The 142,038-nt window shown below is 38.7% G+C and overlaps 10 protein-coding genes and 2 long non-coding RNA genes across 21 annotated transcripts; 6 read left to right on the top strand and 6 right to left on the bottom strand.

The window, feature by feature from the left end:
- Positions 1–5,720: 5,720 nt before the first annotated feature.
- On the top strand, positions 5,721–11,248 carry LOC112191484 (DNA-(apurinic or apyrimidinic site) endonuclease, chloroplastic). Of its 4 annotated transcripts, none has more exons than XM_040517308.1 (12): positions 5,721–5,880; positions 5,964–6,096; positions 6,178–6,251; positions 6,386–6,456; positions 6,591–6,833; positions 6,929–7,236; positions 8,113–8,223; positions 8,829–8,966; positions 9,060–9,107; positions 9,531–9,611; positions 10,373–10,532; positions 10,870–11,248. In XM_040517308.1, exons 1-12 carry the CDS (start codon positions 5,825–5,827, stop codon positions 10,989–10,991), a joined length of 1,545 nt encoding a protein of 514 aa, XP_040373242.1. In that variant the 5' UTR covers positions 5,721–5,824; the 3' UTR covers positions 10,992–11,248. The 4 variants fall into 4 exon arrangements, with proteins under 4 accessions (XP_040373242.1, XP_024186600.1, XP_024186601.1 ...); XM_024330832.2 differs by having other exon boundaries at positions 6,377–6,456; XM_024330833.2 differs by having other exon boundaries at positions 5,723–5,880; positions 5,972–6,096; positions 6,377–6,456.
- A 12,767-nt stretch (positions 11,249–24,015) lies between these two features.
- On the top strand, positions 24,016–29,175 carry LOC112195069 (UDP-N-acetylglucosamine--dolichyl-phosphate N-acetylglucosaminephosphotransferase). Of its 2 annotated transcripts, none has more exons than XM_024335418.2 (11): positions 24,016–24,421; positions 24,792–24,879; positions 25,638–25,726; positions 25,853–25,974; positions 26,669–26,784; positions 26,903–27,030; positions 27,133–27,219; positions 27,810–27,870; positions 27,989–28,029; positions 28,116–28,236; positions 28,801–29,175. In XM_024335418.2, the coding sequence occupies exons 1-11, from the start codon at positions 24,063–24,065 to the stop codon at positions 28,858–28,860; spliced, it is 1,272 nt and encodes a 423-aa protein (XP_024191186.1). In that variant the 5' UTR covers positions 24,016–24,062; the 3' UTR covers positions 28,861–29,175. The 2 variants fall into 2 exon arrangements, with proteins under 2 accessions (XP_024191186.1, XP_024191185.1); XM_024335417.2 differs by having other exon boundaries at positions 24,017–24,421; positions 25,638–25,722; positions 25,882–25,974.
- A 3,409-nt stretch (positions 29,176–32,584) lies between these two features.
- Positions 32,585–43,803, bottom strand: LOC112194427 (U4/U6 small nuclear ribonucleoprotein PRP4-like protein). The gene is made up of 7 exons (XM_040517034.1): positions 43,697–43,803; positions 42,272–42,544; positions 41,788–42,032; positions 41,577–41,689; positions 41,264–41,461; positions 41,054–41,135; positions 32,585–32,679 (listed from the first exon to the last, which is right to left on the bottom strand). Exons 1-7 carry the CDS (start codon positions 43,801–43,803, stop codon positions 32,585–32,587), a joined length of 1,113 nt encoding a protein of 370 aa, XP_040372968.1.
- A 4,765-nt stretch (positions 43,804–48,568) lies between these two features.
- LOC121052169 lies at positions 48,569–53,909 on the top strand. Its single transcript, XR_005808243.1, has 3 exons — positions 48,569–48,667; positions 48,779–49,027; positions 53,788–53,909. It is a non-coding gene; the product is annotated as an uncharacterized LOC121052169 (long non-coding RNA).
- On the bottom strand, positions 50,919–53,655 carry LOC121048845. The gene is made up of 2 exons (XM_040516340.1): positions 52,786–53,655; positions 50,919–52,503 (listed from the first exon to the last, which is right to left on the bottom strand). The coding sequence occupies exons 1-2, from the start codon at positions 53,171–53,173 to the stop codon at positions 51,554–51,556; spliced, it is 1,338 nt and encodes a 445-aa protein (XP_040372274.1). The 5' UTR covers positions 53,174–53,655; the 3' UTR covers positions 50,919–51,553.
- Positions 53,910–55,536: 1,627 nt separating the features above from the next.
- On the bottom strand, positions 55,537–128,179 carry LOC112192024 (SH3 domain-containing protein C23A1.17). Of its 5 annotated transcripts, XM_040516341.1 has the most exons (11): positions 127,905–128,179; positions 127,152–127,791; positions 126,555–126,992; positions 126,189–126,263; positions 125,805–125,897; positions 59,035–59,109; positions 58,651–58,743; positions 58,103–58,354; positions 57,869–58,005; positions 57,093–57,247; positions 55,704–56,279 (listed from the first exon to the last, which is right to left on the bottom strand). In XM_040516341.1, exons 2-9 carry the CDS (start codon positions 127,179–127,181, stop codon positions 57,925–57,927), a joined length of 1,137 nt encoding a protein of 378 aa, XP_040372275.1. In that variant the 5' UTR covers positions 127,182–127,791; positions 127,905–128,179; the 3' UTR covers positions 55,704–56,279; positions 57,093–57,247; positions 57,869–57,924. The 5 variants fall into 5 exon arrangements, with proteins under 5 accessions (XP_024187304.1, XP_040372275.1, XP_024187303.1 ...); XM_024331535.2 differs by lacking the exon at positions 57,093–57,247 and having other exon boundaries at positions 127,905–128,177; XM_024331536.2 differs by lacking the exons at positions 57,093–57,247; positions 125,805–125,897; positions 126,189–126,263; ... (1 more) ...; positions 127,152–127,791; positions 127,905–128,179 and adding exons at positions 59,401–59,838; positions 59,998–60,637; positions 60,751–60,935 and having other exon boundaries at positions 55,537–56,279.
- LOC112192032 lies at positions 67,915–69,438 on the bottom strand. Its single transcript, XM_024331545.2, has 2 exons — positions 68,570–69,438; positions 67,915–68,338 (listed from the first exon to the last, which is right to left on the bottom strand). Exons 1-2 carry the CDS (start codon positions 69,373–69,375, stop codon positions 68,287–68,289), a joined length of 858 nt encoding a protein of 285 aa, XP_024187313.1. The 5' UTR covers positions 69,376–69,438; the 3' UTR covers positions 67,915–68,286.
- Positions 75,811–76,577, top strand: LOC121052168. Its single transcript, XR_005808242.1, has 3 exons — positions 75,811–75,974; positions 76,068–76,115; positions 76,536–76,577. It is a non-coding gene; the product is annotated as an uncharacterized LOC121052168 (long non-coding RNA).
- On the top strand, positions 89,676–95,040 carry LOC112192027 (UDP-N-acetylglucosamine--dolichyl-phosphate N-acetylglucosaminephosphotransferase). Of its 2 annotated transcripts, none has more exons than XM_024331540.2 (11): positions 89,676–90,087; positions 90,456–90,543; positions 91,327–91,415; positions 91,542–91,663; positions 92,533–92,648; positions 92,767–92,894; positions 92,997–93,083; positions 93,674–93,734; positions 93,853–93,893; positions 93,980–94,100; positions 94,665–95,040. In XM_024331540.2, exons 1-11 carry the CDS (start codon positions 89,855–89,857, stop codon positions 94,722–94,724), a joined length of 1,146 nt encoding a protein of 381 aa, XP_024187308.1. In that variant the 5' UTR covers positions 89,676–89,854; the 3' UTR covers positions 94,725–95,040. The 2 variants fall into 2 exon arrangements, with proteins under 2 accessions (XP_024187308.1, XP_024187307.1); XM_024331539.2 differs by having other exon boundaries at positions 89,677–90,087; positions 91,327–91,411; positions 91,571–91,663.
- On the top strand, positions 97,088–98,147 carry LOC112192390 (39S ribosomal protein L47, mitochondrial). The gene is made up of 3 exons (XM_040516403.1): positions 97,088–97,114; positions 97,393–97,569; positions 97,732–98,147. The coding sequence occupies exons 1-3, from the start codon at positions 97,088–97,090 to the stop codon at positions 97,837–97,839; spliced, it is 312 nt and encodes a 103-aa protein (XP_040372337.1). The 3' UTR covers positions 97,840–98,147.
- LOC121052165 lies at positions 118,128–120,861 on the bottom strand. The gene is made up of 2 exons (XM_040516343.1): positions 119,992–120,861; positions 118,128–119,709 (listed from the first exon to the last, which is right to left on the bottom strand). Exons 1-2 carry the CDS (start codon positions 120,377–120,379, stop codon positions 118,895–118,897), a joined length of 1,203 nt encoding a protein of 400 aa, XP_040372277.1. The 5' UTR covers positions 120,380–120,861; the 3' UTR covers positions 118,128–118,894.
- A 7,182-nt stretch (positions 128,180–135,361) lies between the features above and the next one.
- LOC121052167 lies at positions 135,362–136,594 on the bottom strand. Its single transcript, XM_040516346.1, has 2 exons — positions 135,724–136,594; positions 135,362–135,486 (listed from the first exon to the last, which is right to left on the bottom strand). Exons 1-2 carry the CDS (start codon positions 136,527–136,529, stop codon positions 135,435–135,437), a joined length of 858 nt encoding a protein of 285 aa, XP_040372280.1. The 5' UTR covers positions 136,530–136,594; the 3' UTR covers positions 135,362–135,434.
- Positions 136,595–142,038: the final 5,444 nt, after the last annotated feature.

Genomic DNA, 142,038 nt, shown 5'->3' with positions numbered 1-142,038 from the left:
TGAGTTTGACTAACGAAAGACTAGTTATAGAATTTGAGTTGTTTATCTGATCCAAAAAAAAAAAATAAGAGATATAGTTTGACGAAGAGAAAATTCAAGGGACATGATATAAATATAAAAATTGAGAATAATTTATAATAATGCAAGATTAGCATGATGGTTTGTTGTGCGAGTTTTATACGTGGCAAGTTTTAATTGGGTGGTGATATCACCACAAAATACAAGTGGTGAGCAAATTTGAATCCTAAGCTTACTAGACATTCTTTATTTTTAATAGATTTGTAATAGTAAGACCCACTCATTCAATCACATGGTGACATGTTATCAAAGAGGAGCCCACAAAATCCATATAAACTCCTAAGCATGTCACTTCATAGTCATGTCATAAAATATGGGTCTCACATGAGCCACGTCAGCAAGTTAACGGACTGACTTAACGGATTGAATTTATTAGATCAAAATTAAAAGTACATGGGTGTTTTTGATGAAATTAGAAGTTCATGGACTAAATTAATTTTAGACCCAAACCACAGGGTAATAACTAATATTTAGCCCTTTAAATATTAAATATATGGTTTTTAATAAATATTAATCTCACAACAATACAACTATGGAATGAAGAAAAAGAATATGATACTAAATCTTCAATTTTTTTAAACAAGGCAGAAGCCAATAAATTGATCGATCATAAGCTAGAATGACTATTACATACCCTCCTGCTATCAATTAGGGGTAGGCAAGAAGTTGTGCTAGTACCCACAGTGGTATGTAGAAACTAGGACACTCATTTGACATTAAATACATCGAAATAACATGAATCTTCTTTCAGTACTACTCCAGATGATCTGCTAGAAGCACAAAAAGTGCATTGGTCCCTAAAAAACCTTAGGGAATTATTGAAAGTAAACTAATTACTAACATAGAGTAGACCTAAAACAAAACACATGCCCCAATCACTCAAGCTCAAAGAATGTCCTCAAAACCTTAGCAGGTCGGCCCACAACCAGGCCCAGTTCACCGAACTCCTACCTCCAGAGGCCACAACATACGATCAGTTGCCACGCCACGCCGCTACCACGCACACGTCGCTGTCGACCCGCACTGATCCCAGATGTTGCTACCGCCGACCACCGTTGCATGAAAGATGCAGACCAAGAATCTCGTCCTCCAAGTGCTGCAAGATCTCGTCTTCCAAGCGCCGCAACCTCTAGATTGGAATAGTCTGACCTTTGTGCTTCAGGTAGTCGCACAGAAAACACCGCTGTAGCCTATCCTGCTAAGATTCCAAATAAGCAACACTCTAAGAAACGTGATCATAAGCCTAACCATCGAATGGCCCATCCGGCAGCAGTCACAGGCTTCCGCAAAGCCAGAGGCCAGCCTAGAAGTCGGGCACCGCCGGACGAACGTAGTTGCATAAACACGAAGAGTTGGCTCTCACAATAATATACTAAAAAAAATATACTTTTGAGTTATTTTTTCCTTTCTTTCTTATAGTGGAATATAAAAATTATTATAAAACTAATCTTAAAAAAAATTAAAATTAAGAAAAATGTTGTAGTGTTTAAATAAATCCAAATTGTGTCTGGCTCAAACTCTAGGTTACTAGACTTAGTGGTAATAGGGTTATTAACTAGAGATAATCTCGGAGAATCTTAGAGATATCCATTCAATGTATGATTACCTTTCCTTGTACGATTCAGATTCTATGCATTGTAATTTTCTATATAAAGAGGCCCCTATTATCAATGAGAATACACAACAATTTTCTCTCAATTTCCGTTTCTCTAAAACACATTATCAGCATGAAGCCCTAACCCTAAAACCTAATAGTCAAAACCCTAAATCCGAATACAAAACCTTGAAACCCTTTTGGCCCCCGCTGCCCACCTTGAAGCCCTCCATCCCAGGAGTCCAGAACTAGAGGCTCCACGCCAGAACCGGTCGAAAACCTATCGAACCGGCCACCAGAAGCTCCAAACCACTTGCAGCAAATATTCCACCGGTTCACGACCTTCCAGACCTCCAATTGCTAACAAATTTTTATAGAACCAGAGCCTCTATATCATAATCCGGGAACCGAAATTTTTTTTCCCGGAACTGGCTTAAAAATATGTGAACCGGCCACCTGAGGAACTGCACCCTTGAACCGCCATAAGCAGAAAAGAAAAGAAAAAGAAAAGAAGAAGAAAGAGAGAAGAAATAAGCAGCCCAGCCCAGAAGGAAGAAGACAAAGCCAAGCCCAAAGGTCAAAGCCCAGCCCACTGACGTCAGCCAGCCACGTCAGCATCAGTGCCACGTCAGTCCACCGGTCAACATCCAGTAAATACCAATCAACTCCAATCAAAGACTTTTCCGGCGACTTTCCATCCAGATTTTCTGCAAGTTTCCAGCCACTTTTCTGGCGACCTTCCGACCACTTTTTCCGGCTAAATTTTCCGGCGACCTATTTCAAGGTATTTTTTACTAAAAGTTCCCATTTTTGAGTTTTTATTCATTTTCTCTTCTTTTTCTCGGGGACTTGCAACCTCCCTTTCTTCTACCCCCCTTTCTTTTTCATAAGGGAGACCAAAAACCGAACTGTGGGGGTTCGTGCTCACTCCAAGCTTAGAGCTTGTAGAGTCCTCCAAACTTAAAGTTTTTTGAGATGCTATGATCGACCACAAACACATCATTGTTTCGATCTAATCTAATTCCTCTTGGAATCGGATTTCTTGGAAGCGACTACGCTCATAAATTTTATATGTTTTCGTGGTAGCCTTTTACGCTCCGAAACTAACCCTAATTTCTTGTTCTCTTTCAGGATGAGTAACCTGAACAGACTGGACTTCGCTCCATTGGGAACAACTTGCTCTGGATATCACAAGTGGGTTCATGATGTCCGCCAGCATCTCAAGGCCGATCGAATCCTGGGTACGATTCTCGAGCTTAGCCTAACGTGCTAATTGTTGAGCAAGCTCAAGGTTTGGAAGCAAATAAAGTAGCCTTAGAGGCAAATAAGGGAAAGCCATCATCCTAATGACTCGTCGTATGGATGATTCGCTCCAGTATGAGTATATGAATGAAGAAGACCCAGAAGGTTGTGGGTCTCACTCGAAGAAAGATTTGGCAACGTTCATGACTCCCTGCTTCCTAACCTAGAAGTGAGATGACATAGCCTCCGCTTCTGTGATTTCAAGTCAGTTCTTGACTATAACTCGGAAGCACTTCGCATTAAATTCTTAATGGAATTCTGTGGTAAAGAGATCACAGATGCGATGTTGATTGAGAAGATTCTCTCTACCTTCCCCGTCTCTGCATTGATGGTTGCTAAGAACTATCGAATCGATGTTACTGCAAGACGAATCATAAGGTTTCATGAGCTCATTGGAGCTATGAATGTCGCTGAAAAGCATGACAACATCCTTGTGAAGAACTATAATTCGAGATCTGTGGGAACAGAGCATATTCCGGAATCCAATTATAGTCGCGCCCCAAAGAGAGGGCGCCAAGAGCGAAACTCTAATCTTAGGAATACATTTGGACGTTTTGGTCCATATAATCGCTCTACTTGGGAAGGTAATTGCCAAAATAGGCGAACACGGAACCGAAGAGGTCAATGTGGAAAGAGAGAGGGAGGCAACGCCTCTGGCCAGGTTGGTGGCGCCACCAACACTAAGAGCCATCTAAATGACGCTTTTAAAGCGCCTCAATCAATGGAGTTTGAGCAAAGAGATGTATGTTCTTGATGTGGAGTGTCTGATCATTGGGCACACATTTGTAGAGCTCGTGAAGAAATTGTCACCGCCTACAAAGCATATTGTGAAGCAAGAGAAGCTCACTATGTGGAACAAGAAGATCAAGAAGATGATCTAGAGTGAAGGGTTGAAGACTATAAATCTGGCTGGGATCAATAGATCGCCAATTCTGTTTAAGTCTTTATTTTTCCAAGAGATGTAATAAGCAATTGCCATATATTTTTGTAGTAAATGTCAATGGTTTAGTCTTTCTTCAAAGAAGGCTCACCCAAAGTAAGTGTGATGTCTAGGAAGGTTATGAGATTAGTGGTACTTAATCGAGCCTTGCTCCACCGACATCTCTCTACTCACCTGGTCACATTTATTTTAGAATTATCGAAAGAAGTTAGATGACTACCATTGTTTTGCATCAGCTAGCATTTTGGATTAGATTCTCCTAATGGTTAAGAGACAATGATATACTCCATTGGCTTATGGATAAAATTTCGAGTTCTTTTCATTATGACTCAATTTTGATTCTGAGCATATTACTTTGTGAGTATGATGGCTAGGTCATCAGTATTAATTCAAGGACATGGAATAGCCCAAGTTCTACCTCCATTCAATGTATCTCTGCGTTACAGCTAGTGATTGGGTACAAGTATTTTGTACTTACGCACATTTAAGTGAGCCATTTATGTGCCAATTGTGCTGCCACAGCGCATTATGATAGGTCTTTACAGACGAATGGGCAACTCAGTTGGATTTGAGACTCCAACAATCGACCGCCACTTAATGCCCTTGTAAGGCGATCTCCTTACCGCTAGATTTGCGGATGTCACTTTGATGAGACAGTCTTCCCATCGTTAGGGGGAGATAAGAACACGAATGTTCAGCAGGAACGACATGAATTGTCATGGTCTGTCCCTACTATGTCTCAGCTCGATCCTTGTTAAAGTGACGAGATCACACACATTTGCTACAAATATGCCTGCAAGGAAGGACGTCCCTATAAGAGGACGTAGCGCTACCCTACACGGAGATAAGTATGGCACCAACGCCAAAGAGAGTGGCACTTTGGCGTTACAGGCCATGGCCCCAACTAGGATGCGTGGGAGGCCTGTGGATTCGAATGATACTTTAGCACATTCCAATCATTTGATCATCAAGACTCAAAATCTGTCTCATGAGAATCTTCCGGGTTATGGTTATCATTGGGGGACGCCTCGACGTTAGAACCTATTCCTAAGAATATAGAGCAATATGAAAATTACACTAGTGTACATGAGACGTGGGATAGAAACTCCATCATAATTGATGATGTAGTCACGCATTTCGTTGCGCATGAGTTTGTTGAGTTAGATGATATCGAACCACGCTCCGTTGATGAATGAATGCCAACGTAGAGAAATTTGGCCTAAATGGAAAGATGCGATCCAGGTTAAGTTGGATTCTCTAACGAAGAGGAAGGTTTTTGTGCCAGTGATGACAACACCTCCTAACATAAAACCTATTGACTAATGAGTCTTCGTTAGAAAGCGTGTTGAGAAAAAGAGATGGCAATCTTGCCTTATAGCGCAAGGCTTCTCACAAAACGCCTTGGAATCGACTACGATGAGTCATACTTTCTCAAATTAAAATTTTAATATCGTGCTTTATAATGGGATGACACAAGCACGAACCATTTATTGGCCGGTACAAATGCGACCCGTTTATTGGTCCGGCACGATATAAGTTCGGGCCATAAATTGGATCGGACTTTATGTTTAAGTAAATGGATTAGCACAAGCCTGACACGATAATAAATAAGCTGATCCAAACAAGACACGAAACACGAATAGACCGGCGCGGCCCGTTTGCCGCCTCTACTTCCGATAAAAGGGGATGTGCTCTCACGTGTTACGATTTTGCACGGTGTTTTATCTTAATTGTGAACTGGGCTAATTCCAACTGGGCTAATTCCGACTTTGCTAATTCCAACATTCCGAACTGTACACAACAAAATAAAAATATCTTTATCTTAATTGTTTTTGTTTTAGTTAGCAATAGCATACCATGTCCCGGTGCTCGGTGTCTGGCGCTTATTCGGTTGCTGTTGCCATCAGGCAATGAACCAAATCCAATCACTGCAATTAGGGTTCAAGAGTTTCCTCAGTCTCACCAGGTTGCACATACCTTTGATTCCTCGTGTTTCTGTTTCCTTAGTCATTTTCAGTTACAGTTGCAATGACTGACCGACATTGATAGCTTTACAGTTGCTCCCAGGAATCTTACAAGTGGAGTGCTTAGAGTAAAAGCAACAACAGCGAGACCCATTTCGAGTTCAACAAAGAAGCCCGTGCTTAAAGCAGCAATGGGAGCAAACCCCACTGTTATCAAGGTACCTCGATCTCTATGCTTTTGTTGTCGCTAACTTTTCATTGGGTTTTTGATTGATTGGTTGATTAACCTACTTTTTTAGGAGATTGAGAGTTTGAAAGGTGACCTCTCTAAGATTGAGGCAATGACAGTTGAACAACTCAGGACAACACTGAGGTAACATTCAACTCTTAAGACTTGATCGATTGATTAACCGTTTATAGGTACATGGTGTTGTTTATTATGTAATGGTAGTAAAGATTAGTGTTTTACAATGGTTTCAAACTCGACTTGCCTGTCAGGACTATCAGGGCCTCTGCCAAAGGTCGAAAATGCGAACTTGTGTCTTCATTGAAGTGCTTTCTGGAAAATAAGATAGATGGTATCTATTTCTTTCATGTGCTGCTCTGAACTAGAAAACTGGAATGAAATAACAACAATTGATTTTAGACTTTTTTTTTTTTTTTGTCTTGTTCTTCTCCAGTTTGAATGTTTAAATTTTCTTTGCATTTCCAGGTGAAAGTTCCCAGGTAATAGAACAGCAAGTATCCTCCACCATTTGTGTTGAAACTGTATCAGCCAAAACCGAGACCGAACCTTTATCTAATGAAGACCAAGTTCAGAATCTCAACACTGTTTCCGATGTTCAATTACGTCAACGGAATAAGCGAACGTCATCATCTAAGAGTAAAACTGTCGATGGTGATGATAAGGTTGTAAAGAAAGAGAAGCTATCAATTGAATCAGATGAAGTTTCAGGTACTGTAAAATGCTTCACCAGTTTCTCTTAATTGAGTGTATTTTCATATGCTTATCCAGCTAGACTGGTTGTACTTGTACTGTTGTCTATCTAGTTGGAAACCTCTCAAGGACAAGGAGGAAAGTATCTTCAAAAGCTGCGAGTATTACCGTCAAAACTGACGATAAGGGAGCTGAACCATGGACGGTTCTTGCGCACAAGAAACCTCAGAAAGATTGGATTCCTTATAATCCTAAAACCATGAGGCCCTCACAGCTTACTAGGGAGACTAAATTTATGAAGCTTATGTCGTGGAATGTCAATGGTTTAAGGGCATTATTGAAGTTAGAGGGATTCTCTGCTTTGCAACTTGCTGAAAGAGAAGATTTTGATGTATTATGTCTGCAGGAGACCAAATTGCAGGCATGCATTTCTTTCTTTTGTTTTTTTTTTTAAATTTTTTTTTATTTGCTTCTTAAAGGTTAAATAATTGTTCATTATAGACAAATTCGTTCCACAATTTGGCTTGTGAAATTTTATGCCTTTTAGCATGATGGTGTTGAGTGACACACACACACAGTGTCTGTGTGTGTGTGTATAAATATACATGTATGTATGTATAATATGTTTCTTCTAAACATTATGGGCCTATGCAAGCCCTAAAATTCATTTTCAAGAAGCTTTGCATAGTAGTAGACTTGGGTACTTCAGTGCTTGTGAGGAAAAGAAGGAGTAGAATTTTCCTTAGTGTCTTTTCTGTACATCACATGAATGGAGGTTTCTTCCATACTGACATTCATAGGACTTTGAATTCAAAAGTAGAAAGTATTAATGGCATGTACTGGATTGCTGCAAACTGCAATATCTATGCATGCTAAGCACTAGCAAGAATTTCTATTTAAATTGTTAGGAAATTTGGACAATAGTTTGTATGTTTGTGGCTGGGAAGTTAGTGTTTGCCCCATATTTTTATTTTCAAACACTTGTCCATTCAAAATAATGGAGTATCTGAATTTGCACTATCAATAATAACTCAGAATATTTCTTTCTAATCGAGGCTATCAAGCTAAATTGTATAAGTATAAACCTTGTGTTCTGAAATTAACTAAAAGGACAGTTTCTAAGCCATTAGTGGTCTCAAATATGTAACTGCTAGTATGAAACCAAATCTGCTATTGTTTATTGGCCAAAAAGATTTTGCTATTGTTTAGTGTCCATTATTTCTATAACCCTTTTCTTCTCCTTTTCTGTTGCAGTTTCTATTTTATGCATTCTCTTATTTATTAACTTTGGGTACAGGAGAAGGATGTTGAAGATGTGAAGAGGTCTCTCATAGACGGCTATGAGAATAGCTTCTGGACATGTAGTGTTTCCAAGCTCGGTTACTCGGGAACTGCGATTATCTCCCGAGTATGTATTGTATTCCTTATTTACGAGCTAATTTGATATCTCTGGAACATCTAGCATTTAATTACCACTACCGTCTTCATTTATTCCTGTGTTGCAGAGTGTTGTGGCTGTTTAATGTTAACTTAAACCGTGGTCACCTATTTATTTCCATGAAGATTTTTACAAAAATATAAATTCTGTCATCTTTTAGCAGATTCCTGTGTTGCAGAGTGTTGTGGCTGTTTAATGTTAATTTAAACCGTGGTCACCTATATATTTCCATGAAGATTTTTACAAAAATATAAATTCTGTCATCTTTTAGCAGTAAAAGGTTTGATACCAAATATGAAACCAAAATGATGAGTTTAATTATACATGAAATCTTGTTCTGGCTACCTTAAGATTATCTTGAAGAAAATATGACGCGAATGGTTTCTGAAAGTCCTACGATAGTTCAGCAACAGAGTTAATAATCAAGATTAGCTCAGTTTGCTGCTCCAGTTATTACAGGGACTTAAGAATGAAATGTGCCAGTTCATTATGTAGACATCATTATTTGAAATTTAAGCCTTCTATTTTGGGTTTTCTTGTTAATCTGGTAGTTACTATTGGCCTTTGTCTGACAGGTAAAGCCACTTTCAGTTAGCTATGGACTTGGCATGTCAGATCATGATAGCGAGGGGCGGATTGTAACAGTAGAGTTTGATTCATTTTACCTGATAAGTGGATATGTTCCTAATTCTGGAGATGGTTTGAGGAGACTGGTATGTAATGTCAAGCATACTGCAGCCTGATTCCAGGCAATAGTATTTGGGGGATGCCTTGTGGGCTAACATTGTTTTCTTTTTTGGTTCCAGACATACAGGATTACAGAATGGGATCCATCTCTCAGTAATTACATGAAAGTAAGTATGGTTTTAATTGCTTTACCTCTTGAAGTATGACGTCCATAAGATGGACTTAATTCTTTTTTCTCAAGGCTTTTTTAAATACACCAGTATTCTTGTGTTTCATATTGTATATCTTATTACAAAATTCGACCTTAATATTTCATTTCAAATTTTAGAAAATTGCTTTCTCTTTGGGGTTGTGTTGATCATCATATCTCCTCTAAGTAGTAACAATTACAATTTATATACTAAATGCTTGTAACCTTGAATGACAAAACCGCCATATTGAATTTTGTGTTCTTTTAAGTGTTTTACTTTTTCTTTTATTGGAGAAAAAAAAAGTGCTCTTTCTTCGAATATCCTTTTCTTAAATGAGACAATTTTATATGGTTTTGATGAGGTGGTATGGTGCTTATGGTTCTTTCAATTTATATCCAGGAGCTGGAAAACTCAAAGCCGGTAATTTTAACTGGTGATTTGAACTGTGCGCATCAAGAGATAGACATTTATAACCCAGCTGTAAGTTATCCAGATTTTGTTGTGAATAAATCTTTTTGGCTTCCTGGTTGGTCGCTTTAGGAAGAGTGTCCCTGTTGTATTCATAGGACGTCACCTCAGAACACTAAGAATATTGATTTCCCAAGCTTTTCCTGCACATTGTGTCAATCCATGACCTTTTACCTACAAACTCTTGCTAATACTAAGAACCCTATTTTGTAACATTGTTCACTTTTTATATGCAATGTGTCACTTATACTTGCTAGAGGCAACAAAGATGTTAGGGTTGGTGTAATCTTATAAGTACCTTTCCTGTGTCAAAGTTTTTCCATAACCCCAAACTTTCTTAATTTTTTTTTTTTAAATTTGAGTGATTGGTTATTAGGATCAGTACTCTGTCACAGAAAAACCATGAAAATCTCAACCAACATTTATATGACAAAATTAATAAATGATTTCGCCCTTATCATTTATTCTCAGGTCAAATACATTGAGCTCAGCCAAAGTTTTAGTTTAAAGTTTCAGAGGGAAATCTGTACTATTGAACCTGGCCTATTTAGAATCCCAAGTGTTCTTTATCAGCATAATACTAGCAAGTCGTATACTGGTCTCACATGATCCATATCTTGAATTGTGGCTTTTTATCCTGCAATGGCTTTTAACCTTTTTCAAGGAAAAAATGAGGGCGATAAAATAAGCAAATTGGAGCATTATGCCTCTCCAATGGTTTTGCATACAATCTCAGTTTGATATATTGTTCCTTTTACTTAATACATCTATAGGGAAATAGAAGAAGTGCTGGGTTTACAGATGAAGAACGGCAATCCTTCGGGACAAACTTTTTATCCAGAGGATTTGTGGATACATTTAGAAGGCAACACCCTGGTGTTGTTGGCTATACTTACTGGGGCTATCGACATGGTGGACGCAAATTTAACAGAGGTACTGTAATATCTGTATTCTTAGCTTGATTATTTCAGTTAGAATTCTCATTTCAGCTAATATTAGCTACTCCAATTTTCAGTAAAACTAATATAGTTCTCTATCAAGTGTTGTTTTTCCAGTCTTGACCACAAAATCTGTGGACGTATGATTTGCGTACTTATTTTTTGCATTCTTGTATATGTTCGCGTATAAGTGCATTTGCAGGTGATGTTCCTTGCAATGGTTTATATATCAAAACTTAATTGACATGTCAACCAACTGTAAATATATTAAGTGGTTTATCTTATTTGTTACCATCTTTACATTTTATATTGTCATTGCGATTTTCATCTAGGGTGGCGGCTTGACTACTTCCTAGTCTCAGAATCTGTGGCTGACAAGGTTCATGACTCGTACATTTTGCCTCATATTAGTGGTAGCGATCATTGTCCTATAGGCCTTGTAATTAAGCTGTAGGTGGGTAGGACGATGACATGAAAACCAACTTTGCGCATTGTGAATGGCTTCAAATCAGAACTCCAAGGTTCGAGGTGAAATTTTGTATTATCCTTCACCTGTAATCTACTATACTATGTTTGACGTAATGACTGACGTAGTCAGTTCTTTATTACTTTTAGTATGTTGTGATTGCCATTGTCTTCCATTTTCTGCTGTAAAAAATCAATCAAATTGGTCATTATATATTTGTGTGGTGGTTGCTATTAAAAGTTTCATGATTTTTTTTTTAATTTTTAATTTTTTGAGAATAAAAAGTATCATGAATCTAGAGGAAGTATTGTTGCACTCAAGTTTGTTTATGTGCGGTATTGAAGTTTGAAAGAGTATTAAATTCAGAAATTTCATTTGATTTCAAGGCATGCCTTTCAGTTTTAACATATCATTATATCCCATTTATGGATTGATGTAGTGAACAACTATCTGGAGCAGTGTAAGCTAGACTTCTACGATGGACTTGGGCAATTGCTCATTTTCTATGAAGAACAAAGGATTGCCAATGCTCAATGCTTGTGAGAATCAATTTCGAAAAGGAAATGCTAGACACTAACTAAAGCTAAAGGGGACATTGGACTGCCTAATCTAGCTGAACAAGAATTTTACAGACAAAGAATAAAACAAAAACCTAACAGAGGGCTGAAGGTTCAGATTTCCCATGTTTGGACTTCAAACTGCAACTGCAGGCAATCAGCTACTTTTGTCTCTTATAATACATAGCTAAAGATAACCATAGGCAATGAAAGAGAAGCTGCTGTTACTAAATAACTGGAGCTGCTTCTGAAATAGATTTATGAGACTCCACAACGCTTCTTGCAGCTTTGGTGAGAACTTGTCCATTGACACGGTGTTAGAGAAAATAGTTATGTAGAGTTGTAGACATCAGCCCCGCCTATCAGTTCAGTCTTCGTTTTCTGTGTCTTCTTCAGGGTAAAGAAAGCTCTTTGCTACACATTGAATTTCAGACTATCTAAAAACCACGAGATAGAAGGCTTGAGCACTTTGTTTCTTATAGCATCCAAAATGAATCAGTCTAAAAATGATTCTATTACATGATTAATCTTTCAATTGCTTCCCCTTAGCCACTTCTTGTGCAGCTTATTAGAGCTTCCCCTATAAAATGGTCAAGACCATATTCCATGTTCACCTACACCAAATTTAATTTCAATGCAAAAAATTTCAGCTTGTTAATTCATCGAACACCTTTTGTGCATCTATCAAACTCCACTATAAGCCTGTCTAACCAGTCAAAAATAAAAGAAACAAACAGCTGATATCGAAGTTCTGCTACAATCTTTGAGTCTGAGTTTCCCATAATCTGAAAATTACGTGTTTGAATAAGTTGAATCACGTCAAAGTTAAAATGAAGAAGGGAACCCTGCACCGCTGCACGTTAAAAGAACTAGACGCAGAGACAAAAAATCCCAAACTTTTTTTTCTCATAGTTAACGGCAATTAACGATAGTTAACAGTATAGTTAACCGGAGTTTAGATGAAAAACAAAAAATTGGGGGAAGATTGATGTGTCGATTTTAATTAAAGTAAATTCACAAGCTCTAAAGCCGGATCCTTTTTTCACAAATAGACAGTTTGAGTTTTGAATAGGTCTTTAGTTTTTGTGCTGGACTTAATTTACTTGAATAAGTGTTTGTTTCCCCATATTATTCCAAGGAGAACACCTACTTACTTATCTACGAAATGAAAATATAATCTTGTCAAATGAAGTTAGATTAGATGTTTTTGGTCCAAAATGTCGTTTGGTTGAAGAAATTAGAATTTTGTGCAAGCATGTTTGTGTAGGTTGTGTTCACTTTAGGGTCTCAACTGGAACCAGCTCATTGGTGATGCTTTGCATCTTATAACTTATGATTATGTCTCTAGGGTCCTTTGCATAGGCCATTGCATTCATCTTATGTAATTTCTCTTTAATCTCATTTTGTTTTTCTTTCACCAACCACTAAATGGTTGTGTCTGGAGGTCCTTGCGTTTCAAAAAAGCAGTTGGACATAGGGAGAGGTCTTACGTCCATGGATTCTAAAGATGTAAGAACAAGTGAGTAAACTAATAGCACTTTCTACTTGGTTTGGTATGTTCTATAGTAAATGCTCCGTATTTTGTTTGATTTAGGTGATCGAAGCTCCTTTACCAAAAGCACCACTTGATACTGGACTTGTTTGTCACTGGCTTGCTATAGAAGGTGTACAACCTGCAATTCCGGAAAATGCACCTATAGAAGGTTTGTCTCTTAAGCTTTCTCCATGCCAGCATCCTCACATACACATTGAACCTTATGTAAGTCAGTAAGTGTCTCTTTACTCTTTATGTTGCTAGGAGAACCTCATGCAAGGTCTACTCTGAGAAGTCTTCTTCTTCTTGTTTTTTTTTTTTTTTTTCAGCTACACCAATTTCTGCCATCTGTAGTTACTTGCCTTGTTGCAAAAAGATTGGGCAGACAACCATTGGGAACTTAGAGGCTTCACACCGAATCTAGTTGCTTCAATCTCCAAAAGGTTAGGCTTGCTTCGTTGCTTGTGGCATCTCTTATTGACATTGTAGTAGCAGGTGGATTATGCTAAGTTCATATATTCACTTTGTAAATGATGCGAATTATGCTTGATTTGAAGCTTCATGACTATTCTTTGTTAGTATTTATAACCTCATATTTTTCTCACGGTCGAGTCCTGGCCCAGACTCTTAGCCTGCTACATCAGGCAAACTTACTTGAAGGAGATTGAGTGCACATACTGTTTAGGTTCTGCATAATCCTTAGGTATCTGTGTTAGATTGTTAGACCAGATCACTTGTTTGAGTTGTATCTCTGTTCAGAAACTGAACTAACACACTCATTGGCTCATTGCTATCACTCTGCCTAGCACAGTTGCTCCAAATTACCTAGCAAATTTTTTAAAATACTGCTCCACATGCCATCTCTTTCAAATTCATAGACATTTTGGTGTAAGATTCATATCTTACCCATGGAATTCAACTTTTTTGTTTTTATTATTTTTCTACTTGCTGCAGGTTTGGGCAATAACACTCCAGTCACGACTTACAAAAACTTTGGTCAATGGATTTTTGGACCCAAAACGGAACTTGAAGCAACACTGTGGTGTAATTCAAAGTTTAGCTGCTATAGGCCACAGGGTGGTAATATATCAAGCTCCTTGTCTAAGATAAACTTCCGATAATGCACCATGAAATGCCTGCAAATTTGAAAATGTTCTTGAATACAAAAGGAATAGACATTCAACTAGAAGTATATATCCATCATCTTTCTCCTGTTAAGTTTCTTCTTTCCCCTAGTATTTAATGCAGCAATTGCATGAAAAATAAAAAATATATACAATTAAATAAAGCTAGCTGACTTCCTGGTCTGGCTGCAAGTATCTGCTTCTCTTTAACTTTATATATTAATCTTGTTTTGTCTCTTTGAAAGTTCAATGTGGTATAACAGAAGATCTTTACAAGACCTTTTCTTCTCAACTTAGCTGCACATTTAACATGAGGAAAACCAGTATCTAAACAACTCACGAGATGTAGAGATCAGTTAGTCAGCTCAGTATTTGCACTGTTTACATGTAAAGTCCATTGTCCCCCATTTTCTAGGCTATGCTGAAATCTTAATCTCATTTTTTTTAGAAATATTCACCTTTTAACTTTTCCTAGTGTGGGAATTTGCATCCTAGTCTTACTTGGGGCAGCATATTTAACTGTTTTTGCTTCTTTTTCTATATAGGTTAGCCTTCTGATACTATCAAATCTGGAGTCATATCTGCGATTTCTTGAACCAGAACTGCTTCTTGGTAAGCAAAAGAATGAGATAAAAGAGGCATGAAGCTTGGTGTGTTTACGGACCCTTGTTTTTTTTTTTTTTTTTTTTTTCAATAGAAGAAACAAATTACAGCACAAAACCTCTACAACAACCTACACCTAAACTGTCGAAAAAGAAGGCTTGGTCAACAGAGAGAGGGAGAGCCTGGGACTAACTTTGAGCTGGATGGAGATGTTCTGTCTTTGCAATGGCATTCGCGAGGAAATTCACTTCTCGTTTGGTATGTGTTAAAGGAAGAGACTTTGGTAAGGGTAGCAAGGACCTTGATGTAATTAATAAGGTGAATCATTCTCCATGGTGGGCGGCAAGTACCCGAAATGCTGTCAATAAGAAGTTTTGAGTCTCCTTGTATTTGTAAAGCCATGAAATCATGCTGCAATCAATTCAGCTCGAAGGGCTAAAGTTTCAGCCAACAGAACATCAAGGGGGGCAATGCTACTACTTGCTGCAAGAATAGGATCACCAGAAGAATCTCTGAAAACAAACCCCTGCAGCTGCACTAGAATTTTGTAAAATAGAGCCATCAAAATTTGATATGAAAGAACCAGCTATAGGAGGATCCAAAGTCACACGAAACGCGGAACGCTGCTGTACGGGAACGCGGTACGCTAGTCTTCAGGGTACGCAGTACGCTAGGATATATTAGCTAATTTTAATTAAAATAAATTACTTATGATAAATAAAATTATAAAAAATAATAAAGAGATAACCATACCATAAATAAAAATCTCAAGAAAAATTATAAAATAAAAATAAATTGTCACTACTACTAAAAAATTAATTGAGTTTTTCAATCCAAGAAAGAAAAATAATGCTTAAAAGTAATTTTTTTTTGATGGCTGGAACCCAGTGGGAGGCTTGGCCATCACACCTGTCTAAGTTCTTATTTAGAAGTGCCGCTTGAGTCTCTTGCTTTTGCAAATCTGGATATATCAGTTTGATGTGTTCCTGGCTGAATCAGTTGTGCATTGAGAATGAGTGGAACAGGTCTGCTTGAAGTACTCTTGGTACACGATGATTCTTCCTCATCAACATAGTCTCTGTCTAACATTCTCCATCTCAAATCCTCCAATCTCATTGGTGAATCATCTACTTCCGTTGATTCCGGATTAATGTCCCATCTCTTATAAGTTCCATTATTGTAACCTTCGGAGAAACGTGAAAGCAGACGAATATTGGAATGAATAAAAACTAATTTATCAGCTCTTTCTGCATTCAGCCTATTTCTCTTGACATTGTGAATGTATGAATACGTACTCCAATTCCTTTCAGCAGATGAACTTGATACTGGTTGAGCTAGTACCTGTTTATTTGTGATATCGTGTGAAACAAAACATACATATATCAAGTTAGTAATTAAACTAATTAATATACTTGGTAAAAGAAAAAGACAGCAAGTTACAAGATATTGCTATATAAAAAATACATTGATAACTCAGTGAATAAATATGCTAGAGAATATGGATAAAGGTTTTAATAAGCTGTGTAACAAGCATGGATGCAATTAAGGCATTAAGTGCATAGGATGAAATATATGTTAATTATAACACAATAATTACGACAATTAATTGGAGTTCAATCATTCAACCTACGGCAAAGTTTTAAAAAAAAAATCCTATAGCAATACATTCAACCTATAGCAACGTTCTTCTCAAAAAAAAAAAACCTACAGCAACGTTTGAATTGCTCAGTAGTACCTTATTAGGGGAAATCTTCATCTCGATGAGGCATTCAGTAACGATTAAAGTGCCTAAGGATGGGAGCTTGACGATGAAATTTCCTGAGCAAAAGGCTTGCAGACTTTGAGTTGTGATTGGAATGCGTGAGTTCGCCAAAAGCCCAAAACCATGGGATCGCTAAACATAGCGATCCGGATCGCGAACGCCCTGCGATTGGGTTCGTTCAATCCGGAACGCGGGTCGCCGGCAGGGGCAGCGTTTCCGGTGACTTTGGGAGGATCCACATAATAATAGAGTAGGGAGCACTATAGGTAAAACAGTAGAGGAAGACTGGTAACTTCTCCGGACTATCTTTGAAGGACTAAAGTTCAAATTTTTAAAAATAACATCATTCCTGGCCTTCCTAAGATAAGCAGCTGAAGCCAATCCACAAAAAAAGCTTGCCAAATCTCTAAAGGTAAACTGGGAAAGGTGGTCAACCAAACCATTCTAGTAATAGGACAAGATAAAAACAGATGATCTTGAGACTCAGGATAGAGACTACAGAGGGGGCAGCTACGTTCGATAGGCTGATTGGTAAAGATAGAATCACGATTACGTAATCTGCCTCTAATAAGCTGCCTAGCAAAGACTTTAATTTTTGGTGGAATACATTGTTTCCACATTTTGAGAAGAAGTTTAGAATGAGAATGTGCTGTTTTATTTTGGATAAGGAGATCAGATGCAGATTTGATCAAGAAGCTACAGTTACCAGTTGCACCCCAGAACATTTGATCCAGACAAAGAAAATAGGGTAAAGGAATTTGAAAGATTTTGTCAACAAAATCAGGAGGCAGTACAGTAGAAAGTTTTGTGACATTCCAAGCAGAAGTGGATATATAGTCAGCAACAATTTCAGAAGTGTTAATGAAAGTACGCCTTTCTTCAGGCACAAAATTGTTCAGTGGAAAAGGGAAAGCCCAGTTGAAAAGCCAAAGTTATGTTTTGACCATTGCCAGTGGACCATCTTATACCAGAAGCAACAAGGTCTCTGGAATCTAAGATTCCACACCAAGGTAATGAAGAATGTCGTTTCTTCTTAACCATCCAAAAGGATTGTCGCGTCAAATATTTGATGGGACAATTCATTATACACCCAATTCCTAAAAATCTAATGGAAAAAACCCACCTATTATTTCTTTTCAATGCTCTACACTCAATTATTGTCAACTACGATAAAATATTAGATTTTATTTTTAAAGAATTACATAAATTGTCATAATTTAAATCTGACAAACATAAGTCAACTAGCAAGATTAACGTCATTTTTAAATACCTTAATTGTAAATGTTTTTTATTTGTCCCATTATTATTGTAGTTTTCATTAAATTCGTCATGATTGAATTATGGAGTTTTTCTTTATATAATTTTTTGAATTCAAAGGTTATATAGATTTAAGTGAATTTGATATTTACTTTTTGATAATTTAAACTTTTTATTTTAAAGGTAACTTTTTGTACTTATTTACAACCGTGAAAGACTATGGGTTCTTGGTCCTATTACCATAGTGATTTCATTTGGTTGCTTTAGGGTAGTCTGCATGGCTTGATATTGACGTGACCTTTTCGAGGGTAGGTCATGTTGTGTAATCACTTATATTTGAATATATGAAAGGCTTGACGTTCTATTTCAAAAAAAAAAAAAGGTAACTTTTTGTATTACTTTCAACCTAACTTAAAGGTAGAGGTTAAGTTTTTAACCCAACTAATAGATATATTTTTTTTTTCAATACACAACCTAAAGATTAGACACATATGTTTAGTTAACCGGACTTCTAGAAATTTTCATATCAACCTATTTATTAGAATCATTTTTCACATCAACCTCTTTCTTATGTATTCTATCATCGCAAGTTGACCATGTTTATTAGGTTGAAAGTCTCTATATTATACCTATATGATAAGGTACCTAATCATTAGAACACTTTTTCTAGTTAATTTGATTTCAAGTATGTATTTGATATATAGGAGGTTTATTTTTGTATGACACCTCTATATTAGAATCAAAATTATTTTTTTGTATCATCCTCTTTGTTAGGTTTTCTACTATATTGTACCTATGATCGTAGAAGATACGCCTTTTTTTTAGCTTGAAGGTTTTGGTATTCTAGCCTCACTTACATATAACTATTTAGTAGGTAAATTAGAAATGTAGTAGTTGAGAGTGAAAACCTATCATGGGATTAAATATATATCAGATTGTTAGATCACCAACGAAACCCTAAGGAATAAAATTCCAATACTATCGTTTCTTTCAACACCCAAAGTATTCACTGCTAATTCGTCTACAAAGATTGCAGTTTCTCTCTCCAGCAAATGAATGGAGATGGAGCCAAAGATCATAATCAAGGTAAACAAAGTCTTCAATTAAGTTATTGTACGTCTCATATGATTACATTGATCATGTGTGTGCTTAGATTCCGAAATCGGGACAAAGATCGAGGACGATGGCGCCCATATGCCCTCCTAGCGTCAACGGGGTCTCTACGTGATTCTCAGCTCTGCGGAAGTAGGTTTTGAAATTGGGGATGAAGATGAAGATGACGGGAGGATGAATTTCTCGTTTCAGTCAACGGCAATAGTTAACGGGACGTTTAAGAGTTTTTTTTTTTGTTTTTTTTTGTTTCACGTTTTTTGATTTACTGCAATTGAATACAGCTGATATGAGTTGTAAAAACAATCCACGTGGGGAGTTTTGATTGGGGCGGCATATCATGTGGCAGTCCTACATGGTTCTACCGTAGGATAGAAGAATTTCATATATACTCAAGTCAGTAATCACAATATAAAAGTAAGGATGAAATTGATTATGATATATAGTCAAAACAAATTGATTTTTTAGCTTAATATTTCAAATTCTAATGGATGATAAGATTAGGGAAGAAAGATACTTAATTTAACTCTCCACAATCAGAAGGGCAAAGTAGATATATCAAAAAAATGAGAAAAACTATTAATTATTGACATATACTCTAGAAATTTGAAAAAAGAAACAAACAAATTTTTTTGGATCATACACAATTACATAACATAATTGCTCTGTATTAGGTAGAAAGCAGAAAAGTGCGCAACCCATATATATGCACGTATATTTCAAGGACTAAAATATCCAAGATATCCTCGAAATTTTCGTTTTTTACAAGTATCGATATTAATTTTAACATCTTTCTAATATGTTATTTTTAGTATATTTTTAGTTGATCATACAACTTTTATCCAAAATTTTGATAAAATTTCTATCGATATTCGATATTTTCTTGATATTTCCTTCGATTTTTTTTTGTTGAACTAACGATATTTCCATTATCTTCGATATTTTGGTCATTGGCATAGAGTATAATGTCACAACATTAGTCAACTGATCAACACAAATAAGTGGGTTAAAAGAGATAGAACAATACAAAATCAAGGCCCAGGACTGATCAACAATAGTAAGTATGTCCAAAGAGAAAGAACAGTACACATGGCAGGGCCCAAGCACCTTGATACATTATACATCTTCCACCTCCAAGAGTGGTGCAGGCATGAGGCATGTATATTGATACATATATGTTTTGCCAAGTCTTCAAAGTTTCCCACCTAATAGAGAGAACTCTTCCCAAATCGAAATTTTGCACTTCCAGCTTATCCCATAGTTGAACGATTGTCTTCAGTAGTGTAAGAAATGAAGCATAGGAAATGATGAGAGCAATATTTGCTACGTTTTTAACGTTATTCTCTCTACATTTTACTTAGTTATTCTTTTAACATTATCATTTCTAACTTAGTTTTTGTTTTTAGGTAGTTTTGAGTCTAAAAAGGCAAGCAAGGAGGAAATGGCACAAAAATGAGAAAGAAATGGAGAAATGAAGTTTTTCCAATCCTACCAGGAAAAGGAAACCTAACATGACTAGGAATCCGTGAGCATCCTCCATTCAAGCATCCTTGCCGTCAGCAACATTCAAGATCATTCACCACCTTTTAAGCTTCTTGCGTTCTTGAAGATTTCAAAAGTGTTACCATGAACACAATTCTTTTGTTTTCGGTTTTCTTAATTTGTAATAAATAAAAAAACAAAACAAATTTTTGTTATGATGATTTGGATGTTTAGATTACTTATGGGATTGAAAGCATGTTTTGATGTTTAATTTCCAAATACCATGAAGTATGTTAACGTTTTAGGTTTCTTGATAATCTGAAAATTGCTACTTCTACATGTTATAACTTGTTTGCTAATTTTGTGCTTCAATTCCATCATTTATGTGTTTATTGGTCTTTGGATGCATACTTTGATTGATGAGCATATAATTGACTCCATATTAAGATATGCTAGAGTTCTGGGTCTTAATAATCAAAGTGGAAAACCTATAGTTCCTTAGGTAAATGAACAATAAGCTTTACATGATAAGATTAGCGTTCTAACTTTTTGTCTTTGCTATACCGACCTAATCGGTTTTGGCACGGATCGGACAGGATCGGTATCGGTTTCTCGGTGTGGAATTCCTAGACCTAACACAAATCCTCATAGATTACATCCTGACCATTGACAAATGACCTATTTTTAATTGTAAAGGTTTAACCAATTTTATTTCATGAAGGTTTCAAACTGTGCATTGAGTCGTGTCATATTTGATTTGACAATTGTATTAGGAGGTGGGTGTGAAAAGTTTTCGCATTTCTGTCCAAGAAGTAAGAGATAGTTGTAAGTACATAAATGTAAGATGTTGGATATTCACTGACAACCACATCATCTAGGTGGCACAATTGCCCTACGGTCTACGGAAGACCTTCTCCCAATGACTAATTATTTTGTGGTATTGGATTACTACTTAACAGTGCAATGTGGTGGTTCGGGCCAATAAGAATATTTGAATTTTTTGGAGCCTAATACAAGAGTGAGAAAGAAAAAATTTGGTTTAATAGCCAATATTTGCTACTGTAGGTTTACTTTACCATAGTCTTGGTAATCTATGTTTAATTTTTGCTACCTTAGGTTTTCAAGATTAGCCACTTTACTACTATTCTATCAAATTAACTTGACTTCGTCCATTTCTCCGTACAAACATTGATTACTTTTGAAAACCTGAGATAGTAAATGGCTAGTTTTGAAAATTTAGAAAGAAAATTAGTTAATTTTGAAAGTTTTAGACTAGCAAGTTAGCTAAAATAAAACCCAATATATCAAATTGACTAATTTTAAAAAACCTAACATAACAAATTAGTGTTTTTTTTTTTTTTTTTGAGAAATAGATAACTTCATTACTTATCTGACGAAGTGGTGTTAGTTTAGTGGTTAGAGCACCCACTACCTAATGACGAAGTCATGGGTTCGAGTCACCATGAGGGTAGGAGTGAAATCCTTTGATCCTCTTTTAGAAAAGAGAAGAAAAAAAAAAAAAACTTCATTACTTATCCATGACCAGAAGGCACATACATCATAAGTGGTCTCATGCCAAAAGTTCTAGATGGCACAAGCTTCCTAACAAATGACAAGTAACCCTCATTGCAAACAAAATGAGCTCAGTTATTCTAAACAAGCAACTAGCAGGAGAAGCTTGTAACCTAGTGAATATTACATGACTCGAAACAACTAGACTAGTAAGTTCGCCTAGAGACCTCAATTGGTGTACAAAAATACTAGTAAATTGCAAAGAACCTCCCATGAATGTAAGATTCAAAGGGTCACGAAATGCAGTAGACCAAAAACAATCCCAAGCCACCAGTCCACTGCCTTGAACCTGTAATTGAATAGCCCATCACATTTGAACTAAGGTCCACGGACCCAAGCCCCAACTTCTCCACCTTGCCCTTGAATATGGTCGAAGAAGACTCTCCCGGTGATGGAGACACCACCAAAATCCGGCATAGCAGAGATTCATATCACTAATACCTGGGTCCCAAACCCAGATCTTCCATAGGTCTCGGGATTGCACCACTTCAAGCCTATCAATTGGGCTTAGATTTGGCCTCAACACTTGACCACTACCATTGCCAACGTCCGCTGTAGCCCCGACCATGGTAAACATCAAGGTTGGAGCCTGCTCGAGCACAACGCCGTCACCAATAGGAGATGGTCAACCGATCTGCCGCCAAACCTCGCCAACACCATCGATCATAGAAACAAAGCCGCTGTCGAAGGTTAGCCAATCTTGATAGTGAAGCCATGCCTTCCACACATCGAACCCCGAAGAAAAGGAGATCAGAAGTCTCAAAAGAGCAAGCGTCCTAATTTCCGTCAAGCATCAAATAAATCGTAGAGGATGTCCACGGTAGATTGGTGGGAAACACAATTGGGGGGGGGGGGGGGAGGGCGGCTAGAGCCGCATAGAATTTTTTTTTTTTTTTTTCATGCGTAATTGACCTAAGATAACAAATTAGTTGAAATAAGAACTAGGGTAGTAAATTGATATTGATGTAAAACATATGGTAGTAAATTGACATTTATGCCAAAAAAAATATATTATGGGATCAATAAAAAGAACACTTTTCATATGGACCAATCATATTAACCCGGATATTATTATAGAATAGTATTTCTCTCAAATATTGTCACCCCAAAAGTAAATAAATAGTTTCTTACAAAGCAGTCTGCTCTTCGCTTGAGTCCGGGTCGCGGTCCAGGTACGAAGGCGATGGTGGAAGATAGTGGCCGGTCGCCGGATTGGTGACGGGTCGCTGCTCTTCTGACGATTTTCTACATGTCGATCTGGGAGGGAGGGGAGGATGATGGGATTAGGTCTGTTGTGGGTCACCGAGGTGGAGCTGCCGGAGTCATCTGGTCTGCGTTTCCTTGTTTCTCGGCCAGAAACCCTAGGTTCAACTAGGGTTTTGGGTTGGGCCTGGAGATGTGGGTCATTCCATTTCTTTTTCTTTCTATCGGATTGGGCCTGTGGTGGTTGTTGGGGGTGGCAGAGCCCTTTTGTTTTTTTGTTTTTTTTTTTTTTTTGTGTTTTGATTAAGACCAATCGTTTTCGGATCAAGACTGCTACTGGAGTTGGTAATTATCTGGAATAAGATTGGCTTTTTTCAAGCAGCTTATGGATAAGGAATTACTCCTATTTGTTTGCTAGGACGTGGCACTCTGTTGGTACCCCAATTGCGCGTCTGGCTGATGGCGATGCTAGTCAATGATTTTGCCCTAGAAGACACGGAGTTGTTCTTTGTTTATGAGTTCACTTACAAAGCGGGCTCAAAATCGACTTGTAATGAGTTTACATTACTTAGATAGGAGCGTGGTTGTTACCCCGCCATTTTTTTATCTTTTAAGTGTATGCTAGACTCTGTCTTTTTGGCTGGTCATCTAATGCAATAAACCTTTGTTTAAAAAAAAAAAAAAGTTTCTTACTGTGATGAGTTGGCCGCAAGGGATTGGTTGGCATGACGAGAAAGTGGACACCAGAGAGAGTCATGATTTGATTTCTCTGGGGTCAAAACGCTTAAAAGTTTGAAGCAAAAGAAACAATAGACAAGACACTACTCTAACTCAGATCAGAGTTAACAGAGAGCCATGGCAGCTCGGAAGCGAGCTTCAACAAACTCGTCCTCCTCGACTCAAACCAAACCAAGCGATCGCGAGCCACCCAAAACCCAAGAAGCAGCAGCAGAAGCGCCAATCTCAGCACCCAAGTCTGGTGTGATTCTGAAGCTGACGGCGTTGTTCTCCGTCCCCTACTTTTACCTGGTCTTGTACCATTACAAGATTGAGCAGGAGCTCAGAAATTCGATTCTGATCAATGCCGCCCTCAGCCTCGCGGCGTTCTTCGTCACCGTTAAGATGATCCCTGTGGCTTCTAGATACGTTCTCAGGCGCAATCTGTTTGGCTACGATATTAACAAAAAGGGTACTCCTCAGGGTACTATTAAAGTGTGAGTCTTTCTTTAACTTGCTGAATTGCTTTTCATGTCCTTAGTTAAGTGTTTGGTCATGGATATGATTTACAAAATCTCAAAGATTTAGTCTTTCATTCTAGACTTGTTCTTTTTAATCCAGTGCAAATATTTTCTCAATGTCTAGGAGCAGAATGATGCATTGTGAATATGGAATTCAGTATTTTCGACAAATAAAGCACAGTGATTGATAACTATTGTATTTGAGAATTGATTTTAGTAACAAAGACTGATTTCTATTGCTGTTACTTGTCTTTTCTACTGATTTGCGACACGGAGTTACACGGTGATTTTGTATTCGCACAATGTTTTGTACTTCCCACCTAATTTTAGTGCTTTTGTTTCGCAGGCCAGAGTCGTTGGGCATTGTTGTTGGAATTGTCTTCTTGGTCTTTTCGATATTATTTCAGTATTTCAACTTCACTGCAGATTCAAATGTAAGTATGTTCTTTCATGTATCATTTTCCCTTGATATTTGGAACTCTTGCTATGAGATGAAACATGTAGCTTTTGGTGATGCCTGAGTGGCTTCTCCAAGGAGAAAGTCTAAAAGAAAATATTGTGATGACATAGGAGAGAAAAGTAATTGAAACAGCTCAAAATATTGTTTTACAGAAGTATTCATGGAGGTTGTCTAGGATGTTAGAGATAAATGGAGAGAAATTGGAAAGGTAGCCTCTATTAATAATAATAGATAGGGGTTTCATATTTTGGGGTTGGAGGTCATTTAGGCGATGGTCCTAGGGAAGAGCTGGCCCTGTTTGATGATCATGTGGCTGTGTTAGAGTAATGGATTGAATTAGAGGCTATGGTCGTGCAAAACTGGTGTTTGTAAGGTAATGCTTCATTAGGCATTTTTTGTAGGATAGTCACATGACCCTTGCTTTGTGTTACACTGTCAAATGGTGAAGATGATGCCCATGTGATGAGGATTACTGGAATGTGAATGCTGAGATGGTGGAGTAGAAAATGAATAAAGGATAGACTCGGGGTACAAATACTCTTAAATTTAGAGTTAGAATGAGTCAAGAACTGTAATGAGAGAACTAACATGGTGAACAACTCTTTGACTTGATGGATTATATTCCTTTTAGATCACCTATCATGGCTTCGTGTTTCTAATTTCATGTCAGTAAGTTGTGGATATTTGTCTTTTTCGTGGAAGACCTCACTGTCATATATTTCAATCATGCAGTGGCTTGTTGAGTACAATGCAGCATTAGCCTCCATATGCTTTATGGTATTGCTGGGATTTGTAGATGATGTTCTTGATGGAGAGTGTGAGTATCCGGTCATTATTCTAGATTATAAATCCAAATTTGGTTTCCTTTATGCTTTATATATGTGAAATCGGAGATGGCTCTCCAAACTAATATTCATTCCTGTATGCTTTCTTGTATTTGTGAAGAGCAGGAAATTAATACTGCCATCAATTGCAGCTTTACCTCTGCTGGTGGCTTATGCTGGACATACAACTATTATCATACCAAAGCCTCTTGTTCCATATGTTGGGCTAGAGGTCTGGGATCTAGGTATGCTCATCCTAACATGTTGGTATAATTATTTAGTAACTAATAAACTCATTATTGTAATAATGTACTCTCTCTCTGTCTCTCTCTCCCCCGCCTTCCCTCCCTCTCTCTGAAATGATAAAAGACATTTCAGTTATGTTATTTATTTATTTTTGCACTTAAGGATGTAAAGATGTGACATTGAGACTCATGAAGTATCATAAACACAAATTGTCTGACAAAAAATTGTGCACCTGAAGGTAACCATATATGAGGTGTTAAGGATGTAAAAGGTTTTTAAACGTGAGATTGTATGGCAACCAATGGATTTAAGAGATAAAAGGTTTTTAAACGTTGCTACTTAATCTGAGCAGACTGTAATTAATTTGTTTTGCCATGTCAAAGGATGGGCGTGGTCTCCTAGTCTTTTCCTTGACACTTGACACTTGACACATGACACACACTAGCACTCATCTTTCGCTGAGATGAATATATTAGTCACTGGATGAAACCCACAAGCAAGGCATTGGGAAACATGTAAATTCTGCATATATCTGTTATAAATTAAAATAGTTGTAATAAATTGAAGATGTCGGTTGATAACTATGTTATATGCAATAAAATTGTTAAGTTTTAGTATTGGCCACAGTTACACTTGAACGAATGAATACCACATACTTAATTTATTGGTCTATTTTTTTGCTTGGATGTGAAGGATGGATGTATAAACTATATATGGGACTTTTGGCGGTTTTCTGTACAAACTCAATTAATATTCATGCTGGATTGAATGGTCTTGAAGTTGGCCAGACAGTTGTAATTGCATCTGCTGTAAGTATAAGGATTTATGATACAGTTGCAAAATTTATGTTTTGGATAAGAAAGAATCTTTGTTGAAAGACACAAGAAACATAATATACCTCGACATTCCTCTCTTACTGATCTGCAGATTTTAATACACAATATCATGCAAATTGGAGCATCTGTAGATTTTGAGTACAAGATGGCACACGCATTCTCTATATATCTTGCCCAACCCTTACTGGCAACCTCCTTGGCATTGTTCTCTTACAACTGGTGATGCTTCTTCCTGTATTTAGTTACCAAGTTTCTTATGCTCATGGCTTTGGTCCTGTGGAAGTGTTGAACCTTAATATTTTTTTTTCTGCCTTAATTTAGGTATCCTTCTTCAGCTTTTGTTGGAGATACTTACACATACTTTGCTGGGATGACTATGGCTGTAGTTGGGATTCTTGGCCATTTTAGGTGTGTTCCTCTTATCTTTCAATTTCACTGTAATATGGATAACACATGTGGGACCATAATATTGCATCTTTAGTTATGGCTTCCTCCATAGACAATTCTCATACTCAGAGAATTTTCTGTATACATGGAACTTACATTCTTGCATGTGTAGAAGAATCTGGTGGAATTTCCTTGTTTTTCATTGCGCTGTATTTGGAACCTATGTGTTTGAATTGATTCCCCACAACTAGGTTCTTTTTATTGTTTATTATCTAACTAAAAGCTGCTGTTTCCAGTATTTCGTAAGAAATAATTGGTCCCTCAAGCACCCTTAGAGTCTTACATTAGAGAGCCTATAAGTGAACATCAGACTATAAACTGAGCTGCAACTGGTGTGAAAAGTGTGGATCTCGTCATAGATCATGATTTCTAGTTAAACATTAGATATGTAAGAGTGCAGAAGTAAAATTCTTTCAATTAGACCAATAACATTAATACCTTTGTGGAATCAGGTTGTTCCTTTGCCAATATATTTTCTTTCCATTATTATCTGCCTGATTGCCTGATTATTGTCCTTTGTTTTTCTTCGCCTTTTGAATTTTCTGGTTCAGTGAAACGCTCCTGATTTTCTTTCTCCCTCAAGTCTTGAACTTTCTCTTGTCGCTGCCCCAGGTTTGATCTAGTTCTCTCTTCTCTCTCCCCCCTCTATGCATATAAAAATTACGCATGGGTAGGATTAACTCACTGTTCATGACATGTGAGGCATCTTATCTGCTGTTATCTTTTTCAGCTTGCTGGGATCATTCCATGTCCGCGCCATCGTCTCCCAAGGTAGCTTTTTGTAACTGCCAGAACTGCTGGAGCCATCTTCTGTTAACAATCTTTATAAATATTTTTCCATATCTGTTATTCTTCAGGTTCGATCCTGAAACTGGACTGCTGACTGGGACAAATGATGGGACGCTTGTAAACTTGTTCCTAAGACAATTTGGCAGGATGACAGAGAAGAAACTTTGTGTTTATCTTCTCGTTTTCCAGGTGATTTATTCATTTTTAGTTGTGCGTATAACCTGCAAATTCCAAGGCATGTTATCCTGAGTCTGAATAGGCAGATGTGAATAACTGCAATATGTGTCCTATATAGAGCCTTTAAACCAGCATTTTTAGTTGATTTCTCCCTATTGTGGCTTAGAATGCTTGTCTTGGTCTTTTTGGGAAGTCATGAGACCAGTCGTGAGATTTAGGTCTTTTTTAGAAGTCATGAGACCAGTCGTGAGATTTAAGTATTTTGAGGTCTGTGTATGATTTAGTATGTGTTGAAGGATTCTTCTAGGGCCTGGATATTAGGTTGCTGTGATCCTTATTAAAAGTAGATTGGGAAGAGTCTTGGTATGTAAACTTTTATCCTTAATATTCTGAAAAAGTCAGATTAATGTGTTTCTTTTGGGTCTCTTTCCTAGAACTCAATCCAATATTTTGTCCTTCATCTCTATCATGGTTTTGCGACGGTAGCTTAAACATCCTGTCCTGCATGATTATGCATTTTTCGTCTGTTAATTGTGTAAGCGTCTCATTTGATGAATGTTTATCTACATGCAACAGGCTCTAGCATGCTGCTTCTGTTTCCTGTTGAGATACTTCCTTGCTGGTTGGTATAAATGAGGCAAAAAAGAACCAACTTCTACAAGCAAGCGTCCACAAACACACATTTCCTGCAAGCGAGTCAATACCATCGGCAGCACATAGATTAGACATCACTTTGAAGTTTTGACATTCTAGAGATGGGTTACAACTTGTATCTTTTTAAATTAATTTAACAAAAAGGGAGCATTCATAATAGATGAAATTAGAGTTCAATTTGTATTTTAGCCGTTGATGGAAAACATTATATTACCAGGAAAGAGATTATGATTTGCCTCGATTCGATGTCTAGCATTGCTTTTGGATACACAAGTAATACAATTACAACTTCACTGGCATTGAAAAGAACTGGGATAAGATGTTTTAAAGTTCATGTATTGTTGGCATTAAGAGTTCGATTACTTGGAGTTTAAATGAATTGGCAACTTTTACATGATAGTAGTAGAATGGTTTTTGTGGGCTGAAGATTGATATTAGACTTTCCCCCCTCTTTTCTTCCTTGTGCCTCCTTCACTCCCTCCTCAACTGCGGCTCTTCAATCTGACAGGGTAATCAGGAAGAAGGCACCCAACGCCGACGAGATTGAAACCGTCGAGAAAGGTGGTATATCTTCTTCCCTGCTCCTTCTTTTGTTTCTTGGTCTTGATTTATTGTTTTTCACTATTTCTGAAGCTAAAGTATGGATGAAATCCTGGAAATTATTATCTGAAAACACCTCAAATCAAACAAGAAGCCATCCAATTTCTCTCTCAAATCTTCTGCATATTTTATTGAACCCATTTTTTTTTTTTAATTTCTGTTTTGTATTTCTCTTATCCATATATTTTTATAAGTAGCAATGGGGTCTGTTTTTTCTATCTGGTCTTTTTGATCTAGGTTTTAAGGGCATCTTTATTGGGTTTTAGGCATCTGGGTATTCACCTCCAAGTTAAAGTTGGAATCTTTATTGGGATTACAGTAGCTTTGTTTAGGATTTTGAATTGAAATGGCTCGGTTGGTTCTGCCATGCAACAGTTCTGCTTTTGTGAGGACCAGTCTTCTGGGTTTGATCTCATCTGCTCCTGTGATTACCCAGGAATAATCTATTAAAGGGTTGCAAGTCTGCTTCTTTTTCTTCTCCTGAGAGTTATTTTACTTTCAGTCTGTGAAAGTAAATAAATGTGATTCTTATTCTCTGTGTGTGTGAAAGGTTTGAACTTATAAGCAGTGCCACTATTGTGTTTGAGATGCTCAAGTGAACTCTCAAATAAGACTGGAGCATAGGACCTACCTAGATTCAGAAGAGCCTCTTCACCCAACTAAACCAACCCTTAATAGACTAAGGGCATTCCTTTACCCAGCAATGATCCTATCTCTAAATCCCCATTATTAATGTTTCATTTTATCTTTTATTTTCCAGTTTGTATTCTTGATTAAAGAAAGTAATCTGTTCTTCTTCTTAAAAGAGAAAAAACCAGCTTTTAGATGAATTTATTTGAAAAAAGGGGTCAACTAATCATCAGCTTGATGGAAAAACGAGTTCACCAGTAAGCATGACAATATTGAAATGAAAAAAGCATACTATCACTGTCATGACTAAATGCATTCTCAACACTTGATGCAGTCTTCAATCCTGATATTTATGTAAACAATATGATTATAAAAATAACATTGAACTTGCATTTCAGAGTGGCGGAGCTTTGCTTCATGTTCCAGGGACCATAAGATAAATTAAAATCAGTTTTGCTTTTAGTGTGCTATGCTTTCAGTTTTGCTTTTCGTTTTCCTTGTTTTCTGTGTTCAGTGCATTTATGAATTGGGGTAATTGGATTGTATACTTAGTGAGAATCGATTAAAGAAATTCAAAGTGCTCGGCAGAGGTTATTTAGGTTGTCTTTTCACATAGGTGGTATATGAATGCAGAGCTTAAGATGAGTCGGATTATGGTTGAATTGTTCATCGGAAAATAACTGCATTTTCAGTTACATTCGTTTCATGACTATAAAGAATCTTAATGCTGTAAGATTGGTAGCATGCAGAATTACAATTTCAGTCGTTTGGTTGCAAAATGATTCAGACATTGTAAGGTTGGTAGTATGCATTTTGCTGACCTGCACAATTTACATGGTATCTGTATAATCTAGAATTAGAGCTATAGAAGAAAGGTATATCATGTGGGTTGAACTGCTGATCATTGTTGATGTCAAGGATTCTTTTGTCACTGTTTTCGTTTATTATGTTTTCTTGTCAGTGTTATTTAATTAGAATCTCTATACCAATTAGAGCTGAAATGCAGAGAAAGATCAATATTTCTATTATTTCCAACTTCCAAGGGAATCGAAGCTGCAATAGGAAAAGATCAATTACTATATATTGTTAAGTGATTATTATATCGATTGCTCACTATTCCAACTATCATTAACTTTTAGACTGCTATCAACAGTATTTATATCAGAGATAATCCTTCTGCATCATTTTTCAAGGCTTTTTTTTACTAAATTTCATTGTAGATAATATCCATGATGTACCATGGAGTGTAATGATTCCAAATTATTATACAATTGATATATTTTTTTTTAAATGCCTTTCATCCTTGGATCAGATCACTTGCATGTAATCCCATTTCCTTCTGTAGTAATACTGTCAAATATTCATCATATAACTTGAGTGTGTGGATTGCAGCATGGACTGGATTTTGTGTCGCATATCAAGCATGAAATCGTATGTCAACAAGTTGTCTGATAAGTTGTGCAACAGATATATTGTCTAGGCTCTTGCACACAGTGGCACACTGGCACCAGTATGATTATGAATATGAAGACTAGGCATAGAATGGAGTTGAAGATACTAGCACATTTTTACTTTGTTGTAACGCCTATGGTTGTAGTTGGGATTTACGCCATTTTCCTCCCTCTCATCTTTCCATTCCACCGTTATAAATGATAAGTAGAACCTTAATTTTGCAACTTCAGTTATGACTTGTTACAGAATTTTCAAACTACTTGAAAATCAAAATCTTGCAAGTATTGTTTAGACTTTCACATCACATCTGAGGCATATGCCACGACATCGATCATGAATCTGAACCGATGATCTTATGAAGTTATTCCCAAAACAATTAGCAGGATGACAGGGAAGATAAACTAGGGACAAGCAACTGTACTTGCCAAATCTTTTGAGGAGTATGATCTTTCTCGGTTTCCCAATCAAGAAAATAGAAATGCCATCATGTTATTCAGCTCTCAACCATAGCAAACTTGAGGCATGGAAAGGAAAACGTCCATGATTTGCTCATTACGAATATCAACCACACCACGATCTTGTGATACATGGGTTTTAAATCTCATGATAAGCTTTTGAATAATAATCCGTTCACACACAGTCTCTACAGTCTCTGCTTGCCTTTGACCCAGTTTCATTCTCATCCAAGCTTAACACAAATATCATGTTTACAAACCGAGCCACTAAAGCATAAGGAATTAATCGCAACGACGAGCCTATAACAGATGAGTATTAGTTAACTATTCAGCAGTAATCTAAGATGGAAAGTATTCAAAGCCTTTTGCATTACATAAGAAAGCTCTTCCACGGGTAGTAAACAGCTGGTCACTTCCACAACTAAAAATATATTCGAACTACACAAATACGTCAGTTATCTAATTGCAAGTCTCCAACATTCGTGTCTCCGAAAAACTTTTTGTATAATCCACTTATCGCCAAACAAAATCAGCCAAGACTTGATTCTCCTTTCCAAATTCAGCTTGTCCTAATCAACATCCATTTCCTGGTCCTTCTCATTGGTACTGCTCGACCATAGTTTGATAGTTCGGTCATGTGATACAGTAGCAATGTGATGTCCATCTGCCATCAACAACAATACATTGGATTAGATGTTAACCCCATAAACTAGCTTTGAAGCTAAGGAGCTGAATAAAGTTTAAGAGAAGACAATTTGATGAACAAGTCCCACTACATGCCAATGTTATTTTTCTTTTAGTGTTTGGTAATGCTACACGAATGTTATATGTCAATGACACACCAGCGACTGTACAATTGTCAACAAAATGATTTTCTAATTTTTGTTATATCTCCCTTTTACATGGTTAACACGGGGAATTAAGGATGCTGGTAATATAGGATGCTGACAATCAATTATTTTTATAGTTAACAAGGCCATTATGTCCTCATACAAAGGTTATGAAAGTGGAACAGGCACCAGCAACATATTCCATCAAATACGAGGCCAAATTTCTGCATCGGAAGATTAAACTATATATATTCCGATGTCCGGTCATGATGAAAGGGATTAAAGGTGTGAATGAGATAGTAAATGTGAGTGAGATAGTACAAAATCATTCCAGATGATCTGATTTGAATTGAGAGTAAGATTGAACCATACTTGAAGAGACAACTTTCTATCTCAATGGTCCAGTCTTTATTATCCTTCATGATAGATGACTAACTAAAGGAGACAACAGTTTTGGGGTAAAAACAGGCTTTGAAATTGGGTGTGACAATTAAAGTTGGGTTGTTTACTACCAGACAAGTGAATCTATTGGAAGATGTGTATTCTACTGTACATGAATCGTCCGATGTTAGTGGAGTTTCGGTCATGGTTTATGCCAGTGGTAAGTCATCATGCATTGTGTTCCTACATTAAACATGAGTCCAGATTGAAATGGTGACTTCAAATCTCTTTGTAAAGTCGATAATTGTCAAGAGTCAAAAAGTTGTCTCCAGTGGATGAGTCCTGCTGGGTAATACTGAAGTTGCTGCATCATATCCTCTCTACTGGGACTTTTCTACCTTAGTAATGCCAAAATAGCTGTATAGCATATGTCTAGTTTCACATTATTGAAGGCAGAATTTCCGGTTGGCAAAATACTACTGGTTGGGAAAATGATCAAGAACAACAAAAATGAACTTGCTTCAAGGATCAAATAAAAAAATGACCCAAGGTTTTCCTACTCAGAGCGACTAGTTAAAGTTGCACACAAAAAAAAAAAAAAAAAGAGAGGGAGATTTAACTTGGTGAACTCAAAGCAGGAAGACAAGCACATCAGATTGTAAACAGTTGAAAGTTAATGCGATGAGTATATCTACTTATTTAAGAAAATATGACTACAGCCTAATAGAGGCACATAGGCAGAAAGGGATGACAAATGTAAAGTTGTTTAAGTATATTGGTATTTGAGAGAGATTGATGAGAGAGATGTCTTTCATTATAGAGAATAGGAGCCCTATATATAGGGATTACAAAGTGCATAATCTAATGTTACAAGGAATACCAATCCGTGTAGGATTGGGAAATCTAGAACCTTCTCTCCTATTCCTATTCCTAGTTTGATAAGGCACATTAAACTTGATTTTCCTTCAACACTCCCCCTTGTGCCGCTCAAACTTGGTGGTGACGCTTCATCCGTTGCCTCGTTAAAAACCTTGCCAGGTAACAAAAACCCTGTGGGACAAAAATAATCCTGGTCGAAGGACAAAAAGAGCACAACACGTCCTTCACTCTTCGAGATCGAACATGTAGACATCATAACTCCCCCTGATGTCGATATCTCCCCCCGATTGCTACAATCGTGGGAGTTCGGATAACTTTCTCAATCCAATGCTCTTCACATGTTTCTCGAAGGTGGATTTAGGTAACGACTTAGTGAATAAGTCCGCTACATTCTCCTCTGATCGGATTTGATTCACTTCAATCTTTAGAAGTGATTGTTGTTGCTGATTATAAAAGAACTTAGGCGATATATGCTTGGTGTTGTCGCCCTTGATGAAACCTAACTTCATTTGTTCAATACAAGCTGCATTATCCTCATAAATGCATGTAGGTTCATCTGTGGTAGACTTCAAACCACAACTTCCTTGAATGTGTCGAATTACAGACCTTAGCCATACACATTCACGTACAGCTTCATGTAGAGCAATAATCTCTGCATGATTTGAGGAAGTAGCAACAAGGGTCTGTTTTGTAGACCTCCAAGATATCGCAGTGCTTCCCATGGTAAAGACATAACCTGTTTGGGAGCGACCTTTGTGAGGGTCAGAGAGGTACCCTGCATCAGCAAAACCCATCAAGACATCATTGTCGTTTTGATGGAGGGAGATAGGAGGACGCCGGCCACCATGAGCGGTGGCGGCGCCGGCGGCGGCAACATGGCCGGCGGCCATTCCATGGACGGGGGCGTTTTGCCTCTTGGGGTCCAATCCCAATTTTCCGTCATTCCTTTTCTCTCTGTAGGGATAGAATAGGCCCATATCAATCGTACCTCTTAGGTATCGAAAGATTGTCTTTATACCAATCCAATGGCGGCGTGTTGGCGCAGAGCTATGTCGAGCTAACAAGTTCACTGCGAATGAGATATCCGGTCTTGTGCATTGAGCTAAGTACAATAATGCGCCTATTGCACTCAAATAGGGCACCTCGGCCTCTAATGGTTCTTCGTCCTCATCCCTTGGACGAAACGGATCTTTTCCGGGCTCAAGACTACGGCCGATCATGGGAGTACTCGTAGGCTTTGCTTTATCTTCATTAAAGCGCCTTAGGATTTTCTGAGTATATGCAGACTGATGGATCAAGATTCCATCACTACGGTGCTCGAGTTCTAAACCGAGACAAAACCGTGTTTTCCCAAGATCTTTCATCTCAAATTCGGATTTCAAGTATTTAGCAGTTACCTTCAACTCATCTAGAGTTCCAATTAGGTTCATGTCATCGACATAAACTGCTACGATTGCAAATCCGGAACTTGTTCTTTTAATGAACACGCATGGGCATATTTCATTGTTAATATATCCCTTCCCAATCAAGTAGTCACTTAGACGGTTATACCACATCCGTCCGGATTGTTTTAATCCATATAGTGAGCGTTTTAATCTTATTGAAAACGCGCTCCGTGGTTTAGAGCCACTTGATTTGGGTAATTGAAGTCCATCTGGAACCTTCATATATATCTCTGAATCTAGATCCCCATAGAGATATGCTGTAACCACATCCATAAGCTGCATGTCAAGTTTTTCGGAAACTACCAAACTGACAAGGTAGCGGAACGTTATAACGTCCATTACGGGAGAATATGTCTCCTCGTAGTCGATTCCAGGGCGTTGTGAGAAACCTTGCGCCACAAGGCGGGCTTTATATCTTACCACCTCATTTTTCTCATTACGCTTTCTAACAAAGACCCATTTATGGCCAACAGGCTTTACACTTGGGGGTGTCTGCGTTACAGGCCCAAATACCTGTCTCTTTGTTAGTGAATCCAATTCAACCTGGATCGCATCTTTCCATTTAGGCCAATCTGCTCTTCGTTGACATTCTTCAACAGAGCGAGGTTCGATATCATCATATTCTATAATCCCTTTCGCAATATGATATGCAAATGCATCATCAATTGCCATAGAATTTCTATCCATCATCTCATGTACACTAGTGTAATTTATGGAGATCTCTCTATTCTCTGGAGTTGGTTCTGACATTGGAGCGTCCCCCAATGATGTCTCTTGGACATAACCATAATCCGGAATATTCTCATGAGATGGATTATTTATATCGATGATTAATGGATTATTCTGTGCCAAACTCGCTTTCTTTCTTGGGCGAGAATCCATCGAACCTATGGGCCTCCCGCGCTTCCTGGCAGGAGCCGTGGGCCTAGCCATAACGTCACCATCATTGAGAGATGGGACGTTGGCGCCATGCTCATGCACTCTTGAGTTGGCGTCATGTCCTCTACTTTTAGGGACATCAATCCTTGCAGGCACGTTTGCAGCAGGTATGTGTGATCTCGTCACTTTAGCGATATCAGAAAACGCATCAGGCATCGATTCTGCTACGTTCTGAAGATCGAGAATTCTCCGCACTTCAATTTCAGACTGTGCAGTTCGGGGATCAAGATGAGACAGAGTGGGGACAGACCACGACAATTCCGGTCGTTCCTGTTGAACATTGATGTTCTTATCTCCCCCTAACGATGGGAAGACTGTCTCATCGAAGTGACAATCCGCAAACCTTGCGGTAAAGAGATCGCCTGTCAAGGGTTCTATGTAGCGGATGATCGTTGGAGAATCATAACCAACGTAAACGCCTAATCGTCGTTGAGGACCCATTTTGGTGCGCTGTGGAGGCGCAATTGGCACATAAACTGCACACCCAAATATGCGTAAGTGTGAGACATTAGGCTCATACCCAGTCACCATCTGGGACGCAGAAAAGGGTTGAGTGGCAGTGGGCCTCAGACGAATAAGCACAGCTGCATGCAATATTGCATAGCCCCAAGCAGAAATAGGGAGATTGGTGCGCATTACCAATGCCCTAGCGACCATTTGTAGTCGTTTAATGGCGGCTTCTGCGAGACCATTTTGGGTGTGAACATGAGGAACAGGATGTTCAACATCAATCCCAATGGACATGCAATAATCATCAAAAGTCTTTGATGTAAACTCTCCAGCATTGTCTAATCTTATAGACTTAATAGGATGATCAGGGTGGTGAGCCCTTAACTTAATTATTTGTGCTAGGAGTTTAGCAAATGCAGCGTTCCTTGTGGACAATAACATGACATGTGACCAGCGTGTCGATGCATCAACCAATACCATAAAATATCGAAATGGTCCGCATGATGGTTGAATAGGTCCACAAATATCACCTTGGATTCTTTGCAAGAATGGTATATTTTCTTTGGTGTCCTTTGCATAGGATGGTCTCGATCCTAACTTTGCTAAAGAGCAGGCTTTGCAGAACGAATAATGGGCTTTCGAAATAACCAATGAGGATTTTGGTTGAGCCATGAAGTCACTTTTGACTTTAGAAGCAGAAATTGGAGTCAGGGGAGCAGGGGTGGCGTCAAAGCCACCCTGGAGCCGCAGGGGGATGGCGGCGCCGGCTAGTGGTGGCCGGACTTGAAGGGGGAAGGCGCCGTGAGGCGCAGGTGCTCCTCCTTGATCCAAATTTCGAGTTTTACTTCCTTTCGTTCTGAAAAAGGGATGTCCGTGTGAAGTCTTTAATATACGGATCATCATGTCACGACCTGGGTGTCCCAAACGGTCGTGCCAAAGCCTATATGTGTCGGAATCCCATAAATCATCTCTCATGACATGGTTGGATTCAATGACTCGAATAGTGGTTGCATACAACCCACTAGAGCGACACATAAGTTTCTCTAAGACTCGTTTATGTCCGTAGTCATTAGAGGTGATGCAAAGGAACTCTTGTCCATTCTCACAATGTGTTTCCACATGAAAACCATTGGCTCTTATATCTTTGAAGCTCAATAGGGTTCTTCCTGCCCTAGGAGCATAAAGAGCTTCGGTGACATTCAAAGTAGTGCCATTAGGCAACATAAATTGAGCTGGTCCTCGACCATGAATCAATTGAGATGGTCCAGCCATCGTAGTCACAGAAGATCGAGTAGGCGCCATCCATAGGAATAGCTGCCTGTTTCGAAGGATGGTATGTGTAGTGGCACTATCCACGAGGCATTCGAGCTCTCCGGGAAACATACTGAAAAATAATAAAGTTCGAATTTAGAATATGTCCAAGACATTTGAATAAAATAAGTCGATACTTTATTAATGATAGCCAATGATTACATCAAAATTTCTTGACTAAAATCTAATCCAATATAAAATCAAATAGTAGACGAATCGTAGTCACTTAATCCGTTCGGTAATTTCAATTTGGTTGTGACCAGGTAAGGTAAGGCGAGATTTTGGTGGAGCGTTGCTCACTTTTTAAAACCGTTCTCTCAGATCAAACCTTGCCTAGACATCACAAGTACTCTTGAGTACGCCTAGAGGGAAAAAATGAATACAATAAGTCATTTTATTGATTTAGGGCATAATTGCCATTACATAATTCTTGGAAAAAGTAAAGGACTATACTAATCAAAATCTGCAGCATCTTTGTGCAATTCTTTGTCAGATTTGAAGTCCGCTATGGTGAGATTGACGTCGGCATCATCACCATCTTCTTCTATATTTTCGGCAAAATTGGCTTCATGCTCTCTGAAGTCTCTAAATGCCTTATAATGCGCAGCCAATTGTTTGCTCGCATTGCATTGTTTGAACCAGTGCTCACTAGATCCACATCGATGACACATGTCATTGTGATTTCCTCCCTTTAATTGAGGTGCATTGTTTGCACTTGGGTGGCGTCCCCCATAGGAGTTGGCGCCATTCCCACGGCCCTGGGTGGTTCCTCCATGTCCTGGAGCCCCACGGCCTCCTCTCCCACGTTGCCATGTATTGCCACGTGATCGTCCTTCATTCTGACGAGTACCTTCCTTTGTAGGGTGGTTATATGGACCAGAACGTCCGTTGTGTCCCTTATTCTTAGGGTTCCGCTCCTTGCGCCCTCCTTTGGGTGCATTATTATAATTCGCCTCATGAACGCTCTTAGTTCCGATAGGCCTTGAATTATAATTCTTCACGAGGATATTATCATGCTTTTCAGCTACAGACATAATAGTAATGAGCTGATGAAATCTCGTGATCCGTCTAGTATCAAATTCCGTTCGATATTGCTTTGAGAGCAAAATTGCTGAGACGGGGAAGGTGGAGAGAGTTTTCTCAATTAGTTCTTGCTCTGTGACGGGTTGTCCACAGAACCCCAACATGGTTTTGAGGCGTAGAACTTCTGAATTATATTCAGCTACAGACTTGAAGTCGGCGAATCGTAGATTGCCCCATTGAACTTTCAAGTCAGGGAGGAGGGTATCCTTGATATTACCAAATCGCTCTTCTAGCCCGACCCATAATTCTCTAGCATCCTTGATTGCCATGTACTCCAGTCGGAGTGATTTATCCATGTGGCGCCTCATCAAGATGAGGGCGGTGGCATTGTTCGTAGCCGTACGCTCAAATATGAGAGTAGGATTAGGAGCTTGAATTAAGGGTAGGATCCCTTTTGAAGTGAGGTGGTGCTCAACATCCGTGGCCCAACTATGATATTCCGAGCCAGTTGAGGTAAGTGCAGGAAAGCCAAGTTTCGACATCCTGAAATAAGAAGAAGAAATATATTAGTTTCGGAGTTAAAACTTCCACGACAACTAAATATTAAGATTTCCGAGCTATGCTACCAAGAAATCGATTTCCAAGAAAATTGGATTAGACCGAAACAATGATGTTTATAAGGTCATAAATCGATGCTTGCGGACGCTCTTAGTCCGAAGTCTTACGAACGCTCTTAGTTCGTTAATTGCGTGAATCCCCACGATTCCGCATTGAATCGAACCCACGTTCTATGAAAGGTGGGATGAAGAAGAAGGGAGGTTTTTAAGTCCCCGAGAAAAAGAAAGAATTTCAATTTAGGAACTTTAAAACTTACGCTATTGGATACTTACTTGTTGGTTTTGAATCACGCGCGTGTCGATGCAGGCGTGATGGAGCGAAGGTTTGCAGCGGTGTCGGATTGGGGCTGCAGTGATATTGTAGCGGCAACAAGTTGCAGTAGGTGAGAAAAGGAGCTGCTGATGTAGGTGCGCTGTAGGGGCAGCAGGGGCACGACCGAGATGCAGGGGTAGTGATGCAGGGCTGCAGACGCGCGGGCGTGTGGACAAGCAGCAGCGTGCGCAGGGGCGCGGGGCTGCAGGGCAGCGACGCAGGGGCGTGTGGCTGTAGGTGCAGCGCGCAGGGCAGCAGGGGCGCGGGGCTGCAGGGCAGCGACGCAGGGGCGTGTGGTTGTAGGTGCAGCGCGCAGGGCAGCAGGGGCTGCTACGATGTGGTAGGGCTAGCACGGGCTAGGTGGCTTCGGCAGATTTTGGTTTTTGCTTTGTGGCTAGAGTCGTGCTGATAACGTGTTTAAGTATATTGGTATTTGAGAGAGATTGATGAGAGAGATGTCTTTCATTATAGAGAATAGGAGCCCTATATATAGGGATTACAAAGTGCATAATCTAATGTTACAAGGAATACCAATCCGTGTAGGATTGGGAAATCTAGAACCTTCTCTCCTATTCCTATTCCTAGTTTGATAAGGCACATTAAACTTGATTTTCCTTCAACAAAAGTGCATATCTCTATACGCAAGTGGGAGGAGTTTGGGCAGGTAAACTGTAGCTACTAAAGCCCCGTATATCAACATATTATGGTTTCAAGGGTCATTTTCTTCTTATGTTTTAAACTATCCTATTTGTTAGTGATATACGAAAAGTCATGCATACAAATGGTAAAAGCAAGAAAAGAAACGAAAAAATAAAAACAAAATGCAAAACCGTATTGGATGAAAACTTACCACCAGAAACATCCAAGGAAGTAACTTTTGATCCGTGTCCAGAGAGCGTCTTGACAGGCTTAAAATCTCGGGCTGACCATATCTGGTAAATTGCACACAAGATAAAATATGGTATTCAGTAGATATAGCAACCAATAAAATGATAAAAACAATTATAATAACTCCAATTCAGTTAATGTAGAAATAATGGTGCTCAGAAGTAGTTGATACCTTTGCTGTCATATCATAGGAGCCAGTTACCAAGAAATATCCCTCTTGAGGTTCAAATTTGACCTGTGATATGAGATTGGAGTGTGCTGGAATAATGTATATGGATTTCTTTTTCCTTAAATCCCATATCCTACAAGTGTTGTCTTCACCCCCAGGGGCTAGATAATAACCATTTGGTGAAAAACTGAGTGCAAGAACCTGAGAAATACAATGGAAAAAAAATGAATGAATCATGGGAAAGTAAGCACGACCATAATTGTCCATCTCATCAGATAATCAAAAACATAAATAAAATATGAAACTAGAGTCTTACTTTTTTGACATGGCCTTCCAAGGTAAGAATACTTCTACCACTACGGAGGTCCCAAACACGAGCAAGCGCATCCAATCCAGCAGTTGCAACCAATGAGCCATCTGGGTGGAAGTCTTAGCATAGACACTCCTACTGTGACCTTCTTGAAGAAGCAACTCTTCACCAGTCTCTACATCCCACAGCCTCCAAGTCTTGTCAAAGCTAGTTGTACCCAAGTACTTTCCTGAGGGATGGAAGGCAATGCGGGCAAGACGGTCCAAATGTCCCCCGAATGTCATTAGGTGTGCTCCTTCGCTGTTCCACAACCTCGCAGTCCTATCCGCAGACGCAGTTGCCAAGAGATGATTTTGCACAGGAGAAAATGCAACATCGGTTAAGCGCTCTGTATGTCCCTTCAAGGTGGCAACCTTTGTTACTTGAGGCATGCTCCACAGCTTGGCAATTGGACTTAGAGCGCTGCGAAAAGCAAAAACAACACAACAATTCAATCCACCACTTCTGCAATGGTATACAAACACAACATACATAACAATAGCAAAGCCCGAAAAGCTACACAGACCTAGTTAGAAAAGAGCCCTTTCACCTCGTAGTCACATAGAGTAAAACAATCATCAAAAATCAAATAGCAGCAAGAAGAAGCAAGCCTAGCACAAACTAAATTTGCAATGTAAACACCGAAATAATCGAAAACATACCATGCGGCAAGCAATTTGCCATCTTGTGAGAATGAGCAACCAGAAAGTGGCCTATCATCCCCAATCTCACTGCAATCAAGCTTCAAATTGGAGGCCTGCTCTAAAGCCCAGTTGATTTCGGCATCCATATCCTCATCCGGATCCTCCTCCTTCCTCCTCACACGTTGAAGCCGCAACGCCGCCCTGGGAAGCGAGTACTGCGCAATATGAACCCTAGTGTCACGCAAAGCTTTGGGCCTGGTCGCTTCAGTGAAGCCTCGTCCTCGTCGTGAGCTATGAGAAAATGGCTCAACCCACAACCCAATATGAGTTATGACATAGCCAGTCTAAACCTAACAAAGGAACCAAGGACTAATGTTGTGCCTAAATTGCTTAGTCAATTTGAGGAGCATTCACCATCGCTCAAGTCAATAGCAACTCGATCAACACCGCCAAAGTTGAAGACCCAAAATCAAAGTTGGTCGTCATTCGCTCCATCGATGCTAATTTTGGGGGAAGAGTGGAAGACCACTCTAGCCCTGCATGTTTGCAGCCAAACAACAAGGTTGATCAAACTCAATCCCACTGTAGATCGTTTACTCGAACCAGCAATCATGATCATGCCTAGCTGATCAAAGAGTAAGAACCCTCACTGCCTTTACATCACTGTCTCTCCTTGAGCACGTTGGCGATCAGTACACCATTCACTCTACATGTTACCAAGAACCTAATAAGAGACAATCTTCTTCATCATCTTATTCACCTTTTTCCTTATCTACCTCTGTACAGTGGGATCACATAGTCCACAAATATTCGATCTGTGTGGTTTTGCACTCCATCATATCTTCTGCATGGTATCAAGAGCACAAAACATCTAACGACATAAACACAAATAAAACATACCAAACCTCACCTTTTCCAATGGCCTCCTTTGACTCCTCTACCAATATCTCACATTCCCTCTACATCAAGCTAGACTGAAACAATTATCCCTTATGGCTTGCTCAATCTCCCCACTTTTCAAAGGCCGCAAGCTTATGGGTATTGTTGATGGTATTGAAACTTGCCCTCTATGCTTTCTGACAGACAAAGAAGGCAAGTTGACGGATATGGTGAATCCATGTTATGAAAGAGGGATGGAAAAAGATCAGATGGTCTTAGGTTGGATTAATGACTCTTTGACCCCAACCGTGCTTTTGACCGTAGCCCATTCTACTTTTTCAGCTGCTACTTGGGATTCCTTAGCCACCATATATGCCTCTAAGTCTCAAAACAGGATCCTTTAGTTGCGTAGTGATCTTCTCCGTACTGTTCGTGGTAATTTGTTAATTTCTGATTTTCTTGACCAAATTAATGCTATTGCAAATTTTCTTGTTAGCATAATAATGAACAATGTTGGTCCTTTTTATGAAACCATCGACAGCTCTGCACATGCCCGAGACACACCAATAACCTATGGTTCGCTTAAAGCTCTCCTCCTCAATGTCGAGCACTGTTATGCTGAACATAATCTTCCTTTCCTTGATCTTGGTGGTCAAGCTTCTGCTCTTCATGCTTCAAGGTCTCGCTGTCTTGGCCCTAGCGGTCCTTCCTGATAGAATTGTTGCAGGTTTTTAGGTTTCTTGTTACGTAGGTTTCCTTGTTAGAATAAAACCCTAATGTATAGGGTTGTTGATTCAGCTAGATTTGACCATTTCCTTGTTGAGTTACCACGTAGAATTAGTCATGCTCTACGTGGGCTGAATTTTCTCATTCTGTTAAGATTGTAAAGGCTATAAAGTCGTGTTCTTTGTTTTGAATAAAGAAAGTCATTCCCATATTGTTATCATTAGTTCTCAGTTCATTCCTCAAGTTTGAATTGATTAAGAAAACCTAACAATCTGGTATCAGAGCCCCCACTGGGCCTGAGAAAGAGAGATAAGCCGCAGCTTAGAGTGACTTTCAAAATAGGTGAGATGACGAGTGAGGGGAGTTTTGTGCAACCACAAATTCCTCGATTTGATGGTCACTACGACCACTGGAGTATGCTCATGGAGAAGAATTTCCTTAGGTCAAAGGAATACTAGAGCTTGGTTGAAGTTGGCTTCGGGGAGTTGACGTCCGGTTCGAACATGTCAAAGACTGCTCAGAAAAAGCTTGAGGAGATGAAGCTGAAGGATCTAAAAGTGAAGAACTACTTGTTCCAGGCAATCGATAGGACAATCCTGGAAACCATTCTGAAGAAGGATACGTCAAAAGACATTTGGGACACGATGAAGAAAAAGTATGCTGGAAATGAAAGAGTGAAGAAATCAGTTCTACAAGCCTTGCGAAGGGACTTCGAAACCCTAGAAATGAAATCAGGTGAAACTGTTACCAATTATTTTTCTAGGGTTATGTCTGTGGCAAATAAAATGCGTATCTATGGTGAAGTAATGAAAGATGTGACTATCGTAGAGAAAATCCTTAGGTCTTTAACAGACAGATTTAATTACATAGTCTGTTCTATTGAAGAGTCTAAGGATCTTGACACAATGTCCATTGATGAGCTACAGAGTTCTCTAATAGTCCATGAGCAGAAGCTCCACATACAGCATGGTGAAGATCAGGTTCTCAAAGTATACTACGAGGAGAGAATAGGAGGAAGAGGACGTGGAAGAAGCACAATGAGAGGCAGAGGCAGAGGGAGAGGACGGCAGACATTCAATCGAGCCACCATTGAATGCTACAGGTGTCACAAACTCGGACATTTCCAATATGAATGTCCAAGTTTGGAAAAGGAGGCTAATTATGCAGAAATGGAAGAGGAGGAGGCTATGTTGCTCATGTCTCACGTGGAGTTATGTGGGAAAGACACCGAAGGGACTTATGTGAAGCTGAATGAACAGGAAGAACTCACATTGATGGCATATGTGGAAGAGCATGGTGTCAATAGAAAAGATGCATGGTTTATTGATTCCGGATGCTCAAATCACATGTGTGGTGACAAGAAGATGTTTCATGAACTGGATGCTGGTTTCAGGCATTCACTAAAGCATGGAAACAACTCCAAAATGAACGTAATGGGAAGAGGAAGTGTGAAGCTACATGTTGATGGAGTTTATCACATTGTAGCAGAAGTATACTATGTTCCGGAGTTGAAGAATAATCTTCTCAGTGTGGGGCAGTTACAAGAAAGAGGTCTCGCAGTCCTAATGCAGGGAGGGAAATGCAAAATTTATCATCCAGACAAAGGATTGATCATTCAAACCTCGATGTCGGCCAATCGAATGTTCATACTCTTTGCCAATGCAATAACGAAGAATACAAGCTGCTTTCACACGACATCACAAGACTTGTCTCATCTTTGGCATAGCAGGTACGGACACCTCAGTTACAAGGGATTAAAGACACTACAAGATAAGGGCATGGTGTATGGTTTGCCTAAGTTTTATGTTTCCAAAGTAGAGTGTGAAGATTTCCTTGTTGGGAAGCAGCACCGAGACCCCTTTCCACGAAAAAGTGCATGGAGAGCAACTCAAAAACTGCAACTCATCCACGCAGATTTATGTGGACCAATCACTCCAGAATCAAATGGCAACAAGAGGTACATTTTGTGTTTCATTGATGATTATAGTAGAAGATCTTGGGTGTATTTCCTGGTGGAGAAGTCGGAGGCTTTCAATTCTTTTGTGTGCTTTAAAAGACTTGTGGAGAAAGAAACAGGGTTGTTCATCAAGTGTCTTCGTACTGACAGAGGTGGGGAATTTAATTCAAATGAGTTTGTTGAGTATTGCAAGCAGAATGGGATTAAGAGGCAATTGACCACTGCCTACACTCCGCAACAAAACGGAGTTGCAGAAAGGAAGAATAGGACGGTTCTAAACATGGTTCGATCTATGCTTTCAGAGAAGAAAATGCCAAAAACGTTTTGGCCTGAGGCAGTCAACTGGACTGTGTTTGTGCTGAATCGATGCCCTACCGTGTCAGTCAAGGATGTGACTCCACAAGAGGCTTGGAGTGGTGAGAAACCCTCGGTGGAATTTTTCAGAGTTTTTGGATGTATAGCTCATGCTCATGTCCCTGATGCCAGGAGAACCAAGTTAGAAAACAAGAGTGTTGCTTGTGTGTTACTTGGAGTTAGCGAAGAGTCCAAAGCCTACAGACTCTACAATCCTATCACAAAGAGGATAGTGATTAGTCGAGACGTGGTTTTTGAAGAAGATCTTTAGTGGGACTGGGATGCAAGCTATGAGGAGCAGTTGTTGATGGACCTGGACTGGGGAGAAGATCAGAAGGATACCAATGGCAGTGAAGATGAAAGTCCAAGCAGTGAAGATGATAATGAAGCTGAAGACATGGAGAATGCTGAAAGAAGTGGTTCAAGTGCTGAAGAGGTGAATGAGGATGTGACTAATTCACCAAATTGAGGTTTCGAAACTCCAGAAGCAATAGAAGAGAGGAATAGGCAACCACCGGTTTGGATGGGTGATTATACAAGTGGAGAAGGACTTTTTGATTTGGAACTTGAGGCAAACATGGCTCTAGTAATGTCTAATGATCCTGTTTGTTTAGAAGAGGCAGTTGAAAGCTTAATGTGGAGGAAGGCCATGGATGCTGAGATAGAAGCAATTGAGAGAAACAAAACATGGAAGCTAGTCGAGCTACCCGCAGGTGCAAAGAAGATAGGAGTAAAGTGGGTTTATAAGACAAAGTACAATGAGTTTGGAGAAGTGGATAAGCACAAGGCACGACTAGTTTCCAAGGCCTACTCTCAGCAACGAGGTGTGGACTTTACAGAAGTATATGCTCCGGTGGCTAGGATGGATACAGTGAGGTTGATACTTGCATTGGCTGCTCAGAGGAGTTGGACAGTCTATCAGCTTGACGTCCTATCAGCTTTCCTTCATGGTGATCTAAATGAGGATGTTTTTGTGGAACAACCTTTGGGTTATGAGAAGAAAGGTAGTGAAGACAAAGTGTACAAGCTACAGAAAGCATTGTATGGCTTAAAACAAGCACCTCGTGCTTGGTTTAGTCGAATCGAAGCTTATTTCACAAAGGAGGGTTTTCAAAGGTGCAGCAACGAGCAAACATTATTCATCAAGGCTGGTCATGGAGGTAATATCTTAATAGTAAGTGTATATGTTGATGACCTGATTTACACTAGTGATGATGAGTCGATGTTGGTTGATTTTAAAAGCTCCATGATGAAAAAGTTTGAAATGACTGATATGGGAAGGATGAGGTGGCCTGGAAGTTTTACAAAAGGAGGATGGGATCTTTGTTTGTCAAAGGCAGTATGCCTTGGAGGCTCTCAAGAGGTTTGGAATGGAGGATAGTAATGGAGTGATGAATCCAATTGTTCCTAGAGTCAAGTTGGGTAGAGATGGAGGTGGTGTTAGGATTAATGAGACCTACTTCAAGCAAATTGTTGGAAGTTTCATGTACATTACTGCTTCGAGGCCTGATTTGATGTTTGTTGTTAGCCTAATTAGCATGTTCATGTCACAGCCAACTGAGTTACATTTTCAAGCAGCTAGGAGAGTGTTGAGATACTTGAAGGAAACTGTTAATTATGGCATATTTTACAAGAAGGAGGGAAACAAGAAACTCGTTGCTTATACTGATAGTGATTATGCCGGAGACTTGGAGGATCGAAAGAGCACGTCAGGTTATGTGTTTATGCTTAGTGGAGGTGTTGTGTCATGGTCGTCGAAGAAGCAGCCCATAGTTACTCTTTCGACCACCGAGGCAGAATATGTAGCTGCTGCAGCTTGTGCTTGTCAAGCAATCTGGGCAGGAAGGATCTTGGAGAAGATGAATTATGTTCAAGATGGAGGTATCGTTGTGATGTGTGACAACAGTTCTACCATTAAGCTTTCAAAGAATCCAGTGCTTCATGGGCGTAGCAAACACATTGACGTAAGATTTCATTTTCTTCGTAACTTAACTCAAGATGGTGCTGTAGAACTTGTGCAGTGTGGTTCACATGAACAGCTGGCAGATTTGCTAACTAAACCGTTGAAGTTGGCAGTTTTTCAAAGACTACGAGCTCATATGGGAGTTTGTGACGTAATGGACGTAAACTAATTGTTCAAAACACATTAGTTTAAGGGAGGGAATGATAGAATTGTTGCAGGTTTTTAGGTTTCTTGTTACGTAGGTTTCCTTGTTAGAATAAAACCCTAATGTATAGGGTTGTTGATTCAACTAGATTTGACCATTTCCCTGTTGAGTTACCACGTAGAATTAGTCATGCTCTGCGTGGGCTGAATTTTCTCATTCTGTTAAGATTGTAAAGGCTATAAAGCCGTGTTCTTTGTTTTGAATAAAGAAAGTCATTCCCATATTGTTATCATTAGTTCTCAGTTCATTCCTCAAGTTTGAATTGATTAAGAAAACCTAACACTTCCTCCCTCTTTGGGATTGGTCGCGGGAGCTCTTATGGTTCTCAAGGTAATAGTTTTATTGGTCATGGGTCCTCATTTGCTGGTCGTGGTCTTCCTAGTTCTTGTGGCACTAATAACAGTTTTGGTCAATGTGGATCCTCTTCTATTCTTGGTCCAGCACCTATAGCTCCAACTTCCAACAGAGGTCAATCCATTTGTCATTCTGGAGATTGCATCCATTGCCAAATTTGTGGACGTCTTGGACACTCTACTCTTAATTGTTACAATCGCATGAATATGGCATTTGAAGGGCATGTACCCTCATCTCGTCTCACTGCAATGGCTACTTATACTACCCCTTCTTCGGCTAATAGTGTGACTTGGCTTTCTGATAATGGTGTCAATGCTCATGTGACTCCCAATATAGGTAACATTGCTTCTCCTAAGGCATATCACGGTATTGAAAATCTTGGTGGTATTGGTAATGATTCTAGTCTTTCCATTAAACACATTGGTTCTTCTCTCCTTCACACAAATTCATCCACCTTTCCCTTGCATGATATTCTTCATTGTCCATAAGCTTTTGCCAACTTACTTTCCATCAACAAGTTTATCGATCATTGATAATAATTGTTATTTTATCTTATATCTTGATTCTTTTTGTGTAAATGATCTCACAACCAAGAGGACATTTTTCTAAGGGAAGAGTGAAAAATGGGCTCTATCCATTGCGAATTCATCAAATGAGGTTGAGTCCATCTAGTGGATTTGCTTTTGTTGGTACAGGAGTTTTCGCTCAAGTTTGGCATTCGCATCTTGGTCATGCATTGTTGTCTATTTTGAATAAAGTCTTGGCTAGTAAAGCTTCCCTGTATTAGGTTCAAACAAAATGTCTTTTGTCATGCATGTCCATTAGGGAAAAGTACAAAACTTTCATTTGCTTTGTCTGAGTCTGTTTCCCATTTTCCTTTGGAATAAATCCATTTTGCTGTTTGGTCGTCTACAAGTTTATTCAATCAAGGCTTCAATTATTATTTATTAATGAATTGTTGATGATTATTCTAGATATTCTTGGTTATTTTCTATGAAAAATAAGCATGAAGTGTGTAATCTATTTATCACCTTTCGTACCCATGTTGAAAAATTATTCAATCATCCAATTAAATTGCTTCAAACTGATGAAGGTGGTGAATATATGAGTAATGCTTTCCGTACTTACTTATCTACTCGTGGAATATATCAAAGATTTTATTATCCTAAAAATCCTGAACCAAATGGATTGAAAGGATATAGCTATTTTCAAATGTAGGACTGATTCCTTCTTCGAATGTAGGACTGATTGGCTATTTTCGTCGAATGTAGGACTGATTCCTTCTTCGAATGCCTTCTAAGAGAAGCTAAAGCTCCTTATATAGGGAGCGGAACTCAAATTGTAATTCAAAACTACAAAATGTACAGAACGACTCCGTGATTTCCTGCTTTCCTGAGTGCTCCTGCTGGTAGAGGTCGGACGTGGGAAAAGCAGATTTTTTTAGGTGAAATGTTTTTCACCTGCTTTTTGAAAAGCAAAAGCGCCTTTTGGGAAAATTCCAAAAGTACTTTCGGTGTTTTTCTACACCTGCTGTTTCACATGTTCTCGTCAGTTTTTGAATTATGACCGAGGACAAACGAGTCGTTATCTGCCTGGGCCATACGAGCAGTTGTAGCATTATCTTCGATATCTGTATCAACATACATCTTGTAGTGGTTGTCTCTTTCAAGTCTTTCCACCCACTGTAAGCATGCCAGTGTCGAATCTATCTCTTTTCTGGTAAGAGATAGGAACAGGTCACTGCTGACTACGTCAGGATGATCGTAAGCAGTGATAATAGTTTTTTCTTCTACTGCCAGGAAAGTATTGTTACTATCTTCAGAGATGATCTTTTTTATGTATTCAAGGGTCATGACCTTCATCCATGGGATGCTTGAGTTTGGCTGGCCATTATACCCAACACAGGCAGGTTGCAGATATTTCCTTTGAATAATTCTCACATAATGATATGGAGAAATATACTCAACCTCACCGTTTGCCTTCTAGATCCATTCTGGAGGAGTGGATCTAAACTTCAGTCGAAGCATGCAGTCATTTTTCCTGATGTTTTTGACTGTGTTGACAATGATAGGTGGCAAACCTTTCAGATCATCATTTGTTTTAGTCCACAGATTATGGACAAAACCATTTTCAACAAGCCAGAGCTTGTGTTCTTGAGGATGTTCACTCTGAACATTGACTAAGTATCTTCCAACATAAGGTCCTGAAACAATAAAGAGAGTTGGAGGAACTAGGTCTTCTGGATTATGCCTTCCTCTCAGACTATGGAATTCGTGCCAGTCTGATTCATTGAGTGCTATGATAGGGACCCTAGCACTTTCTGGCTGATTGTACCTTTGATCCATAAGCAACCACAACCTGCAAAGAACTACTATAATCAACCGTGATATTACCTTCTTGCAACAAACTTGGGTGGATAAATGAATGAGTAGCCCCCCTATCAATGAGAACATGGACTTCCTTTTTGTTAAAAATCCCCTTGAGTTGCATAGTCATTGGGTTATCAACACAGTTGATCACATGTAAGGTGGCTGTCTCCTCATTCATACCGTCTCCACGTATTTCATTAGAATCACTTTCAGCAGGGTCCGGATGGGAATCAACTATTTCTTCCTCAGGGATGCCTTCAATCAACAATGTTCGTCCTTGACCACGTGTTCGTTTACATACATGGCCTCCTTTATACGATTCATCACAGAAAAAACAAAGTCCCCTAGCTCTTCTTTCATGGTAATCATTTTGAGTCCATTTTTTGTCTGAGCTACTACTAGCTTGCAAATTAGATTGCACAGGTTGAGAAGGAGGAGGCCTCAATGTTGATGTATGGGAAGTCCTTGATGTAGAATGAGGTAAAACTGGAATTCAATGTGCAACAGTAGGGTTTGAGAATTGAGATCTTTGTGAAAAGGACCTCGTACTTCTATGACCAGCATGTCTTTCTTCAAATATCATGGCCAACGCATAAGCCTGGTACAAAGAAGTTGGTCTCATGGCTCTCACATCAACCTGAATGTCTTCCTTGAGTCCTCCCAAGAAACAGGCGAGCAAAATGTCATCTGAAAAACCTGGATCTCTTCTTCCATACTTGTTAAACTGCAATTTAAACTCACTCACTGACCCAGTTTGATTCAGTCTAATTAAGGCAGATTGATAATCAGCTTGGTTATGGGAACCAAATTCCCGCATTAAGAGATCAGCAAAGCCACGCCAATTTCCAGGATATTGGTGTCTAAACAGGTGCCAAACATCAGCTGCCTCATCATTAAGATGCATAGCTTTAATGGAAACTTTTTTGTCCTCCGGAATTTGGTACAACTCAAAATATTGCTCCGCCTTATTAAGCCATTGTAATGGATCACCATCACCAAATGTTTGAAACTCCAACCTCATTTGTCTCATAGTTGGAAGATTAGGATCCATCTCAGACTGACCTTGAAATTGAGGTCCTTGCGGCAAGGGACCCCCGTGAAATTGATTTTGACAGTAAGGGTACTGTGGTTGCCGTGCTTGGTAGAGCTGTGGTTGCTGGAAGCGAGTATAAGAAGATGGAATTGTGGAGTATGTTGGTGGTGCATAAGATGGAATGGACTGAGTAGACATCTGTGATGTAAGGTAATGATTCACAGCAAACGGTAACGTAGGCCTAACATTCTGCTCCTGATAGTTGGGTGTGCTCGAGGATAGTTGCCATGGAGGTACAGCTGAAGAGTGACTAGACTGGCCTTGCTGTAAGGGACCCCCAAATACAGAGTTTCCATGGACATAATGCATAGATGATGTAGGAAAGCCATGAACAAATTGTGGATTATAAGCTGGCACATTAGTATAATGATTAGGAACCACAGTATGTTGATAATAATGAGATTGATATGGAAATCCACCGTAATCATACCCTTCAACTCTATCTCTAGATTGAAATGCATCATTCAACAATCTTTCCCTACATGACATATCACTAACAACAACGGGACTGCCACCAGTAGCAACCACTTTACCATTTTGTATACGAGTACTACTAGCTCCAGATCTAACATGAGTAGTAGCAGGAAGACTAGAAATGGGCATAGCAGGAGCTGCAGAAGGAACGAGTATACCTGAAGAGACTTCCGCTGGAGTGATGCTTAAGACTCCCAACCCTTGAGGATAAATTGGTTCTGAGAATGAAACCCTCGAATTTGCAGGATCAGAGGCCGGGAGAGAGCTGGGAGGCAGCAAGTTCGGAGAGACTGGAATAGAGTCAGAGCGGGTTCTGAGAGCTCGAAGCTCTTCTAGTAGCTGAGAGCGGAATTCTGCATTCTGAGCATGAATCTCAGCATTTTCAGAGCGGATCAAAGCTTGAGCGGCCCGAATTTCATCAACCGAGTCGTGCACCGCCTGAAGTTGAGCCTCAACCACCGCCTGTTGTGCCAAATAATCCATCTCAGCAGCCGAAAGTTCCTTCGACGACTGAGGATTGGTGCCACCCTTACGCGACGGTCCCATGAGCGTGAAGCTCTGATACCAAATAATATGGGTCTGGACCCCAAAGTGATAGGAAAATAAGAAAAAGAGTAATTGCAGAGGAATGAAAAGTAAGTTGTTGTATTCATCGATGATTTCAAGAGAGCCTCAGCCCAGTACATATAGCTAGAAACTAGAAAGAAAAGAAAATGGACAGCTGTCCATTTTCAGATAAGGATCCAGCTACTGCTGACTCACAACAAATTAACCTGAGAACTTACTGCAATATAACAAATGAAAAACAGTAAAAAGGTAAGTTGCATATTGGGTCAGAGCCCCAACAATGACTGACGTAGTTAGTTCTTTATTACTTTTAGTATGTTGTGATTGCCATTGTCTTCCATTTTCTGCTGTAAAAAATCAATCAAATTGGTCATTATATATTTGTGTGGTGGTTGCTATTAAAAGTTTCATGATTTTTTTTTTTTTTTAGAATAAAAAGTTTCATGAATCTAGAGGAAGTATTGTTGCACTCAAGTTTGTTTATGTGCGGTATTGAAGTTTGAAAGAGTATTAAATTCAGAAATTTCATTTGATGTCAAGGCATGCCTTTCAGTTTTAACATTTCATTATATCCCGTTTATGGATTGATGTAGTGAACAACAATCTGGAGCAGTGTAAGCTAGACTTCTACGATGGACTTAGGCAATTGCTCATTTTCTATGAAGAACAAAGGATTGCCAATGCTCAATGCTTGTGAGAATCAATTTCGAAAAGGAAATGCTAGACACTAACTAAAGCTAAAGGGGACGTCAGACTGCCTAATCCAGCTGAACAAGAATTTGACAGAAAAAGAATAAAACAAAAACTAAACAGAGGGCTGAACGTTCAGATTTCCCATGTTTGGACTTCAAACTGCAACTACAGGCAATCAGCTACTTTTGTCTCGTATAATTCATAGCTAAAGATAACCTATAATAGGCAATGAAAGAGCAGCTGCACTAAATAACTGGAGCTGCTTCTGAAATGGTGCCACTCTTGGATTTATGAGACTCCACAACGCTTCTTGCAGCTTTGATGAGAACTTGTCCATTGACACGGTGTTGGAGAAAAACAGTCATGTAGACATCAGCCCCGCCAATCAGTTCAGTCTTCGTTTTCTCTGTCTTCTTCAGGGTAAAGAAAGCCCTTAATTTGCCATAAATTGAGTTTCAGACTTTCTATAGACCACGGGATAGAAGGCTTGAGCACTTGAGTTTCTTATAGCATCCAAAATGAATCAGTCTGGAAATGATTCTATTACCATTATATGATGAAACTTTCAATTGCTTCCCCTCAGCCACTTCTTGTGCAGCTTGCATTAGAGCTTCAGCTTCCCCTATAGAATGGTCAAGACCATACTCCATGTTCACCTACACCAAATTTAATTTCAATGCAAAAATTAAGCTTGTCAATTCATCGAACACCTTACGTGCATCTATCAAACTCCACTATAAGCCTGTCCAACTAGTCAAAAACAAAAGAATCAAACTGCTGATATCGAAGTTCTGCTACAATCTTTGAGTCTGAATTTCCCATAATCTGAAAATTACGTGTTTGAATAAATCGAATCAGGTCAAAGTTAAAATGAAGAAGGGACCCCTGCACATTAAAACAACTTGACGCAGAGACAAGAAATCCCAAACTCTTTCCCAGATTGTTTTTTTCAGGTATAGATGAAAAACAAAAAATTGGTGGAAGATTGATGTGTCGATTTTATGACCCTTAGATTAGACAGAGAGTCCAGATTTTATGAAATTAAAGTAAATTCACAAGTTTCTCACTTTAGAGGAAATAGACCGTTTGAGTTTTGAATCTGGACTTCATTTACTTGAATCAGTGTTTGTTTTCCCATATTATTCCAAGGAGAACACCTACTTACTTATCTACGAAATGAAAATGCAATCTTGTCAAATGAAGTTAGATTAGATGTTTTTGGTCCAAAATGTCGTTTGGTTGAAGAAATTAGAGCTTTGTGCAAGCATGTTTGTGTAGGTACGTTGTGTTCACTTTAGGGTCTCAACTAGAACCAGCTCACTGGCGATGCTTTGCATCTTATATCTATCAAGGGTCTTTTGCATAGGCCACTGCATTCATCTTATGTAATTTCTCTTTAATCTCTTTTTTTTTTTTCTTTCACCAACCACTAAATTTCTTTCACCAACCACTAAATGGTTTTGTGTCTGGAGGCCCCTTGCGTTTCAAAAAAGCAGTTGGACATAGGGATTTGTCTTACATCGATGACAAGGATGTGGATTTTGAAGATGCAAGAACTAGTGAGTAAACTAATAGCACTTTCTACTTGGTTTGGTACGTTCTATAGTAAATGCTCGATATTTTGTTTGATTTAGGTGATCTGAAGCTCCTTTACCAAAAGCACCACTTGATACTGGACTTGTTTGTCACTGACTCGCTATAGAAGGTGTACAACCTGCAATTCCGGAAAATGCACCTATAGAAGGTTTGTCTCTTTAAGTTTTGGGATTGCCGCACCACTAATTGCTGCTCAGAAATCAGACTGCCACTTTGTAAGTTTTGCTAACCGCAGGATATTAAAATATTAAGCTTTTGGCGCTCCAACAAAATAAGTGCTGATTGAGGTTCATAGCAATAAGTAAGAGCTGTTTTAATTAATGTCAGGTTTCTCGTGGTTTGAGTAATTATCCACTTCGGTTTGCTCTACTGAGAGTTGTCCATAGCTTTCTCCATGCCAGTATCCTCACATACACATTGAACCTTATGTTTCTTTTCTCTTTATGTTGCTAGGAGAACCTCATGCAATGTCTACTCCGAGAAATATTTTGCTAGGTGGTCAACCATCCTAAAGGAGACTCGCGTCAAATATTTGGCAGTACATCTTCAAACTCTCCTTCTTGATAGACAGCACCCTCGACAAACTGAAATGCTGTGCCTCCAACTCAACCCACAATTGGGCGACTGTCCTCAGCAATGTCAGAAAAAGGCCTGCATATGTCCCCCTGCATCTCTCCCCTTGATCAAACCTCACCCGATTCCGTGCAGCCTCAAGTTCCTGCTGTATCGTCATCCTCGGCATCATCCTACAGCTCACAAAGGAAGACAGCACAGCGTGGCTCTTCCAATCATAACCCTGACATTGAAACCATCAAACAAGGAAAGACTTAGTACTTGGATAAGAGACAAACAGTATTTAATCTTTGATCATTCAAAAACAATCCAAGGAATAGAGCATAAACTGAAACAGTTGTTCCTATACAAAGTGACATTCAAAACAAAAGCAATGAAAAATTGAATACCAAGACTCAAAACTGATAAAAAATAATAATAATAATCAATGTCATATGATACAACAGAGGATCTTAAGCAGGACAGTTCAAGCTCTGATTTTACATCTGACTCTAAGGATCTCGCAGCTGTACTTGATGAGAATGGTAATTCTTTTGAAAATGGTGAAGGGCCACAGCCATCTTTGTTGGAAGTAAGCTTCTTAGAGGCTCTGGTGAAAAAAATTCTAAACGTGGGCAGAAGAGGCATTCTATAAAAGACAAGCTATCATCTTTATTAGTCAGATCCTGGCCAAGATGGTTCAACAGCTGTTTCTGGGAAAAGGCACATAGATAGGCTGGACTACAAAAGAAAGAGAACAGCAGTGACAATGAAGATAATAATGAAACTGCTGCACCAGGGAAAAGAAAGGCACTGGACACGTCTCTCCCAGGTCACTAAAAGAAAAACCCCCACCCATGAAGAATGAAGTAACCACCAAAGATATAAAAAATGATCCCGATAAGAATAAGCATACTCCTAGAAGAACACCTTGACGAAAGTCACGTGCTAAAGAGAACAGCAGTGCACCAAATGAATCGCTTAAAAGCTCTCATGAGCGAGCTAGAACATCAACATATAGATGACTCAGGGAAGCTGTAACTCAGTAACTCTATACCTCCTTCAAGGAGAATCAATACCCAGACCTAAGTACGGAGGCAAGACTGGCCCAAGAATTTGGAGTCATGGCTAAGCAGGTAAGCAAATGGTTTTAAAACACTCGCCATTGTGTGAAAGCAGGTCTGGCTGTGCCTCGAGCTATGAGAAAACAACCTAACCAAGCAGAGACCAGTATCAGAGATGCTGATCACGATGGAGCTCAAAAGAATAAATCACTAGGGACAGATGATGCTGTGGCAGGTTGCTGCAGTCAAGATGTGAAGGATAATAAATCTGCGACTCCAACAAGCAGTAGAGCGAAGACTAGTACTCCTAAGGGTAGGAGGAGAAAATCTAGGTCGGACACTGGGGAATTAAATTTTGATCATCAGGAGACTATTTTTAACCATTTACACTTTACCAACTCAAGGAGGCGGTTATCCTCAAGAAATGTAATATGAAAATCAAAGAAAATAACCATCATATAAAAGAACTATAGTTTTAGAACAACTGGTCTGCCTTCTAGTCAGAGAACAGGCTATACAACAATCCACAGACAGCTGAAAATTAAAAACTACAAGCCTAGGGCTAGTCACAGCTTAGATGTCTATCCATGTTCCATAAGTAATACATTAAGCATCAAAAGTTAATCTTTTGGACCTTAATGTCAAGCGCGACACAAACATGCAGAAATAAACCAAAAACAGAAAACCAAACTCTAAACTCCTATAATTTTGAAATTATTTAACCAACAAAACCTAATCAATTGATGAATATAAGTGTTTAGATAAATACCTCTATCCTCAAGATATGGCTGTAGTAAAATACGATGGTCTTCATCTGCTGTATGCTCAGAAATGACAGCCGGAAATCTTCAGCGACAACCAGCTGTGAAAAAAGTGCCCCCGGGACAGTGCAATCTGAAGTGGAAGCTTTAAGACAAAAGACACGTGTTAATTTAGTGAATTTCTTATATATATATCAAACAAAAACAACTTAAAAAACAAAAAAGATTAATGTGAAACTTACCCCAGTTGTCTCTAGTGAGAGAGCGAGAGGATCATATGCGGCCGGAGGGGCGGCAACCGCGGCAACCAGAGGGGCGGCAACCGGAGGCGCGGCAACCGGAGGGGCGGCAACCGGAGCGGCAACCGGAGGGGCGGCAACCGGAGCGGCAACAGGAGGGGCGGCAACCGGAGCGGCAACCGGAGGAGCGGCAACCGGAGCGGCAACCGGAGGAGCGGCAACCGGAGCGGCAACCGGAGGAGCGGCAACCTCAACCTGACAATACAATAATAAGATCACTAAAATTAAAGAGGCATAACATTAGGATATTGAAAATCCAATGCGATGAATTACATATTGATGATATCGAATACTACGGATTCATTCTATCATACATAATTGGTGATATCGAAAACTATGGATTCATTCTATATCATACATAATTGAAAATCCAATGGGATGAATTACATAGTGATGATATCGAAAAACTACGGATTCATTCTGTATCATACAAAATTGCCAACAACAATTCATCTCGCTAATATCTGAAACAAAACACGTATTAATCTTACCTCAAGAACAGTTTGGCCCGCAGCCTTAATCGGAGAGATGGCGCGTGAAGAAGAGGCGCGTGATCCAGATCCTGAGGCGCGTGATCCAGATACCTGACAATAATAAGATCACTAAAATTAAAGAGGCATAACATTCGGATATTGAAACTCCAATGGGATGAATTACATATTGATGATATCGAATACTACGGATTCATTCTATCATACATAATTGGTGATATCGAAAACTATGGATTCATTCTATATCATACATAATTGAAAATCCAATGGGATGAATTACATAGTGATGATATCGAAAAACTACGGATTCATTCTATATCATACAAAATTACCAACAACAATTCATCTCGCTAATATCTGAAACAAAACACGTATTAATCTTACCTCAAGAACAGTTTGGCCCGCAGCCTTAATCGGAGAGATGGCTGATCCAGATCCTGAGGCGCGTGATCCAGATACCTGACAATAATAAGATCACTAAAATTAAAGAGGCATAACATTAGGATATTGAAACTCCAATGGGATGAATTACATATTGATGATATCGAAAACTACGGATTCATTCTATCATACATAATTGGTGATATCGAGAACTACGGATTCATTCTATATCATACATAATTGAAAATCCAATGGGATGAATTACATATTGATGATATCGAAAAACTACGGATTCATTCTATATCATAGATAATTGCCAACAACAATTCATCTCGCTAATATCTGAAACAAAACACTTATTAATCTTACCTCAACAAAAGTTTGGTCCGCAGCCTTAGTCAGAGGGATGGCGCGTGAAGAAGAGGCGCGTGATCCAGACCCAGAGGCGCGTGATGCCGATCCCGAGGTGCGTGATCCAGATGGCAGTGAGGCGCGTGAGTCACGTGATCCAGATGGCAGTGAGGCGCGTGAGTCCCGTGATCCAGATGGCAGTGAGGCGCGTGAGTCACGTGATCCAGATGGCAGTGAGGCGCGTGAGTCCCGTGATCCAGATGGCAGTGAGGCGCGTGATCCTGAGTCGCGTGATCCTGAGGCGCGTGAAGACCTGACAGAGGCGGCGAGTCCTGAAGATCTGACCGAGGTGCAGAGGCCTGAAGACCTGACCGAGGCGGAGACACAGCGCGAGCGACGGTCATGCTTTGGCTTAGCCGCCATATCTGCTAGAAGATCAAGGCGACGAGGATCCATCTACAATAATAGAATAGTAAGAATCAAACAAATCGCGCATCAAAACGAAGAAATCGGGCATCAAAACGAAGAAATCAAAGAAATCGCGCATCAAAACGAAGAAATCAAAGAAATCGCGTATCAAAACGGAGAAATGAGATCAACAGGACGAGTTCTTACCACAGGCATTGGTGTTCTTGTGCTTTGCATGGTGGAGGACTGCGTTGTTCAAGTGTGAGAGGGACTGAAACTAGTGTGAGACGATTGGAGGATATTTATAGGGGACTGAGGTTTGGGACTTTGGGTAAGGGCAAGCCCAACTCTCATCACAGCAGATAGGATTTGGAGTTTGGGATGGTAAGTATGTTATCGGCAAAGCCCAATTCTCATCAAAGATAGGGTTTGGGGATTGAAATGGTGGGTATGTTACTGGCAAAGCCCAACTCTCATCACAGATAGGGTTTGGGGATTGAAATGGTGGGTATGTTACTGGCAAAGCCCAATCCGGATCACACATGCTTCAGAGACCAATTGTTTCCTTGTCGTTGGGGTTGCTTCAGCCCAATAAGAAGAATTACAGTTGACCGCCCAATTGAGACTTGGGGGTTTGCAACTGAGGACCTTTTGCAAACTGTGGACATTTGCTAATGAGGACCTTAGCAACCAAGCGACTTTGCAACTGAGGACCTTAGCAACCGAGCGACTTTGCAACTGAGGACAACCAGATGGGTCGTTGCCAAACTGACCCGCTTATGACGACACCCCCATGCCCCGCCGCCCCCGTCTTTGATTTTGATTTTTCTCCGATATAGATCTGGATCTGAAAGTAACCATCCAAAAATTGAATTCCCAGTTAGCAATTAGATCGGTACTAATGAAAAGATTAAAACTTTGTAACAAATCCGCAAGCAGATGCTGGGAAATAATACTTACAAGGCAACAAAAGCAATCCAGGTCTTCGATCTGAAACTGAAAGAGGATTTGAACTCCAAACCATCCTATCTTTTGTCACAGAAATTTTCATACTGGAGGGGGTGGTGATATGTATTCAAGATACAAAATTGTTGGTATAGATACAATCCTGCTTGCAGATTTGTATCAGGGGTGGTTTGAGATGATTGATGGCTCAGAGGAAGAGAGAGAAAGAGTTGGGTTTTTGTTTTTTTTGGTTCTGTTTTGAGAAACAGAGAGAGAGAGAGAGAGAGAGAGAGAGAGAGAGAGTTGGTTATGACGGACTTCCTCACATTCAAGCAATATATAAATATCGTCAGGGACAGGTTTATGTGTGAAATTACAATACTATCCTGCTTCCTTGTGTTTCCGAACTGTAAGGTAGGCTGATGTGGCGGGCTTTAACCAATTAGAAAAGGCAACGGTAACGCAAACTGGAGGGTCTCTATTGTCCGTCTAGTGTAGATTTAAACTGTTAGGCAGAAGAAGATCAAAATTATTCGAAGCCTGGAGAGAGACTTCAGACCAAAAAAAAAGCTTGAAGAAGAGACTGGAGGTTGCCGATGCCTTTTCCTCGAATCATCAAGGTGACCCATTTCGTTTCACTCCGAACATTTCATTTGAAAATCTCTAGTCTTTTTCGGAATTATGCTTGTTTAGACAAGTCGGGGAAAAGCTGCATCCTTTTTCATCTTGAGGCCAATTTCTAGTAAAGATGGAAGCTTGGTGATGAGGAATAGATAAAAATCTCTAGTCTTTTTTCGGAATTATGCTTGTTTAGATAAGTCCGGGAAAAGCTGCATCTTTTTTTATCTGGAGGCCAATTTCTAGTAAAGATGGAAGCTTGAGGAATAGATATGCAAATTTTGTTTCTTTTGTTCAATGAGAAAGACAGGATGACTGAATCGATTAGGATAATGGTTTGTTCCATGTGATGGCAAAATTTGAATTAAGTTGGATGGTGCATCAGGCAGTAGCTCTACTCTCTTAAGTTGATTCTCCAACCTCATTTGTACGTATCCATTTGATTCAAATGTAATATCTCTTTCTGCTTCATTGGACTCTTAAGTTCGTTCAGTGTGCTCCCTAGTGTATCCAGAAATTTGACATGAGTAGATAGGCATTTTATTGCACTAGATTCTGTGAAACTGCACAAGAGTGTAACAATGGAATCGCAAGTCAAGGAGCGGGCGCCAACCAACCAACACAAGGCATTCTATTGGCAAGTGCTAAACACAACTGATCAATCATTCATGATCAGATTTGGAGTTCCGAAGCTTTTGTATGCTCATCAGTTTCAAGCATATAATCTGTATCATTTGGCAGACACACTAGAATTAGTCTCTACCCCTAATGTTATGGAAGTTTTCATCACAGAAATGTTGCACTTGCTATATTTCAGGCCATTGACAACGGTACCTCATTAAGATGTCGTAAAATATGTGTTCTTTTGAGTCTTTTGGATGTAGAAAATTCAAATTTGTGTGCTCATCATCTCTTTTAATACATTACAGCTGGCCCTTGGAAGTAAGCAACTATATCTTCTTTTGAAATCAGTCTCTCAAAAGAATATGTAACCTAGTCCAGAAATCATGCAGCTAAGACCAATTTTGGCTGCCCAGATACCAATTACTCTTGGAATCATTGCGGAAAAAATTAAGGTGAAGAGTGTGGATTAGACGTTAATTGTGAAAATATTTATGTATTTTTCCTCATTTCTCTTCAACTGAACTCTTTCAGGTTTCTGGAAATTGTACAGATTGTCTACTTGTCTTGGCGGAAAGCTTGAGAACATTTGGACCTTGGTGAGCTACTGAGTTCTCTTTTAAACTGCATGTACCCTCCCGCTTTAAATCCTCATTTCCCATCTTCCCCAATCCCAACCATTATTATAAAAGTTTAAACGTCCTGTGAGTTTGAAACAAACCAGCTTGATTGTGCTTCTTTGTTTTTGAATTTCATAGCGATGTAACTTTATTAATTTCTTTCAACAGCATGGTTGCCCATGCATTAAGTTATTGACTGCTCGTAGCGGTCAAGGAGAAAGTCTTCAACATGGCTAGTGAGTGCAAAGTTAGTTGTAGATTGTGGAGCGATTTTCTCCATCATAAATATGTCAAGCAGGTCGACGTTCTCCATCCTCAGTATTCTTGCGCTACTAGGTGTTCTAGCACTTGGCGTGGGGTAATATTTGGTTCCAAATTATTGCAGAAAGGTCTAACATGGAGAATTGGTGATGGAAGCTCAGTTAATTTTTGGACTGATACATGGTTTCATGGAAAACCCTTAACCCTTACTTTTGCTCCTTCTAGTATCACTAATTTTCAAGCTAAAGTAAAGGATTTCTGGAATGAGCATGGCTGGAACATGGATTTATTAAGATCGGTGCCAAAACATTGTGAAGATCCCTGCTGGATATGCTGGTTGTGGTTCTGATAAGCTCATATGGGGTGCTACTTTGACTGGTAAGTTCTCAGTTAAATCTGCATACCTTACTTTACTTCAAGATGAGAATTATACTCCCTTTAATTGGGCTTTTATTTGGAAAATGGCTATTCCTCCCAAGCTGAAATCTTTTTCCTGGCTTATATGTCATGGAAAATTGCTAACGAATGTGGAAAGAGTCAAGAGAAGAATGTCCTCTGACTCTTCTTGCCCTCTTTGCCATAACGCTCCTGAAACTATTATGCACTTGTTAAGAGATTGTTCTCATGCCTCCTCTATATGGAATAGGATCATTTGTTTGGATACCATTACTAGAGCTATGCATCTGGATTGGATGAGCTGGTTGGCAGCAAATATTCGATGCAAGAGAACTTGTTATGGAGAGTTAAATTGGTGTATTGTCTTTCTTTTTGCTTGCTGGTACATCTGGAAGTGGAGGAATAAGATTATTTTCGATGAGGAGTTTCATTATCCAATTAATCCCAGCAATCTGATCATTGACGCTACTAAGGAGTGGAGCTCAACCACCTCAAAGAATTTAATTCTTGGCCAAGAGACTACTATTATGCTGCATTGGACCATGCCTCCTCTGAACTGGTGCAAGCTGAATATTGATGGCGCAAAAGAGCGGAGTGGAAAGATTGGTGCTGGTGGGGTTCTCAGGGATTCTTCTGAATCTTGGATTTCTGGGTTCACTGCTAATTTAGGTTGTGGCAGTGTTATTCAAGCTGAGGCCTGGGGTTTGTTATTGGGGCTTAGAATGTCTGTCATTGCTCATTGCCAAAAGATCATTATTGAAAGTGACTCTGATATACTTGTCACTTTAGTGAATCAAGAAGTGGATGAACTGCATCCTTTGAAATCCATTATAAATAGTTTCCAGTACTTGATGCAGAAGTTTGTGAGCTGTGAAGTGAAGCATGTTTTCCGAGAAATTAACATGGTTGCTGACATGCTATCCAAGTGTAGCCTTACTGAGGATTTGGGTGTGCATTTCATGGAGCAACCTCCTCAGCAAGTTATCAATCTCCTTCTTGACGACTTTTGTGAAAGTCCTAAGTTTAGGACCGTAGTCTCTCATATGTAGTTTTTTCTTTTGGGCCCTTTGGGTCCCCATATATCCAAGAAAAAAAAGTTAGTTGTAGATTGTTCTTGTTACGAATACTATAGCAATTGGTTCATGATCTTCTGCCAAAAATTTTGTTGATGATTTAGCATATAGAGTTTATGAATTTAGACTGCCATAGAGACAACTTGAACTTAAATTGTCCTATGGCAATACATAGGCTATTAATAATTTGTATTTTATCTGAAAAGGCATGGTGATAGTGTGCTATTCAAATGTACAACTTTTGTTTCTATTAGCTGACACCGCCTAAAACTTTTGGTTATTAGCTGGCATGCCTATCAATATTCTCTTCCAAATGCTATCTGTTCTGTTTGTCTTGAGCTCTTTGTTCCTTTGGTCATTAATAAACCTCATAGTGCAGACACTCAATATGTTGACAGATTGATGCTCTCATTTTTGCAGCTTGCTCCAATTTCTCATCGTCCATAAATCAGGGAATGTGTTTGTTAGAAATTTTATTGTATAAGCTGCCTATTGAACATAATGTAATGCTGCTTAAGGTAATACATTATAGTTCCAAAGTTTATTCTTATTTACCATTACAGATGTCCACTCTTCCCTGAACTTAGTATGGTTTGTTTTTCATTATAATTGTTAGTGATGGACAAAATATTGTTGTTGTGATCTTCATTCAGAAAATAGAGATTTGTCATTTTTATGAACTTGATACTGTGTTCAAAATTATGAACATAGGTGAGTTGGATATCCACTCTGTTTTATGTTTCTTTGTACTCTGCAAGAAAACTCAGCACTTGCATGATACAAGAAATTTATAAAGGTTTTAGTTGTACATGAAATCTCAGGTTTGCATGATTTAGGCTGATACTTGGTTCACGGTAATATTCATCAATCCTGTCAAAAGCCTAAACTAATGTTCTTCAGAGATGAAATTATATTCAGGATAAAGTACAGTTCTTTTGAATATAAATATGCAGGTCCCAGACTTAATGGCCCACTAATCTATATCAGCATTCAGTTTTTTAAGAACTGCGGGACATCCTTAGCCTTCAGGCTGCAGCACACACTAGAATTTTCTTGGTGATTTTCAGTCAAACTTCACGATGTATGGCAAACCTCAACTTCGTGGACTTCGATTTCTTTTTCTTTTTTCTTTTTTCTATTTTGTAAATTATATGTAAAGTCTGGTTAGATTTGTAATTTCAATTTACCTATTAGTTTGTTATGAATAAAGGTTGAGTACATGTGGGTATGCCGGTTAAAACTTTTTCAGCTTTTAGATTCCCGGAGTGTACCATTGGAAGCATGATAGGAAAGGTTCTGGAGTTCTCTGGTTCAGCACAGCTGAGATGAACTTCGTCTTAGCAGGATTACTCAGCATTTGTTTGATTCTGTTGGAATGTCATTCTCTGAAGTGAGTTTCAAGGTAACTGTTATTTGTGTGTGCAAACATGAAGGCTGAAGCATTGGTGTTTTTGAAAAATCAATTTCATTTGTGAACTTAATTCTATTCTTTTTACACAGCAATGGCAAGGATTAATTGAATTGCTAGAGTTTGAATCCACAACTACTGGTAGTCTGGAGTCTGGACTTTATGCTCAAGTACGAATATCAACTTGCACAAGTACCTTACATACTTTCTGCACAATTTCTGGATTAATCAATTTTCCATCTTACAGGTTTGATCTGTCCTGTTCTAGTTTCATCTTATTTTCTATTAAAGTAAGATTATGTATCCTTAGCTGGCTTTGGAAAAATTTCTTGGAATTCTACAAAGGTTTTAGTAGGATGCAAAAGAAGTAAAAATAGATATCATTTTTAACTAATGCATATGGCATTTCCAATTTGTAATTAGTTCAAGTATTTGGTATCTTAACTGTTCTCACCATGTCATAAGTCAGTGGTTGTCAATCATAGCCTCACCATTTGAAATTGTGAATGGGATTTCTGATTGATAGCCTTCTTTTCACTTTATTAAAGGCAATATTTGTTGGGCTTAAAGTCATATTCATGAAGTTCACTTCTGTATCTAATGTCTCTGACAGTAAAGCTTGTCATTTTCTGGTCCACGCAAAACGGTGGACAACTTTATTAAATTGTCGTTTCACAGGTTATTGAGGACTAGGCTGGATTGATAATGTAGTTTGTAGGTTTTCTTAGGTGCTCTGTGACTAATCTTTTTGAATATCTTTTTCTTATCTCTTCTGAATAGTTAAGTGGTTTTGTTATTTAGTGATGAAAGAGACTGAATAAGCTTTGTTTTTTTCTTGCAGTAGCACTTACACGGATGTTATCAGCTCCATTACCCTGGAAACTGTAAGGTTGGTGTGAAATTTATCAAACATGGATTTGCTAATTTACTTTTGTGGTAAAACCTTCTTGGCAGGTTTTTACTAGTAGAGTTATCCCATTGATCTGTACTCCATCGTTCATTATTCTGGTTGATCAGATTACTCTATGTGCTTCTATTATTCTATGATCTTTCATTTGGTATTCTGGGTGCTTCTTCCAAAGATTTATTAAATTGCGTTTCTCTGCTGCAACCTTCCAAACTGTCATATAGCGTGTAACAACAAAAATTATACCTTCTGGAACTTAGTGCTAAATTACTGATGCAATCAACAATTGGAGCTTATCTAATTTATGTCCTGTGTGTATATAAGTTGACAGAAAAGGATTTGTAGAACCAGCTTCTGCACAAGTCCGGCAACAGAAAAAGGAAAGTTAGTTGAATACTTTAAAGCAAAGCCTGATTTATCTAGGTATATTTAAGCTTGTAAAGACCAAGTAGTTCTGTGTACTGGATTTTATCTTCTTTCATTTCTTTGGTAGGCATGTGAGAAGTGGAGATTGCAAAGTAAAGTGCTAGTTTTTCTTTTTAACTGCTGTGTATTTCAGCTTTGTTCTATTCAAACAAGTTATCTATATAATGTTCCCCCAAACCCCCAATCCCATCAATTATTATAGAAGTTTAAATGGTTGTGATTTTGAAACAGGTTGACAATGCTGGTGCTTTGTTATTGAGATTCATAGAGATTAATAGGAACTAGTGACTATGCCTGCTACATATTATTGGTTATTGTGATGCCAATACATTCATTGATTGATGTAATTGGACTCGTTCAGTCTTCAGGACCAAAATTAATTTATTCTAGCCTTGCACATACACAGCATGTCTATTTGTTGATGATTTCTTGTTGGATATCAGCTGTCATGCCTATTTGTATGTCAAGGTTCTTTCTTTTGATTGATATTGAGCTGTTTGGTTCCGTTGATATTGAGCTCTATGTTATCCTCTCATTGACAAACTAATGTTGACACATTGCTATTCTCACCTATGCAGATTGCTGCAGTTAATTTGTCATTCTGCGAAGCAGGAAATGCGTGTGTTTCATTCTATTGTCTAAGCTGGGTACTGAACCAAATGAATTGCTGCTCAAGGTAATAGCTCAAGCTTATTTTTATTTGAGTGCTGAACATTTCTTTTACATACCATACTCCTAGTGGAATAAGGTCTGTTTTCTTTTTATTTTTTCAGTATTACTTGTTGTGCAGTATACAGAGATCTGTCCATCTTTATGAACTTGACACTGTTAGTTCGAGCATTATTAAGGTACTTGTAAATTTGGTTAGATATTCTTGGCCCCAGAGCCGAAGTACACTACAGTTTTGGCAGATACTGAGGAGTTCCTGAGCAATTCCAAAACTGACGGTTCGTAATTTTTACAGCAAAAGATGAAACAAGACCCACATAAAGCGAAGTTCAAGGAGCAGCTGTTTCAGTCCACGGGTACTTTAACATGCTCCATTAGATCGTCCACTTCCTCAATTACAGATGTCTCATGGAGGAGTGCAAAGTATCATATGAATAGTCTGTAAGAGGTTTAAGCACCGTTCTCATATCCTCTCCCAGTTTCAAATGAATAGTCTGTCGCAGCAGCTAGCTGCGGAGCATTATATATGGGAGGAAATAAGGCCTTTGTTTCTCAGGCAAGGCAAATTTCTGTGTCACTCAATAACATACTGATTCTTCTGGCCCTGCACCAACACAATGAGAAATTACCTCTTTTTTGGTTGTTGTTGTTCTTTTTATTGAACAATATATGGGAAGATTAAACAGGATGTAATATAGATTGTGATTTGTTATAATAGTCTGAAATCTAAAACATGATTTTCAAGATAGATATGATTGTACAAAAAGATGGATGATAGAAAAAACAAAAACATAGAATTAAATTCAAGAAGGAGAGAGGCTACTGGCTTCCCTGCCTTGATGACCCCGGGCATCTAATCGGGGCATTAGGGTGCCGGCAAATGGGGCAGACGTGATTGATCCTGAGCCACTCGACAATGCAATGATGATGATAATAATGTAAGCAGGGCAAGCGAGCGATGGTGATCTCTTTTGTGTCCGCAAAGGCATCCAGACAAACAGCGCACGATGTCTCCAGACCAAGCATTTCCAAACTGTCATGCTCAACGAGTCTCACTTGCTGCAAACCCTGAATGAATGCTTCGGATGCCGGAATAAGCATGAGCCTGTAGTAACTGTCTTCCACGTTTAAGTGCGCGAATTCCCCCGTAGCTCTAACAGTCATGTCCATCAAGTGCACATCGATAATTTTATCTGGGTCGGCTAATTCAATCATATCCAATATATGTACAATAATAAACGGGTGCTTATCTTCGGGAATACCCACAGGGCCGCGCAGAAACCTAGCCAGCTTCATCTGTAACTTGTCCATTTCCGTCGGAGACCTAGCTATGACCCTTCTGTACTTGGCCAACCTCCTCTCCGTTATCTTTGCACTCCCACTCGCCCTCTCCCTCGAGAACCGCAGCTTAAGAGTACGTCTGGATATAATATCTGGAGGTTCACAATCATAACCTTGGATACTTGGATTGTAGTTTACAGTTATCTTGCCCCATTTGAATCTGATCGGAAGTATGTCCACGCCGGAACTGCTGCGGTAGTAGTTTGCTCTATTGTGATGAACTTGGACTGCAAACTTTCGTGTTTCGGTGATGCTGTTCATCCTTGCTTCAACACTGGATTCTTGGTCAGCGGCGGCCATAAGGTGATTTATATAGGAATCTGGATGAACCCTAAAATCCTAAATCTACCAGGGCTGGGAAACCGCCTTTACCAACTTATATATTTCTATGGGGAAAAGGATTTCTCTTTTTTAAATTATTATTATTATTTTCTTTTCTAAAAAAAATTATAGGGACCCGACCAGTAAATGTATAAAAGTTTTTTGTTAGGGCTCTAAATATTCTCATTTGACTTCTCAATTTTTTAAATTACTAAATTACATATTTATTTTAATATAAAATTATCGTTATAAACTTATAAAATTCTAATGTGTTTTAGGTGCTAGTTGAGCGGTGATTTCAAGGACTTGCGTTTACGAGCCTAGACAGGGATAGAGATTGAGCGGGATTTTTTTTTTAATTATTTTTGCACTAAAGATATTTTTGGAAAATAAAGGATGTGTATTTAGCATATTAGGTATTTTGAAAAGCATGTTGGAGGATTAATAAGTAAAGAGGTTCAAATGATAATTTTAGAGGTATGAATATAAGTTATCTTGATATATACAATTATGTCGTTGTTCCAGGAAAAAAAAAAAAAAAGGAAAAGGAAGATGCAATTTTGTCCCTCTTTGACGAGGCAATAAAACTATAGTTGTTAATAGGGGTGGGTTCGCGAAACCGAAAACCGAAAAAAACCGAGCCGAAAGCCGAACCGAAGCCGAAAAAACCGCACCGAAATGGAAAAAACCGAACTGAACCGAACCGGTTCGGTTCGGTTTTCGGTTTTTAGGGGTTAAAAACCGCCCAAAACCGAACCGAACCGAATTAAGCAAAAACGACGTCGTTTTGGTTATAATTCTGAAACCCTAATGGCCGCCGTATAAATACTCACTCAATGTCTCAATCCCTCATTCCCTCGGTGAAGTCTTCAGTCTGTCTCTCCCGAGAACTTCTCTTTAGCTCGGGTCTCTTCACTTCTTCAGCCTCTTTCTTTCTTAGATCTCTCGCACACCGATGAGATCTCTCGCACACCGATCAACATCTCATTCTTGTGGTTCTCTCTTCCATCGTTCTCTTTACCGTTCTAAGCAGCCATGGCCACCGCTGCGTTGCTCCGATCTCTACGACGTCATGACCTCGCTTCAGCCCCTCTGTTCCTACTGCTTGCCGAAGTACCGATCTGTACGTCTTACTCCTTATCTCAGATTCTTTCCATCTTTTCATCTTTTCAATCTCGGTTCTCATCATTCAATGTTTAGATCTGCTTTGGGTTTATTCGTCACTGATTGTTTTTGTATGTTTGATGTGATTAGAGGAAGTGAAATCGATGGGTGATGTCATGGTATTTGAGTTACGAAGCCTGGGACCTTGCACAATGTTCAGTGGCTCTGCAGGTTTGATTTTATTTTCTGTGATGAGTGTTCATTTATGTTGATTAACAGATCCACAGTCTAGTATACTGAATCTGATAATTTTGGGGTTTTTCTTCTGTGACTCTGAGCTTATGTTCAAAATGATTCATTTTCTTTTGTTTTATATTTTGGGTAATATTTTCACTCACTTGCTCACTTGAAGGTCAGCTCTATTGTGGTATAGGATTAATCGACTATTTGTTTTATTATTCTTGTTCAGATTGAGAATTCATTTATGATGCTTTTCAGCCTGTGGAGTTCATGTGCAAAGGGGATCAATTTCTGTACCCAGCAAGAGAATGAGATTGCTGTACTGTATTATCAAAATTTTTAAGGCATTCTTCACGAGCTCTGATCTCATGTTGCTTGTCTTTGACCACATGTAAGTAAGTTAAACACACTGGTTTTTGTGGGGGCAGAGTGAAGTTTTTCAGATATTTTACATTGTTTTGGCTTTCTTGTATATATTTGGAATTGGCGTGTAGTTTTGCTATTTGATTGTGCATACTCGTCTTTTTGCCATCACCATAAGTTCATTGCCAACCCCTATGTCCTGGACATCTTGATCCACATTAAGTAATAATATGAGTGGTTTGCTTCTGCAATTACTTCATGATGCGGGAGCATACTTCATATTATATTAATAAATTTGTCTAATTACTAATTGCTAGTATGTAAAATGCAATCACATTTTTTTATTCCAGGTTATTGTCTTTTAAACCTGAGTTAGTAATTGTATTTATGATTGCTATCATTTAGTAAGTATTCCTAGTTCCGGTACTTTTTCTTTTCTTAAACTCAAGCCTTGTGTTTTTTGATCATGCAAAGAAAAACTAGTAGAGGAGCAGAGCTGCATAGGAGTTTTGATGCTGTGTTTGCTTTAGAGGTATGTTCTTGCATGTTCACACAATTAATAAAAAAATAAAACTGACCTGGGGAGCAGATTTGTGTTCATATTGTTGGGTTTGAGTTGTTTTTGTGACTGAGAGCCTGAGAGGGGCATTAATCAGAGTAACTGTTGACAATGTGCATCTGGTCTGCTATTAAAGTTGCTACCTTGACTTTGCTTCACCTTATTTTATTTTACTTTTAAAAAGTAAGTTTTGGGTTTTGATGAGATTGCTTCTGAGCATTTTCATGTAATCCATGCTTCAGTAAAAATAGTCGATTGATTCTTTTGCTTCAGTAAAAATAGTCGATTGTCCCTTTACAATCCATACATCCATTTCACTATTTTATAGAAACGTAGAAAGAGTTGCCCTTTTTGTTTAATCTTCATAAGCCATCTTGTATGAAACTCTTATAGCTCTTAAAGCATGTCAGTATCTTCTTTTTCGTTCAATGTATTTGGGCTGAAGCATTTTCATTTCACTTTGCAGGCAACAAGAACCAATTATCAAAACTTTCCAGCTGTTTAGAGGATATATTTCTAGATAATGTTTAGCTTTTTTTCCTTTTTTCTTTCCATATTGAAATGGCTCCAATGGCCTTGATTTGTTCCATATTGAAAAGGCTCCAATGGCCATATTGAGAAGGCTCCAATGGCCTTGATTTCTAATTTCCTAGTTTTCAATGTAATTTTTGCAAGTATATTGGTGAGCAAGGATCCTAAAATGCTAGCTAAAATAGAAAAGGAAGGGAACATCAAACACGCCTTAAAAAAAAACATAAAACAGGCCTTAAAAAAAATTGATTAAATAGTTTTTATTTAAAAAAAAACCGAACCGGACCGGCTGATTAAATAATTTTTTATTTTAAAAAAAAACCGAACTGGGCCGGACCGAACCGAGCCGAACGGTTCGGTTCGGTTTTCGGTGTTGAAGTTTGAAAAATAAAAAACCGAACTGAACCGAACCGAAGTCTAGTTCGGTTCGGTTCTCGGTTTTGGCCTAAAACCGAACCGAATCAAACCGAACCCACCCCTAGTTGTTAAGACTTAGGAGCAATTGTAACGCATGGCTAAGCCTCATAAAAAAGTCTGCGGATCAAGTGGGTCAATGAAGGCCCGCGGGGCCAAAAGCCCGCTTTGGTGGGTAGAGGGCCGGCCCGTAAAAGCCCGAAAACTATTATATATATATACAGATCCTATCCAAAGCGAGGCATCGCTTTGAAATTTCAGAGCAAGGTTAGGGTTTAGGGTCACTTTTCGGTCGCATATCCACATCTCAACCGTTCAGTTTCTAGGTACTAATGCATAGATCATCTCTGCAAAATTTCAGCCAAATTGATGGTCGTTAAGGCATTGATAACTGCCTTAAAGCTAGTACGGTTCAGGTTGGACAGATTCAGTTCGTCCATTGGTTTAAGCGAGTTAGATACCTTAAAGACCATCAATTTCGTTGAAATTTTGCAGAGATGATCTATACATTAGTACCTAAAAACTGAACGGTTGAGATGTAGATATGCGACCGAAAAGTGACCCTAAACCCTAACCTCGCTCTGAAATTTCAAAGCGATGCCTCGCTCTGGATAGGATCTGTATATATATATATATATATAATAAAAGTATGAGAACTTCCACACATATACAAACACACACACATATTCACACCCATATTCTTATATATATAAGAATATGTGTGTGTGTTGATAAATATATATTCTTATATATGTGTGTGTGTGTGTGTGTGTGTGTACGTGTGTGAAGTTCTCATACTTCTATATAGAATATGTGCATATATATTCTACATATCATGACGACGGTTGACCTAATTGATTGAATTCGAAACGAGAACCAAATAGGCTGGTTTTTTACAAACACCATAAAACATTACAATATCTCTATCAAGCGGTTGGTTTCAAATTCATTTTCCACTTCATAGTTGCTTTGGAGTGAACCTCAACAATTTAAATGCAACATATAAGTCATACAACTTTAGGAGGCAAATTGGTATACGTCAACGTCTTTATAATTAAAATTGAAATTTTTATCTTATATCCACGCATATCCATCGATGGAATATTGTAGACGTGATGTAGAAAAATAAGCACGTTTCACGGTTGTTACGCCATCGGTCAACCAAGAAGACATAGAAGTGACGAAGGTTGACCAATTTGATCGGATTCGAAAATATGGTGAAATTGATTAAATTTTTTACCACACTCATAATTTATTGTAATGATCACATCCAACGATTAGTTTTTTTATTTTCTTTGAATTGATAGACGTTGCTCTTTGGAGTGTATGATATATAAATATAAGTTTATAAAAAAATTAGTATCTTTTAAAGATTGATTTGTAAATAAAAGCCCGCAAGGCCTGCTTTATATTGACGGGCTTGGATAATTTAATTTATAATAAAGCCTAGGCCGCTACTATTTAAAAATATAATAAAGCCCAGCCCGGCCCGGCCCGTTGATGAGGCCAACGCATGGCAAATGGCAAAGGCAATTGCCTTCTAATTATGCACTATTCATTGATTTTGCCTTTGCCTTTCATTTTTTTTTTTTTCACCCATAAAAGGCAAGACTTCTATTTCTCAATCATCTTCTGTAGAGTACATTTTTTTCTTCTCAATTTTGCCCTTGCTTCTGCTTCTCTTTCTTCCTTTTCTTCTCTATTTCTGCATTCTTCCTATCCTTTTCTTGTAACAATAGTTTATTCTTCTTTTCACTTCACCGGTAAATGAATGAAAATTTGTAGATTCAAAATTTTGTATCCTGTAGATTGAATTCGTGATACAGATGCAAAGATAATTGCTCTATTTCTCAATAACTTTTTAAAGGTGTATGATTATAAAAAGGGTTTTTCAGTGTTCCAAATTGTCTTTACAAAGAAGCGGAAGACGAGGAAAAAAGAGTTACGAAGTAGCAAGGTCAAAAGTGGGAAGAGAAAAATTAGTAGATAAAACAAAGTATTTCATTTGCTTTAATTACGTAGGCTCCACTGGATTGGTTGACCTGATCAAGAGGCAAAAGCTGCCAGTGGGCTTGGTCGACCAGGCTTTTAGAGCAAGTGCACCCGTAGTCAAGAAAAGGCAAAGTCGAGAAGTCAAGAATTTGACCAGTCAAGTTACTATTCACTGCCACTGGACATAGGTTTGCACCCGTTTTTTTTCTTGCCCGGTCAACATTGTTTACTTTTCACTGTTCACACTTTTACTGTTCACTTTGCTGCTATTTTACTGTTCTTTTTTACTCGTCTGACCCGACCCGCCTGTTTCTCCCTCCTCCGGCGTCCTCCGTCCACGGACCCGGCTCCCCCGAGGTCGCCTCACCTCATCCGGCCACTCCGTGGCATCAGCCGGCCCAGACGCTGCCCCCAGGTCAAGATCGAAGCAACTTCGTGGCGTCTGTTTCTCTTCTCTCTCCGCAGCCCCTGTGACGTCAGCCACGTTCGACTTCTCTCCAAACTGGCAGCCGCCCAAGCCTGGGCAAGAAAAAAGGCATGGGCTTGGAATTTTTCTTGCCCTTGGTCAAAGAAAGGCAGAGTTTGCCTGGTTGAAAAACCACCGGTGGAAGGGAAAATAGATTGTTGCCTGGTCAGCACATCATTATTCTCCCCTTTTGCCCGAGCAAAGCAAGACCGGTGCACTTGCTCTTATTCGGGCAATAAGCCATGCGGTACATGAATGGCTGATTAAGAGGCAAGACATGCATGGTCTTGACAGTTGTGTGCATTTGCTCTAATGGATTATGTCATGGCGGGTTCAAATCATGTTATAATGTTAAACATGTCAGAATATGTAAACCCCAATTAATAAATATATATGTCAGAGAATGCAAACCTAAACTCACCCAATTTATTAGATGGGATACCTAGCTAGCACAACCCATTTAGTAACAAATTAATGAAAGTTAGCCCTTGAGGTTAGTCCAAGTGGTGAGGGAAATGAGAATGGAGTGTTGGGAACTTTTCAATCCCCCCTCAATGTAATTAGTGGCGGATCTAGAATTCAGAAAGTCCTACTATAGTTCAGCAACAGAGTTAATAATCAAGATTAGCTCAGTTTGCTGCTCCAGTTATTACAGGGAGTTATGAATGAAATGTGCCAGTTCATTACGTAGACATCATTATTTGAAATTTAAGCCTTCTATTTTGGTTTTTCTTGTTAATCTGGTAGTTACTATTGGCCTTTGTCTAACAGGTAAAGCCACTTTCAGTTAGCTATGGACTTGGCATGTCAGATCATGATAGCGAGGGGCGGATTGTAACAGTAGAGTTTGATTCATTTTACCTGATAAGTGGATATGTTCCTAATTCTGGAGATGGTTTGAGGAGACTGGTATGTAATGTCAAGCATACTGCAGCCTGATTCTAGGCAATAGTATTTGGGGGATGCCTTCTGGGCTAACATTGTTTTCTTTTTCGGTTCCAGACATACAGGATTACAGAATGGGATCCATCTCTCAGTAATTACATGAAAGTAAGTATGGTTTTAATTGCTTTACCTCTTGAAGTATGACGTCCGTAAGATGGACTTAATTATTTTTTCTCAAGGCTTTTTTAAATACACCAGTATTCTTGTGTTTCATATTGTATATCTTATTACAAAATTCGACCTAAATATTTCATTTCAAATTTTAGAAAATTGCTTTCTCTTTGGGGTAGTGTTGATCATCATATCTCCTCTTAGTAGTAACATTTACAATTTATATACTAAATGCTTGTAACCTTGAATGACAAAACCACCATATTGAATTTTCTGTTCTTTTAAGTGTTTTACTTTTTCTTTTATTGGAGAAAAAAATGCTCTTTCTTCGAATATCCTTTTCTTAAATGAAACAATTTTATATGGTTTTGATGAGGTGGTATGGTGCTTATGGTTCTTTCAATTTATATCCAGGAGCTGGAAAAGTCAAAGCCGTTAATTTTAACTGGTGATTTGAAATTTTGAACTGTGCGCATCAAGAGATAGACATTTATAACCCAGTTATCCAGATTTTGTTGTGAATAAATCTTTTTGGCTTCCTGGTTGATCGCCTTAGGAAGAGTGTCCCTGTTGTATTCATAGGACGTCACCTCAGAACACTAAGAATATTGATTTCCCAAGCTTTTCCTGCACATTGTGTCAATCCATGAACTTTTACCTACATACTCTCGCTAATACTAAGAACCCTATTTTTTTAACATTGTTCACTTTTTACATGCAATGTGTCACTTATACTTGCTAGAGGCAACAAAGATGTTAGGGTTGGTGTAATCTTATAAGTACCTTTCCTGTGTCAAAGTTTTTCCATAATCCCAAATTTTCTTAATTTTTTTCCTTAAATTTGAGTGATTGGTTATTAGGATCAGTACTCTGTCACAGAAAAACCATGAAAATCTCAACCAACATTTATATGACGAAATTAATAAATGATTTCACCCTTATCATTTATACTCCGGTCAAATACGTTGAGCTCAGCCAAAGTTCTAGTTTAAAGTTTCAGGGGGAAATCTGTACTATTGAACCTGGCCAATTTAGAATCCCAAGTGTTCTTTATCAGCATAATACTAGCAAGTCCTATACTGGTGTCACATGATCCATATCTTGAATTGTGGCTTTTTATCCTGCAATGGCTTTTAACCTTTTTCAAGGAAAAAATGAGGGCGATAAAATAAGCAAATTGGAGCATTATGCCTCTCCAATGGTTTTGCATACAATCTCAGTTTGATATATTGTTCCTTTTACTTAATACATCTATAGGGAAATAGAAGAAGTGCTGGGTTTACAGATGAAGAACGGCAATCCTTCGGGACAAACTTTTTATCCAGAGGATTTGTGGATACATTTAGAAGGCAACACCCTGGTATTGTTGGCTATACTTACTGGGGCTATCGACATGGTGGACGCAAATTTAACAGAGGTACTGTAATATCTGTATTCTTAGCTTGATTATTTCAGTTAGAATTCTCATTTCAACTAATATTAGCTACTCCAATTTTCAGTAAAACTAATATAGTTCTCTATCAAGTGTTGTTTTTCCAGTCTTGACCACAAAATCTGTGGACGTATGATTTGCGTACTTATTTTTTGCATTCTTGTATATGTTCGCGTATAAGTGCATTTGCAGGTGATGTTCCTTGCAATGGTTTATATATCAAAACTTAATTGACATGTCAACCAACTGTAAATATATTAAGTGGTTTATCTTATTTGTTACCATCTTTACATTTTATATTGTCATTGCGATTTTCATCTAGGGTGGCGGCTTGACTACTTCCTAGTCTCAGAATCTGTAGCTGACAAGGTTCATGACTCGTACATTTTGCCTCATATTATTGGTAGCGATCATTGTCCTATAGGCCTTGTAATTAAGCTGTAGGTGGGTAGGACGATGACATGAAAACGAACTTTGCGCATTGTGAATGGCTTCAAATCAGAACTCCAAGGTTCGAGGTGAAATTTTGTATTATCCTTTACCTGTAATCTACTATACTATATTTGACGTAATGACTGACGTAGTCAGTTCTTTATTACTTTTAGTAAGTTGTGATTGCCATTGTCTTCCATTTTCTGCTGTAAAAAATCAATCAAATTGGTCATTATATATTTGTGTGGTGGTTGCTATTAAAAGTTTCATGATTTTTTTTTTTTTTTTTTGAGAATAAAAAGTTTCATGAATCTAGAGGAAGTATTGTTGCACTCAAGTTTGTTTATGTGCGGTATTGAAGTTTGAAAGAGTATTAAATTCAGAAATTTCATTTGATTTCAAGGCATGCCTTTCAGTTTTAACATATCATTATATCCCGTTTATGGATTGATGTAGTGAACAACTATCTGGAGCAGTGTAACCTAGACTTCTACGATGGACTTGGGCAATTGCTCATTTTCTATGAAGAACAAAGGATTGCCAATGCTCAATGCTTGTGAGAATCAATTTCGAAAAGGAAATGCTAGACACTAACTAAAGCTAAAGGGGACATTGGACTGCCTAATCTAGCTGAACAAGAATTTTACAGACAAAGAATAAAACAAAAACCTAACAGAGGGCTGAAGGTTCAGATTTCCCATGTTTGGACTTCAAACTGCAACTGCAGGCAATCAGCTACTTTTGTCTCTTATAATACATGGCTAAAGATAACCATAGGCAATGAAAAAGTAGCTGCTGTTACTAAATAACTGGAGCTGCTTCTGAAATGGTGCCACTCATAGATTTATGAGACTCCACAACGCTTCTTGCAGCTTTGGTGAGAACTTGTCCATTGACACGGTGTTGGAGAAAAACAGTTATGTAGAGTTGTAGACATCAGCCCCGCCAATCAGTTCAGTCTTCGTTTTCTGTGTCTTCTTCAGGGTAAAGAAAGCTCTTTGCTACACATTGAATTTCAGACTATCTAAAAACCACGAGATAGAAGGCTTGAGCACTTTGAGTTTCTTATAGCATCCAAAATGAATCAGTCTGGAAATGATTCTATTACATGATTAATCTTTCAATTGCTTCCCCTTAGCCACTTCTTGTGCAGCTTGCATTAGAGCTTCCCCTATAAAATGGTCAAGACCATATTCCATGTTCGCCTACACCAAATTTAATTTCAATGCAAAAAATTTCAGCTTGTCAATTCATCGAACACCTTATGTGCATCTATCAAACCCCACTATAAGCCTGTCTAACTAGTCAAAAACAAGAGAATCAAACCGTTGATATCGAAGTTCTGCTACAATCTTTGAGTCTGAGTTTCCCATAATCTGAAAATTACGTGTTTGAATAAATCGAATCACGTCAAAGTTAAAATGAAGAAGGGAACCCTGCACGTTAAAAGACCTTGACGCAGAGACAAAAAATCCCAAACCTATTTTTTTTTTTATCGAGATCACATGGTTCCTCAAAGGCTTCCTAGGCCCAAAGACTAATCCATGCTAGGGGATCATGTCCAAAACTTTTTTTTTCTTTTTTTCATAGTTAACGGCAATTAACGATAGTTAACAGTATAGTTAACCGGAGTTGAGATGAAAAACAAAAAATTGGGGGAAGATTGATGTGTCGATTTTAATTAAAGTAAATTCACAAGCTCTAAAGCCGGATCCTTTTTTCACAAATAGACAGTTTGCGTTTTGAATAGGTCTTTAGTTTTTGTGCTGGACTTAATTTACTTGAATAAGTGTTTGTTTCCCCATATTATTCCAAGGAGAACACCTACTTACTTATCTACGAAATGAAAATGCAATCTTGTCAAATGAAGTTAGATAAGATGTTTTTGGTCCAAAATGTCGTTTGGTTGAAGAAATTAGAACTTTGTGCAAGCATGTTTGTGTAGGTTGTGTTCACTTTAGGGTCTCAACTGGAACCAGATCATTGGTGATGCTTTGCTTCTTATAACTTATGATTATGTCTCTAGGGTCCTTTGCATAGGCCATTGCATTCATCTTATGTAATTTCTCTTTAATCTCATTTTGTTTTTCTTTCACCAACCACTAAATGGTTTTGTGTCTGGAGGTCCTTGCGTTTCAAAAAAGCAGTTGGACATAGGGAGAGGTCTTACATCGATGACAGGATGTGGATGTAAGAACTAGTGAGTAAACTAATAGCACTTTCTACTTGGTTTGGTATGTTCTATAGTAAATGCTCCGTATTTTGTTTGATTTAGGTGATCGAAGCTCCTTTACCAAAAGCACCACTTGATACTGGACTTGTTTGTAACTGGCTAGCTATAGAAGGTGTACAACCTGCAATTCCGGAAAATGCACCTATAGAAGGTTTGTCTCTTAAGCTTTCTCCATGCCAGCATCCTCACATACACATTGAACCTTATGTAAGTGTCTCTTTACTCTTTATGTTGCTGGGAGAACCTCATGCAAGGTCTACTCTGAGAAGTCCTCTTCTTTTTTTGTTTTTTTTTCAGCTACACCAATTTCTGCCATCTGTAGTTACTTGCCTTGTTGCAAAAAGATTGGGCAGACAACCATTGGGAACTTAGAGGCTTCACACCGAATCTGGTTGCTTCAATCTGCAAAAGGTTAGGGTTGCTTCGTTGCTTGTGGCATCTCTTATTGACATTGTAGTAGCAGGTGGATTATGCTAAGTTCATATATTCACTTTGTAAATGATGCGAATTGTGCTTGATTTGAAGCTTCATGACTATTCTTTGTTAGTATTTATAACCTCATTTTTTTCTCACGGTCGAGTCCTGGCCCAGACTCTTAGCCTGCTACATCAGGCAAACTTACTTGAAGGAGATTGAGTGCACATACTGTTTAGGTTCTGCATAATCCTTGGGTATCTGTGTTAGATTGTTAGACCAGATCACTTGTTTGAGTTGTATCTCTGTTCAGAAACTGAACTAACACACTCATTGGCTCATTGCTATCACTCTGCCTAGCAAAGTTGCTCCAAATTACCTAGCAAAATTTTTAAAATACTGCTCCACATGCCATCTCTTTCAAATTCATAGACATTTTGGTGTAAGATTCATATCTTACCCATGGAATTCAACTTTTTTGTTTTTATTATTATTATTATTATTTTTTTTTCACTTGCTGCAGGTTTGGGCATGTCTATAACACTCCAGTCACGACTAACAAAAACTTTGGTCAATGCATTTTTGGACCCAAAACGGAACTTGAGTCAACACTGTGGTGTAATTCAAAGTTTAGTTGCTATAGGGCACAGGGTGGTAATATATCAAGCTCCTTGTCTAAGATAAACTTCCGATTATGCACCATGAAATGCCTGCAAATTTGAAAATGTTCTTGAATACAAAAGGAATAGACATTCAACTAGAAGTATATATCCATCATCTTTCTCCTGTTAAGTTTCTTCTTTCCCCTAGTATTTAATGCAGCAATTGCATGAAAAATAAAAAAATATATACAATTAAATAAAGCTAGCTGACTTCCTAATCTGGCTGCAAGTATCTGCTTCTCTTTAACTTTTTATATTAATCTTGTTTTGTCTCTTTGAAAGTTCAATGTGGTATAACAGAAGATCTTTACAAGACCTTTTCTTCTCAACTTAGCTGCACATTTAACATGAGGAAAACCAGTATCTAAACAACTCACGAGATGTAGAGATCAGTTAGTCAGCTCAGTATTTGCACTGTTTACATGTAAAGTCCATTGTCCCCCATTTTCTAGGCTATGCTGAAATCTTAATCTCATTTTTTTTAGAAATATTCACCTTTTAACTTTTCCTAGTGTGGGAATTTGCATCCTAGTCTTACTTGGGGCAGCATATTTAACTGTTTTTGCTTCTTTTTCTATATAGGTTAGCCTTCTGATACTATCAAATCTGGAGTCATATCTGCGATTTCTTGAACCAGAACTGCTTCTTGGTAAGCAAAAGAATGAGATAAAAGAGGCATGAAGCTTGGTGTGTTTACGGACCCTTGTTTTTTTTTTTTTTTTTTCAATAGAAGAAACAAATTACAGCACAAAACCTCTACAACAACCTACACCTAAACTGTCGAAAAAGAAGGCTTGGTCAACAGAGGGAGGGAGAGCCTGGGACTAACTTTGAGCTGGATGGAGATGTTCTGTCTTTGCAATGGCATTCGCGACGAAATTCACTTCTCGTTTGGTATGTGTTAAAGGAAGAGACTTTGGTAAGGGTAGCAAGGACCTTGATGTAATTAATAAGGTGAATCATTCTCCATGGTGGGCGGCAAGTACCCGAAATGCTGTCAATAAGAAGTTTTGAGTCTCCTTGTATTTGTAAAGCCATGAAATCATGCTGCAATCAATTCAGCTCGAAGGGCTAAAGTTTCAGCCAACAGAACATCAAGGGGGGCAATGCTACTACTTGCTGCAAGAATAGGATCACCAGAAGAATCTCTGAAAACAAACCCCTGCAGCTGCACTAGAATTTTGTAAAATAGAGCCATCAAAATTTAATTTGAAAGAACCAGCTATAGGAGGATCCAAAGTCACACGAAACGCGGAACGCTGCGGTACGGGAACGCGGTACGCTAGTCTTCAGGGTACGCGGTACGCTAGGATATATTAGCTAATTTTAATTAAAATAAATTACTTATGATAAATAAAATTATAAAAAATAATAAAGAGATAACCATACCATAAATAAAAATCTCAAGAAAAATTATAAATAAAAATAAATTGTCACTACTACTCAAAAATTAATTGAGTTTTTCAATCCAAGAAAGAAAAATAATGCTTAAAAGTAATTTTTTTTTTTGATGGCTGGAACCCAGTGGGAGGCTTGGCCATCACGCCTGTCTAAGTTCTTATTTAGAAGTGCCGCTTGAGTCTCTTGCTTTTGCAAATCTGGATATATCAGTTTGATGTGTTCCTGGTTGAATCAGTTGTGCATTGAGAATGGGTGGAACAGGTCTGCTTGAAGTACTCTTGGTACGCGATGATTCTTCCTCATCAACATAGTCTCTGTCTAACATTCTCCATCTCAAATCCTCCAATCTCATTGGTGAATCATCTACTTCCGTTGATTCCGGATTAATGTCCCATCTCTTATAAGTTCCATTATTGTAACCTTCGGAGAAACGTGAAAGCAGACGAATATTGGAATGAATAAAAACTAATTTATCAGCTCTTTCAGCATTCAGCCTATTTCTCTTGACATTGTGAATGTATGAATACGTACTCCAATTCCTTTCAGCAGATGAACTTGATACTGGTTGAGCTAGTACCTGTTTATTTGTGATATCGTGTGAAACAAAACATACATATATCAAGTTAGTAATTAAACTAATTAATATACTTGGTAAAAGAAAAAGACAGCAAGTTACAAGATATTGCTATATAAAAAATACATTGATAACTCAGTGAATAAATATGCTAGAGAATATGGATAAAGGTTTTAATAAGCTGTGTAACAAGCATGGATGCAATTAAGGCATTAAGTGCATAGGATGAAATATATGTTAATTATAACACAATAATTACGACAATTAATTGGAGTTCAATCATTCAACCTACGGCAAAGTTTAAAAAAAAAAAATCCTATAGCAATAATCAATCATTCAACATATGGAAAAGTTTAACAAAAAAAAAAAAAAACCTACAGCAACGTTTGAATTGCTCAGTAGTACCTTATCAGGGGAAATCTTCATCTCGATGAGGCATTCAGTAACGATTAAAGTGCCTAAGGATGGGAGCTTGACGATGAAATTTCCTAAGCAAAAGGCTTGCAGACTTTGAGTTGTGATTGGAATGCGTGAGTTCGCCAAAAGCCCAAAACCATGGGATCGCTAAACATAGCGATCCGGATCGCGAACGCCCCGCGATTGGGTTCGTTCGATCCGGAACGCGGGTCGCCAGCAGGGGCAGCGTTTTCGGTGACTTTGGGAGGATCCACATAATAATAGAGTAGGGAGCACTCTAGGTAAATCAGTAGAGGAAGACTGGTAACTTCTCCGGACTATCTTTGAAGGACTAAAGTTCAAATTTTTAAAAATAACATCATTCCTGGCCTTCCTAAGATAAGTAGCTGAAGCCAATCCACAAAAAAAGCTTGCCAAATCTGTAAAGGTAAACTGGGAAAGGTGGTCAACCAAACCATTCTAGTAATAGGACAAGATAAAAACAGATGATCTTGAGACTCAGGATAGAGACTACAGAGGGGGCAGCTACGTTCGATAGGCTGATTGGTAAAGATAGAATCACGATTACGTAATCTGCCTCTAATAAGCTGCCTAGCAAAGACTTTAATTTTTGGTGGAATACATTGTTTCCACATTTTGAGAAGAAGTTTAGAATGAGAATGTGCTGTTTTATTTTGGATAAGGAGATCAGATGCAGATTTGATCAAGAAGCTACAGTTACCAGTTGCACCCCAGAACATTTGATCCAGACAAAGAAAATAGGGTAAAGGAATTTGAAAGATTTTGTCAACAAAATCAGGAGGCAGTACAGTAGAAAGTTTAGTGACATTCCAAGCAGAAGTGGATATATAGTCAGCAACAATTTCAGAAGTGTTAATGAAAGTACGTCTTTCTTCAGGCACAAAATTGTTCAGTGGAAAAGGGAAAGCCCAGTTGAAAAGCCAAAGTTATGTTTTGACCATTGCCAGTGGACCATCTTATACCAGAAGCAACAAGGTCTCTGGAATCTAAGGGCTTGTCCGGTAACGTTTTTAAAAATGGTTTTTCAAAAATCGATTTTGAAAATAAAAACGAGAAAACAAGATTAGATTTTTGAGATCCGAAAATGTGTCCGATAGGTTATTCCGAAAGCAATTTTCAAAAACGAGAGAAGATGACGACTAAAGATGAGAGAGAGACCTGAGAAGAAGATAGCGATGTGAGAATATGGAATAAGAGAGCACGTTCTTTTTTTTCTTTGTTTTGGAAAATATATCTCCGTGTTTTCTAAAATATGAAAATGAAAATGTGAAAACGTCTATTTGTCGTTTTCCTGTTTTACGAGTAAAATAAAAAAATATTTTCAAAAATTATTTTCTGCATTTTTGAAAACAAACCAACGAACGCATTTTCAAGCCATTTTCATTTTATAAAATGAAAATGATGACTTGAAAACGTTACCGAACGCCACCTAAGATTCCACACCAAGGTAATGTAGAATGTCGTTTCTTCTTAACCATCCAAAAGGATTGTCGCGTCAAATATTTGATGGGACAATTCATTATACACCCAATTCCTAAAAATCTAATGGAAAAAACCCACCTATTATTTCTTTTCAATGCTCTACACTCAATTATTGTCAACTAGGATAAAATATTAGATTTTATTTTTAAAGAATTACATAAATTGTCATAATTTAAATCTGACAAACATAAGTCAACTAGCAAGATTAACGTCATTTTTAAATACCTTAATTGTAAATGTTTTTTATTTGTCCCATTATTATTGTAGTTTTCATTAAATTCGTCATGATTGAATTATGGAGTTTTTCTTTATATAATTTTTTGAATTCAAAGGTTATATAGATTTAAGTGAATTTGATATTTACTTTTTGATAATTTAAACTTTTTATTTTAAAGGTAACTTTTTGTACTTATTTACAACCGTGAGAGACTATGGGTTCTTGGTCCTATTACCATAGTGATTTCATTTGGTTGCTTTAGGGTAGTCTGCATGGCTTGATATTGACGTGACCCTTTCGAGGGTAGGTCATGTTGTGTAATCACTTATATTTGAATATATGAAAGGCTTGACGTTCTATTTCAAAAAAAAAAAAAGGTAACTTTTTGTATTACTTTCAACCTAACTTAAAGGTAGAGGTTAAGTTTTTAACCCAACTAATAGATTTTTTTTTTTTTTTCATCGCAAGTTGACCATGTTTATTAGGTTGAAAGTCTCTATATTATACCTATATGATAAGGTACCTAATCATTAGAACACTTTTTCTAGTTAATTTGATTTCAAGTATGTATCTGATATATAGGAGGTTTATTTTTGTATGACACCTCTATATTAGAATCAAAATTATTTTTTTTGTATCATCCTCTTTGTTAGGTTTTCTACTATATTGTACCTATGATCGTAGAAGATACGCCTTTTTTTTAGCTTGAAGGTTTTGGTATTCTAGCCTCACTTACATATAACTATTTAGTAGGTAAATTAGAAATGTAGTAGTTGAGAGTGAAAACCTATCATGGGATTAAATATATATCAGATTGTTAGATCACCAACGAAACCCTAAGGAATAAAATTCCAATACTATCGTTTCTTTCAACACCCAAAGTATTCACTGCTAATTCGTCTACAAAGATTGCAGTTTCTCTCTCCAGCAAATGAATGGAGATGGAGCCAAAGATCATAATCAAGGTAAACAAAGTCTTCAATTAAGTTATTGTACGTCTCATATGATTACATTGATCATGTGTGTGCTTAGATTCCGAAATCGGGACAAAGATCGAGGACGATGGCGCCCATATGCCCTCCTAGCGTCAACGGGGTCTCTACGTGATTCTCAGCTCTGCGGAAGTAGGTTTTGAAATTGGGGATGAAGATGAAGATGACGGGAGGATGAATTTCTCGTTTCAGTCAACGGCAGTAGTTAACGGGACGTTTAAGAGTTTTTTTTTTTTGTTTTTTTTGTTTCATATTTTTTGATTTACTGCAATTGAATACAGCTGATATGAGTTGTAAAAACAATCCACGTGGGGAGTTTTGATTGGGGCGGCATATCATGTGGCAGTCCTACATGGTTCTACCGTAGGATAGAAGAATTTCTCACGTAGATATAGAAATATATACTCAAGTCAGTAATCACAATATAAAAGTAAGGATGAAATTAAGGATGTAATTGATTATGATATATAGTCAAAACAAATTGATTTTTTAGCTTAATATTTCAAATTCTAATGGATGATAAGATTAGGGAAGAAAGATACTTAATTTAACTCTCCACAATCAGAAGGGCAAAGTAGATATATCAAAAAAATGAGAAAAACTATTAATTATTGACATATACTCTAGAAATTTGAAAAAAGAAACAAACAAATTTTTTTGGATCATACACAATTACATAACATAATTGCTCTGTATTAGGTAGAAAGCAGAAAAGTGCGCAACCCATATATATGCACGTATATTTCAAGGACTAAAATATCCAAGATATCCTCGAAATTTTCGTTTTTTACAAGTATCGATATTAATTTTAACATCTTTCTAATATGTTATTTTTAGTATATTTTTAGTTGATCATACAACTTTTATCCAAAATTTTGATAAAATTTCTATCGATATTCGATATTTTCTGGATATTTCCTTCGATTTTTTTTTTTTGAACTAACGATATTTCCATCATCTTCGATATTTTGGTCATTGGCATAGAGTATAATGTCACAACATTAGTCAACTGATCAACACAAATAAGTGGGTTAAAAGAGATAGAACAATACAAAATCAAGGCCCAGGACTGATCAACAATAATAAGTATGTCCAAAGAGAAAGAACAGTACACATGGCAGGGCCCAAGCACCTTGATACATTATACATCTTCCACCTCCAAGAGTGGTGCAGGCATGAGGCATGTATATTGATACATATATGTTTTGCCAAGTCTTCAAAGTTTCCCACCTAATAGAGAGAACTCTTCCCAAATCGAAATTTTGCACTTCCAGCTTATCCCATAGTTGAACGATTGTCTTCAGTAGTGTAAGAAATGAAGCATAGGAAATGATGAGAGCAATATTTGCTACGTTTTTAACGTTATTACTTAGTTATTCTTTTAACATTATCATTTCTAACTTAGTTATTGTTTTTAGGTAGTTTTGAGTCTATAAAGGCAAGCAAGGAGGAAATGGCACAAAAATGAGAAAGAAATAGAGAAATGAAGTTTTTTCAATCCTACCAGGAAAAGGAAACCTAACATGACTAGGAATCCGTGAGCATCCTCCATTCAAGCATCCTTGCCGTCAGCAACATTCAAGATCATTCACCACCTTTTAAGCTTCTTGCGTTCTTGAAGATTTCAAAAGTGTTACCATGAACACAACTCTTTTGTTTTCGGTTTTCTTAATTTGTAATAAATAAAAAAACAAAACAAATTTTTGTTATGATGATTTGGATGTTTAGATTACTTATGGGATTGAAAGCATGTTTTGATGTTTAATTTCCAAATACCATGAAGTATGTTAACGTTTTAGGTTTCTTGATAATCTGAAAATTGCTACTTCTACATGTTATAACTTGTTTGCTAATTTTGTGCTTCAATTCCATCATTTATGTGTTTATTGGTCTTTGGATGCATACTTTGATTGATGAGCATATAATTGACTCCATATTAAGATATGCTAGAGTTCTGGGTCTTAATAATCAAAGTGGAAAACCTATAGTTCCTTAGGTAAATGAACAATAAGCTTTACATGATAAGATTAGCGTTCTAACTTTTTGTCTTTGCTATACTGACCTAATCGGTTTTGGCACGGATCGGACAGGATCGGTATCGGTTTCTCGGTGTGGAATTCCCAGACCTAACACGAATCCTCATAGATTACATCCTGACCATTGACAAATGACCTATTTTTAATTGTAAAGGTTTAACCAATTTTATTTCATGAAGGTTTCAAACTGTGCATTGAGTCGTGTCATATTTGATTTGACAATTGTATTAGGAGGTGGGTGTGAAAAGTTTTCGCATTTCTGTCCAAGAAGTAAGAGATAGTTGTAAGTACATAAATGTAAGATGTTGGATATTCACTGACAACCACATCATCTAGGTGGCACAATTTCCCTACGGTCTACGGAAGACCTTCTCCCAATGACTAATTATTTTGTGGTATTGGATTACTACTTAACAGTGCAATGTGGTGGTTCGGGCCAATAAGAATATTCGAATTTTTTGGAGCCTAATACAAGAGTGAGAAAGAAAAAATTTGGTTTAATAGCCAATATTTGCTACTGTAGGTTTACTTTACCATAGTCTTGGTAATCTATGTTTAATTTTTGCTACCTTAGGTTTTCAAGATTAGCCACTTTACTACTATTCTATCAAATTAACTTGACTTCGTCCATTTCTCCGTACAAACATTGATTACTTTTGAAAACCTGAGATAGTAAATGGCTAGTTTTGAAAATTTAGAAAGAAAATTAGTTAATTTTGAAAGTTTTAGACTAGCAAGTTAGCTAAAATAAAACCCAATATATCAAATTGACTAATTTTAAAAAACCTAACATAACAAATTAGTGTTTTTTTTTTTTTTTTGAGAAATAGATAACTTCATTACTTATCTGACGAAGTGGTGTTAGTTTAGTGGTTAGAGCACCCACTACCTAATGACGAATTCATGGGTTCGAGTCACCATGGGGGTAGGAGTGGAATCCTTTGATCCTCTTTTAGAAAAGAGACGAAAAAAAAAAAAAACTTCATTACTTATTCATGACCAGAAGGCACATACATCATAAGTGGTCTCATGCCAAAAGTTCTAGATGGCACAAGCTTCCTAACAAATGACAAGTAACCCTCATTGCAAACAAAATGAGCTCACTTATTCTAAACAAGCAACTAGCAGGAGAAGCTCGTAACCTAGTGAATATTACATGATTCGAAACAACTAGACTAGTAAGTTCGCCTAGAGATCTCAATTGGTGTACAAAAATACTAGTAAATTGCAAAGAACCTCCCATGAATGTAAGATTCAAAGGGTCACGAAATGCAGTAGACCAAAAACAATCCCAAGCCACCAGTCCACTGCCTTGAACCTGTAATTGAATAGCCCATCACATTTGAACTAAGGTCCACGGACCCAAGCCCCAACTTCTCCACCTTGCCCTTGAATATGGTCGAAGAAGACTCTCCCGGTGATGGAGACACCACCAAAATCCGGCATAGCAGAGATGCATATCACTAATACCTGGGTCCCAAACAAGATTGAGCAGGAGCTCAGAAATTCGATTCTGATCAATGCCGCCCTCAGCCTCGCGGCGTTCTTCGTCACCGTTAAGATGATCCCTGTGGCTTCTAGATACGTTCTCAGGCGCAATCTGTTTGGCTACGATATTAACAAAAAGGGTACTCCTCAGGGTACTATTAAAGTGTGAGTCTTTCTTTAACTTGCTGAATTGCTTTTCATGTCCTTAGTTAAGTGTTTGGTCATGGAAATGATTTACAAAATCTCAAAGATTTAGTCTTTCATTCTAGAGTTGTTCTTTTTAACCCAGTGCAAATATTTTCTCAATGTCTAGGAGCAGAATGGTGCATTGTGAATATGGAATTCAGTATTTTCAACAAATAAAGCACAGTGATTCATAACTATTGTATTTGAGAATTGATTTTAGTAACAAAGATTGATTTCTATTGCTGTTAGTTGTCTTTTCTACTGATTTGCGACACGGAGTTACGGTGATTTTGTATTCATACAATGTTTCGTACTTCCCACTTAATTTTAGTGCTTTTGTTTCACAGGCCAGAGTCGTTGGGCATTGTTGTTGGAATTGTCTTCTTGGTCTTTTCGATATTATTTCAGTATTTCAACTTCACTGCAGATTCAAATGTAAGTATGTTCTTTCATTTATCATTTTCCCTTGATATTTGGAACTCTTGCTATGAGATAAAACACGTAGCTTTTGGTGATGCCTGAGTGGCTTCTCCAAGGAGAAAGTCTAAAAGAAAATATTGTGATGACATAGGAGAGAAAAGTAATTGAAACAGCTCAAAATATTGTTTTACAGAAGTATTCATGGAGGTTGTCTAGGATGTTAGAGATAAATGGAGAGAAATTGAAAAGGTAGCCTCTATTAATAATAATAGATAGGGGTTTCATATTTTGGGGTCGTAAGTCATTTAGGCAATGGTCCTAGGGAAGAGCTGGCCCTGTTTGATGATCATGTGGCTGTGTTAGAGTAATGGATTGAATTGGAGGCTATGGTCATGCAAAACTGGTGTTTGTAAGGTAATGCTTCATTAGGCATTAAATGCTTGAATTTTTTATCTAGAATTTTGTAGGATAGTCACATGACCCTTGCTTTGTGTTACACTGTCAAATGGTGAAGATGATGCGCATGTGATGAGGATTACTGGAATGTGAATGCTGAGATGGTGGAGTAGAAAATGAATAAAGGATAGACTCGGGGTACAAATACTCTTAAATTTAGAGTTAGAATGAGTCAAGAACTGTAATGAGAGAACTAACATGGTGAACAACTCTTTGACTTGATGGATTATATTCCTTTTAGATCACCTATCATGGCTTAGTGTTTCTAATTTCATGTCAGTAAGTTGTGGATATTTGTCTTTTTCGTGGAAGACCTCACTGTCATATATTTCAATCATGCAGTGGCTTGTTGAGTACAATGCAGCATTAGCCTCCATATGCTTTATGGTATTGCTGGGATTTGTAGATGATGTTCTTGATGGAGAGTGTGAGTATCCGGTCATTATTCTAGATTATAAATCCAAATTTGGTTTCCTTTATGCTTTATATATGTGAAATCGCAGATGGCTCTCCAAACTAATATTCATTCCTGTATGCTTTCTTGTATTTGTGAAGAGCAGGAAATTAATACTGCCATCAATTGCAGCTTTACCTCTGCTGATGGCTTATGCTGGACATACAACTATTATCATACCAAAGCCTCTTGTTCCATATGTTGGGCTACAGGTCTGGGATCTAGGTATGCTCATCCTAACATGTTGGTATAATTATTTAGTAACTAATAAACTCATTATTGTAATAATGTACTCTCTCTCTGTCTCTCTCTCCCCCGCCTTCCCTCCCTCTCTCTGAAATGATAAAGGACATTTCAGTTATGTTATTTATTTATTTTTGCACTTAAGGATGTAAAGATGTGACATTGAGACTCATGAAGTATCATAAACACAAATTGTCTGACAAAAAATTGTGCACCTGAAGGTAACCATATATGAGGTGTTAATTAATTTGTGTTTGGACATATTAGGTTCGCCATAGTGAAGCCCAAGGAATCAGGTAACTTGTAGTCACATCTATAGTTATACTAACACCGTTAATTAGGATTATTTAAGCTTTATTATAATAAACTTGGCATCGACCGGATTTCTTGTTGCCATGTCCATCTTATATTTCATATCAAACTGAATATCCAGTAAACGTGAGATTGTATGGCAACCAATGGATTTAAGAGATAAAAGGTTTTTAAACGTTGCTACTTAATCTGAGCAGACTGTAATTAATTTGTTTTGCCATGTCAAAGGATGGGCGTGGTCTCCTAGTCTTTTCCTTGACACTTGACACTTGACACATGACACACACTAGCACTCATCTTTCGCTGAGATGAATATATTAGTCACTGGAATGAAACCCACAAGCAAGGCATTGGGAAACATGTAAATTCTGCATCTATATGTTATAAATTGAAATAGTTGTAATAAATTGAAGATGTCGGTAGATAACTATGTTATATGCAATAAAATTGTTAATTTTTAGTATTGGCCACAGTTACACTTGAACGAATGAATACCACATACTTAATTTATTGGTCTATTTTTTTGCTTGGATGTGAAGGATGGATGTATAAACTATATATGGGACTTTTGGCGGTTTTCTGTACAAACTCAATTAATATTCATGCTGGATTGAATGGTCTTGAAGTTGGCCAGACAGTTGTAATTGCATCTGCTGTAAGTATAAGGATTTATGATACAGTTGCAAAATTTATGTTTTGGATAAGAAAGAATCTTTGTTGAAAGACACAAGAAACATAATATACCTCGACATTCCTCTCTTACTGATCTGCAGATTTTAATACACAATATCATGCAAATTGGAGCATCTGTAGATTTTGAGTACAAGATGGCACACGCATTCTCTATATATCTTGCCCAACCCTTACTGGCAACCTCCTTGGCATTGTTCTCTTACAACTGGTGATGCTTCTTCCTGTATTTAGTTACCAAGTTTCTTATGCTCATGGCTTTGGTCCTGTGGAAGTGTTGAACCTTAATATTTTTTTTTCTGCCTTAATTTAGGTATCCTTCTTCAGCTTTTGTTGGAGATACTTACACATACTTTGCTGGGATGACTATGGCTGTAGTTGGGATTCTTGGCCATTTTAGGTGTGTTCCTCTTATCTTTCAATTTCACTGTAATATGGATAACACATGTGGGACCATAATATTGCATCTTTAGTTATGGCTTCCTCCATAGACAATTCTCATACTCAGAGAATTTTCTGTATACATGGAACTTACATTCTTGCATGTGTAGAAGAATCTGGTGGAATTTCCTTGTTTTTCATTGCGCTGTATTTGGAACCTATGTGTTTGAATTGATTCCCCACAACTAGGTTCTTTTTATTGTTTATTATCTAACTAAAAGCTGCTGTTTCCAGTATTTCGTAAGAAATAATTGGTCCCTCAAGCACCCTTAGAGTCTTACATTAGAGAGCCTATAAGTGAACATCAGACTATAAACTGAGCTGCAACTGGTGTGAAAAGTGTGGATCTCGTCATAGATCATGATTTCTAGTTAAACATTAGATATGTAAGAGTGCAGAAGTAAAATTCTTTCAATTAGACCAATAACATTAATACCTTTGTGGAATCAGGTTGTTCCTTTGCCAATATATTTTCTTTCCATTATTATCTGCCTGATTGCCTGATTATTGTCCTTTGTTTTTCTTCGCCTTTTGAATTTTCTGGTTCAGTGAAACGCTCCTGATTTTCTTTCTCCCTCAAGTCTTGAACTTTCTCTTGTCACTGCCCCAGGTTTGATCTAGTTCTCTCTTCTCTCTCCCCCCTCTATGCATATAAAAATTACACATGGGTAGGATTAACTCACTGTTCATGACATGTGAGGCATCTTATCTGCTGTTATCTTTTTCAGCTTGCTGGGATCATTCCATGTCCGCGCCATCGTCTCCCAAGGTAGCTTTTTGTAACTGCCAGAACTGCTGGAGCCATCTTCTGTTAACAATCTTTATAAATATTTTTCCATATCTGTTATTCTTCAGGTTCGATCCTGAAACTGGACTGCTGACTGGGACAAATGATGGGACACTTGTAAACTTGTTCCTAAGACAATTTGGCAGGATGACAGAGAAGAAACTTTGTGTTTATCTTCTCGTTTTCCAGGTGATTTATTCATTTTTAGTTGTGCGTATAACCTGCAAATTCCAAGGCATGTTATCCTGAGTCTGAATCGGCAGATGTGAATAACTGCAATATGTGTCCTATATAGAGCCTTTAAACCAGCATTTTTAGTTGATTTCTCCCTATTGTGGCTTAGAATGCTTGTCTTGGTCTTTTTGGGAAGTCATGAGACCAGTCGTGAGATTTAGGTCTTTTTTAGAAGTCATGAGACCAGTCGTGAGATTTAAGTATTTTGAGGTCTGTGTATGATTTAGTATGTGTTGAAGGATTCTTCTAGGGCCTGGATATTAGGTTGCTGTGATCCTTATTAAAAGTAGATTGGGAAGAGTCTTGGTATGTAAACTTTTATCCTTAATATTCTGAAAAAGTCAGATTAATGTGTTTCTTTTGGGTCTCTTTCCTAGAACTCAATCCAATATTTTGTCCTTCATCTCTATCATGGTTTTGCGACGGTAGCTTAAACATCCTGTCCTGCATGATTATGCATTTTTCGTCTGTTAATTGTGTAAGCGTCTCATTTGATGAATGTTTATCTACATGCAACAGGCTCTAGCATGCTGCTTCTGTTTCCTGTTGAGATACTTCCTTGCTGGTTGGTATAAATGAGGCAAAAAAGAACCAACTTCTACAAGCAAGCGTCCACAAACACACATTTCCTGCAAGCGAGTCAATACCATCGGCAGCACATAGATTAGACATCACTTTGAAGTTTTGACATTCTAGAGATGGGTTACAACTTGTATCTTTTTAAATTAATTTAACAAAAGGGAGCATTCATAATAGATGAAATTAGAGTTCAATTTGTATTTTAGCCGTTGATGGAAAACATTATATTACCAGGAAAGAGATTATGATTTGCCTCGATTCGATGTCTAGCATTGCTTTTGGATACACAAGTAATACAATTACAACTTCACTGGCATTGAAAAGAACTGGGATAAGATGTTTTAAAGTTCATGTATTGTTGGCATTAAGAGTTCGATTACTTGGAGTTTAAATGAATTGGCAACTTTTACATGATAGTAGTAGAATGGTTTTTGTGGGGTGAAGATTGATATTAGACTTTCCCCCCCTCTTTTCTTCCTTGTGCCTCCTTCACTCCCTCCTCAACTGCGGCTCTTCAATCTGACAGGGTAATCAGGAAGAAGGCACCCAACGCCGACGAGATTGAAACCGTCGAGAAAGGTGGTATATCTTCTTCCCCGCTCTTTCTTTTGTTGCTTGGTCTTGATTTATTGTTTTTCACTATTTCTGAAGCTAAAGTATGGATGAAATCCTGGAAATTATTATCTGAAAACACCTCAAATCAAACAAGAAGCCATCCAATTTCTCTCTCAAATCTTCTGCATATTTTATTGAACCCATTTTTTTTTTTTTAAATTTCTGTTTTGTATTTCTCTTATCCATATATTTTTATAAGTAGCAATGGGGTCTGTTTTTTCTATCTGGTCTTTTTGATCTAGGTTTTAAGGGCATCTTTATTGGGTTTTAGGCATCTGGGTATTCACCTCCAAGTTAAAGTTGGAATCTTTATTGGGATTACAGTAGCTTTGTTTAGGATTTTGAATTGAAATGGCTCGGTTGGTTCTGCCATGCAACAGTTCTGCTTTTGTGAGGACCAGTCTTCTGGGTTTGATCTCATCTGCTCCTGTGATTACCCAGGAATAATCTATTAAAGGGTTGCAAGTCTGCTTCTTTTTTTTCTCCTGAGAGTTATTTTACTTTCAGTCTGTGAAAGTAAATAAATGTGAATCTTATTCTCTGTATGTGTGAAAGGTTTGAACTTATAAGCAGTGCCACTATTGTGTTTGAGATGCTCAAGTGAACTCTCAAATAAGACTGGAGCATAGGACCTACCTAGATTCAGAAGAGCCTCTTCACCCAACTAAACCAACCCTTAATAGACTAAGGGCATTCCTTTACCCAGCAATGATCCTATCTCTAAATCCCCATTATTAATGTTTCATTTTATCTTTTATTTTCCAGTTTGTATTCTTGATTAAAGAAAGTAATCTGTTCTTCTTCTTAAAAAGAGAAAAAACCAGCTTTTAGATGAATTTATTTGAAAAAAGGGGTCAACTAATCATCAGCTTGATGGAAAAACGAGTTCACCAGTAAGCATGACAATATTGAAATGAAAAAAGCATACTATCACTGTCATGACTAAATGCATTCTCAACACTTGATGCAGTCTTCAATCCTGATATTTATGTAAACAATATGATTATAAAAATAACATTGAACTTGCTTTTCAGAGTGGCGGAGCTTTGCTTCATGTTCCAGGGACCATAAGATAAATTAAAATCAGTTTTGCTTTTGGTGTGCTATACTTTCAGTTTTGCTTTTCGTTTTCCTTGTTTTCTGTGTTCAGTGCATTTATGAATTGGGGTAATTGGATTGTATACTTAGTGAGAATCGATTAAAGAAATTCAAAGTGCTCGGCAGAGGTTATTTAGGTTGTCTTTTCACATAGGTGGTATATGAATGCAGAGCTTAAGATGAGTCGGATTATGGTTGAATTGTTCATCGGAAAATAACTGCATTTTCAGTTACATTCGTTTCATGACTACAAAGAATCTTAATGCTGTAAGATTGGTAGCATGCAGAATTACAATTTCAGTCGTTTGGTTGCAAAATGATTCAGATTTCAGACATTGTAAGGTTGGTAGTATGCATTTTGCTGACCTGCACAATTTACATGGTATCTGTATAATCTAGAATTAGAGCTATAGAAGAAAGGTATATCATGTGGGTTGAACTGCTGATCATTGTTGATGTCAAGGATTCTTTTGTCACTGTTTTCGTTTATTATGTTTTCTTGTCAGTGTTATTTAATTAGAATCTCTATACCAATTAGAGCTGAAATGCAGAGAAAGATCAATATTTCTATTATTTCCAACTTCCAAGGGAATCGAAGTTGCAATAGGAAAAGATCAATTACTATATATTGTTAAGTGATTATTATATCAATGCTATATGGGTTTACCAAAAGTCAGGTGATTCCATAAAAGGAATTTGGTTGCAGCGATACTAGGAATTAAACTCTGTATTAGTTGGAAGATCTCATTCTTAATTAAACTTAATAACTTGCTTTGAAAATTTGGTCTTACTAGAGCTTGAAGAAATTCTATTTGCAACTATCCAAGACATTTTGCATAATATCAACTGCTAATATTGACTCTCTCATGTCATGCCGTTCAATATATTTCCACAACACTGCTTGATGCATTATGTATTGCTTCAGTGATAGATATTTCAGCTATTTCAATGCTAGCTGCTTCAATTGCTATTAGGTCGAAGTTGGAAGGCATCTGAACTGCGTCTGAAGTCCTGGGATGATCTCAATAAGCTATGGTTTGTCCTGCTTAAAGAGAAAAACATGCTGATGACTCAACGTCAGATGCTTCACGCACAGAATCTTCGTTTTCCTAATCCTGAGCGCCTTCCCAAAGTATGACCCTCTCTTTTAACCATTTTCTGATTTGTATCAACAGAAAAATACTTTGAAGTACTTCAAAATCTCCTTTGCATGAACAATAGTTTCCTTTGTTTATTCTTCTTGCAAATTCTATTATCATTGTTGATTCCTTGTTGTTGTCATCATGAAATTCAGGTGAGGAAGTCAATGTGTCGTATCAAGCACGTACTCACTGAGAGAGCAATTGAAGAACCCGATTCCAGGAGGTCTGCTAAGATGAAGAGGATGATAAATGCGTTGTGATGGCCTCTACACCCTTGTATTGGATAGTTGGTGATACTGGCGACGCTGCCTAGCTTCTTTATCTCCTTGCATGTAGGACTAGAAACTTGTGGTAATCCGAATTAAAAGGAGCAACTTGTAATATGTGATAAATCTTTGATGGCTTTATCTTTCTATTTTGATGAACTCTTTTGGTGGCTTGTTTCTATGTGAGCAAAATAAGTACTACAGTTTCTGTTGAAGGAATATCGATTTAGTGTGCCTTATCAAACTAGGAGTAGCAATAGGAGAGAAGGTTCTAGATTTCCCAATCCTACACGGATTGGTATTCCTTGTAACATTAGAACTAGCACTTTGTAATCCCTATATATAGGGCTCCTATTCTCAATAATAAGAACACATCTCTCTCATCAATCTCTCTCAAATACATTATACTTAAACACGTTATCAGCACGACTCTAACCACAAAACAGAAAACCAAAACTCATTCACAAATCAGCCCCTAGCCCGAGCTAGCCGAGCCTTCGCTGCAGCCCGAGCGCCCGTGCGCTTGCAACCTTGCACAGCAGCCCCTGCTGCCCCCTCCCTGCAGCCCTGCGTTCCAGCCTGCTGCCACCGAAGCATCCCTGCTGCGCAAACAAGCCAACGCACACCCACTGCATCTTTTCCCGTTCCTGTGCACATCCGTCTTCTTGCAAGCCTCGAAACGTCTAGTTCGGAAGCTCAGATCGAAAAACTTTCTTCATCAAAGTTGTTCGTCTCTGTCTCTTCCATCTAACCTCCGAATTTCAGCCTTATCGGAGTCATATTGAGATCTGTACACCAATCGAGGTACAAGCTGTTCAGAACAGAATCTACTCGGATTGCTTCGCTCCATCACGCCTGCATCGACACGCGCGTGATCCAAATACAAGTAAGTATTCAAAAGAGTAAGTTTTGAAGTTCCTATAATTTCAGAATTTATATTTCTTCTTCTTTTCTCGGGGACTTGAAAACCTCCCTTCTTCTACATCCCACCTTTCTTATAACGTGGGTTCGATTTTTGAGAAAAGCGGAATCGTGGGGATTCACGCAATTAACGAACTAAGAGCGTTCGTAAGACTTCGGACTAAGAGCGTCCGTAAGCATCGATTAACGACCATATAAACATCATTGTTTCGGTCTAATCCAATTATTCTTGGAAATCGATTTCTTGGTAGCATAGCTCGGAAATCTTATTTAGTTTTCGTGGAAGCATTGACTCCGAAACTAACTTGTTTTTGTTTCATCTTTCAGGATGTCAAACACAAACAAACTCGATTTTGTTCCATTGGATTATGCAGGCAAAATGTACTTAATTTGGGTCACTGATGTCGAGATCCACCTCATTGCCCGTGATTTATTGCATACAATCCAAGAGCTTTGTCCTATAGAAACAGCTCCAGACCCTCAAACTGAGAAAGATAATTCCAAGGCACTTGCCTTCATGAAACGTCACATGGATAGTGACCTACAGTTTGAGTTCATAAATGAGGATAGCGCCATAAAGCTTTGGCATGCGCTTCGCGAACGATATGGCAATGTTCGTGACTCCATACTTCCGAATACAGAAGCAGAATGGAAACATCTTCGCTTTTCTGAATTTGACACTGTCATGCAATTTTATTCGGAAGCTCTCAGCATCAGAGCAATGATGCGTCTCTGTGGAAAAACAATCACAGAAGACCAATTGATTGAGAAAACCCTCAATACCTTCCCCGTCTATGCTATGAGGTCCTCTGACTTATTCCGGACTCATGTAAATGCAAGGCGGATCACAAGTTTTCAACAGCTTATTGAAGCTATGGTCACTACTGAAAGACATGGCAATGAACTTGTGAAAAGAAGATTTGATAGGCTTCAAGATAGCTATCAAGAGCATCGTCTTATGGCTAGAGAAAGTCGCCATCGACGTCATGATCCATATGATCGAAATGCTCAAGAAGGTAATCGCTCAAGGCGACAATCCCACGACCGTAGGAGGCGTGATTTTGAGGGAAATAGGGTTGGAAACCATGGAGCCAACGTTGGCCATGGGCACCACTTTCCAACGCCACCAGTCCTAGGGACTATGCATATTGCGCCAATGCGCCTCAATCAAGGGAGAATCCTCTTTATGGTGTCTATTTCTGATATGGAACGTCTGATCAATGGACCTGAATTTGCAATGTACCTACGAAGGTAGTCGCATCATGGTGATCAAGACTTCGAGTTCACAAAGACTTTAAATCTGGCGATGAAGACAAAATACCGCAGATTTTTATTTATAGTCTTTTATTTTTCCAAGAATTATGTCATGGCAATTATGCCTTATATCAATAAAATGACTTATTGTATTAACTCTTTCCCTCTAGGCGTACTCAAGAGTACTTGTGATGTCTAGGCAAGGTTTGATCTGAGAGAACGGTTTTAAAAGTGAGCAACGCTCCACCAAAATCTCGCCTTACCTTACCTGGTCACAACTAAATTGAAATTGCCGAACGGATAGAGTGACTACGATTTGTCTACGATTTGATTTTTATATTGGATTAGATTATGGTCACGAAACTTTGGTGTCATCATTGGATATTATTAATAAAGTATCGATTTATTTTATCTCATGTCGTAGACATGTTTTTCGAACTTTATTATTTTAAAGATATAAGAGCCAATGGTTTTCATGCGGAAACGCATTGTGAGAATGGACAAGAGTTCCTTTGCATCACCTCTAATGACTACGGAAATAAACGAGTATTAGAGAAACTTATGTGTCGCTCTAGTGGGTTGTATGCAACCACTATTCGAGTCATTGAATCCAACCATGTCATGAGAGATGATTTATGGGATTCCGACACGTATAGGCTTTGGCACGACCGTTTGGGACACCCAGGTCGTGACATGATGATCCGTATATTAAAGACTTCACACGGACATCCCTTTTTCAGAACGAAAGGAAGTAAAACTCGAAATTTGGATCAAGGAGGAGCACCTGCGCCTCACGGCGCCTTTCCCCCTCAAGTCCGGCCATCCCCGGTCGGCGCCGCCATCCCCCTGCGGCCCAAGGGTGGCTTTGACGCCACCCCTGCTCCCTTGACTCCCATTTTTACTTCTAAGGTCCATTGTGATTTCATGGCTCAACCAAAATCCTCATTGGTTGTTTCCAAAGCCCATCATTCGTTCTGCAAAGCCTGCTCTTTAGCAAAGTTAGGATCGAGACCATCCTATGCAAAGGACACCAAAGAAAATATACCATTCTTGCAAAGAATCCAAGGTGATATTTGTGGACCTATTCAACCACCATGCGGACCATTTAGATATTTTATGGTGTTGGTTGATGCATCGACACGCTGGTCACATGTCATGCTATTGTCCACAAGGAACGCTGCATTTGCTAAACTCCTAGCACAAATAATTAAGTTACGGGCTCACCACCCTGATCATCCCATTAAGTCTATAAGATTAGACAATGCTGGGGAGTTTACATCAAAGACTTTTGATGATTATTGCATGTCCATTGGGATTGATGTTGAACATCCTGTTCCTCATGTTCATACCCAAAATGGTCTCGCAGAAGCCACCATTAAACGACTACAAATGGTTGCTCGAGCATTGGTGATGCGCACCAATCTCCCTATTTCTGCTTGGGGCTATGCAATATTGCATGCAGCTGTGCTTATTCGTCTGAGGCCCACTGCCACTCAACCCTTCTCTGCGTCCCAGATGGTTACTGGGTATGAGCCTGATGTCTCACACTTACGCATATTTGGGTGTGCAGTCTATGTGCCTATTGCGCCGCCACAGCGCACCAAAATGGGTCCTCAGAGACGATTAGGCCTTTATGTTGGATATGATTCTCCAACGATTATCCGCTACATAGAACCCTTGACAGGCGATCTCTTTACCGCTAGATTTGCGGATTGTCACTTCGATGAGACAGTCTTCCCGTCGTTAGGGGGAGATAAGAACATCAATGTTCAACAGGAACGACAGGAATTGTCGTGGTCTGTCCCCACTCTGTCTCATCTTGATCCCCGAACCGCACAGTCAGAAATTGAAGTGCGGAGAATTCTCGATCTTCAGAACGTAGCAGATTCGATGCCTGATGCGTTTTCTGATATCGCTAAAGTGACGAGATCACACATACCTGCTGCAAACGTGCCTGCAAGGATTGATGTCCCTAAAAGTAGAGGACATGACGCCAACTCAAGAATGCATGAGCATGGCGCCAACGTCCCATCTCTCAATGATGGTGACGTTGTGGCTAGGCCCACGGCTCCCGCCAAGAAGCGCGGGAGGCCCATAGGTTCAATGGATTCTCGCCCAAGAAAGAAAGCGAGTTCGGCACAAAATAATCCATTAATCATCGATGTAAATAATCCATCTCATGAGAATATTCCGGATTATGGTTATGTCCAAGAGACATCATTGGGGGACGCTCCAATGTCAGAACCAACTCCAGAGAATAGAGAGATCTCCATAAATTACACTAGTGTACATGAGATGATGGATAGAAATTCTATGGCGTTTGATGATGCATTTGCATATCATATTGCAAAAGGAATTATAGAATATGATGATATCGAACCTCGCTCTGTTGAAGAATGTCAACAAAGAGCGGATTGGCCTAAATGGAAAGATGCAATCCAGGTTGAATTGGATTCACTAACAAAGAGACAGGTATTTGGGCCTGTAACGCAGACACCCCCAAGTGTAAAGCCTGTTGGCCATAAATGGGTCTTTGTTAGAAAGCGTAATGAGAAAAACGAGGTTGTTAGATACAAAGCCCGCCTTGTGGCGCAAGGTTTCTCACAACGCCCTGGAATTGACTACGAGGAGACATATTCTCCCGTAATGGACGTTATAACGTTCCGCTACCTCGTCAGTTTGGTAGTTTCCGAAAAACTTGACATGCAGCTTATGGATGTGGTTACAGCATATCTCTATGGGGATCTAGATTCAGAGATATATATGAAGGTTCCAGATGGACTTCGATCCAATTACCCAAATCAAGTGGCTCTAAACCACGGAGCGCGTTTTCAATAAGGTTAAAACGCTCACTATATGGATTAAAACAATCCGGACGGATGTGGTATAACCGTCTAAGTGACTACTTGATTGGGAAGGGATATATTAACAATGAAATATGCCCATGCGTGTTCATTAAAAGAACAAGTTCCGGATTTGCAATCGTAGCAGTTTATGTCGATGACATGAACCTAATTGGAACTCTAGATGAGTTGAAGGAAACTGCTAAATACTTGAAATCCGAATTTGAGATGAAAGATCTTGGGAAAACACGGTTTTGTCTCGGTTTAGAACTCGAGCACCGTAGTGATGGAATCTTGATCCATCAGTCTGCATATACTCAGAAAATCCTAAGGCGCTTTAATGAAGATAAAGCAAAGCCTACGAGTACTCCCATGATTGGCCGTAGTCTTGAGCCCGGAAAAGATCCGTTTCGTCCAAGGGATGAGGACGAAGAACCATTAGAGGCCGAGGTGCCTTATTTGAGTGCAATAGGCGCATTATTGTACTTAGCTCAATGCACAAGACCGGATATCTCATTCGCAGTGAACTTGTTAGCTCGACATAGCTCTGCGCCAACACGCCGCCATTGGATTGGTATAAAGACAATCTTTCGATACCTAAGAGGTACGATTGATATGGGCCTATTCTATCCCTACAGAGAGAAAAGGAATGACGGAAAATTGGGATTGGACCCCAAAAGGCAAAACGCCCCCGTCCATGGAATGGCCGCCGGCCATGTTGCCGCCGCCGGCGCCGCCACCGCTCATGGTGGCCGGCGTTCTCCTATCTCCCTCCATCAAAACGACAATGATGTCTTGATGGGTTTTGCTGATGCAGGGTACCTCTCTGACCCTCACAAAGGTCGCTCCCAAACTGGTTATGTCTTTACCATGGGAAGCACTGCGATATCTTGGAGGTCTACAAAACAGACCCTTGTTGCTACTTCCTCAAATCATGCAGAGATTATTGCTCTACATGAAGCTGTACGTGAATGTGTATGGCTAAGGTCCGTAATTCGACACATTCAAGGAAGTTGTGGTTTGAAGTCTACCACAAATGAACCTACATGCATTTATGAGGATAATGCAGCTTGTATTGAACAAATGAAGTTAGGTTTCATCAAGGGCGACAACACCAAGCATATATCGCCTAAGTTCTTTTATAATCAGCAACAACAATCACTTCTAAAGATTGAAGTGAATCAAATCCGATCAGAGGATAATGTAGCGGACTTATTCACTAAGTCGTTACCTAAATCCACCTTCGAGAAACATGTGAAGAGCATCGGATTGAGAAAGTTATCCGAACTCCCACGATTATAGCAATCAGGGGGAGATATCGACATCAGGGGGAGTTATGATGTCTACATGTTCGATCTCGAAGAGTGAAGGACGTGTTGTGCTCTTTTTGTCCTTCGACCAGGGTTATTTTTATCCCACAGGGTTTTTGTTACCTGGCAAGGTTTTTAACGAGGCAACGGATGAAGCGTCACCACCAAGTTTGAAGCGGCACAAGGGGGAGTGTTGAAGGAATATCGATTTAGTGTGCCTTATCAAACTAGGAGTAGCAATAGGAGAGAAGGTTCTAGATTTCCCAATCCTACACGGATTGGTATTCCTTGTAACATTAGAACTAGCACTTTGTAATCCCTATATATAGGGCTCCTATTCTCAATAATAAGAACACATCTCTCTCATCAATCTCTCTCAAATACATTATACTTAAACAGTTTCTTATTTCTTCTGCTAGCTATGATTTTTTGAATCTGCATGACAACTTGCTTTATTATTAATGTTACTCCAACCAGTCTGACCATGCTGGCAGCGTTCTACAACTTAGCACCATCAATTATAATCTTGCTTGGATTGAAGGGAAATGAAATATCTCATCAAAAACAGCTTTATTTCCTCACTTCCATAAGAACCAACATGTGAAGAAGACAACCAAAACAATCTTTCCTGCAGTGAGCATTAGCAGAAACCCAAGCATACCAGTCCAGATGCATAGTTCTAGCAATCGTGTCAAAACAAATGATACCACTCCAAACCCCTTCAGCCCCTATACAATCTCTTAGGAAATGAAGCAAGGTTTTAGCCTCATTATGGCATAAAGGACATAAGGAATCAGAAGTCAGTCTTCTTTTGACACTTTCAACATTAGTAAGAACCTTGCCATGCCAAAAGAAGTATTCTGATTTAGGAGAAATGGGCAACTTCCATAACAAGGACCAAGGAAAATCAGCAATATTTTCTTCTTTCACAGTTGTAAGGTAGGCTGATGTGACGGTAAAATGATCATTGCTAGCTCCAACACATATCAGAACCACAGTCATCATAGCCATTTGGAATTTTAATAACTGAGCTTACAACTTTATAACTTAGATTGGATCTGAGAAATCTAAATTCGATTGCTCACTATTCCAACTATCATTAACTTTTAGACTGCTATCAACAGTATTTATATCAGAGATAATCCTTCTGCATCATTTTTCAAGGCTTTTTTTTACTAAATTTCATTGTAGATAATATCCATGATGTACCATGGAGTGTAATGATTCCAAATTATTATACAATTGATATATTTTTTTTCAAAATGCCTTTCATCCTTGGATCAGATCACTTGCATGTAATCCCATTTCCTTCTGTAGTAATACTGTCAACTATTCATCATATAACTTGAGTGTGTGGATTGCAGCATGGACTGGATTTTGTGTCGCATATCAAGCATGAAATCGTACGTCAACAAGTTGTCTGATAAGTTGTGCAACAGATATATTGTCTAGGCTCTTGCACACAGTGGCACACTGGCACCAGTATGAATATGAATATGAAGACTAGGCATAGAATGGAGTTGAAGATACTAGCACATTTTTACTTTGTTGTAACGCCTATGGTTGTAGTTGGGATTTACGCCATTTTCCTCCCTCTCGTCTTTCCATTCCACCGTTATAAATGATAAGTAGAACCTTAATTTTGCAACTTCAGTTATGACTTGTTACAGAATTTTCAAACTACTTGAAAATCAAAATCTTGCAAGTATTGTTTAGACTTTCACATCACATCTGAGGCATATGCCACGACATCGATCATGAATCTGAACCAATGATCTTATGAAGTTTTTCCCAAAACAATTAGCAGGATGACAGGGAAGATAAACTAGGGACAAGCAGCTGTACTTGCCAAATCTTTTGAGGAGTATGATCTTTCTCGGTTTCCCAATCAAGAAAATAGAAATGCCATCATGTTATTCAGCTCTCAACCATAGCAAACTTGAGGTATGGAAAGGAAAACGTCCATGATTTGCTGATTACGAATATCAACCACACCACGATCTTGTGATACATGGGTTTTAAATCTCATGATAAGCTTTTGAAATATAATCCGTTCACACACAGTCTCTACAGTATCTGCTTGCCTTTGACCCAGTTTCATTCTCATCTAAGCTTAACACAAATATCATGTTTACAAACCGAGCCACTAAAGCATAAGGAATTAATCGCAACGACGAGCCTATAACAGATGAGTATTAGTTAACTATTCAGCAGTAATCTAAGATGGAAAGTATTCAAAGCCTTTTGCATTACATAAGAAAGCTCTTCCACGGGTAGTAAACAGCTGGTCACTTCCACAACTAAAAATATATTCGAACTACACAAATACGTCAGTTAGCAAGGATTCCCTCTGAATACAGCCATTATCTAATTGCAAGTCTCCAACATTCGTGTCTCAGAAAAACTTTTTGTATAATCCACTTATCGCCAAACAAAATCAGCCAAGACTTGATTCTCCTTTCCAAATTCAGCTTGTCCTAATCAACATCCATTTCCTGGTCCTTCTCATTGGTACTGCTCGACCATAGTTTGATAGTTCGGTCATGTGATACAGTAGCAATGTGATGTCCATCTGCCATCAACAACAATACATTGGATTAGATGTTAACCCCATAAACTAGCTTTGAAGCTAAGGAGCTGAATAAAGTTTAAGAGAAGACAATTTGATGAACAAGTCCCACTACATGCCAATGTTATTTTTCTTTTAGTGTTTGGTAATGCTACACGAATGTTATATGTCAATGACACACCAGCGACTGTACAATTGTCAACAAAATGATTTTCTAATTTTTGTTATATCCCCCTTTTACATGGTTAACACGGGGAATTAAGGATGCTGGTAATATAGGATGCTGACAATCAATTATTTTTATAGTTAACAAGGCCATTATGTCCTCATACAAAGGTTATGAAAGTGGAACAGGCACCAGCAACATATTCCATCAAATACGAGGCCAAATTTCTGCATCGGAAGATTAAACTATATATATTCCGATGTCCAGTCATGATGAAAGGGATTAAAGGTGTGAATGAGATAGTAAATGTGAGTGAGATAGTACAAAATCATTCCAGATGATCTGATTTGAATTGAGAGTAAGATTGAACCATACTTGAAGAGACAACTTTCTATCTCAATGGTCCAGTCTTTATTATCCTTCATGATAGATGACTAACTAAAGGAGACAACAGTTTTGGGGTAAAAACAGGCTTTGAAATTGGGTGTGACAATTAAAGTTGGGTTGTTTACTACCAGACAAGTGAATCTATTGGAAGATGTGTATTCTACTGTACATGAATTGTCCGATGTTAGTGGAGTTTCGGTCATGGTTTATGCCAGTGGTAAGTCATCATGCATTGTGTTCCTACATTAAACATGAGTCCAGATTGAAATGGTGACTTCAAATCTCTTTGTAAAGTCGATAATTGTCAAGAGTCAAAAAGTTGTCTCCAGTGGATGAGTCCTGCTGGGTAATACTGAAGTTGCTGCATCATATCCTCTCTACTGGGACTTTTCTACCTTAGTAATGCCAAAATAGCTGTATAGCATATGTCTAGTTTCACATTATTGAAGGCAGAATTTCCGGTTGGCAAAATACTACTGGTTGGGAAAATGATCAAGAACAACAAAAATGAACTTGCTTCAAGGATCAAATAAAAAAATGACCCAAGGTTTTCCTACTCAGAGCGACTAGTTAAAGTTGCACACAAAAAAAAAAAAAAAAGATAGGGAGATTTAACTTGGTGAACTCAAAGCAGGAAGACAAGCACATCAGATTGTAAACAGTAGAAAGTTAATGCGAGGAGTATATCTACTTATTTAAGAAAATATGACTACAGCCTAATAGAGGCACATAGGTAGAAAGGGATGACAAATGTAAAGTGCATATCTCTTTACGCAAGTGAGAGGAGTTTGGGCTGGTAAACTGTAGCTACTAAAGGCCCGTATATCAACATATTATGGTTTTAAGGGTCATTTTCTTATTATGTTTTAAACTATCCTATTTGTTAGTGATATACGAAAAGTCATGCATACAAATGGTAAAAGCAAGAAACGAAAAAATAAAAACAAAATGCAAAACCGTATTGGATGAAAACTTACCACCTGAAACATCCAAGGAAGTAACTTTTGATTCGTGTCCAGAGAGCGTCTTGACAGGCTTAAAATCTCGAGCTGACCATATCTGGTAAATTGCACACAAGATAAAATATGGTATTCAGTAGATATAGGCATATAGCAACCAATAAAATGATAAAAACAATTATAATAACTCCAATTCAGTTAATGTAGAAATAATGGTGCTCAGAAGTAGTTGATACCTTTGCTGTCATATCATAGGAGCCAGTTACCAAGAAATATCCCTCTTGAGGTTCAAATTTGACCTGTGATATGAGATTGGAGTGTGCTGGAATACTGTATATGGATTTCTTTTTCCTTAAATCCCATATCCTACAAGTGTTGTCTTCACCCCCAGGGGCTAGATAATAACCATTTGGTGAAAAACTGAGTGCAAGAACTTGAGAAATACAATGGAAAAAAATGAATGAATCATGGGAAAGTAAGCACGACCATAATTGTCCATCTCATCAGATAATCAAAAACATAAATAAAATATGAAACTAGAGTCTTACTTTTTTGACATGGCCTTCCAAGGTAAGAATACTTCTACCACTACGGAGGTCCCAAACACGAGCAAGCACATCCAATCCAGCAGTTGCAACCAATGAGCCATCTGGGTGGAAGTCTATAGCATAGACACTCCTACTGTGACCTTCTTGAAGAAGCAACTCTTCACCAGTCTCTACATCCCACAGCCTCCAAGTCTTGTCAAAGCTAGTTGTACCCAAGTACTTTCCTGAGGGATGGAAGGCAATGCGGGCAAGACGGTCCAAATGTCCCCCGAATGTCATCAGGTGTGCTCCTTCGCTGTTCCACAACCTCGCAGTCCTATCCGCAGACGCAGTTGCCAAGAGATGATTTTGCACAGGAGAAAATGCAACATCGGTTAAGCGCTCTGTATGTCCCTTCAAGGTGGCAACCTTTGTTACTTGAGGCATGCTCCACAGCTTGGCAACTGGACTTAGAGCGCTGCGAAAAGCAAAAACAACACAACAATTCAATCCACCACTTCTGCAATGGTATACAAACACAACATACATAACAATAGCGAAGCCCGAAAAGCTACACAGACCTAGTTAGAAAAGAGCCCTTTCACCTCGTAGTCACATAGAGTAAAACAATCATCAAAAATCAAACAGCAGCAAGAAGAAGCAAGCCTAGCAAAAACTAAATTTGCAATGTAAACACCGAAATAATCGAAAACATACCAGGCGGCAAGCAATTTGCCATCTTGTGAGAATGAGCAACCAGAAAGTGGCCTATCCTCATCCCCAATCTCAATACAATCAAGCTTCAAATTGGAGGCCTGCTCTAAAGCCCAGTTGATTTCGGCATCCATATCCTCATCCGGATCCTCCTCCTTCCTCCTCACACGTTGAAGCCGCAACGCCGCCCTGGGAAGCGAGTACTGCGCAATATGAACCCTAGCGTCACGCAAAGCTCTGGGCCTGGTCGCTTCAGTGAAGCCTCGTCCTCGTCGTGAGCTATGAGAAAATGGCTCAACCCACAACCCAATATGAGTTATGACATAGCCAGTCTAAACCTAACAAAGGAACCAAGGACTAATGTTGTGCCTAAATTGCTTAGTCAATTTGAGGAGCATTCACCATCGCTCAAGTCAATAGCAACTCGATCACCACCGCCAAAGTTGAAGACCCAAAATCAAAGTTGGTCGTCATTCGCTCCATCGATGCTAATTTTGGGGGAAGAGTGGAAGACCACTCTAGCCCTGCATGTTTGCAGCCAAACAACAAGGTTGATCAAACTCAATCCCACTGTAGATCGTTTACTCGAACCAGCAATCATGATCATGCCTAGCTGATCAAAGAGTAAGAACCCTCACTGCCTTTACATCACTGTCTCTCCTTGAGCACGTTGGCGATCAGTACACCATTCACTCTACATGTTACCAAGAACCTAATAAGAGACAATCTTCTTCATCATCTTATTCACCTTTTCCTTATCTACCTCTGTACAGTGGGATCACATAGTCCACAAATATTCGATCTGTGTGGTTTTGCACTCCATCATATCTTCTGCATGGTATCAAGAGCACAAAACATCTAACGACATAAACACAAATAAAACATACCAAACCTCACCTTTTCCAATGGCCTCCTCTGACTCCTCTCCCAATATCTCACATTCCCTCTATATCAAGCTAGACTGAAACAATTATCCCTTATGGCTTGCTCAATCTCCCCACTTTTCAAAGGCCGCAAGCTTATGGGTATTGTTGATGGTATTGAAACTTGCCCTCCATGCTTTCTGACAGACAGAGAAGGCAAGTTGACTGATATGGTGAATCCATGTTATGAAAGAGGGATGGAAAAAGATCAGATGGTCTTAGGTTGGATTAATGACTCTTTGACCCCAACCGTGCTTTTGACCGTTGCCCATTCTACTTTTTCAGCTGCTACTTGGGATTCCTTAGCCACCATATATGCCTCTAAGTCTCAAAACAGGATCCTTTAGTTGCGTAGTGATCTTCTCCATACTGTTCGTGGTAATTTGTTAATTTCTGATTTTCTTGACCAAATTAATGCTATTGCAAATTTTCTTGTTAGCATAATAATGAACAATGTTGGTCCTCTTTATGAAACCATCGACAGCTCTGCACATGCCCGAGACACACCAATAACCTATTATTCGCTTAAAGCTCTCCTCCTCAATGTCGAGCACTGTTATGCTGAACATAATCTTCCTTTCCTTGATCTTGGTGGTCAAGCTTCTGCTCTTCATGCTTCAAGGTCTCGCTGTCTTGGCCCTAGCGGTCCTTCCTGATAGAATTGTTGCAGGTTTTTAGGTTTCTTGTTACGTAGGTTTCCTTGTTAGAATAAAACCCTAATGTATAGGGTTGTTGATTCAGCTAGATTTGACCATTTCCTTGTTGAGTTACCACGTAGAATTAGTCATGCTCTGCGTGGGCTGAATTTTCTCATTCTGTTAAGATTGTAAAGGCTATAAAGCCGTGTTCTTTGTTTTGAATAAAGAAAGTCATTCCCATATTGTTATCATTAGTTCTCAGTTCATTCCTCAAGTTTGAATTGATTAAGAAAACCTAACAATCTAGTATCAGAGCCCCCACTGGGCCTGAGAAAGAGAGATAAGCCGCAGCTTAGAGTGACTTTCAAAATAGGTGAGATGACGAGTGAGGGGAGTTTTGTGCAACCACAAATTCCTCGATTTGATGGTCACTACGACCACTGGAGTATGCTCATGGAGAAGAATTTCCTTAGGTCAAAGGAATACTAGAGCTTGGTTGAAGTTGGCTTCGGGGAGTTGACGTCCGGTTCGAACATGTCAAAGACAGCTCAGAAAAAGCTTGAGGAGATGAAGCTGAAGGATCTAAAAGTGAAGAACTACTTGTTCCAGGCAATCGATAGGACAATCCTGGAAACCATTCTGAAGAAGGATACGTCAAAAGACATTTGGGACTCGATGAAGAAAAAGTATGCTGGAAATGAAAGAGTGAAGAAATCAGTTCTACAAGCCTTGCGAAGGGACTTCGAAACCCTAGAAATGAAATCAGGTGAAACTGTTACCAATTATTTTTCTAGGGTTATGTCTGTGGCAAATAAAATGCGTATCTATGGTGAAGTAATGAAAGATGTGACTATCGTAGAGAAAATCCTTAGGTCTTTAACAGACATATTTAATTACATAGTCTGTTCTATTGAAGAGTCTAAGGATCTTGACGCAATGTCCATTGATGAGCTACAGAGTTCTCTAATAGTCCATGAGCAGAAGCTCCACAGACAGCATGGTGAAGATCAGGTTCTCAAAGTATACTACGAGGAGAGAATAGGAGGAAGAGGACATGGAAGAAGCACAATGAGAGGCAGAGGCAGAGGGAGAGGACGTCAGACATTCAATCGAGCCACCATTGAATGCTACAAGTGTCACAAACTCGGACATTTCCAATATGAATGTCCAAGTTTGGAAAAGGAGGCTATGTTGCTCATGTCTCACGTGGAGTTATGTGGGAAAGACACTGAAGGGACTTATGTGAAGCTGAATGAACAGGAAGAACTCACATTGATGGCATATGTGGAAGAGCATGGTGTCAATAGAAAAGATGCATGGTTTATTGATTCCGGATGCTCAAATCACATGTGTGGTGACAAGAAGATGTTTCATGAACTGGATGTTGGTTTCAGGCATTCAGTAAAGCTTGGAAACAACTCCAAAATGAACGTAATGGGAAGAGGAAGTGTGAAGCTACATGTTGATGGAGTTTATCACATTGTAGCAGAAGTATACTATGTTCCGGAGTTGAAGAATAATCTTCTCAGTGTGGGGCAGTTACAAGAAAGAGGTCTCGCAGTCCTAATGCAGGGAGGGAAATGCAAAATTTATCATCCAGACAAAGGATTGATCATTCAAACCTCGATGTCGGCCAATCGAATGTTCATACTCTTTGCCAATGCAATAATGAAGAATACAAGCTGCTTTCACACGACATCACAAGACTTGTCTCATCTTTGGCATAGCAGGTACGGACACCTCAGTTACAAGGGATTAAAGACACTACAAGATAAGGGCATGGTGTATGGTTTGCCTAAGTTTGATGTTTCCAAAGTAGAGTGTGAAGATTGCCTTGTTGGGAAGCAGCACCGAGACCCCTTTCCACGAAAAAGTGCATGGAGAGCAACTCAAAAACTGCAACTCATCCACGCAGATTTATGTGGACCAATCACTCCAGAATCAAATGGCAACAAGAGGTACATTTTGTGTTTCATTTATGATTATAGTAGAAGATCTTGGGTGTATTTCCTGGTGGAGAAGTCGGAGGCTTTCAATTCTTTTGTGTGCTTTAAAAGACTTGTGGAGAAAGAAACAGGGTTGTTCATCAAGTGTCTTCGTACTGACAGAGGTGGGGAATTTAATTCAAATGAGTTTGTTGAGTATTGCAAGCAGAATGGGATTAAGAGGCAATTGACCACTGCCTACACTCCGCAACAAAACGGAGTTGCAGAAAGGAAGAACAGGACGGTTCTAAACATGGTTCGATCTATGCTTTCAAAGAAGAAAATGCCAAAAACGTTTTGGCCTGAGGCAGTCAACTGGACTGTGTTTGTGCTGAATCGATGCCCTACCGTGTCAGTCAAGGATGTGACTCCACAAGAGGCTTGGAGTGGTGAGAAACCCTCGGTGGAATTTTTCAGAGTTTTTGGATGTATAGCTCATGCTCATGTCCCTGATGCCAGGAGAACCAAGTTAGAAAACAAGAGTGTTGCTTGTGTGTTACTTGGAGTTAGCGAAGAGTCCAAAGCCTACAGACTCTACAATCCTATCACAAAGAGGATAGTGATTAGTCGAGACGTGGTTTTTGAAGAAGATAAAGAGTGGGACTGGGATGCAAGCTATGAGGAGCAGTTGTTGATGGACCTGGAATGGGGAGAAGATCAGAAGGATACCAATGGCAGTGAAGATGAAAGTCCAAGCAGTGAAGATGATAATGAAGCTGAAGACATGGAGAATGCTGAAAGAAGTGGTTCAAGTGCTGAAGAGGTGAATGAGGATGTGACTAATTCACCAAATCGAGGTTTCGAAACTCCAGAAGCAAAAGAAGAGAGGAATAGGAAACCATCGGTTTGGATGGGTGATTATACAAGTGGAGAAGGACTTTCTGATTTGGAACTTGAGGCAAACATGGCTCTAGTAATGTCTAATGATCCTGTTTGTTTAGAAGAGGCAGTTGAAAGCTTAATGTGGAGGAAGGCCATGGATGCTGAGATAGAAGCAATTGAGAGAAACAAAACATGGAAGCTAGTCGAGCTACCCGCAGGTGCAAAGAAGATAGGAGTAAAGTGGGTTTATAAGACAAAGTACAATGAATTTGGAGAAGTGGATAAGCACAAGGCACGACTAGTTTCCAAGGGCTACTCTCAGCAACGAGGTGTGGACTTTACAGAAGTATATGCTCCGGTGGCTAGGATGGATACAGTGAGGTTGATACTTGCATTGGCTGCTCAGAGGAGTTGGACAGTCTATTAGCTTGACGTCCTATCAGCTTTCCTTCATGGTGATCTAAATGAGGATGTTTTTGTGGAACAACCTTTGGGTTATGAGAAGAAAGGTAGTGAAGACAAAGTGTACAAGCTACAGAAAGCATTGTATGGCTTAAAACAAGAACCTCGTGCTTGGTTTAGTCGAATCGAAGCTTATTTCACAAATGAGGGTTTTCAAAGGTGCAGCAGCGAGAAAACATTATTCATCAAGGCTAGTCATGGAGGTAATATCTTAATAGTAAGTGTATATGTTGATGACCTGATTTACACTAGTGATGATGAGTCGATGTTGGTTGATTTTAAAAGCTCCATGATGAAAAAGTTTGAAATGACTGATATGGGAAGGATGAGGTTCTTTCTTGGCCTGGAAGTTTTACAAAAGGAGGATGGGATCTTTGTTTGTCAAAGGCAGTATGCCTTGGAGGTTCTCAAGAGGTTTGGAATGGAGGATAGTAATGGAGTGATGAATCCAATTGTTCCTGGAGTCAAGTTGGGTAGAGATGGAGGTGGTGTTAGGATTAATGAGACCTACTTCAAGCAAATTGTTGGAAGTCTCATGTACATTACTGCTTCGAGGCCTGATTTGATGTTTGTTGTTAGCCTAATTAGCAGGTTCATGTCACAGCCAACTGAGTTACATTTTCAAGCAGCTAAGAGAGTGTTGAGATACTTGAAGGAAACTGTTAATTATGGCATATTTTACAAGAAGGAGGGAAACAAGAAACTCGTTGCTTATACTGATAGTGATTATGCCGGAGACTTGGAGGATCGAAAGAGCACGTCAGGTTATGTGTTTATGCTTAGTGGAGGTGCTGTGTCATGGTCGTCGAAGAAGCAGCCCATAGTTACTCTTTCGACCACCGAGGCAGAATATGTAGCTGCTGCAGCTTGTGCTTGTCAAGCAATCTGGGTAGGAAGGATCTTGGAGAAGATGAATTATGTTCAAGATGGAGGTATCGTTGTGATGTGTGACAACAGTTCTACCATTAAGCTTTCAAAGAATCCAGTGCTTCATGGGCGTAGCAAACACATTGACGTAAGATTTCATTTTCTTCGTAACTTAACTCAAGATGGTGTTGTAGAACTTGTGCAGTGTGGTTCACATGAACAGCTGGCAGATTTGCTAACTAAACCGTTGAAGTTGGAAGTTTTTCAAAGACTACGAGCTCAGATGGGAGTTTGTGACGTAATGGACGTAAACTAATTGTTCAAAACACATTAGTTTAAGGGAGGGAATGATAGAATTGTTGCAGGTTTTTAGGTTTCTTGTTACGTAGGTTTCCTTGTTAGAATAAAACCCTAATGTATAGGGTTGTTGATTCAACTAGATTTGACCATTTCCTTGTTGAGTTACCACGTAGAATTAGTCATGCTCTGCGTGGGCTGAATTTTCTCATTCTGTTAAGATTGTAAAGGCTATAAAGCGGTGTTCTTTGTTTTGAATAAAGAAAGTCATTCCCATATTGTTATCATTAGTTCTCAGTTCATTCCTCAAGTTTGAATTGATTAAGAAAACCTAACACTTCCTCCCTCTTTGGGATTGGTCGCGGGAGCTCTTATGGTTCTCAAGGTAATAGTTTTATTGGTCATGGGTCCTCATTTGCTGGTCGTGGTCTTCCTAGTTCTTGTGGCACTAATAACAGTTTTGGTCAATGTGGATCCTCTTCTATTCTTGGTCCAGCACCTATAGCTCCAACTTCCAACAGAGGTCAATCCATTTGTCATTCTGGAGATTGCATCCATTGCCAAATTTGTGGACCTCTTGGACACTCTGCTCTTAATTGTTACAATCGCATGAATATGGCCTTTGAAGGGCATGTACCCTCATCTCGTCTCACTGCAATGGCTACTTATACTACCCCTTCTTCGGCTAATAGTGTGACTTGGCTTGCTGATAGTGGTGTCAATGCTCATGTGACTCCCAATATAGGTAACATTGCTTCTCCTAAGGCATATCACGGTATTGAAAATCTTGGTGGTATTGGTAATGATTCTAGTCTTTCCATTAAACACATTGGTTCTTCTCTCCTTCACACAAATTCATCCACCTTTCCCTTGCATGATATTCTTCATTGTCCATAAGCTTTTGCCAACTTACTTTCCATCAACAAGTTTATCGATCATTGATAATAATTGTTATTTTATCTTATATCTTGATTCTTTTTGTGTAAATGATCTCACAACCAAGAGGACATTTTTCTAAGGGAAGAGTGAAAAATGGGCTCTATCCATTGCGAATTCATCAAACGAGGTTGAGTCCATCTAGTGGATTTGCTTTTGTTGGTACAGGAGTTTTCGCTCAAGTTTGGCATTCGCATCTTGGTCATGCATCGTTGTCTATTTTGAATAAAGTCTTGGCTAGTACAGCTTCCCTGTATTAGGTTCAAACAAAATGTCTTTTGTCATGCATGTCCATTAGGGAAAAGTACAAAACTTTCATTTGCTTTGTCTGAGTCTGTTTCCCATTTTCCTTTGGAATAAATCCATTTTGTTGTTTGGTCGTCTACAAGTTTATTCAATCAAGGCTTCAATTATTATTTATTAATGAATTGTTGATGATTATTCTAGATATTCTTGGTTATTTTCTATGAAAAATAAGCATGAAGTGTGTAATCTATTTATCACCTTTCGTACCCATGTTGAAAAATTATTCAATCATCCAATTAAATTGCTTCAAACTGATGAAGGTGGTGAATATATGAGTAATGCTTTCCGTACTTACTTATCTACTCGTGGAATATATCAAAGATTTTATTATCCTAAAAATCCTGAACCAAATGGATTGAAAGGATATAGCTATTTTCAAATGTAGGACAGATTCCTTCTTCGAATGTAGGACTGATTGGCTATTTTCGTCGAATGTAGGACTGATTCCTTCTTCGAATGCCTTCTAAGAGAAGCTAAAGCTCCTTATATAGGGAGCGGAACTCAAATTGTAATTCAAAACTACAAAATGTACAGAACGACTCCGTGATTTCCTGCTTTCCTGAGTGCTCCTGCTGGTAGAGGTCGGACGTGGGAAAAGCAGATTTTTTTAGGTGAAATGTTTTTCACCTGCTTTTTGAAAAGCAAAAGCGCCTTTTGGGAAAATTCCAAAAGTACTTTCGGTGTTTTTCTACACCTGATGTTTCACATGTTCTCGTCAGTTTTTGAATTGTGACCGAGGACAAACGAGTCGTTATCTGCCTGGGCCATACGAGCAGTTGTAGCATTATCTTCGATATCTGTATCAACATACATCTTGTAGTGGTTGTCTCTTTCAAGTCTTTCCACCCACTGTAAGCATGCCAGTGTCGAATCTATCTCTTTTCTGGTAAGAGATAGGAACAGGTCACTGCTGACTACGTCAGGATGATCGTAAGCAGTGATAATAGTTTTTTCTCCTACTGCCAGGAAAGTATTGTTACTATCTTCAGAGATGATCTTTTTTATGTATTCAAGGGTCATGGCCTTCATCCATGGGATGCTTGAGTTTGGCTGGCCATTATACCCAACACAGGCAGGTTGCAGATATTTCCTTTGAATAATTCTCACATAATGATATGGAGAAATATACTCAACCTCACCGTTTGCCTTCTAGATCCATTCTGGAGGAGTGGATCTAAACTTCAGTCGAAGCATGCAGTCATTTTTCCTGATGTTTTTGACTGTGTTGACAATGATAGGTGGCAAACCTTTCAGATCATCATTTGTTTTAGTCCACAGATTATGGACAAAACCATTTTCAACAAGCCAGAGCTTGTGTTCTTGAGGATGTTCACTCTGAACATTGACTAAGTATCTTCCAACATAAGGTCCTGAAACAATAAAGAGAGTTGGAGGAACTAGGTCTTCTGGATTATGCCTTCCTCTCAGACTATGGAATTCATGCCAGTCTGATTCATTGAGTGCTATGATAGGGACCCTAGCACTTTCTGGCTGATTGTACCTTTGATCCATAAGCAACCACAACTTGCAAAGAACTACTATAATCAACCGTGATATTACCTTCTTGCAACAAACTTGGGTGGATAAATGAATGAGTAGCCCCCCTATCAATGAGAAGATAGACTTCCTTTTTGTTAAAAATCCCCTTGAGTTGCATAGTCATTGGGTTATCAACACAGTTGATCACATGTAAGGTGGCTGTCTCCTCATTCATACCGTCTCCACGTATTTCATTGGAATCACTTTCAGCAGGGTCCGGATGGGAATCAACTATTTCTTCCTCAGGGATGCCTTCAATCAACAATGTTCGTCCTTGACCAGGTGTTCGTTTACATACATGGCCTCCTTTATACGATTCATCACAGAAAAAACAAAGTCCCCTAGCTCTTCTTTCATGGTAATCATTTTGAGTCCATTTTCTGTCTGAGCTACTACTAGCTTGCAAATTAGATCGCACAGGTTGAGAAGGAGGAGGCCTCAATGTTGATGTATGGGAAGCCCTTGATGTAGAATGAGGTAAAACTGGAATTCTATGTGCAACAGTAGGGTTTGAGAATTGAGATCTTTGTGAAAAGGACCTCGTACTTCTATGACCAGCATGTCTTTCTTCAAATATCATGGCCAACGCATAAGCCTGGTACAAAGAAGTTGGTCTCATGGCTCTCACATCAACTGAATGTCTTCCTTGAGTCCTCCCAAGAAACAGGCGAGCAAAATGTCATTTGAAAAACCTGGAGCTCTTCTTGCATACTTGTTAAACTGCAATTTAAACTCACTCACTGACCCAGTTTGATTCAGTCTAATTAAGGCAGATTGATAATCAGCTTGGTTATGGGAACCAAATTCCCACATTAAGAGATCAGCAAAGCCACGCCAATTTCCAGGATATTGGTGTCTAAACAGGTGCCAAACATCAGCTGCCTCATCAGTAAGATGCATAGCTGCAATGGAAACTTTTTTGTCCTCCAGAATTTGGTACAACTCAAAATATTGCTCCGCCTTATTAAGCCATTGTAATGGATCACCATCACCAAATGTTTGAAACTCCAACCTCATTTGTCTCATAGTTGGAAGATTAGGATCCATCTCAGACTGACCTTGAAATTGAGGTCCTTGCGGCAAGGGACCCCCGTGAAATTGATTTTGACAGTAAGGGTACTGTGGTTGCGGTGCTTGGTAGAGCTGTGGTTGCTGGAAGCGAGTATAAGAAGATGGAATTGTGGAGTATGTTGGTGGTGCATAAGATGGAATGGACTGAGTAGACATCTGTGATGTCAGGTAATGATTCACAGCAAACGGTAACGTAGGCCTAACATTCTGCTCCTGATAGTTGGGTGTGCTCGAGGATAGTTGCCATGGAGGTACAGCTGAAGAGTGACTAGACTGGCCTTGCTGTAAGGGACCCCCAAATACAGAGTTTCCATGGACATAATGCATAGATGATGTAGGAAAGCCATGAACAAATTGTGGATTATAAGCTGGCACATTAGTATAATGATTAGGAACCACAGTATGTTGATAATAATGAGATTGATATGGAAATCCACCGTAATCATACCCTTCAACTCTATCTCTAGATTGAAATGCATCATTCAACAATCTTTCCCTACATGACATATCACTAACAACAACGGGACTGCCACCAGTAGCAACCACTTTACCATTTTGTATACGAGTACTACTAGCTCCAGATCTAACATGAGTAGTAGCAGGAAGACTAGAAATGGGCATAGCAGGAGCTGCAGAAGGAACGAGTATACCTGAAGAGACTTCCGCTGGAGTGATGCTTAAGACTCCCAACCCTTGAGGATAAATTGGTTCTGAGAATGAAACCCTCGAATTTGCAGGATCAGAGGCCGGGAGAGAGCTGGGAGGCAGCAAGTTCGGAGAGACTGGAATAGAGTCAGAGCGGGTTCTGAGAGCTCGAAGCTCTTCTAGTAGCTGAGAGCGGAATTCTGCATTCTGAGCATGAATCTCAGCATTTTCAGAGCGGATCAAAGCTTGAGCGGCCCGAATTTCATCAACCGAGTCGTGCACCGCCTGAAGTTGAGCCTCAACCACCGCTTGTTGTGCCAAATAATCCATCTCAGCAGCCGAAAGTTCCTTCGACGACTGAGGATTGGTGCCACCCTTACGCGACGGTCCCATGAGCGTGAAGCTCTGATACCAAATAATATGGGTCTGGACCCCAAAGTGATAGGAAAATAAGAAAAAGAGTAATTGCAGAGGAATGAAAAGTAAGTTGTTGTATTCATCGATGATTTCAAGAGAGCCTCAGCCCAGTACATATAGCTAGAAACTAGAAAGAAAAGAAAATGGACAGCTGTCCATTTTCAGATAAGGATCCAGCTACTGCTGACTCACAACAAATTAACCTGAGAACTTACTGCAATATAACAAATGAAAAACAGTAAAAAGGTAAGTTGCATATTGGGTCAGAGCCCCAACAATGACTGACGTAGTTAGTTCTTTATTACTTTTAGTATGTTGTGATTGCCATTGTCTTCCATTTTCTGCTGTAAAAAATCAATCAAATTGGTCATTATATATTTGTGTGGTGGTTGCTATTAAAAGTTTCATGATTTTTTTTTTTTTTTAGAATAAAAAGTTTCATGAATCTAGAGGAAGTATTGTTGCACTCAAGTTTGTTTATGTGCGGTATTGAAGTTTGAAAGAGTATTAAATTCAGAAATTTCATTTGATGTCAAGGCATGCCTTTCAGTTTTAACATTTCATTATATCCCGTTTATGGATTGATGTAGTGAACAACAATCTGGAGCAGTGTAAGCTAGACTTCTACGATGGACTTAGGCAATTGCTCATTTTCTATGAAGAACAAAGGATTGCCAATGCTCAATGCTTGTGAGAATCAATTTCGAAAAGGAAATGCTAGACACTAACTAAAGCTAAAGGGGACGTCAGACTGCCTAATCCAGCTGAACAAGAATTTGACAGAAAAAGAATAAAACAAAAACTAAACAGAGGGCTGAACGTTCAGATTTCCCATGTTTGGACTTCAAACTGCAACTGCAGGCAATCAGCTACTTTTGTCTCGTATAATTCATAGCTAAAGATAACCTATAATAGGCAATGAAAGAGCAGCTGCACTAAATAACTGGAGCTGCTTCTGAAATGGTGCCACTCTTGGATTTATGAGACTCCACAACGCTTCTTGCAGCTTTGATGAGAACTTGTCCATTGACACGGTGTTGGAGAAAAACAGTCATGTAGACATCAGCCCCGCCAATCAGTTCAGTCTTCGTTTTCTCTGTCTTCTTCAGGGTAAAGAAAGCCCTTAATTTGCCATAAATTGAGTTTCAGACTTTCTATAGACCACGGGATAGAAGGCTTGAGCACTTGAGTTTCTTATAGCATCCAAAATGAATCAGTCTGGAAATGATTCTATTACCATTATATGATGAAACTTTCAATTGCTTCCCCTCAGCCACTTCTTGTGCAGCTTGCATTAGAGCTTCAGCTTCCCCTATAGAATGGTCAAGACCATACTCCATGTTCACCTACACCAAATTTAATTTCAATGCAAAAATTAAGCTTGTCAATTCATCGAACACCTTACGTGCATCTATCAAACTCCACTATAAGCCTGTCCAACTAGTCAAAAACAAAAGAATCAAACTGCTGATATCGAAGTTCTGCTACAATCTTTGAGTCTGAATTTCCCATAATCTGAAAATTACGTGTTTGAATAAATCGAATCAGGTCAAAGTTAAAATGAAGAAGGGACCCCTGCACATTAAAACAACTTGACGCAGAGACAAGAAATCCCAAACTCTTTCCCAGATTGTTTTTTTTCAGGTATGGATGAAAAACAAAAAATTGGTGGAAGATTGATGTGTCGATTTTATGACCCTTAGATTAGACAGAGAGTCCAGATTTTATGAAATTAAAGTAAATTCACAAGTTTCTCACTTTAGAGGAAATAGACCGTTTGAGTTTTGAATCTGGACTTCATTTACTTGAATCAGTGTTTGTTTTCCCATATTATTCCAAGGAGAACACCTACTTACTTATCTACGAAATGAAAATGCAATCTTGTCAAATGAAGTTAGATTAGATGTTTTTGGTCCAAAATGTCGTTTGGTTGAAGAAATTAGAGCTTTGTGCAAGCATGTTTGTGTAGGTACGTTGTGTTCACTTTAGGGTCTCAACTAGAACCAGCTCACTGGCGATGCTTTGCATCTTATATCTATCAAGGGTCTTTTGCATAGGCCACTGCATTCATCTTATGTAATTTCTCTTTAATCTCTTTTTTTTTTTTCTTTCACCAACCACTAAATTTCTTTCACCAACCACTAAATGGTTTTGTGTCTGGAGGCCCCTTGCGTTTCAAAAAAGCAGTTGGACATAGGGATTTGTCTTACATCGATGACAAGGATGTGGATTTTGAAGATGCAAGAACTAGTGAGTAAACTAATAGCACTTTCTACTTGGTTTGGTACGTTCTATAGTAAATGCTCGATATTTTGTTTGATTTAGGTGATCTGAAGCTCCTTTACCAAAAGCACCACTTGATACTGGACTTGTTTGTCACTGACTCGCTATAGAAGGTGTACAACCTGCAATTCCGGAAAATGCACCTATAGAAGGTTTGTCTCTTTAAGTTTTGGGATTGCCGCACCACTAATTGCTGCTCAGAAATCAGACTGCCACTTTGTAAGTTTTGCTAACCGCAGGATATTAAAATATTAAGCTTTTGGCGCTCCAACAAAATAAGTGCTGATTGAGGTTCATAGCAATAAGTAAGAGCTGTTTTAATTAATGTCAGGTTTCTCGTGGTTTGAGTAATTATCCACTTCGGTTTGCTCTACTGAGAGTTGTCCATAGCTTTCTCCATGCCAGTATCCTCACATACACATTGAACCTTATGTTTCTTTTCTCTTTATGTTGCTAGGAGAACCTCATGCAATGTCTACTCCGAGAAATATTTTGCTAGGTGGTCAACCATCCTAAAGGAGACTCGCGTCAAATATTTGGCAGTACATCTTCAAACTCTCCTTCTTGATAGACAGCACCCTCGACAAACTGAAATGCTGTGCCTCCAACTCAACCCACAATTGGGCGACTGTCCTCAGCAATGTCAGAAAAAGGCCTGCATATGTCCCCCTGCATCTCTCCCCTTGATCAAACCTCACCCGATTCCGTGCAGCCTCAAGTTCCTGCTGTATCGTCATCCTCGGCATCATCCTACAGCTCACAAAGGAAGACAGCACAGCGTGGCTCTTCCAATCATAACCCTGACATTGAAACCATCAAACAAGGAAAGACTTAGTACTTGGATAAGAGACAAACAGTATTTAATCTTTGATCATTCAAAAACAATCCAAGGAATAGAGCATAAACTGAAACAGTTGTTCCTATACAAAGTGACATTCAAAACAAAAGCAATGAAAAATTGAATACCAAGACTCAAAACTGATAAAAAAATAATAATAATAATCAATGTCATATGATACAACAGAGGATCTTAAGCAGGACAGTTCAAGCTCTGATTTTACATCTGACTCTAAGGATCTCGCAGCTGTACTTGATGAGAATGGTAATTCTTTTGAAAATGGTGAAGGGCCACAGCCATCTTTGTTGGAAGTAAGCTTCTTAGAGGCTCTGGTGAAAAAAATTCTAAACGTGGGCAGAAGAGGCATTCTATAAAAGACAAGCTATCATCTTTATTAGTCAGATCCTGGCCAAGATGGTTCAACAGCTGTTTCTGGGAAAAGGCACATAGATAGGCTGGACTACAAAAGAAAGAGAACAGCAGTGACAATGAAGATAATAATGAAACTGCTGCACCAGGGAAAAGAAAGGCACTGGACACGTCTCTCCCAGGTCACTAAAAGAAAAACCCCCACCCATGAAGAATGAAGTAACCACCAAAGATATAAAAAATGATCCCGATAAGAATAAGCATACTCCTAGAAGAACACCTTGACGAAAGTCACGTGCTAAAGAGAACGGCAGTGCACCAAATGAATCGCTTAAAAGCTCTCATGAGCGAGCTAGAACATCAACATATAGATGACTCAGGGAAGCTGTAACTCAGTAACTCTATACCTCCTTCAAGGAGAATCAATACCCAGACCTAAGTACGGAGGCAAGACTGGCCCAAGAATTTGGAGTCATGGCTAAGCAGGTAAGCAAATGGTTTTAAAACACTCGCCATTGTGTGAAAGCAGGTCTGGCTGTGCCTCGAGCTATGAGAAAACAACCTAACCAAGCAGAGACCAGTATCAGAGATGCTGATCACGATGGAGCTCAAAAGAATAAATCACTAGGGACAGATGATGCTGTGGCAGGTTGCTGCAGTCAAGATGTGAAGGATAATAAATCTGCGACTCCAACAAGCAGTAGAGCGAAGACTAGTACTCCTAAGGGTAGGAGGAGAAAATCTAGGTCGGACACTGGGGAATTAAATTTTGATCATCAGGAGACTATTTTTAACCATTTACACTTTACCAACTCAAGGAGGCGGTTATCCTCAAGAAATGTAATATGAAAATCAAAGAAATAACCATCATATAAAAGAACTATAGTTTTAGAACAACTGGTCTGCCTTCTAGTCAGAGAACAGGCTATACAACAATCCACAGACAGCTGAAAATTAAAAACTACAAGCCTAGGGCTAGTCACAGCTTAGATGTCTATCCATGTTCCATAAGTAATACATTAAGCATCAAAAGTTAATCTTTTGGACCTTAATGTCAAGCGCGACACAAACATGCAGAAATAAACCAAAAACAGAAAACCAAACTCTAAACTCCTATAATTTTGAAATTATTTAACCAACAAAACCTAATCAATTGATGAATATAAGTGTTTAGATAAATACCTCTATCCTCAAGATATGGCTGTAGTAAAATACGATGGTCTTCATCTGCTGTATGCTCAGAAATGACAGCCGGAAATCTTCAGCGACAACCAGCTGTGAAAAAAAGTGCCCCCGGGACAGTGCAATCTGAAGTGGAAGCTTTAAGACAAAAGACACGTGTTAATTTAGTGAATTTCTTATATATATATCAAACAAAAACAACTTAAAAAAAAAAAAAGATTAATGTGAAACTTACCCCAGTTGTCTCTAGTGAGAGAGCGAGAGGATCATATGCGGCCGGAGGGGCGGCAACCGCGGCAACCAGAGGGGCGGCAACCGGAGGCGCGGCAACCGGAGGGGCGGCAACCGGAGCGGCAACCGGAGGGGCGGCAACCGGAGCGGCAACCGGAGGAGCGGCAACCGGAGCGGCAACCGGAGGAGCGGCAACCTCAACCTGACAATACAATAATAAGATCACTAAAATTAAAGAGGCATAACATTAGGATATTGAAAATCCAATGCGATGAATTACATATTGATGATATCGAATACTACGGATTCATTCTATCATACATAATTGGTGATATCGAAAACTATGGATTCATTCTATATCATACATAATTGAAAATCCAATGGGATGAATTACATAGTGATGATATCGAAAAACTACGGATTCATTCTGTATCATACAAAATTGCCAACAACAATTCATCTCGCTAATATCTGAAACAAAACACGTATTAATCTTACCTCAAGAACAGTTTGGCCCGCAGCCTTAATCGGAGAGATGGCGCGTGAAGAAGAGGCGCGTGATCCAGATCCTGAGGCGCGTGATCCAGATACCTGACAATAATAAGATCACTAAAATTAAAGAGGCATAACATTCGGATATTGAAACTCCAATGGGATGAATTACATATTGATGATATCGAATACTACGGATTCATTCTATCATACATAATTGGTGATATCGAAAACTATGGATTCATTCTATATCATACATAATTGAAAATCCAATGGGATGAATTACATAGTGATGATATCGAAAAACTACGGATTCATTCTATATCATACAAAATTACCAACAACAATTCATCTCGCTAATATCTGAAACAAAACACGTATTAATCTTACCTCAAGAACAGTTTGGCCCGCAGCCTTAATCGGAGAGATGGCTGATCCAGATCCTGAGGCGCGTGATCCAGATACCTGACAATAATAAGATCACTAAAATTAAAGAGGCATAACATTAGGATATTGAAACTCCAATGGGATGAATTACATATTGATGATATCGAAAACTACGGATTCATTCTATCATACATAATTGGTGATATCGAGAACTACGGATTCATTCTATATCATACATAATTGAAAATCCAATGGGATGAATTACATATTGATGATATCGAAAAACTACGGATTCATTCTATATCATAGATAATTGCCAACAACAATTCATCTCGCTAATATCTGAAACAAAACACTTATTAATCTTACCTCAACAAAAGTTTGGTCCGCAGCCTTAGTCAGAGGGATGGCGCGTGAAGAAGAGGCGCGTGATCCAGACCCAGAGGCGCGTGATGCCGATCCCGAGGTGCGTGATCCAGATGGCAGTGAGGCGCGTGAGTCACGTGATCCAGATGGCAGTGAGGCGCGTGAGTCCCGTGATCCAGATGGCAGTGAGGCGCGTGAGTCACGTGATCCAGATGGCAGTGAGGCGCGTGAGTCCCGTGATCCAGATGGCAGTGAGGCGCGTGATCCTGAGTCGCGTGATCCTGAGGCGCGTGAAGACCTGACAGAGGCGGCGAGTCCTGAAGATCTGACCGAGGTGCAGAGGCCTGAAGACCTGACCGAGGCGGAGACACAGCGCGAGCGACGGTCATGCTTTGGCTTAGCCGCCATATCTGCTAGAAGATCAAGGCGACGAGGATCCATCTACAATAATAGAATAGTAAGAATCAAACAAATCGCGCATCAAAACGAAGAAATCGGGCATCAAAACGAAGAAATCAAAGAAATCGCGCATCAAAACGAAGAAATCAAAGAAATCGCGTATCAAAACGGAGAAATGAGATCAACAGGACGAGTTCTTACCACAGGCATTGGTGTTCTTGTGCTTTGCATGGTGGAGGACTGCGTTGTTCAAGTGTGAGAGGGACTGAAACTAGTGTGAGACGATTGGAGGATATTTATAGGGGACTGAGGTTTGGGACTTTGGGTAAGGGCAAGCCCAACTCTCATCACAGCAGATAGGATTTGGAGTTTGGGATGGTAAGTATGTTATCGGCAAAGCCCAATTCTCATCAAAGATAGGGTTTGGGGATTGAAATGGTGGGTATGTTACTGGCAAAGCCCAACTCTCATCACAGATAGGGTTTGGGGATTGAAATGGTGGGTATGTTACTGGCAAAGCCCAATCCGGATCACACATGCTTCAGAGACCAATTGTTTCCTTGTCGTTGGGGTTGCTTCAGCCCAATAAGAAGAATTACAGTTGACCGCCCAATTGAGACTTGGGGGTTTGCAACTGAGGACCTTTTGCAAACTGTGGACATTTGCTAATGAGGACCTTAGCAACCAAGCGACTTTGCAACTGAGGACCTTAGCAACCGAGCGACTTTGCAACTGAGGACAACCAGATGGGTCGTTGCCAAACTGACCCGCTTATGACGACACCCCCATGCCCCGCCGCCCCCGTCTTTGATTTTGATTTTTCTCCGATATAGATCTGGATCTGAAAGTAACCATCCAAAAATTGAATTCCCAGTTAGCAATTAGATCGGTACTAATGAAAAGATTAAAACTTTGTAACAAATCCGCAAGCAGATGCTGGGAAATAATACTTACAAGGCAACAAAAGCAATCCAGGTCTTCGATCTGAAACTGAAAGAGGATTTGAACTCCAAACCATCCTATCTTTTGTCACAGAAATTTTCATACTGGAGGGGGTGGTGATATGTATTCAAGATACAAAATTGTTGGTATAGATACAATCCTGCTTGCAGATTTGTATCAGGGGGTGGTTTGAGATGATTGATGGCTCAGAGGAAGAGAGAGAAAGAGTTGGGTTTTTGTTTTTTTTGGTTCTGTTTTGAGAAACAGAGAGAGAGAGAGAGAGAGAGAGAGAGAGAGAGAGTTGGTTATGACGGACTTCCTCACATTCAAGCAATATATAAATATCGTCAGGGACAGGTTTATGTGTGAAATTACAATACTATCCTGCTTCCTTGTGTTTCCGAACTGTAAGGTAGGCTGATGTGGCGGGCTTTAACCAATTAGAAAAGGCAACGGTAACGCAAACTGGAGGGTCTCTATTGTCCGTCTAGTGTAGATTTAAACTGTTAGGCAGAAGAAGATCAAAATTATTCGAAGCCTGGAGAGAGACTTCAGACCAAAAAAAAAGCTTGAAGAAGAGACTGGAGGTTGCCGATGCCTTTTCCTCGAATCATCAAGGTGACCCATTTCGTTTCACTCCGAACATTTCATTTGAAAATCTCTAGTCTTTTTTCGGAATTATGCTTGTTTAGACAAGTCGGGGAAAAGCTGCATCCTTTTTCATCTTGAGGCCAATTTCTAGTAAAGATGGAAGCTTGGTGATGAGGAATAGATAAAAATCTCTAGTCTTTTTTCGGAATTATGCTTGTTTAGATAAGTCCGGGAAAAGCTGCATCTTTTTTTATCTGGAGGCCAATTTCTAGTAAAGATGGAAGCTTGAGGAATAGATATGCAAATTTTGTTTCTTTTGTTCAATGAGAAAGACAGGATGACTGAATCGATTAGGATAATGGTTTGTTCCATGTGATGGCAAAATTTGAATTAAGTTGGATGGTGCATCAGGCAGTAGCTCTACTCTCTTAAGTTGATTCTCCAACCTCATTTGTACGTATCCATTTGATTCAAATGTAATATCTCTTTCTGCTTCATTGGACTCTTAAGTTCGTTCAGTGTGCTCCCTAGTGTATCCAGAAATTTGACATGAGTAGATAGGCATTTTATTGCACTAGATTCTGTGAAACTGCACAAGAGTGTAACAATGGAATCGCAAGTCAAGGAGCGGGCGCCAACCAACCAACACAAGGCATTCTATTGGCAAGTGCTAAACACAACTGATCAATCATTCATGATCAGATTTGGAGTTCCGAAGCTTTTGTATGCTCATCAGTTTCAAGCATATAATCTGTATCATTTGGCAGACACACTAGAATTAGTCTCTACCCCTAATGTTATGGAAGTTTTCATCACAGAAATGTTGCACTTGCTATATTTCAGGCCATTGACAACGGTACCTCATTAAGATGTCGTAAAATATGTGTTCTTTTGAGTCTTTTGGATGTAGAAAATTCAAATTTGTGTGCTCATCATCTCTTTTAATACATTACAGCTGGCCCTTGGAAGTAAGCAACTATATCTTCTTTTGAAATCAGTCTCTCAAAAGAATATGTAACCTAGTCCAGAAATCATGCAGCTAAGACCAATTTTGGCTGCCCAGATACCAATTACTCTTGGAATCATTGCGGAAAAAATTAAGGTGAAGAGTGTGGATTAGACGTTAATTGTGAAAATATTTATGTATTTTTCCTCATTTCTCTTCAACTGAACTCTTTCAGGTTTCTGGAAATTGTACAGATTGTCTACTTGTCTTGGCGGAAAGCTTGAGAACATTTGGACCTTGGTGAGCTACTGAGTTCTCTTTTAAACTGCATGTACCCTCCCGCTTTAAATCCTCATTTCCCATCTTCCCCAATCCCAACCATTATTATAAAAGTTTAAACGTCCTGTGAGTTTGAAACAAACCAGCTTGATTGTGCTTCTTTGTTTTTGAATTTCATAGCGATGTAACTTTATTAATTTCTTTCAACAGCATGGTTGCCCATGCATTAAGTTATTGACTGCTCGTAGCGGTCAAGGAGAAAGTCTTCAACATGGCTAGTGAGTGCAAAGTTAGTTGTAGATTGTGGAGCGATTTTCTCCATCATAAATATGTCAAGCAGGTCGACGTTCTCCATCCTCAGTATTCTTGCGCTACTAGGTGTTCTAGCACTTGGCGTGGGGTAATATTTGGTTCCAAATTATTGCAGAAAGGTCTAACATGGAGAATTGGTGATGGAAGCTCAGTTAATTTTTGGACTGATACATGGTTTCATGGAAAACCCTTAACCCTTACTTTTGCTCCTTCTAGTATCACTAATTTTCAAGCTAAAGTAAAGGATTTCTGGAATGAGCATGGCTGGAACATGGATTTATTAAGATCGGTGCCAAAACATTGTGAAGATCCCTGCTGGATATGCTGGTTGTGGTTCTGATAAGCTCATATGGGGTGCTACTTTGACTGGTAAGTTCTCAGTTAAATCTGCATACCTTACTTTACTTCAAGATGAGAATTATACTCCCTTTAATTGGGCTTTTATTTGGAAAATGGCTATTCCTCCCAAGCTGAAATCTTTTTCCTGGCTTATATGTCATGGAAAATTGCTAACGAATGTGGAAAGAGTCAAGAGAAGAATGTCCTCTGACTCTTCTTGCCCTCTTTGCCATAACGCTCCTGAAACTATTATGCACTTGTTAAGAGATTGTTCTCATGCCTCCTCTATATGGAATAGGATCATTTGTTTGGATACCATTACTAGAGCTATGCATCTGGATTGGATGAGCTGGTTGGCAGCAAATATTCGATGCAAGAGAACTTGTTATGGAGAGTTAAATTGGTGTATTGTCTTTCTTTTTGCTTGCTGGTACATCTGGAAGTGGAGGAATAAGATTATTTTCGATGAGGAGTTTCATTATCCAATTAATCCCAGCAATCTGATCATTGACGCTACTAAGGAGTGGAGCTCAACCACCTCAAAGAATTTAATTCTTGGCCAAGAGACTACTATTATGCTGCATTGGACCATGCCTCCTCTGAACTGGTGCAAGCTGAATATTGATGGCGCAAAAGAGCGGAGTGGAAAGATTGGTGCTGGTGGGGTTCTCAGGGATTCTTCTGAATCTTGGATTTCTGGGTTCACTGCTAATTTAGGTTGTGGCAGTGTTATTCAAGCTGAGGCCTGGGGTTTGTTATTGGGGCTTAGAATGTCTGTCATTGCTCATTGCCAAAAGATCATTATTGAAAGTGACTCTGATATACTTGTCACTTTAGTGAATCAAGAAGTGGATGAACTGCATCCTTTGAAATCCATTATAAATAGTTTCCAGTACTTGATGCAGAAGTTTGTGAGCTGTGAAGTGAAGCATGTTTTCCGAGAAATTAACATGGTTGCTGACATGCTATCCAAGTGTAGCCTTACTGAGGATTTGGGTGTGCATTTCATGGAGCAACCTCCTCAGCAAGTTATCAATCTCCTTCTTGACGACTTTTGTGAAAGTCCTAAGTTTAGGACCGTAGTCTCTCATATGTAGTTTTTTCTTTTGGGCCCTTTGGGTCCCCATATATCCAAGAAAAAAAGTTAGTTGTAGATTGTTCTTGTTACGAATACTATAGCAATTGGTTCATGATCTTCTGCCAAAAATTTTGTTGATGATTTAGCATATAGAGTTTATGAATTTAGACTGCCATAGAGACAACTTGAACTTAAATTGTCCTATGGCAATACATAGGCTATTAATAATTTGTATTTTATCTGAAAAGGCATGGTGATAGTGTGCTATTCAAATGTACAACTTTTGTTTCTATTAGCTGACACCGCCTAAAACTTTTGGTTATTAGCTGGCATGCCTATCAATATTCTCTTCCAAATGCTATCTGTTCTGTTTGTCTTGAGCTCTTTGTTCCTTTGGTCATTAATAAACCTCATAGTGCAGACACTCAATATGTTGACAGATTGATGCTCTCATTTTTGCAGCTTGCTCCAATTTCTCATCGTCCATAAATCAGGGAATGTGTTTGTTAGAAATTTTATTGTATAAGCTGCCTATTGAACATAATGTAATGCTGCTTAAGGTAATACATTATAGTTCCAAAGTTTATTCTTATTTACCATTACAGATGTCCACTCTTCCCTGAACTTAGTATGGTTTGTTTTTCATTATAATTGTTAGTGATGGACAAAATATTGTTGTTGTGATCTTCATTCAGAAAATAGAGATTTGTCATTTTTATGAACTTGATACTGTGTTCAAAATTATGAACATAGGTGAGTTGGATATCCACTCTGTTTTATGTTTCTTTGTACTCTGCAAGAAAACTCAGCACTTGCATGATACAAGAAATTTATAAAGGTTTTAGTTGTACATGAAATCTCAGGTTTGCATGATTTAGGCTGATACTTGGTTCACGGTAATATTCATCAATCCTGTCAAAAGCCTAAACTAATGTTCTTCAGAGATGAAATTATATTCAGGATAAAGTACAGTTCTTTTGAATATAAATATGCAGGTCCCAGACTTAATGGCCCACTAATCTATATCAGCATTCAGTTTTTTAAGAACTGCGGGACATCCTTAGCCTTCAGGCTGCAGCACACACTAGAATTTTCTTGGTGATTTTCAGTCAAACTTCACGATGTATGGCAAACCTCAACTTCGTGGACTTCGATTTCTTTTTCTTTTTTCTTTTTCTATTTTGTAAATTATATGTAAAGTCTGGTTAGATTTGTAATTTCAATTTACCTATTAGTTTGTTATGAATAAAGGTTGAGTACATGTGGGTATGCCGGTTAAAACTTTTTCAGCTTTTAGATTCCCGGAGTGTACCATTGGAAGCATGATAGGAAAGGTTCTGGAGTTCTCTGGTTCAGCACAGCTGAGATGAACTTCGTCTTAGCAGGATTACTCAGCATTTGTTTGATTCTGTTGGAATGTCATTCTCTGAAGTGAGTTTCAAGGTAACTGTTATTTGTGTGTGCAAACATGAAGGCTGAAGCATTGGTGTTTTTGAAAAATCAATTTCATTTGTGAACTTAATTCTATTCTTTTTACACAGCAATGGCAAGGATTAATTGAATTGCTAGAGTTTGAATCCACAACTACTGGTAGTCTGGAGTCTGGACTTTATGCTCAAGTACGAATATCAACTTGCACAAGTACCTTACATACTTTCTGCACAATTTCTGGATTAATCAATTTTCCATCTTACAGGTTTGATCTGTCCTGTTCTAGTTTCATCTTATTTTCTATTAAAGTAAGATTATGTATCCTTAGCTGGCTTTGGAAAAATTTCTTGGAATTCTACAAAGGTTTTAGTAGGATGCAAAAGAAGTAAAAATAGATATCATTTTTAACTAATGCATATGGCATTTCCAATTTGTAATTAGTTCAAGTATTTGGTATCTTAACTGTTCTCACCATGTCATAAGTCAGTGGTTGTCAATCATAGCCTCACCATTTGAAATTGTGAATGGGATTTCTGATTGATAGCCTTCTTTTCACTTTATTAAAGGCAATATTTGTTGGGCTTAAAGTCATATTCATGAAGTTCACTTCTGTATCTAATGTCTCTGACAGTAAAGCTTGTCATTTTCTGGTCCACGCAAAACGGTGGACAACTTTATTAAATTGTCGTTTCACAGGTTATTGAGGACTAGGCTGGATTGATAATGTAGTTTGTAGGTTTTCTTAGGTGCTCTGTGACTAATCTTTTTGAATATCTTTTTCTTATCTCTTCTGAATAGTTAAGTGGTTTTGTTATTTAGTGATGAAAGAGACTGAATAAGCTTTGTTTTTTTCTTGCAGTAGCACTTACACGGATGTTATCAGCTCCATTACCCTGGAAACTGTAAGGTTGGTGTGAAATTTATCAAACATGGATTTGCTAATTTACTTTTGTGGTAAAACCTTCTTGGCAGGTTTTTACTAGTAGAGTTATCCCATTGATCTGTACTCCATCGTTCATTATTCTGGTTGATCAGATTACTCTATGTGCTTCTATTATTCTATGATCTTTCATTTGGTATTCTGGGTGCTTCTTCCAAAGATTTATTAAATTGCGTTTCTCTGCTGCAACCTTCCAAACTGTCATATAGCGTGTAACAACAAAAATTATACCTTCTGGAACTTAGTGCTAAATTACTGATGCAATCAACAATTGGAGCTTATCTAATTTATGTCCTGTGTGTATATAAGTTGACAGAAAAGGATTTGTAGAACCAGCTTCTGCACAAGTCCGGCAACAGAAAAAGGAAAGTTAGTTGAATACTTTAAAGCAAAGCCTGATTTATCTAGGTATATTTAAGCTTGTAAAGACCAAGTAGTTCTGTGTACTGGATTTTATCTTCTTTCATTTCTTTGGTAGGCATGTGAGAAGTGGAGATTGCAAAGTAAAGTGCTAGTTTTTCTTTTTAACTGCTGTGTATTTCAGCTTTGTTCTATTCAAACAAGTTATCTATATAATGTTCCCCCAAACCCCCAATCCCATCAATTATTATAGAAGTTTAAATGGTTGTGATTTTGAAACAGGTTGACAATGCTGGTGCTTTGTTATTGAGATTCATAGAGATTAATAGGAACTAGTGACTATGCCTGCTACATATTATTGGTTATTGTGATGCCAATACATTCATTGATTGATGTAATTGGACTCGTTCAGTCTTCAGGACCAAAATTAATTTATTCTAGCCTTGCACATACACAGCATGTCTATTTGTTGATGATTTCTTGTTGGATATCAGCTGTCATGCCTATTTGTATGTCAAGGTTCTTTCTTTTGATTGATATTGAGCTGTTTGGTTCCGTTGATATTGAGCTCTATGTTATCCTCTCATTGACAAACTAATGTTGACACATTGCTATTCTCACCTATGCAGATTGCTGCAGTTAATTTGTCATTCTGCGAAGCAGGAAATGCGTGTGTTTCATTCTATTGTCTAAGCTGGGTACTGAACCAAATGAATTGCTGCTCAAGGTAATAGCTCAAGCTTATTTTTATTTGAGTGCTGAACATTTCTTTTACATACCATACTCCTAGTGGAATAAGGTCTGTTTTCTTTTTATTTTTTCAGTATTACTTGTTGTGCAGTATACAGAGATCTGTCCATCTTTATGAACTTGACACTGTTAGTTCGAGCATTATTAAGGTACTTGTAAATTTGGTTAGATATTCTTGGCCCCAGAACCGAAGTACACTACAGTTTTGGCAGATACTGAGGAGTTCCTGAGCAAAACTGACAGTTCGTAATTTTTACAGCAAAAGATGAAACAAGACCCACATAAAGCGAAGTTCAAGGAGCAGCTGTTTCAGTCCACGGGTACTTTAACATGCTCCATTAGATCGTCCACTTCCTCAATTACAGAAGTATCATGGAGGAGTGCAAAGTTTCATATGAATAGTCTGTAAGAGGTTTAAGCACCGTTCTCATATCCTCTCCCAGTTTCAAATGAATAGTCTGTCGCAGCAGCTAGCTGCGGAGCATTATATATGGGAGGAAATAAGGCCTTTGTTTCTCAGGCAAGGCAAATTTCTGTGTCACTCAATAACATACTGATTCTTCTGGCCCTGCACCAACACAATGAGAAATTACGTCTTTTTTGGTTGTTGTTGTTGTTGTTCTTTTTATTGAACAATATATGGGAAGATTAAACAGGATGTAATATAGATTGTAATTTGTTATAATAGTCTGAAATCTAAAACATAATTTTCAAGATAGATATGATTGTACAAAAAGATGGATGATAGGAAAAACAAAAACATAGAATTAAATTCAAGGAGGAGAGAGGCTACTGGCTTCCCTGCCTTGATGACCCCGGGCATCTAATCGGGGCATTAGGGTGCCGGCAAATGGGGCAGACGTGATTGATCCTGAGCCACTCGACAATGCAATGATGATGATAATAATGTAAGCAGGGCAAGCGAGCGATGGTGATCTCTTTTGTGTCCGCAAAGGCATCCAGACAAACAGCGCACGATGTCTCCAGACCAAGCATTTCCAAACTGTCATGCTCAACGAGTCTCACTTGCTGCAAACCTTGAATGAATGCTTCGGATGCCGGAATAAGCGTGAGCCTGTAGTAATTGTCTTCCACGTTTAAGTGCGCGAATTCCCCCGTAGCTCTAACAGTTACGTCCATCAAGTGTACATCGATAATTTTATCTGGGTCGGCTAATTCAATCATATCCAATATATGTACAATAATAAACGGGTGCTTATCTTCGGGAATACCCACAGGGCTGCGCAGAAACCTAGCCAGCTTCATCTGTAACTTGTCCATTTCCGTCGGAGACCTAGCTATGACCCTTCTGTACTTGGCCAACCTCCTCTCCGTTATCTTTGCACTCCCACTCGCCCTCTCCCTCGAGAACCGCAGCTTAAGAGTACGTCTGGATAAAATATCTGGAGGTTCACAATCATAACCTTGGATACTTGGATTGTAGTTTACAGTTACCTTGGCCCATTTGAATCTGATCGGAAGTATGTCCACGCCGGAACTGCTGCGGTAGTAGTTTGCTCTATTGTGATGAACTTGGACTGCAAACTGTCGTGTTTCGGTGATGCTGTTCATCCTTGCTTCAACACTGGATTCTTGGTCAGCGGCGGCCATAAGGTGATTTATATAGGAATCTGGATGAACCCTAAAATCCTAAATCTACCAGGGCTGGGAAACCGCCTTTACCAACATATATATTTCTATGGGGAAAAGGATTTCTCTTTTTTAAATTATTATTATAGGGACCAGTAAATGTATAAAAGTTTTTTATTAGGGCCTCTAAATATTCTCATTTGATTTCTCAATTTTTTAAATTACTAAATTACATATTTATTTTAATATAAAATTGTCGTTACAAACTTATAAAATTCTAATAAACACTATGTGCTAGTTGAGTAGTGACTTCAAGGACTTGCGTTTACGAGCCTATATAGGGATGGAGATTGAGCGGAATTTTTTTTTTTAATTATTTTTGCACTAAATATATTTTTGGAAAAATAAAAGATGTGTATTTAGCATATTGGGTATTTTGAAAAGCATGTTAGAGGATTAATAAGTAAAGAGGTTCAAATGATAATTTTAGAAGTATGAATATATATATATATATATATATATATATATTTTTTTTTTTTTTTACTTTGTCAAGGGGAACCCAAAGACTTCCTAGACTCAAGATAAACCTCTTCGGCACATGTGAAATGCTCCAACTGTGCATTGCAGTATGAATATAAGTTATCTTGATATATACAATTATGTCGTTGTTCCAAGAAAAAAAAAAAAAAAGAGAAAAGGAAGATGCAATTTTGTCACTCTCTGACAAGGCAATAAAACTATAGTTGTTAAGACTTAAGAGCAAATGTAACGCATGGCAAAGGCAATTGCCTCCTAATTATGCACTATTCATTGATTTTGCCTTTGCTTTTCATTTTTTTTTTTTTCGCCTCTAAAAGGCAAGACTTCTATTTCTCAATCATCTTCTGTAGGGTAAATTTTTTCTTCTCAATTTTGCGCTTGCTTCTGCTTCTCTTTCTTCTTCCTCATCTTCTCTGTTTTTGCATTCTTCATTTCTTCCTATCCTTTTCTTGTAACAATAGTTTATTCTACTTTCCACTTCACCGGTAAATGAATGAAAATTTGTAGATTCAAAATTTTGTATCCTGTAGATTGAATTCGTGATACAGATGCAAAGATAATTGCTCTATTTCTCAATAACCTTTTAAAGGTGTATGATTATAAAAAGGGTTTTTCAATGTTCCAAATTGTCTTTACAGAGAAGCGGAAGACGAGCAAAAAAGAGTTACGAAGTAGCAAGGTCAAAAGTGGGAAGAGAAAAATTAGTAGATAAAACAAAGTGTTTCATTTGCTTTAATTACGTAGGCCCCACTGGATTGGTTGAGCTGATCAAGAGGCAAAAGCTGCCGGTGGGCTTGGTCGACCAGGCTTTTAATCGGGCAATAAGCCATGCGGTACATGAATGGCTGATTAAGAGGGAAATGATTCAGAGCACCGACTTGCACTTGCACCAACATGAATGGATGGTTAGATTGCATTAAATAAACCTTTTGTTTTTTAAAAATAAGGTTGATAATAATTATCAAGGGTTGAGATTGTTTTATAAGTGTTGGGTTACTTGCACCGTCGGTGCATAGAATAATTTCTAAATTAAGAGGCAAGACATGCATGGTCTTGACAGTTGTGTGCATTTGCTCTAATGGATTATGTCATGGTGGGTTCAAATCATGTTATAATATTAAACATGTCAGAGAATGCAAACCCCAATTAATAAATATGTCAGAGAATGCAAACCTAAACTCACCCAATTTATTAGATGGGATACGTAGCTAGCACAACCTTGAGGTTAGTCCAAGTGGTAAGGGGAATGAGAATGTATGTTGGGAACTTTTCAATACCCCTCAGGGTAGGCCTCATCAAAAAGCCCGCGGATCAAGTGGACCGATGGAGGCCCGCTGGCCCTGAGGGCTAAAAGCCAGGCCCGACCCTTTAAAAAGCCCGACTCGGTGGGTAGTGGGCCGGCCAGCAAAAAGCCCGCAAAAACCCGGCCAGGCCCGCCAAAGGCCCGCTAGGCCAGGCCAGAAAAAGTCCGCTAGGCCCGGCCCGTAAAAGCCCATAAAATATTATATATATGTGTGTGTGTGTGTGTGTGTTTATATATATATGTAGATATGTGTGTGTTTATAAATATATATATATATAGACACATATGGATATATATTTGTGTGTGTGTTTATATATGTGTGTGATGCCCCAGAAATTCGTATTTATTTTCCGAGGATTTTCCGGAATCTAATTTATGGTTGTTGGACGGTTTTGTGGCTCGTGGATGGAGCGGAAGCGTTTCGGACGAATTTCTATTTGAAAAGTATGACTTTAGGGGGTTTTGCAAAGGTTGACTTTTTATTCGTTGTGATTCTCCGAAAACTTCCTTCACGAAAGTTGTAGAGCGCGTCGAGACGAGTTCGTGGATATGTGGAACGCGAGAATCGGAGTTCGTATGAGAAAGTTATGGCCATTGGAAGAAATTTCCATTTTGGTATAAATAGAAGTTTCCCGAAGGAGAAACTTACTATTTTCATAATTTCCTTTTCCGGAAACTATTTCCTTCCTCTCTCTTCTCTCTCGTTCGCACCTTCAGAATCGAAATTATCCGGCTGACCCGACCCGAACCCGGACGATCCGACCCGACTTTTCCGGCGAACTGCTGCGGTCTCCGGCGACGAAACTTTCCAGATATGATCGTCTCCTCCGTCTGGTCGTCCCTCTGGTGTCCTCTAGCGCCGATTCTCCTCCACGGCGGCGCTGCAAGGCGGTGCAGGTTGGTGTTTTCGGACCCGATCGGAATTCCTTGTTCCGACGTCGGCGAGGCTTCAAGTCTTCTTGGTTGAGCTCAGAGCAGCCTCGTTGATCGATCCTTGGTGGTTATTTGGATCGATTCACGTGAAACTTGGATCAACTCAGTTGGGATTACTGTTCACGGCTTGTGAGGTAGTTTTCGATCCCTTAAGCTTGTTTTCTGACTTCGAGCTAGTTATGAATATTCACAAGCATGCTTAGATGAAGAACTTTGATGTTGGGAGTTTTGTGAAATATTGAGTTTTGGCCGGCGGCGGGCCTGTGGCGGCGTTCCGGCGATGTTCCAGCCATGTATGGGACTGTTTCTGGTATTATATGTCTTCTACTCGTCGATACGAGCGTTTCGATATATAATATGCAAATTTTGGAGTTCGTTTGGAATTGTTATGATTTTTGCAGTTTCATACCGATCGACTTGTGGTTTGGTCACATCGATCGTGGACATATTCCGGAGACTTTGGGAGGTCTCGGATGTGGTTTTGCCTCGATTGGCGCCACTATGGGGATTTTAGTTCAAAACAGGGGTTTCGGACTTAAATTAGTTATGAATCGTTACTGATTTGAGATCATTGGTGAATAGGTGCTTCTAAAAGGTGAATTGGACGAGTTGTTGGTGATAGTGTTAGTTCGGTTCTATATAGAAGACGCAGCGGGATTCTGAGGTGAGTAATCTCACGAAGTTCATTCACGAACGGGCTTACCTTTATCGTTTTTAGAGTTATTTAGTAAACTGCAAACTATAGTTGGTATTAGTAGGCATTCCTGAGCGGATGACTACGTATATATATATTTACGTGAAATATATGTGTTTTGGTGGTTTGTGGATTTTGAAACAATATGCATGAAATGATGCTTTTTATTGTTTTGGGTTGTGGCTTTTGGAAAACAAATGATTGTGGAAATGTTGATTTCGTTTTGTTTTGAAAAGCGTTGAGATTCGTGTATTTGAGGAACATTTTAGTTCGCGGGTGATTTATTTAAATATGGGTTTTTACCGGGAGTAATTAATAGGGATCAATTACGGGGAATCTTTCATTTTAGATTCGTGTAACATTTTGGGTCCACTGTGACTCCTTTAATGTTTTGGTATTTATACCGCGGGTCCAAAAACTTACGAGTTGAGGATCGTGGGTGGAAAAATCGGGACTTCACGCCTTTGGCCGGGTTAGTGAATACGATCAGTTAGAGCTCTAGTCTGTCCGCCGTGCTTGTTTATTGATTTAAACGTGATTTGAGTGAGTTTATCTCGTGCTTTGTTTCTTGATTGAAACGCGTTTGTTTATTCATTTAAACGTGTGAGTTTATCTCGTGATTTGAGTGAGTTTATCTCGTGCTTTGTTTATTGATTTAAACGTGATTTGAGTGAGTTTATCCCGTGCTTGTTTATTGATTTAAACGTGATTTGAGTGAGTTTATCTCGTGCTTTGTTTCTTGATTGAAACGCGTTTGTTTATTCATTTAAACGTGTGAGTTTATCTCGTGATTTGAGTGAGTTTATCTCGTGCTTTGTTTATTGATTTAAACGTGATTTGAGTGAGTTTATCTCGTGCTTTGTTTATTGATTTAAACGTGATTTGTGTGAGTTATTCTCGTGATTGGTGTGAGTTGTGTGTGGTTTGAGTTACTCATACGGGCTTGCAAAAGCTTACCGGGTTTGTTGTGTGGCAACCCGGTGCACCATTCAAACGGTGTAGGGGTTAATCCTGCAGGTCAGGAAAATCGTGGGTGAAGTTAGGGTTGCATACTTACAGCTAAACGGTAGGAAGCAAATTTTGTGACTTTACAGTTATTTGGACTTCCGTTGTAGTGAGCTCTGAGGAGCATTTACGTTTTATCTTGTTGTTGACAATTTAATTCGTAAGCTTGTGTAATATATAACTCTATGGAGCGGGGGTATAATAACTTTGAGGGTTCAGGGCATCAATATGTGTGTAAGTTAAGGGAAAAAGATTCCAGGTATTTTGTATTGATGACTGAACGTTCACGCATGTATAATTATGAGATTATATATATCGATTTTCATGTGTGTAAAATCAGGGGCGTGACAATGTGTGTGTGTGTGTTATATATATATATATATATATATATATATATATATATATATATTTGTGTGTGTGTTTATATGTGTGTGTGTGTGTGTGTGTGTGTGTGTGTGTGTGTGTGTGTGTGTGTCGGTGTGTGTTTATAAACATATATATGGAAGGTTGTAGAATCAGTGAGAAAAAATGGCTAGTTGGGCCTTCTGTTACTATCTTCTTCTCCTTGAGCTTGCTATTCTTTTTTGCAATATGTAAAGGAGAAATTTTAAATACACACCCCAAACTACTTAATACACATCCCTATTATTTTATATTTCAAATAAGATTTTATAGGTAGATTAAATGACCAAAATAGACATCTATATATTAGAAGAAAAATAATAATAATAATCATATATTCCTTATATGATTCTATAATTATAAACAAGAATAAAGTTAGAAACTATCTAATTTAAATTTTCCTTAAATAAATTGTAATTAAATGGGGTGAGAAACCATATCATTTACAAAATCAATGGCATTAAATGTTTTTAAAACAAATTTCTTTACTCCCACTTTTAGTTTTTTTTTTCTTTTCTAAAAGTTATGATTAGTCAATTTATAATCTAATATAAAAAAATCACAGGTATAAAATTTTGTAATTGTTAATTTGTTTGACCATCCAATGACAATTTCGTAGTTCCGCCATTGTGGAGAAACACTGATACAGTCTT

Source organism: Rosa chinensis, chromosome 3 (assembly GCF_002994745.2).
Source record: "Rosa chinensis cultivar Old Blush chromosome 3, RchiOBHm-V2, whole genome shotgun sequence".
Lineage (NCBI taxonomy): Eukaryota > Viridiplantae > Streptophyta > Magnoliopsida > Rosales > Rosaceae > Rosa > Rosa chinensis.
This window is presented reverse-complemented; position numbering and strand designations above follow the sequence as displayed.

Coding starts and splice junctions, on each gene's coding strand:
- LOC112191484 (XM_024330832.2), top strand. CDS start 5,825: ATGAACCAAATCCAATCACTGCAATTAGGGTTCAAGAGTTTCCTCAGT. Junction 6,457..6,590: donor TCTGGAAAATAAGATAGATG/GTATCTATTTCT, acceptor TTGCATTTCCAG/GTGAAAGTTCCCAGGTAATA. Junction 10,533..10,869: donor TGGACGCAAATTTAACAGAG/GTACTGTAATAT, acceptor ATTTTCATCTAG/GGTGGCGGCTTGACTACTTC.
- LOC112195069 (XM_024335418.2), top strand. CDS start 24,063: ATGGCAGCTCGGAAGCGAGCTTCAACAAACTCGTCCTCCTCGACTCAA. Junction 24,422..24,791: donor CCTCAGGGTACTATTAAAGT/GTGAGTCTTTCT, acceptor TTTGTTTCGCAG/GCCAGAGTCGTTGGGCATTG. Junction 27,220..27,809: donor GGGATTCTTGGCCATTTTAG/GTGTGTTCCTCT, acceptor TTTCTGGTTCAG/TGAAACGCTCCTGATTTTCT.
- LOC112194427 (XM_040517034.1), bottom strand. CDS start 43,803: ATGAAGAGCAGAAGCTTGACCACCAAGATCAAGGAAAGGAAGATTATG. Junction 41,690..41,787: donor TCCCTCAGGAAAGTACTTGG/GTACAACTAGCT, acceptor GTCTATGCTAAG/ACTTCCACCCAGATGGCTCA. Junction 41,136..41,263: donor CCTATGATATGACAGCAAAG/GTATCAACTACT, acceptor GCAATTTACCAG/ATATGGTCAGCCCGAGATTT.
- LOC121048845 (XM_040516340.1), bottom strand. CDS start 53,173: ATGGGACCGTCGCGTAAGGGTGGCACCAATCCTCAGTCGTCGAAGGAA. Junction 52,504..52,785: donor TCCAGCGGAAGTCTCTTCAG/GTATACTCGTTC, acceptor CTAATGTGCCAG/CTTATAATCCACAATTTGTT.
- LOC112192032 (XM_024331545.2), bottom strand. CDS start 69,375: ATGGCCGCCGCTGACCAAGAATCCAGTGTTGAAGCAAGGATGAACAGC. Junction 68,339..68,569: donor AGATGCCCGGGGTCATCAAG/GCAGGGAAGCCA, acceptor GTGTTGGTGCAG/GGCCAGAAGAATCAGTATGT.
- LOC112192027 (XM_024331540.2), top strand. CDS start 89,855: ATGGAGACACCACCAAAATCCGGCATAGCAGAGATGCATATCACTAAT. Junction 90,088..90,455: donor CCTCAGGGTACTATTAAAGT/GTGAGTCTTTCT, acceptor TTTGTTTCACAG/GCCAGAGTCGTTGGGCATTG. Junction 91,416..91,541: donor GTTCTTGATGGAGAGTGTGA/GTATCCGGTCAT, acceptor ATTTGTGAAGAG/CAGGAAATTAATACTGCCAT.
- LOC112192390 (XM_040516403.1), top strand. CDS start 97,088: ATGCTATATGGGTTTACCAAAAGTCAG. Junction 97,115..97,392: donor ATGGGTTTACCAAAAGTCAG/GTGATTCCATAA, acceptor TTTCAATGCTAG/CTGCTTCAATTGCTATTAGG. Junction 97,570..97,731: donor ATCCTGAGCGCCTTCCCAAA/GTATGACCCTCT, acceptor CATGAAATTCAG/GTGAGGAAGTCAATGTGTCG.
- LOC121052165 (XM_040516343.1), bottom strand. CDS start 120,379: ATGGGACCGTCGCGTAAGGGTGGCACCAATCCTCAGTCGTCGAAGGAA. Junction 119,710..119,991: donor TCCAGCGGAAGTCTCTTCAG/GTATACTCGTTC, acceptor CTAATGTGCCAG/CTTATAATCCACAATTTGTT.
- LOC112192024 (XM_024331534.2), bottom strand. CDS start 127,181: ATGCAAAGCACAAGAACACCAATGCCTGTG. Junction 125,509..125,804: donor CGGGCCAAACTGTTCTTGAG/GTAAGATTAATA, acceptor TTGTATTGTCAG/GTTGAGGTTGCCGCTCCTCC. Junction 125,214..125,310: donor TCTCACTAGAGACAACTGGG/GTAAGTTTCACA, acceptor TTTGTCTTAAAG/CTTCCACTTCAGATTGCACT.
- LOC121052167 (XM_040516346.1), bottom strand. CDS start 136,529: ATGGCCGCCGCTGACCAAGAATCCAGTGTTGAAGCAAGGATGAACAGC. Junction 135,487..135,723: donor AGATGCCCGGGGTCATCAAG/GCAGGGAAGCCA, acceptor GTGTTGGTGCAG/GGCCAGAAGAATCAGTATGT.